The sequence below is a fragment of the Falco cherrug genome, chromosome 14 (genome assembly GCF_023634085.1).
Source record: "Falco cherrug isolate bFalChe1 chromosome 14, bFalChe1.pri, whole genome shotgun sequence".
Taxonomy (NCBI): domain Eukaryota; kingdom Metazoa; phylum Chordata; class Aves; order Falconiformes; family Falconidae; genus Falco; species Falco cherrug.
The window spans coordinates 9512304-9656482 of NC_073710.1; the positions used below are offsets into that span (position 1 = coordinate 9512304).

Sequence of the window (144179 nt, forward strand, 5' to 3'; positions counted from 1 at the left end):
TACAGATTAATATATATATGAATGAAACTACCATCATACTAAACATGTAGTGCAGCCCTGCAAGCTGTTTGTTTACCAGGTGCTTACTAATAGCTTGCTACTTTTGAGGTTAAATCAGATACATCTATACTAGTAAATATATATTGTCATGCCAGAGTACAGGGAACGCAACACATCACATCAGAGGGAAGCACTTGAAAGTAGAAATTCAAAGGTGGAAGTGACCCCCATTCAGTCTTGTACTTAATTACCCACCAAATTGCTTTATGAATATTTAACCTCTGTTCACAGAGCTTTACTCCAGCCTATTTATATACATAGACACAATGTCTGTTACACACTTTTAAAAGTACCTCTATTCTTACTAAAATATACATTACATACAATGTAAAAGACTAGTGTGGACAGCATTTAATTTATATCACTTGTTTGTAAGCGCTATATCACAAACAGAGGAAGTCAGGTGGGTTCATAGCGTAAATCTTCTAGACTGACCTTCATAAAGCACCACTTGTGAAGAAGCTTCTAGTGTGTAAACCTTTTATAAATACTTGCTTTTTGCAGCAGTCTGCAACAGCAGTTGTAATGGAGACCCTATACTTGCACCAGCACTTGTTCAGCCTAGAGTGCATATGCTTCATGTATCCTCAGTCCCTTTGTAATCTCCTTTTTTTCCATATTATTTTGGGGGGGGTTTACTATATACTTCCATGATCCTTTTTTGATTGCCCAAATTACAATCTGTCACCAACTAGGCAGGTTTTACTTGTTTGGGAGGTGGGAGCAACCCCTGTATTCAGATCACTTAAATATTTTTCAGTTATAATAGAGCCTCTATGGTGTTTATATTGTAAAGGTAGCTTTCAGTTTAAAATATTAATCCAATTTCAGGATCACACAGAAGACCTTCATCTAGAAAGAGGAGACATTCCATGTCACCATTCAAGCACTTGTAGGCAACCAGAGACACTTCTTTAAAGAGAACATAGCTGTTCCTCATACACTACACACCCAAGCCTAGTACTGGGCTTAGGAGGCCGGCTCCAGCTAGAGCTCTTAACCTGCACTGCGTGCACACAAAGCATTTACCTGCCATGAGCAAACCATCACCATCACCGCCTCCAGCCCTCCCCAATCACTTATGCACACACCGGGCCAGCTGGCCTCCACTCCTACTTTCTTTCTGGACCTGTTGCTGGGAGAGGTTACTACTGCCCTTGAGATGGGGAAAACAGTGTTTTTGCTAGAGATGTATACTTTATACACAGAAACACAGTCACTTCACACCAACAGGAAATGAGGAGAAAGAAACTTGAGGAAAGCTTTTGAAAATATGGATAGACACACTTAAAAGTGCTAAAGAGTAGAAGCTTTTTTCAATTAATTACATCTGTGAGATAAGAACAAGATGTGTTAAAGTTGTTAGACACAAGTTAGTATTCTGCTTAGTACTCCTTACTCCTCTGAAGGTTCTCTGAAATTAAATTCCTTGATTTCCTGTGAGAAGTCAGAAGGAAAAACAAAGTTGTAGAAAGCATAAATCATAGCAGAAACTTTCCTTTCAGGACAATGACCTAATTTTAATTTTGCTCATATCATTCAGTTTAACATCTAATTAAGACATCTGTTAAATGCCTGTAATACTAAATTAAGAGGGGGAAGTTAACAGAACTTTATTGGCATAGTCCAGTTAATTAACAACGATGTCTTAAATAGATGTCATTAATGGGAATGCCATACAAATTGAAATTAGGCACAATGATGTTTCATTGTGCTGTGAAGGACATAACATTCTGCCACGTGGATGAACATGATACAACTTCCCATAGCTACTGGCATTTCCATTTTTTCAACTATTGCAGCACCAAAAGAGACAAACACCATCTAGCAGCCCTTTTCGATAAATAATAGCAAGGCATTCATTATTTACAGTGAAGAATGCTGAAGAGATGTTCAAAGGTCTCCTCAAAGTAATCACACTCTAGTAGCACATAAAGACAGATGACAAATGAATAACAACAAGAGCACTAACAGCCAACGCAATCAAGATGCCTTTACTGCAGTTGGTAAATCACCTGAAGAGGCCTTTTTGTAATGACTCAGTGAGGTGTTCCAAACAGCCCCCATAAATCACTTAAGCTAAATCGCTCCCACAGACTGCTGGTATCACTGTCGACCCATCAGCTCCCTGAACCAAACCCCTGTCCCATCTGCTTTCTCCAGAACACGGCTCTGTGTTCATCTTTCACTAGAACACGTTAAACTCCCCATTGCTTGTTGAAGGAACTTCCTTAGAAACTGGGTAACATGAACATGACTGCTCACCAGTCCTCCCCTCCTGATTCATGACCATTCCCCCTCTCTTCATTAGCTGAGACAGTAAATCTTCATAGATTTACTATTACAAAATTGGAGAACAAATCACAGCTGTCTCTAATAAGCACCTTCCTTCATATCTTTAACTCTGAATTGCATGCAGCAAACATGGGTTTTGCAATAATTTTTATACCTGAACTCTCACTAAAGAAAAGGCTAACTAGGAAATAATGGACAACAATGAACAATATACAGTCTCACTACGTTACACACATTCCTGCTTTCCTATTTATACATATATAAATATATTTATAACCAATCTGAACTGAAACAATTGTAAACAATCCAGTTACTGAATAAATTACACTTTAGTAAAAATGGGAAAACAAACACCACATAACTATATTAATTAAATTTTTATTATTAATACTATATTAATTATATTATTAATTTTATATTATTCTATTATTATTAAAAATGAAAACATTAATTGTATTAAAATAAAAAATAAAAATATATGTAGAAAGTGCTCAAAATTAAAGCCAAGTCACATCCAAGAAAACACACAGAAATTTCTATTTGAGGTGGGTTTTTTTTGTATTTCCTCTAAAAGATGGATTGCATGGCAATACAATGGAAACCGCCCAAAACCTCCTGGGACTCTCCTTGGGAAAATCATATTAAAATCACTGAAGTCACAGCAGCATGAGCTGACATTAACTATCTTCAAGCTACCCAATGTTTTAAAGAAGCATGAGAGAAAGCATAAAACTCTGATCCAGACTAGAGCCTTTCCTAATAAACTGGCAAGTCTTGGACAAGCTTGTCCCTCTGGCAGACTCACTTTATCCATATTAACATTTCACATCTGGGAGGACTTGCATCAATGCAAGAGGTTAGAAATTATTTCAAAGTCTCTTACAACCTTTTACCAAGCAACTCTTGTTAAAAAAATAATTTGGAAGGGTAACACACAGTCCTTAATAAGTAGCTGCATTTTCCAAAGTAGTAGTCCTGGTAAGGGCAACTAGTATTTTTTTACTAGGATAATGCCCCTGTTGAACTGGAAAGGGACAGAATATGGCTGGTACGAGTTGAAAAAGAAAACTTACTGTTCTCAGGTGTGCACATAAAAGGTAGGCAAACCTGGCTTAGCTATTTTCACCATAATTTGCAAATCACAGGTTTAGAAACCTTGACTGGAAACATTGGTGGTGTTTTCTGATAGACAGACCAAAAAAATGGCATGGGGTGAGAAAGAGTATAGAAGGAACAAGAGAATGAGCCAGCGCTCAGAGCGAGTAACGAAGGGAAGAAGAATCAGTGTGGTAGGGGAAAGAGCCTGCAGAGAAAAGCTGCGGGTAATCATTACTGCAACACTGCTAATTCTGTGCATCCCCTGCAAACTTCCACTTTTCTAGGGAAAAAGATACTCCAATTTTGCTGCAGACTGCATGTCTCACACTAACCAGCTGGAGGCTATTGGTCCTTCTCCACATTGGTACTTTTTCTTCTGGTATTTAGAGATAATCTTTAACATCCCATAAATAAATACAAAACAGTCCTTGAGAAATGAACAAAAGCCACAGCATACCATCTAAAAATTACCCAAATTTTTCACTTCCCAAGGAATGGTTTCTTTGGGAATTTGACAGCATACTTTGGAAACAGTGAGCTTGCAATAGAGCTCTTGCAGCCACCTAGGCCCACACCCTGGTGGGCATTTCTGTTGGTGCGCACGTGCTGAAGAACCAGGGAGCACCACAAAGCTACTGACCGGTTTGCCATCAAATAATTTACATCTTTGCTTATAACTCCACATATAACCAGAAAAGTTCACTTTTTCTTACACCTCCTCCTATTCCTATTAAAATTCACTTAAAACACAGCTGTGATGTCTGGCAGGACCCACTGTACTGCATTAGACCTGAGACACCATCTTGCTCCTCTACATCTGCAGCATATTTTCAGGAAACGGGAACAGTGTCTTCTCAAAACCAGAGTGGCGCTGCTTTTATCTGAACAGGGTGACTCCTCAGCCCCTTACCTGAGCAGTTAACACTCACCCATTCCCCAGTTACAAGTCCCAACACATGCACAGACAGGTTTTCTAACTACCAAAAGTTCTGGTCACCTTATCATTCCCGCTGCAGTCACTGACACCTTCACACTGAAGACCACTGAACAGTTAATTCCTAGCTTCTCCCTCAGCACACACTACAATTTACCTGATAAATCTTCCTTTGCCTCCACGGACACCTTACCATGGGTGATGCAAGTACAAGGCTTCAGCAATCCATAAGCTCTCTTTTCCAGCTCCAACAGCCCCATCTTCTTCAAGCCTACACACCATGTGAGGTTTGAGCAGTACCAGTGGGATAGAAGGTCCCCACTAACCAGTAACAGCTGCATCAGGCTAGCCTCCTGTGCCATCACAGCTGAGTCAAATGCCCAATTAGCCTCTTGGGCAACACCAAAATTCCAAACAAGCTCTCTTGATATAGAAAACACCTGAGTAGTTTCAAAGACTAACTGTTGTCAGCTGTGCCTCGTATTCTGGTTGTATTGCCTTCTTGCACTCCAGATGACCTCATTAGCATGCAGGGCCTTGGTGAGTAAAGCATATTAGTTGACCTCTATAACAAGTGCTCACCTTCACACGTCTTGTTAGACTAATAAAAACTGGATTTACAAATCTTGTCATGTTACCACATGAATCAGACCATGGTCCTATGTACCAGGTCAAATTACATGTTGACAGCAGCTGAATCCATGGAATTTTGCAGAAGTTTGACCCACCTTTGCCTCATGCTCCCCTTCCTTCAATCTGTTACTCCTATGCCAACTCACTCCAGTTCTGAGTCATCTTCCCCACAGTGTGTGATGAAAAGGTATTCTTTTAGTAAGGCAAAAATCTCCCTCAGTGTACTGGTTTAATTAAATTAATGAGTGAATGTGAAAAATAGAAGTTCAAGCATCCACTGCTGCTGAGAGCAGTTATATCTGGCAAACACAAACTTCCTGAGTGGCCAAACAAACAGCACCTGGTGCTCTGCCTACAGATGGGCTTGGGCTTTGACACCTAGCTCTGCACACTCTGCCTGTTGGACAGGGATTACGGAAAACTACAAAGAACCCAGCGACATTCAGTATCTAATTAAGAGCTTCCCATGTCAAGAGAGCTCTCTGCTGCTTTCTATTACTGTATTAGTCACATAAGGTACAGTACCTTTTAACTATTAAGAAGAGAAAGAAACCTGAGCATACAGTTGACTAAAATAACATAACTAGTAGCTTTGAACCAGGACGCTGAAGGAGAAGAAACAACGCAGACTTTTCAGTCTATCCTGCCCTGCTCCCCAGCCATTTTTGGGCTATTACTTTTTTCATTCTGCTATGAACTATTGCTGTAGCACCGAACTTGCCAAACAACACTGCTTTACATGTTATTTTCATATACTTTCAGGCACTGACCAATGTTCTAATAACCTTCCATGGCCAGCTGAACAGCATGTTAAAGTACAGGCCTGTCAATAGAAATCTCTTCCCGGTGTATTAGTTAATAAATTCAGCCTTATTTCTTTCAGCTCTCAGGATGTGCTCCTAGCCTCATGACATATGGAATCTTAAAATATACAAAAAAATATTATAGTTAGAACATCAATTATAATATTCATGTAATAGTTTCTAGGAAGTATGAAATTATCAGAAACGCCAAAGGACTTTGGCTCGACCTCATAAATTGTAAATCAATAACCAAAATTGAATATAAATGCTAAAGTCCTCATATGCTTGTTAAAGGCAAAAGTTAAGACTTCAAAACCGCAAGCATGACTGCACTCCTCCATGAGCCAGGGCTTCTCAGCTGAGCCACGTGTCTCTGGGGCCCCAGGCTTGTAACAGAACATTTAAGAAAAAGTGCTTGTTGTGTCTGAGTCCAGCTGTCAAGCAGATCTCTGACTGCAAGCTCCTTGGCCATCCTCTAGTGTACACATAGTATCGGCACCAAAACGTACTCCCCTTAATAGCACTGTTACTCTGGGAGGGAGGGAGGGAAAAACAGGGTTATGCACTTCTTGTAAATGTTAAAATAATCCCATAAATCTGAGTAAAATGAAATTTTTTTTGTGAAATCGTCTGCAACACTCTGCCATGCATATTCTTCCTCTAAAGGACTATTTCAAAATTATGGACTCGGAAATGTTCAGCTGGATAATTCTTGGGTGGCTGAGGTGCTCACTGAAGAATGTAAATGATGTAATAGCTATTGAACACCCCATTATATGGCTGCCTAATTAATGTAAATGATAGTTATGTCTCACTCACAGAGGATTATTTTACACGGAGGAAAATCTACTCACTGCCACAGTAGCCATTTCAATAGTTTTTATAGGAGCAGTTGCATTATGGCTTCATTGAGTAAAAGGTAAGTAGCCATCCTAAATAATGAAGATTGAAGGTTTAATAGTCCCAATAAAGAATCCTGCAGGTTTTTTATTTCAAAAATTAGAGTTTGATTGCAAGCGTATGATAATGAGAGGGAAAAGAGTACTGGCACGTGGAATCCTTCTGCAGCCCAGGCTCCTTGGGAACTTCCACTCCTGCACAGAAATACAGAATAATAAGGACAGAAAAAAAAGAGAATAAGATCTTCTTTACTTTTCATGACAGCATGTCCAAGCTCCAAGCTTCTCTCTGTGGCAACATTTCAGTGGATATGCTGGATTGTGTCTGTTATACTTAAAGGCTGACATTACTGGAACAGCTGCATACGGCTGATCACGTACACACAAATACCCTCAAATAATGTGAAGAGCCCAGCTTAGACCCATTTGAGTGATGATATACAGACATAAGCCAGCCTTGCAAACTTGTCTCAGAATTGTAGCCTATTACAGCTACTCTTTTTTGCAAGGCAATAGTCAAGGGACTCGGCATTTCTGTTACGAGACCCTACTTCCAAGGTTATATATCAGAGATTATAACAGCTATAAAAATTCAAATGAGATTTAAAACTTGGCATGAGCATTCTCACTTGGGATCTAGTATTTTTTAAGCAAATCTTTCCAGGAAGAGCTAAAAGTTTACTTGTTCCACTTGTTATTTTAGGTGTCTATCACTACATAATTCTCAATCTAGATTCTTACACACTCCCCATTTCAGTACCCAAGTAATCTCTTTTCACAGCTGCATTTTCAGAATGGCACTTTGCAGCTAGGACAATTGATCTGACATTTATTTCTCCAAACAGCAAACTTCCAGGAAGGGTTTTAAAAGAACTTCTGTTCCAAGGCAGCCACTTTTTTTCAGCAATAAAGCACCACATGCGTTTTAGCAAGTAAAAAGTGGCAACAACATTAACCTGAATTATGGTAACAATGACTACAAAACAAGCTGGCTGGGGATTTGCAAACACAATCTCCAGATGTCTGCAAAAGATCTGATTTATCAAACACACTCCAGGCAGGATTTGTTGTGTGTTTGTACTTCCTAATAAAAGAGGTCTGTAGTATTTATTTACTGTTAGTGTCATTGAAAGGTGCTACCCTTGTGACATCTTTCAGAAAGATGAGTAGATCCCTTTAGAATAATCCACAGGATACAGAGAGAACCACAGACCCTAGAAATCAAAGCTTGGAATCACCAGTGAAATGAAACAGGATGACGCTGAAAGTTAAATATAGGGAAGAGGGGAAAAAAATCATAGGAATTGGAGGCAGCCTCAACAGGACACCTCAGGTACTGCCAAAGGGAGGCCCAATGCACTCTGGCTGCAATGACAGGTTAGAAATGCTAAACGCAAACCGTGGAGAATGCAATCATATTGTATCAGGACAGCCTGCGGCCATTTAAAATGCTTCCCTCTGTGTGGGGCCTTAAAAGCACCAAACTGCAGCGTAAAGGCTAGTTCTGCCTCTGGGTTTGATCCATTGCCTTGCTGCTGAGGCCGTGATGAGAAGCCCTGGCTAGTGCTTCCTTTAGGGATGATTCTTGTGATGTGACTCCCTGCCATACAGGAGCTGGACTGACATGAACACACTCTTTCCAAGCAGACCTCCACATATCACTCCCCATGGATAAGTGCTGCATGCAAATAACGAATCATCACTTGTCCTAGTGGAAGAGTGGCACAAGGACAGACAGAAGCAGTGGGGACATTAAATTTACATTCCCTCACTTTCGTTCTCACAGTTCAGCCATACAACTTAAAACTAATGCTTCATACAAAGCATACATGGTCCCTTATATACTAGGCTCAATATCCAGAGGAAAGAGAAACATACATGTACATGGAATTAAAATAAGTAAAACACATGATCCAAATTTTTAAATTTGCATTACAGTGCAATACTTCCTATTTGCAATGATATCACGATAATTACCTCTGTTTCTGGTTGTGTTGTTGGTTTGGTTGTTGGGGTGGGGTTTTTTTAAGGCAATAAAGTTGAGGAAATTCTTTAGAATTACTTAGAAAACCCAAGGCTTACCCAAAGAATGATAACATCTTCTGGTTTTGAACAATGACTTACTTCTGTTTAAAACAAAATGAGCTACTAAGGTGAACAGATTGAGTAATCAAGCTCAATTAAGCATGCGCAATATGCACTGTAACAACATTCACTGCTTGGTGAAGTAATAAAACAGCTTTATTTTCTTTTGACTTCTGGCAGTCTACCTCAAAGAACTGTTCATTCCTACTTCTACGCAACTAGCATTTCAGTGAAGATGTACCATGAATTCTAGCTACTTTGCTAAAGATATTGTTGAAGAGGGGAAAACAAAGAAAAACATCCTACAGCTACAAGTAGGCGACAGTATTAGCACCAACACAGGCATCAGGCTCCACTGGTATGGTCCATGCTACATGAAACCAATGAGTTATTGAGCAGAGTTATATTTTGGAAGACAAGCCACTTTTGGGGCCACACACTTAAGAGAGCGTTTCAAAAGACAGTTTTCTTCCCATACAGCAGAACAGTTTGTAGCTTCAGGAAAACGACATTAATAACTTGTGGCTCAGCTCTGAGGTACAGGTATTTTAATTCGTTATTATTATTATTATTATTGTTGTTGCTGCTGTTGGTTTTGTTGTTGCTTTTGTTCCAGCCAACAAAACCGCTATAGCAATCCCCTTCCCCTCACCTCTTTCTATCCCCAGAGCAACACATTTTGCTTTGATACCAGAAGATGGAGCCACATGCTCACAGTTTTAAAGTTGGGTTTTTTTCTTCCCCCCGCGCCCCCCCCCCCCCCCCCCCCCGTTCTGACAAAAACCACCCATGAAGCAGACAGTGCCTAGAAACTGCTCCCTTACCTTACATGAACTTGCCTTCTTACTGCGTCTGTGTACTGCTAATCTGGTGCATGCCTTACTCTGTCAGCTGCCTTTCTCAGATGTTCCCATAACAACTGAATTTTCCTTACTGCAAATGTATTTTCTGAATTGCCTACAATGTCAAAACGAAATCAGGAAACAGAACAAACTAAGCCAGACATTTCCAACTGCTAAAATGCCACACTTTTAATTTCCTTCATGAGAGGATATACTCTTCAAGGGAGTCGTACATGTCCCAGAACCATCGATGTAATACTCTCATCTCCTCACCTTGTTCAAAGGCCAAATAAACGCAGATATAATATTATGTTTACTCTGTGTCCTAAACCTTAAAAATACATACTCAGATGAGAGAATAGGCTAGGCTTGTACTCTGCAGACCCTTCAGCACTGCTGCAGTCACCCAGAGTAAGCTGTGTATTTGATGCGACTGAAGCGTGCCTTTGCCTACCCCAGCAGTATGCTGCTACCCAGCATGACCGGTTGCCACAGGGTAAGGCATGGTTGGTTTTTTTCACTCTGTTGAAGGCCAGCAAAGCCCCATTCTGCTTCAAAATCTACTTGCCAAAAAAAACCAAAAAAACCCAACCAAAAAAACCCCAAACCAAAAACAACACAACGAACCAACCAATAAAACCCACAACCTGCAGCGGGAGATGCTCTACCATGGCTGCTCCCTCAGGCCTTGCTCCAGAGCAGCTCCCACCCACTGCCCTGCAGATGTAGGGGCTCCACAGCCAGGGCAGGCAAGGAGCACTGCTGACCTCCCCGCAGCTCCATGCTGAGCAGTGGGACAGCGCCAGTCAAGTCTAGCAGCAAATCTTCTAAACCCTGCCCCTTAACCAACAGAGATGTCCTACTGCATACAGCCATCTCCATGAACACATTAAACTGAAAAGCGCCTTTGTAAAATGACATACATCTGAGGGGAAGAGAAACTCTTCGCTAAAGGTATTAAAGCCTGTCAGGGCTTTCCTTTGTTGGCTACTTGCTCAGCGTCAGCTCAGCTGTATGAGCAGCCAGTCCTAGGGAGTCAGATCAAAGCAAGGTAATGGCATTCCTAATAAAGCCAGCAGAGATCTTTCAGGTAAAAATGTTTATTGTTCAAGAACACTGTCAGGACCTTTCATGTCCTTTCCTAACCTGGCAACACCCCAAGTTACTACAGAACTGTTTTAAATACACAGACTTAATTATTCTTTTTGCCACTTTCAGACTGATCTGAGGCAGCAGAAGCCGGTGACTAGCTTTACTCATTCATTTCCTTAGTACAGTGTTGTAACCTCTTTTGTAACAAATCCTCCACCACAACACTTCACGTGTCTCCAACAGGACATTAAATGTGAAGTCAGCAAAATGTTCTAGCAAAGCGGTTCACCACTAAACACGGGCCAAAGCATGCTGCCTCTATCACCCTGAATGCTGCAACCTGCTGTCAGCAGTAAATAATTCACACGTGGCTTCAGCTCCCACCAGTACTTGGGGAACCTCCACCTGGTGGGGAAAACCAGAAGGGTGTGTAACACCAAGCAGAGCCCACAGTGGGTGAGATTGATACAAGTGGTCATCCTCTGTCCAGAGCCTACAGGTATCACAAGGCGGCTTTGGCAAGTGGAAGAATTATATTAGTAATTACTACTAATTCTCAGCTTTTATTTAAAAAATTGTACTTGCAAGCTTATCTCCACCAATTAAAGGCACCCTGAGCAGCAAATCTGAAGAAAATGTCTTCAGACATTTTTCCCCCATTTCAGTTCTGTGGCCAAAAGCCCAGTTACAGCTTCGGCTCCCAGGATTTCTGAGCAGTGTCTCTAGCACTCTCTGTATGATTTTTGGACAATCACTTAAAAACTTGGATTTGCTTCCTTTGCCTGTAACATATGAATAATATTCAAAGTCCTCAAGTGAGCACTACATGTGGGAATCACTTTGGGGCTACAAAAGCACTCCGTAAAAGTGTAAGGGGGCTGTGGGCTGGGATGCTGAGGCATGCCTCAACATGGACAAAAAGGATTTTCATACCCTTCCCATCCAGTCTGGGTCCCACATAGAGCAGCCACAGCTGTAGCAGCCAATCCTAGTCAAACTGCAGCAGGTGGAGAGATCTCAGCCATGCACTTGGTGCAGGCAGAGGCCAGCTGTGTGGCAAAACCACCAAAAGTGGCTGTACCATGCATCTACCAGGCTTAAGCCACATTAGATTACAAAACCCACAAAGGACACCCAGGCACCACTCATATAGTATGCTAGATGTATCCCAGATATATCACCTGCACTGTTCATGCTCTCTCCTCAGAGAGAAATGGAAATCCCAGACAGAAACACAGGATTTCTTTTGAAGATCTGCACTGAAATGACGACAAGCTGAGGAAATCTCCAGGAGGAAGCAGAAAAGGCCACACTGTTGACTGACTATTGTGTCTGCAAGATGGACGAGAATTTGAATTCCTTTGTAAGGAGATCAAACATATCACTTAATAAAAACAAGGCATCCTACAATGAACCTCTCTTTCCCATATTTATTCCTCTCTAAACACAGCAGTGCACAGATTACAGGAAATGGTTTTACATTTAACTTCAACCCCAAGTGGTAAAGAAACGGATTGTATCTCACAATGTAAATTTGCATCTACCATCATTTAATGGATGTTTTATACATGCTATGTACTACTGTGTTTTTATGGAAAGGCAAAAAAATTACTTGGGAATTTGTTTTTAATTAAGCAATAAGGCTCAATGGGGTACTGCTATCATGCAATAAAACCACTCCTGGGGTGTTGTGAGGCATTTGGTCCAGATGAGTGCTTCAAATCACCCCCAGATTGTGATTAGATGATTACTCCCTGGAGTTAATATTAGATGGTTCTCTCTAGAGTTGTCTTATTGCTATTATAAAAAGTCTTCAACATGGGGAAACTAAGTAGCTTTTGTGCTTGAAGAAGATGAAGTTCACAGTTTCGACTGTTCAGTGGCTGTCTGAGCTATGTGGGTCCCATAGATCAATTCACCTATTTAGCATGCGTGAAAGATCATCTCAGTGCATTTCTTTGACCCAAACAGTTTTACAATTAAGTGGCTTTCTTTTTTCTAGGAGATGGAAAGATATAAAGAGCAAACAACTCCAAAATAAAGCAATCCCAAGACAAGATGCTGAGGAATTTGGTTTTGAGATATAAGTTACTGGCTTTATCTTTTTGTAGGGAATAATGAATCCTAATCACTATGATGCTAATTGTATTAATGAAGGCTAATGCATGCAGCAGCGGTAAAAGATCCTCCCAAGTTGCGTGCATGAGGAGGTACACAGCCCGAGGCATTTGGGGGGGCTCCCAAGCTAATTAATTCAAACAGCACCAATGGTACAGAGCCAAACCGCGGTGCCTTCCCCTGCCTCCCCTCAACTGCTCTTCAGGGTTCAGGTTAGAGAACAAATATTTCCTTCTGAGAAAAGAAAAAAAGGGAAAAAAAATCAGGGAAAAAAAACCTCAAAAACAAAGCTTCCTGCATATTTCAGTATACCAGTAAGAGAGAAATCTCAGGAAATAGTTAACTCTTGCAGGTCCCTTCTACTCCCAGAAAGGCAGGATGGTAGCACACACACGTGGACAATTTTTGCACAGCCTGAGCTGAAGTACAGAGGAGAATGCTCAGCTCCTTCAGATGTCCCTCAATAGCCCACCACACACCTCCTATTACACAAATGCTGTCTGGTTTCTCGAGCAGGCAATAATTTTTACACTTCAATAATTAAGGTGTGATCCTTTACACATCCTCTGCATCCTAGCCTGTGTCACATCTCATACCCTGCACAGCCCAGGCAGCAATACACTCTCTAAAGGCCAATAAACCTCTTCTATCTAGTAAGAGTTCCTCATGGTTCCTCCTTCAGCTCAGCACCTCTCCATTTAAAGATCCAGCATGCCAATGGATGGAGATCCCAGCCAAGCTGAGGTATGCTCTTTTGGTTTCCAGGATATCAGCAGAACACCTTGAAAAAAAACATACCACCTTCCTGTTTTCCCTTATATTTGAAGAACACGAGAGGAGACAAGGATTTCCTTTTTCTTTTTTCCCCCTTCCCCTTTCACAGAGCTCTCTGCACTATACACCCAATGCATAAAACTTCCCCAAGCAATCACAGCAGATGTCTTCCTGCACAAAAGGCATTGATGTGGGGCAAGGCGCGGGTCCCTTACATAGAAATGATATTTCCTTTCTGAGCAACACACACACTCAGTGTGGGTAGCAGTTCCAAAGGAAAGAGACCAAAACATGTTCTTCACTTAAACAGAAGCTATATCCATGGGCAAAGCAGGGTTTATGAATGAAACACTTTATGTGTCTTTGACTACTCAGTCAATCATAGGTGAACACATTTACATCTTTTTAAATTAACTAATGATTATCACACTCTTGTTCCCTGTGCTTTTTCCCCACTTCAATATTTGAAATGCCTAATCTACCTCAGTTTAGTGTTTGAAATACCTAATTGTTCACCATGATTTATCTTGTGCAATAAAAGCACACTCTGAATATGAGATCACTGTTTAAATAGAATGGCAGTAGTAGGAAAAGAGTTCAGAGAACAGAATGGTGTTATTCTGGAAGGAAGGCTGAGCCCAAAAGGTGCAGTACTCTCTCACAAAATGCTGTGAAATGCTTTCAGCAGCTTTTCTAGACACATCTCTTTTTCCACATTAATTTCATACATTTTTCCTTTAACATTATACCTCTCTCTGCACTGAATACCTGCACCTTATCACAGTTCTGGTATTTAATTGCCTGTTACTTCACCTCTTTCTCGCTCTTCCCTTTCACATTTGGACTAGAACCTGCTCCCATTACTGGGGAACACTACTCAGAAACAGCGGTCTGGCAGCCTGCCAATCCTACTGCTTGTTTGTCAGTGCATACTCACCCATCCCACCCCTCTGAAGAGAGCAGACTTCTGAGCTTACCCTGTTGTATGTCCCTGTGCTGGACAATTCTTGGGTGCAACCTGGAGACTCACGCCAATTGACGCACTTGATCAATCCACTCAGAAAACGAACACGAAGTTTATGCTGTTAAGGATTAAAGAAAGCATGGGTTAGTGACATGTGAAAAAAATGAGACTAGGTAACCTGCACTAAAAAAAAAGAAACAACCTTTCTCACTGAACCAATGCAACTCCTTCCTTGCTTGAACCTGCTCAATTTTCAGCTACAAAATGCCCTTGCTACCTTCAACCAACAGCCCACACGGGAGAAGCCACAGAGCTGTCACAGGGCACATGGGCATTGATGCTCTGGGAGGCAGGGAAAGGGCTGCCAGCGTGGGATGGCGAGGGTGCTTCTGCACCACAAGGCAAGGCACACCCACAGTCCTGGCAGCAGCAGCTTCCCATGCCCAGTGCCAGAGGTCCAGTGTGCCCTCCTGACATCCACCGTGCTCCCACACACTCTCTGCTTCACCCCATGAGCATAAATCATAAATCATGGCCTGTTCATGGTTTTAAGTTTCAAGTTTTATCACGTCTCCTGCTCACAATATACTCCATCATGCAATATGGTACACACCAATGTCATCATACAAAGAACACTTCAGTGATAAAACACACAGAGTATTTTAGAGTTAAGAAGGGGGATATGAATGGAACTACATACGACATGCTGATCCAAAACAGAAATTAAAACTCTTACCAAGATTTGGATCAGATCTTCTAACCACTTCTGTGATTACAGTTACAGACCACTGTGAAGAGAACAAGCTATCAAAACTGAAATTGGCTTAGCAGGGAAACCCCTAGCATTCCTCTCTCCCACTGTATGTTTCACCACTGCTATTTATCACTGAAAATTAAGAAGGAAAAAGCAAAATACCTTATGCCTTCACAGCACTAAGATCCACAGACAACTGCCAAAGCTTAACACAAACACCAGTATACAACTTAAAGATAACAGGGGTTGCAAACCCCTCTCGTAGTGCTGACTATCATGTGTCTTTTTTACTGGGGAGAACACCCCCCCTTCTTTCCTGCTCCTAGAACCCAACCAAAAGCAGATATTTATTACATATTTATACACAGCATTTAAATGTAGCCTCTGCCGTTTACCTGCTTGGTCATTATTGGTTGTTCAAGACTTCAGTTCCAACTCTACCTAAAGGCTATGCACAACACTGCACGTATGTGACAAGGGGCTGAAAGTCTGAGCAGGTAAGGGCAAGGCACAGCAAACATAAAGGCTCTTATGATGCAAAATTGCAACTTTAGAATCTCCAAGTGTGAGTGGGTTTGTGCTCCTTATGTTCCACGGCTTTTGTAACAATTACTGAGATTTCTGAGCCAGGACATGACCCTGTGGTGAGACACACGGGGCTGTGAGTCAGGAGCTCTGGGGGACATTCCTCGGCCTCCTGAGTGATTCATATTGAGCCAGAGCCTGGGACTGCTGAAAACAATAGCAAACAACCCACTACTCCTGTTTCAGTGATCAAACGGTGCATGACCATATGTAACTCTCCAAGTTTCAGTTTTACACTCCATGAGGAGGGTACAAAGCCTCACAGTTATTAGAATTTATGCTGCACTTCAAGATCCTTAGCATAAAGTGCTGCACACGTGCAAAGCACAGGAACGGCACTGTAAAAAGCACAGACTGTGTATTGCTTCCTTATGCAAAAGGCAGCCGAGCAAGCAGGTCTCAAGGTTGCTTGCAGGAATACTTTCATCACTCTGAGAATCATTTTGCAGCCAGGCTCTCAGGAACAACTCAAGAAGTGGGTAACTTCCCCCAGTGGGCTGAGAGAAGCCCCGAGGGCACAACAACCCTCTGAAACGGGTTTGTCTGGCAGCAGTCTCAAGGCATGTGGACTAGGGATATTTTGGAAACCCATGTTCTGAAGTTTGTCTGTACTGACAGAGCTGAGCAGGGCTCTGATTTCTGCACCATCAGACTTGGAAGCACCTCATTTTTAAAGCATGCAAATGATGCTCGTAGGGCTTCAGAGACACAAATCAATCACAGCAATTCATACATTTCTAAAATTGGCTGATTAGCTAAATCCACCAGGAGCCAGATCAAACAAACATTCATCCCTCCATGCACACTGCGCTCTCAGTGAGTATAGGACAGAGGTTATTCATGCTTACAAGTAACCCGTAAAATGAACACATGTTGACTTACTCACTCATTAAAGAACAGGAGTATTCCAAGCTCAGTTCAATAAAATCTCCATAGCTAAAAGCTGTCTCATCCACTGATGAAATGCTCCATGTAGCCAATTAGTTAAAACCACTGTCTATCTTGGTGGGTTCCTAACATCCCAAACTGAATCTCGAGTTTTATTCAAAATAATTCTATCAATTGCCTGGTTTTTTGGTGGGGTTTTTTTTCTGTTGTTTTGGTGTTTTTTTCTAGAAAAACATCCATTAAACATACACTGAGCTCAGAATTTAACAGATGTTTTTGTTACTATTATAATCTAATCTTTTCCTGCAGGCTGTTGTAGTAATTTTGCCACTAGAAGATAATAAAAAGCCATTTTCTCCCCTGCAGAGCTTACCTTTGGCTGACTCAGCTGAGCAGCTGCAGTTTCCTTTACTTGCTTTGAAATTATTGCATCCCAGTTGGGCAAGATATTTCTGCTACTGAGAAACAAGTGGTTTTGGAGAAAACACCAGAGGCAATAGATCAGATAAAGTCTCTTTACCTTGCTCCAGTTTCATGAAAAGCTGGCAATTTGGGCTACAGCTTTTTCAAGTGGTCCCACAAATGTTTCACTTTAACAGCCAGGAAAAAAAAGAGCTCCTGACCCTGCCTATCAAATAGCTCCTAAGATTACTGGTTAAACTCTTGAGTTTGTATCTCAGTAAGGGCTTCAAACAAGGATGTGACAGCTTCCAAAACAAACAAAATACCAACAGAAAGTCAGCTCTCAAGTGCAACTGACTTAACACTGACTGCACGCCCAGCCTGTACCTCCAGGCTTCCCTTGCCTCATGCAGCAGTTGCCTGAACACACCTCTACTTCTGACTAAAAGTGGAAACAACCTTCCCATCTCAGGCTGTTTGGCTAACACAATGCAACATTTGGCCAACTTGTAACGATTATTGCCCAGATGAGCATATTGAGAAACAACAAGAAAAATAAATCAAAGTACTACATTTCAGTGATAAAGACTATGATTAGGATAAGATGAAAGCAAACTCAGACTAGCAGAGGGGGAAAAAACAGTTTAAGAGTAATAATCTAGCGCTGGTTAGATCTGAATTATTCTGGCAGCTAAGACAAACTCTGACATATTTAGTTCAGCACTTTGAATATTTACAGATAGCTTTATGTAAAAAAAAAGAAATAAACCTAACATTTTGCCAAGGATTAATTTCTAAGCTGGGCAGAACTCCCCAGACGCAGAAGGCTGCTCACAAGGCAGCCCAGATGGAGATGGCTGGTGTCCGGGCTCAACCCAAACCAGCTCCCAGTTGCGAGAACTGGTCTGGAAGGGCTCTGCCCCCACTCCCGCCAACAGCTCAGCCCCGTTCTCCCTTAAGGCCAGGAAAGGCCCCACACTGAGGCCCCAGCAATAGCCCTGCTCAGGCCAGCTGCCTGCCCTCTGCAGCGCGCTCTCTTCTCCCAGGTTTCACAAGCCCGTTGGCAACCCACAGCCTTCCCACAACCCTCCCTGTACCCTGCCAGGGAGCCACCTGAACTCGTCCACCCATCCCACACAAACACGCAGTACGAGGGATAAGGTCTTGTGGAAAGAAATTCTCGTGACAGCCTAAGCACTTCAGCGCTAAGGTTCACCACGAGCTTCCCAGCCGACCTTATTATTACCAAAGAAAACGAAAACCTGGAGAAAAGAAACATTTCAAATACTTTGACAGGTCCATCAGTTCCCATTAAAAATAGAAAAGCTATTACAGGAAGTGAGTAAGCGCCTGAATTATAGATCAGCGCGGGCAGCCGGGGGCTGTGTTACAGCGCCAGGCCAGGCGGCAGCTCGGCCCAGCCGCGCCTCCAGCCCGGGCACCCGCTGAGGGGCGCCTAAGGCCTCCGCCCTCCGGAGGGGCGCTCGGGGCCCGTGGCACAAGCAGCCACACACCGGAGTACCCCCGGGGGGAAAAGCCCCAGCACTGAGGCGGAGAGGCCCGAAGGCCCCGGGCCGCCGCCGCCGCGGAGGGCCGAGGGCGCCGCCAGGCAACCCGGGCAGCGGGGGACAGCGGGGGGCAGCGGGGGAGCCCGTCCTCGGACGCCCCCTAGCGGTACCCCGCCCGCCGCCGCCTGCCCCGCTCCGCCATTGGCCGCCGCCCAGCCAGAGCCGAGCGGCGCCCATTGGCCGGCGGGCGCGGGGTGGGCGTGGCCACAGCCCGGCCCGGCGGCGGAGCGGAGCCGCCCGGCGCGGGGCGGGAGGGGAGCGCTCGCCAGAGGCGGCCGGGGTCCTGCCGCGGAGGTACGGGGCCGCGGGTTCGGCGGGGCGGGCGAGCCTTTGCGGCAAGGAAGAGTTCCGGAAGGGTCGGGGGGTTCCGCCGCCGGGCCGGTGCAGCGGGAGGGGAACCGTCTCCGCCTGCCGTGGGACGGGGGGGGGCCGTGCTCGCCGCCGGGAGGGCCCGGCCGTGCGGGACCTGCGCCCGCCTGGGGGTGCCCCGCCACGCGTGGGGTGTCCCGCTCCGGGGGCGGCCGAGCAGCGCTTACCCGGCTGCTGCGCCGGCCGGCGGGACGGTGGAAGTGGGGGTTTGGGGGAGCCTCGTTACTGACCGACCCTGACCACGTACCGAAGCCGGTCCGGCGGCAGGAGGACCCCCCCGGGCCGTACAGCTCTGAAAGGCACGTGAGGAGACCGGGAACCCGCCTCCTCCCGCCGTGCCCGGCCGTCCCGCCGGTGCAGTTTGTCACGGCCCGAGCACGGGCTGCGGTGCGGCTGCTGCGGCGGGGGCTGCCGGGGGGCCCGGCCCTGCCCGCGGCCCCGTGCGAGGACGGAGAGCGGCGCCGAAGCAGCGGGGAGGCTCCTCCCGGAGTTTCGGGTTTTCCTTCGTTCCCCTGCAAAGCCGCTGGGATGCCTGCGCCCGGGGGCACGTGCAAGAGCGGCGGCCCGGGCTTGGTAGCATCAGCCCGTGCTCGCCATCGCTGCCGCTCAGCGGGCCCCTTGCTCTGGCCGTACGTGCCAGAAGCCCAGGGCAACCAGAGCGACAGTGGCAAGAAGCTCAGTAGCTTGGTTAGCCCGTATCCTGCCAGGACTGGTGGCATTTCTCAATCAAAGGCCCGATGTGACGGTCTGTCCCAAAAAGTCCGTGTGCCGAGCCGGGTTCCTCGTGAGCGCAGCTGGAAGTGGGTGCCAGAGCCTGCCCCCCTTGCCTGTGGTGGCCCAGCAGTTACAACACGGCTGGGAGAGAGGGACAGGCAAGCCAAAATCCCCTCCGGCAGCAAAAAGAGAGGAACTGCGTTGTTCCAAATGCCTGCTCTGGCAAAAAGGTGGCTGCATCCTGCTTACCGTGCTTGGTGAGGAAGAGCTTACACCAGCCCTAACTCCAGGAGAGGCTTCTCAAGCTGAGCAAAGCAGAAGGAGGGAGTAAGGGAGAGCTAGAGAGGGACGAGGCTCAGGGCATTTTCTGCTGGTGGCCCTCAGCAGTCAGATCTCAGTGTGCCAGTACTCGAGGACCATCCCTTGCATCTGCTATGCGTTAGGTATGCAATGGATACCGAGACCGTCAATTCTGTTTGACAGCAAGAACGGAAGAATCAGGTAGAACAGCTCACTGCATTGCTATGCCTAAGCCTTAGGTACACACAGACCTGAAAAACATACCCCAGACTCGCTGACCCAGGAGCTTAAGTTGAAATGCTCTGCTGGCATGCATCAACATGGCTGTTTATAATCACAAGTGAACAAGCGCTCATTGTTAAAAGACGTGGCTTGCTTACTGCTGGAGTGGAGTGCCAAACAGCATATTTTTCCCCGTGAATATCAGTTATATTCACTGAGTTATAGATTCACTGCATAGTATTGATCACATGCAGAACCAACAGATCTAGATGAAAAAAACAACCCCAAACTCTGCCATGCCAAAAACTCCTGTGGAAAGTAGCATGCCAGTAAAGTACATCCATCCTTCCCACCCTCGTTTCAGCTGTGCAAGCTTCTGCTGCACGTGGTGCATGTGCATGTGTATCACTTGGTAATAGGCCCTGTGACCCTGCTGACCTGGCAGAACAAACACGAACAAAATATTTACTGTAATGAATAAAATAGATTACAATTTATATCCTCATTTTTATCTCTCGACACTGTTGTGCCAAAGGGAGAGACTCTCACCTCCCAGCAGGTATCTATCTTTACCACATTCACATAATACTTCCATCTGAAAGCCAAACAGAGTATTATTTGCAGTGAGTCACGATATCAATGTGAAATTGGCTTGTATGTGGGCACTGCAGCTGAGCACTGTCTAAGACTTGGGGCAGGATTGATCCTGTGCGTGGTGGGATGAGGTGAGTCACCCTTGGCAGGTGGCTGTTTCTCCCCCCTTAGCTGAAAAGGGATCGTGTAGAGTTAGTTGTCCAAGTCCAAGGGTAGGTGATGTGAATCACACCCCTCCTATTTTTTTTACTGCTTGGTATGTGTATGTGCAGCTCTCCAATCATTTGTGCCTGAGGGGAGAGAGGTGGAAGAAAATTGCTCGCTTTTGCTTCTCTGGGAAGACTCCTTTGGGAAATACCCTGGACTAGAGCAGCAGCTGATACTTTTAGTCTTAGCAGGGAAGATTTTTCCCAGAACAGTTAGCTTTTGGTTAATTTGTGACATTTTAGCTAGGTAGCAAACCAGAGGGTGGAGGAATAAGGACATACCTTGCAGGTGGAAGTGCGATGTGTCGTGACAGCTCACTTTCATTTCTTTCACATTGTGGGGTTGTATCCAGCCCCTGTGCAGCCCCTTCTCCCTTTGCTCCACACGGCAAGTCCAAGAGCTTTCTGGCCTATGCAGGGGCCCGAACCAATGCAACAGCTAAAGCTTTCATGGCAGCAGGGCTTGCACTCCTCACTGCAAATGAGCTTATGTTTCCTGGCTCTTTGCAGGCATGGTCTTCATATCTGACGGAACGTTTTCATTTCCACCGGGAGCCAGTACACGGAGAACCCTAGAAATAGAGTCATGTCAAGTACCGTACATGCTTGAGAGGTTGGACCGTGCTTCTAAAATACATAAAACTAAAAGAAGCAGGCTAAAAGCTGGAGCTCCATAACCCAGAAACAGGAAACTGGTGGGAGCAGGATTAACTGCTTTGGTTTATCCCACTTGGTGTTGCTGGTGCCAAAAATTCTTGACAGTATTTTGTTGCATTCACAGTCTTTCCACACCAAACTTCCCAAGCTGTAATTTCAAGGATTTTTTTTTTCCCCTTTATTTTGTGTGCCCATCTTGCTCTTTCACTCAAAAGCTCTGCATCCAAGCATTTGTTTGTAGAAAACCCTGAGAGACCACATCCCAGGATAGGTGAGACTCTGGGTATTCATAGTCAGGGAGTGTGGTGTTCAGTTGTGGATCCTAGTTTGCCCTGCCTGTTTGTTCTTCAGCCTAATTTGTGTATTTAAGAGGGACAGAGAAAAAAAACGGTGCTGCACTGTTGTAATTGAGAATAGATTTGAATGAATGTCCTGCAGCAGAGCAGTTCCCTTCGTGCACGGGTCCACCTGGGCTGACAGATCAAGGAGGGGAAACGGAGCCTTTCTCCTTTCCTGTTGGCCAGGGGTAAATCCCTTTGCACAGCTTCTGCATGCCTGTATCAAAATGGTAGGTTGATTGGGGCGTTAATTACTTCAGCTGCTGGTGCTGCTGTCAGGCCCCTGGATTCCCCCTGCCCGGAGCGTGGCAGTTAATTGTAACTTGCCCTTCACGCTGGAGAACACACATGTGCGTGGATACGCTTAACATTGTCCCATTTCATTAAATCCATGCTGGTGCTTTGAGGCCCTGAGGATAGACATCCTTCCAGAAGGAAGCTGGAGGTCTTGGGACCCTCCCTCTAGCTCAAGGGGGACCCTGAAGAAGCCAGCTTTTCAGGAGCACTGGCCACTTGATGCTTCTCTGTGAAAGCTACTTCTGCAGGGTAGGTTGCTTCATTGAGGTCTCCTGGGGCTAAACCTGCACCTTAGCTTTGTGCCTCTGTACCCTGCCGGCTGTAGAACAGAAAATTCTGGGACCTCAGAGGAACTGGCCGGTACGTCTGCCAGATAGCCCAGGCAAGAGGTAAACGGCAGGCAGCAGCCTTGAACTTCAGCTCTGTGGTTTCCCTTCTAGCATACCGAAGGGGTGATTTGGGGTGAAGGGCAAGGGAAGACTGTAAATCGTCATTGTCCCAAACACACAGGAGCAGACGTGTTGCCCTTCTCCTCTTCCCTTTCCCCTCCAGCCTCCATGGCTACAGGCACACTCTGGACAAGGAGGACCGGGGAGATGGTGGGGAGCGGCTCTGCCTTAGTGATTCAGTGAACCACTAACAGCAACCAGGGCGACACACATCCCTGTGATCTTGGAGCCGCCTCGTGATGGCTGAGCTACCTTGGTGCTGGAGGAGGAAATGACTCACGTTCCCGTGGCCGGCCGGCCTCGGGGCAGCACCCTCCGGCACCGGAGGGGCTAGGTGCAGCGAAAAATTGAGCTTGCAGCACAGAGCGCTTCCCGTACAGCAAACCACCAACAGCAAACATTCGCTTTTGCTTCGGTTACCCTTACCTAGGTTTTTCTGTTAAACATAACGCAACAGACTATCGAAACCCCAGATTGTGTGAGGGAGGAGGACATGGAGGGGTGGGGAGTGATGAGCCTGCTGCCCTCTGCCTCCCTTTCAGCAGAGATTAGACTATTTTCAGAATGATGTGTCTTCTAACTGGAAGCGCCGGCAGCCCCAGCATAACTGGGGTAATGGAGGAGGGGCTTGGCTTTTGTGGGTTTACTCACATAGCGAGTGCTTCTATCTTTTCTTCCCCCCTCTTTTTTGTTACACAGGGAGGATGAGCGGGAACAAGTGCTATTGCTTCATTTTGTTCCTGCCTCAGCTCTGGTCAAAAATGACGTTGCGGGGTGCATGTGTCTGTAATCCTCAAGAAAGCAGGTGTGCAGTCAGAAACAGGAGGCTTGCTCCCAAGACCACGGGTCTCCTCCCTGAGCCTGCATCCAGCCCAGCATCAGTTAGCTCCCAGCACCAAGAGGGATAGACGACAGGCATCCTGGTACCCTTCAGCTGTCACAGCGGTAACTGCTGAGCACGTACTTACACCTGCATAAAAGCAGGTTCAGACTAACCAGCTTCCTTTGCTATGGGCACACAGTCATCCTGGTAAAGAGCACATCTGTAATGGAAGAGCTGTCTCTGACTTCAGGGGCTTCCACTGCTGCAAACTGAACTATCTGAGTATAGACCAGGCTGTTGCAAAGTTGAGTCGGAAATTCTGAAAATCTAATTTAGAAAGGTAACAGACTAAAGTGAGGAGTTGTAAGGAGATTACTTGGAACCTCAGGTTGCGTTAGGAATATTTCACCTCTGCATATGTTTGCTACTCAGCCTCACCCTGGGGCAAATGTTTGCAGCTTCACCACTTCCCTCTTTATTTTCCTCTCTTCAGAGCAAGCTGGAGATGGTGGACCATCTTGCAAACACTGAGATCAACAGCCAGCGCATTGCTGCTGTGGAAAACTGCTTTGGGGCTTCTGGACAGCCCTTAGCCGTGCCAGGAAGGGTCCTTCTAGGAGAAGGGATTTTAACCAAAGAATGCCGCAAGAAACCGAAGCCTCGCATATTCTTCCTTTTCAACGACATCCTCGTCTACGGCAGCATCGTCATCAACAAAAGGAAGTACAATTCCCAGCACATTATTCCCCTTGAAGATGTCACTTTGGAGACGCTGCCAGACACCTTGCAGATGAAGAACCGTTGGATGATTAAAACCTCCAAGAAGTCCTTCGTGGTTTCTGCAGCCTCCCTCACAGAGAGGAAGGAGTGGATCAGCCACCTGGAGGAGTGCATCAGGCACCTGCTGACAAAGACGGGCCGGCAGCCCTCCACGGAGCATGCGGCCCCCTGGATCCCAGACAAGGCGACGGACATCTGCATGCGCTGCACGCAGACCAAGTTCTCCACGCTTACCCGACGGCACCACTGCCGCAAGTGTGGCTTTGTGGTCTGCGCAGACTGCTCCAGGCAGAGGTTCCTGATGCCCCGGCTGTCCCCCAAGCCCCTGCGGGTCTGCAACCTGTGCTACAGGCAGCTGCTGGCAGAAAAGAAGAAGGAGGCAGAGGCAGATCGCAAGCAGCCGGAGCCGATCTGCTCTACCATCCCAGGCTATGAACCCTCCAGTGGTGATGACAGTGACAAGTCTGATGATGACAAAGCTGACCAGTGGCCAGCAGACACAGAGTTTTATACCTCAGAAGTATCCTGGTCATCCTTCCATAGCTGACCTCCTTGGGAGTCAGTGGCATTGAGACACTGGGAACCCAGCCTCTGGCCGCCAGTGCTTGTCTGTCTGGATGTTTTCTCTGGAGGCCGTGCCTAGGAAGGTGGATCTTGGCCCCTGTGTGTGGTGTCTGAATGGGGAGCAGGGATGGGGTTACCCCTCTAAAAACGTGTATCACACAACACGAGTGCAGAAAGCAATAGCACAGTGACAAGCACGGACTGGGGCGGAGACCTGCGGGTCAGCCTTGGCCAAATGAGCTCACCCTTCAGTGCCTTAAGTCTTCCTGGCTGCAAGAACAGAACAATAATAACTTCTTTTCTCAAATACTTTGAGATCGGCTCTTGGGAGAAAAAAGGAGCAAGAAATCCTGGAGTTAAGCACGCTTGCCTGCTAGCAGGGTGTTCCTGTTATGGCAAGGAGCACTCTGGATGCTGTTTCCCATAAGCATAGCACATACGTCAGAGATCGTCATTGCAAGCGTGCCAGCCTGAGGGGACAGCCACTCACCCCTGCATGGTAAGGTCAGCAGGCTTCTGTGTCCACACCTGCATCTCTCAACTTTGGAAACACTACGGGAATCGTGCTCCGAATGCAGGGAGCTTGTACGAGGCTTGGTGTGAGCAGCCTTAGCAAAGCACTGGAGCATCCAGCTCTCGCATGGAAAGGGGCTGTTGGGGTGGTACAGGGCCAGGAGGGAGGAGAAGGGAAAGGGACAGGTGAAGTTATGCAGAGGGGTGAGATAAGGAGGGAGAGACTTCTCACAGTTGACTCAACTAAGTGCAGAGCTCCAGATCTCAAAAACAGGCAGTTCCACAAGATTACCAGCAACTTGACGAACTCAGGCTTATTAGGTAAAAAGACAGCCCAGGGAAGACTTGTTAAAAGTCTTGAAATCCAGGGAAACACCCCAAATAAAGATCCTATGAAGTACAGCACTTCCACTTCTTCCCTCCCGAGCAGGAGCCCGAGGCATTGAATGCTCTCTTGCGGGCTCATCTCAGGTCTATCAGTCTCGCAAATCCAAAGTTAAGGTCCTTTATGTACTTCCAAGGTTGGAACCCAAGACTTTCCAGTTAACTTGAGATCAACTTTAAAGTTCAAATTAAGTTAGAAATAAACCATGTTTATTCAAGTATTCTATCATCATATAGCGTGGGAGTAAATATACTGAAAATGAGACAACAGCAATTGTTTTGCGGCAGACATTTCTACAGACTCCATTATTAATTTTAGTATATTTTTATATTGTATATTTTATGCTCTGGAAAAGGAACATGGCTGGGAGTACACTGCCAATGTTATAAACTGTTTCCTTACCTGTTCCGAACAGTGCATTGCCTGCCAGATAGCTGAACTTTGTTTTTTTTAAATTTCAAAGTAATCATTCTTACTGTCTTTTGTAAACTGCCACTGTTCCAATGAATTTGTATCACTTGACTGTGTGAATAAAGATATGGCCAACAGGAAGAAGCCAGGAAAATAGGACAATAAAGCGTGTTGTTATTTAACAAGAGCTGGGATTCAGGCCCGGCCGGCCAGCGTGAGTTCTGACTCCTCAGCCATGGGGTGAATGGTCTGGGTTTCTGTTTACTCCTTGAAGGTAAGCGGGGGTGAAAAATAATTGCCAGATCTGATGCTTCCTTTCTATTTATACCATGTTGTCATCTGACCAAGTTTTCCCAAGTCTTTTGCAATCCCCTGCAGTAGTCTGTATTAATTGAAATGGTATTTTTCCAGTGGGGACACAACTTGGAGTGGGTCAGCAAACCCTATGACCTAAGCAGATGTTGTTGGGTTTTAAAGCAGTAAGTACACCAGGTTCTGTTTTTTCCATCCCTCCCCAAGCTTAGTTCATAACTCTGCACAGCAGTGATTGTTTTTACAATGCCTCCCACCCACCAGAAGGGTGTACATGCTATGCAAGCAGAAAATGACCTTAAAAATAAACAACTGTTGGAGTGGTTCACAAGCCAAAAATAGCCCAGCCACTGAATCCACATCCATAGCTGACGTTCCAGTTCCCTGCTCCTGAGGCAAAACTCGCAGTTTCTTCCTAGTAACTGGCTCCAGAAACTTACTTCAGTTTTGAACCTACTCCTCAGTTCTCTTAGACTTCATCTTTTCTTTATCTTATCTGTCCAAAGTTCTTGCTATTATCAGCCCCAAAAGAACTATGAACTGTTTTTATCCACTAATGAAGGACAGGCACGTCTCTAACAAATGCTGTCTTGTTGAGCAAGAGCTTTTCTTAATCACAGCAGGAAAAAAAAAAACCTACAAAAAAACAAACAGGCAAGCTCCACCAAAAACAACCCATCCCCTTTTTGCTGTGCATGCTGTAGTTGATGGTCTTTTGGGAAACACACGCACTTTCCAGCAGCTGGTGTGTCCCCATTCCTTGCAGGAGGTGGGGATGGAGAAGAGTCAAGGGAGGAAAAGCTGCAACACTGAGTAACTGAATAAGGGCCCCTCACATCACAAACACACACTGCTGTTCTGAGGTGTGGTGTTGTGGAGCTGAAGAGGTGCATGTGAGCACTTGTGCTTCCAGAGGCTTCTGACGTGCACACTGCCCTGCGTGTGCTCCCGAGCCCCCTCCCCGTGCATCACCCCCCGCAGCCTGTGGTGCTCCCTGCTCTGCAGCCGTGCACCCACCAAGGCTGGGGCTGCCACGGCTTCCAGCAGCGCTGGGGGGGGGACACCTGCCAAGGCTGGGGCTGCCACGGCTTCCAGCAGCACTGGGGGGGGACACCTGCCAAGGCTGGGGCTGCCACGGCTTCCAGCAGCACTGGGGGGGGACACCTGCCAAGGCTGGGGCTGCCACGGCTTCCAGCAGCACTGGGGGGGGACACCTGCCAAGGCTGGGGCTGCCACGGCTTCCAGCAGCACCGGGGGGGGACACCTGCCAAGGCTGGGGCTGCCACGGCTTCCAGCAGCACTGGGGGGGACACCCGCCAAGGCTGGGGCTGCCACGGCTTCCAGAAGACGTTTCACATGGAAGCCCCACGTAACCTAGTGACTCTTTTAACTGTTAATGCATATAGTAAATGGAGCCTGCCCAGGAAAACGTGAGGAAATTGAAACAAAGCCTCTCCCCCCCTTCCTGCAGTTTTGTTAGCCAAGCTGGGGAGCTCGGGCTGGGATGAGAGCCTGGGGCTGCTGGCTGCTGTCCTGCTCAACACATGGGTTATACATCATGGGCTGTGCCGTTACAGTCCAGCCTGGAGTTTTCTCGCCTGATTCTATCTATCTGCAGTGCATTAATGGGGCATTTCCTCATGCTTTGAGGGGGGGGGAGTGGGTGGGGTTTTTTTGAGCTAAATAAATGCCTTACCTGGGATTCATTAAAGTTCTCAAACCCAGCAACTAGTTGGAAGAGCAGCAGCTTGAATGCTCCCTTTGGAAAACCATCTGCAGGCTGGGGATGTTGTGGGGTCACATCCTTCTCTTGAAAGGCTCCCAAAGACGATATGTGGGGATCCGTTGCCAGATGGGGTTCCCTGCTCGGCCCCAGCCTGCAGGGCACAGCTCCGAGCAGCTGTCCCCACCGCACGCCAGCCACGGCACTGCCTGACCCCGGGGTGCGCTGGTTCAGGGAATCCGGCTGGCTGGAAAATGCTCCTTCTGCTCCCTCGGGCAGAAACTAGAGCCCAGGCGCTTCTAGAAAAAAGCAAGAGATTTTAGCCCTCAGCAAAATGGTTCCTTTTCTGCTGGGCACGGGAGAGCCAGGGGACAGTCCCTGTAGCTCTCAGGACTCAGAACACTAGTGTGCTGAACGCAGAAAGCAAAACCTGAATGTTAGCATCAGACCTGCTGAAACTGGTGGGGATTCCCCAGTAAAGAGGCAGGAAAACACTCAAGGCCATGCAGCGAGGCAATCCTCTCCTGCTCTCCAAAGTCCGTAGGAAGGTGGGGAAGAGGATGACGCTGCTGGAGCAGCCAGTCACAAAAGCTGAAGGAAAGGTAACGGGGAGATTTGCTATGTGAATGAACTGAAAAGAAAGGATCAAAGATGTTCAATGAGACCTGTGTGCCCTGCTGTCCCGAGGCATACCACCAGCTCCAGAACAGCTGACTCAGCAGTTCACAAGCCATTGGAGGCAGCGGGGTGGAGTAAGCCAGCTTCTCAGGCAGAAAGTTGCTCCCAGTTACTCAAACACTGAGTTCCTATCCAAGCAGGAGCTCTGGCTCTGTCACAGCCCACGGCCTCTCCTGACTCACTACCGCTGCAGCGCAGTTCCTCGTATTCCTCAGCCTGGGATTTTTGGTTAGCAGGAGGAATCGAGGAGCACAGATAGTCCCAACTACTGCTGAGCTTTAAAATGATGCATCTCCAATGAAAAATACAGGCTTCTGTTTCTGACTCTTTCAGCTCTAGGCCATGGATCTTTAAGAAAGGTGTCGGCAGGAAGATGTTAAGCTACTGTCACTTCCATGGTGGACACAGTATGGTAAAACATCTCCAAGAAACCCTTGGCCAAGAGCCGAGCACTGGAGATGTTCTCCAGAGCGCCAGGGGAGGAGCACTGCACTCCAGGGAAGCACAGGCTGTACACCATGTTGTAAAGCACCGGACCAGGGTGGTGCCAGGTCTGTTTTATATCGCACGTTACAGCCAGGAGAAGCCCCAGTGCCACACACGTGTGTGGGAAGGAGCCTCTCCTGGCCACGCATTTGTTGATAAAACCTCCCACCAGGCGCAGCAGCCGGTGCTGCAGTCCCAAGAGGGCGGCTGCCAGACGGGCAGGGAGGCGGTGTGAGTACTGACAGACGCTGAGCGACTCCCTCTGAACTTGGCATTTGGCTTCATTTCCAGTAAGGCCCAGAAATGCGAATAAACCGTAAGCAGGTTTTCCGTAAACCTCTTATAGAGAGGTTCATGGCCCAGAGCGAGTTACACAACCTCTCCAGTCTGCTGTTGTGGGAAGGGCAGAGGAAGAAGAGGGGAGGGAGGTATGGGGGTTTGCTTTAGCAGAGCACTCCTGTGCAGTGCCCTCTCATGCGCGATGGGACCACCCTGGGGCACAGCATCCACTGTCGGCAGCCATGCCGCTGCCTGCGATGCCCCATGCAGCGAGGGAACGCTGCGCCCCTGCTTGAGCTTTGTCTAGCCTCTCCTTTTTTGTCTTAGACACAATGTGTTTTGCTGAGAACCTTAGAAAAAAATGGATTTGAGAAGGGAAAAGCATGAACTCAAGGCCAGACAGGGCCTCTTTTCCTCTAGCAGAGAGCAACAAGTAAAAAAAAAAAGTTACACATGGTTTTCATCGAGTTATACATCAGGTAAAACCAGACCTGTGGTGGTTTCACATATAAAGTATCTTCCACAGACACCAGAGGCAAAAGTTAAGTGTGACACTGAGGCATCTCCACAGATTTTTTTTCCCCCTCCTGCCGAAGCCCGCAGGAGGAACAGTGTTCCCTAACACCCCCCCCATCCCCATGTAGCCATTCTCCTGGGACAGCCTCGGAGCATGGCCCTGCTGCCCGGAGGGTGGCCATGGGTGCTGGGGGAGGCTCCAGGCAGCCTGTCGTGGCACACTGGCTCCGCACGCTGCCAGAGCTGCAGGATGAGCCCCGTGCCCAGCAGAGTGGCACGCACGGGCTGCCCCTCACGCTCCTCAGATGTCTTGAAGGGCCCAGACGCCGCGGTGCGAGCCGGCAAACAACCCACAAACCAGAGCCACCAGCGCCCAGGCCACAGCTAGGTAGACCTGGTTTCTGTCAGAGTCTCTGACTTGGTGTTTGCTCAGCAGCGAGTTTCAGGCAAACCAGCCCAAGTCTCTCGCTCCTTCCAAAAAATGGCCTTGTTTACTGACTAAACACTTGTTTCTGAGCAGCCCCTAAGCCAGGCAGCCCAGCAAAGCTGCGCTGTGCGCGGCTCACCGAGGCCAGAGGTCCATTGCACGTCCCTGGCAGCCCAGCCCTGCTCCGCAGCGGTACCGGTACCGGAGCAGCTGCCATGGCCGGGCTGCAGAAGTGGGGGAGCTGTCTGAGCATCCTCTCCACAGCGGGAGGGACCCCCACACCACTTGCAGCCGTGTCTCCTCCCGAGGAGAGGCTGTTTTTCACTGACTTGGCAGGATCCAGCTGCTCTCCCTCACACCCTCCTCACACAGCTGACTTTACTGAATAGCCCTGGGGGAGCAGAGGGAGGAGTGACGCTGTGCGTTACCCCTGCAAGCGCCTTTGCAGCAGAACCCTCTGCTGCAGTTCCTGCAGGGGGGATGCCTTACCCCCAAACCTCAACAGAGACAGGCTGGTGTCAGCCACACCTGTCCCATACCCAGGGGAGGACTTGTCCCACTGGGTATCCAGCTGCAGACGCATTTGTTCATTCTACTAGTACCACATTCAAGGCAGAGGCACCCGCAGGCCAGCAGGCTGAGCAACCCCTGTATCTGTGCTGGGTCCCAACAGGCACTTGGGACGTCACACGCTGCAGCCATCTGTTTGCAAGGAAACAGCCTTATCGACAAGAGGCTCTACAAAATCCACTGGTAAAGCTACGCTGTTAATCCAGGGAGAACAACAAATGGAGACTGTCACACTTCACTGTTTCAAGACTTCAGCAGTAGCATTGCTGTTCCTGTAATACAGCAGCTAGAGGCGTTACCTTCGTAAAAACAGGGTCTGTAATGCAGCTGGTGTAGCCCCCGAGCAAGGGCAGCCCCACACAGCAGACCCCTGGAGCCCCAAAGCAGCCCCTTCTGGAGCAGCAGCGCTGCAAGCACCCTGGCAGGCACCAAGCAAGCATCCCTCCTGCCAGCTGACATTCCCTCTCTCTCCTCAGGGACATACAATAGCCAAAGCCCAGCATATGGCTGCGGCACAGAAAGGATTCTGAAGGATATATTTCTTGGTTTAGACCTTACAAGTCAGACACAGACTGGTAAAAACCGGGTTACTCCTCCACACAGCCTCCCATTTCAGCACCCTCACCACTCTGGAGAACCATCTGAGCAATCCATGAAGCATGGGGGAGCCCCCAGGGTCACAACTCCTCTTCCCCGTGCAAGATGGGGGAAGGATCCCACGTTGGAAGCAGGCAGAGGAGCTGGTCATTACCCAAGCACAAGCAATGCATCTCCCCAGACACAAGTTTTCACAGGCAGCTCCAGAGCCAGCCCTGGTGTTAACAGCTGTCTGAAGCACAGCAGGCTGATGACCTCCAGTACAGCTCTGCCTTCCACCCAGCAGCACTTGAACTTTCTCCTCCCTGCCCATCCTCCCTCCCCCGGATTTGTCCATTGTGTTTATTTTTCCAGCCTGAAAATTTTCCAGGGTTTTCCTGGAGCTGGCTCGCCCAGCTATGCCAGTGGGACACCTGCTGTGACGGGGGCACATGGCAGCTGCCCACGCAGGGCATGGCAGGCAGGGCATCCCCCCGCTGAACCAGCCCTGCACAACAGGCACCTCTGCCAGCTGGGGGTCTGCTGGCTGCAGGGTCAGGGAGAACAGCAAAATAGGGGAAGAGAAGGAGGGTTTTTTTTAATATAAACTTTAAATTAGTTCTGTGAGAACACTTAAACATTCAAAAAGGAAACATGAGGAACTTTTCAATCAGCATATGACCCTTGTAATCAGTCTCTGTAAAACAACTTTTTCTTCTGCAAAGCAAAGCAATAGCATGACCATATCTTAATACAACTTCCACTGTATGTGGGTGTGAATAAAGGAACTTCACTTCTTTAAAAGTACTGTCTGGTGATTTGGATTCTGGTGGCATGGAGACATTTTCTTCTTGCTGCAAGCAATAAAGACATCTGGTTTAATTTTTAAGCTGATACTGCAATTTTAAGAACATGAAATAACTGACTGCAGCTGATGGACTGAGAGGTGAAGGTTTCCTACTTCTGTTTAATCACTTGTTTGTACGCAGGGAAGCATTCAGGGAGGCAGGCTCCACTCCTGAGCAGGATAAGAGGCACAAAGGCAAACAGGCAGGTCTTCCCCTGTCACAGGAAAACCCTTCTGTACAACACAAAGCGTGCTGCACTGTTTCCAGAACGTGATTGCTTTGGCAGCACATGCGTCATATTTCAGCCGTGGTAGCACATATGTTGGCACAATACTGCAGAAATTGTGCACTGCATGTGTTTGGGATAACATATGAAAGCAGTGTTAATACACCAGAGCCAGAGTTCACCTACCCCAAAATGATGAGGGATGCCATGCCAGAGGCACCTACAGAGCCATACTTTGCTGCTTTCGTCGTTTGGCAGCCCATGGTGGGAAACTTCTCAATGATTGTGGACCGGTCCATTTAGTAGTCCTTGCTGCCACCAATCTGCCTAATCACTTTCCGAACACACTTGCGTTTTGGCACCTAGAGCATCCTGTGCCAATTAGCGCTGCATTCCGTTACACTGTGGGAACAAGCACTTCCCCTCACCCCCGCCAGCCCAGCGGGTGCACCCTGCCTTCCATGCCACGGTATTGTTCCTCCCGTTCACCTCTGTGCTGTTCACCACCATGACCAAAGCTCTCCCCATTAGCATCCTTTCCAGGTTGAACAGTTTTAAACCAGCCCATCTCTCTTTACACAGATGTCCTCCCATACAGCGTTACCCTTCTCTGTATCCTTCGTAGCCCTGCAATGCCCTTTTTGACTCCAAAAGGACTAATCAGAGTGGACTGAGCAGGCTGCACAGGCTGTTCAAGATGTGGCCGCTACCTGGATTTATCCAGTGACCTAAAAACATTTATTACCACCTTCTTGATTTCCTTCCCCATCAGTCCTAACCTTCACATTGCCTTCTGACCTGCTGCTGAGCACTGAGCCTGTATTGTTAGAAATCTGTCCACAGTGACCTCAAGCTCTTTCCTGAGAGAAAATAGGTCACTTGGAGCCCAGCACTGTGACTACATAATCAGGGTTATCTTTCGTCTGGTGGCATTTACCAATATAAACCAGTACCTACTGTTCTACTGGCTGCTGGCTCGCATCAATGCTAGCGTGGATGGCAGGCACCAGAGGGCTGTGGACAAGTGGCTTCACTGCCCAGAAAGGCTTTGGCACCGTGCAGGTACATAGAGCATGCGCTCTATTCCCTGACACGTCAGCGCAGCACAGCATGACCTTATTCTCGTTTGCAACCAGTACACACCAGTATGACACTGTAATTAGAACACAGCACCAGCAGCGCAGAAATTGGGGCTCTTCAGTTAAGCTGAGCAGTTCTGGGTTTAACTCAGTGGCACTGGGACTGCATCCTCTGGGCAGGGCCAAGAGGTGGCGGAGGCCATAGGCACGGGTGGAACCTGAGCTGCTGCGAAACACTGGAGCCACTTTTTTAAATATTTGGCATTGTGCTGCTTTGCATGAGTATTAGAGGTTCCCAAAGATGCACCAAGCCTATCCAAAAAGCATGGGGCAGCTTTGAAGCTGACTCAGTTGTTGGGGTGTGAGCAGCCAGGAGTTGGTTAATTGATTTCCTGATTGCTATCTGAAGACACCATCCAATTTTGGTTTATTGCACAACAATACAGTACGGTTAAATTATGCACAATAGAAATACATACCTTTGTCGCAAGTCTGCGTGGCAGCTTAATTAGTTAGTATCAGCAGAGCACTTTGAAGACGTAAAGCACTACAAGAGTGCTCCTTATTATCCTCATTGCTACTTATCATTAGTGGCACAACGTGAAGGCTAATCTTCCCCCTGTACTCACCGGGGATGTGCTGCCGCCATTGTCAGCAGCCCCAGTCCCACGGGCCAGGCTGAGGACTTGAAAGCCCGAAATTAGGATTAGACTCAGAGTCAGCACAGGCTCCTGCAGAGTTAAACTTCAGAGACAGCAGAAAGCCTCAAGTATGCAGGCGACTGCCAGGCGATGGGAGGCTGTTCGCTGTGGTTATGGAACAAATATTTTTATACACAGATTCCTGGAGAGAATGGCTGGGAAAAAGCAAGCAAGCCCCTTTTATGGAAACCAACAAAATCACATCCAAGAGCCTGCCTTGCCAGCACCCTGTTTAGCTTTTTATTACTGACTTTGTTCCTGTATAAGCAATTAATAAACTGCAGTTTGGTCCAAAGTCTGTTGCGTGAACTTCAGCTCATGGACAGGCACAGAGCAGGCAGCTGATTCTTACTGATACTCCAGCAAGCCTTCCGCTTTAACGCAGTATTTTGCCTTGTCCCCTGTTTTCTTGAGTAAATTTGCCTTTTTTTTTTTTTTTTTTTTTTTCAAAAAAGAAGCATTTGCTCTTGCACTTAGTCTCTCCCAAGCCCAAATATTACATTCAGCTGTTGTGCCTTTTGTAACCTTTGCTGCTCTACAAGGGAGCAAATCTTTTAACTGAGGATTTTGAAAATCTGGTTATGTAGGGCTTAAAATAAACCTGGAAGGTAGAAAAGTTAGATGGCCACCTTACTTTGGCCTGAAAGAGTGGAATCCTTAGAGGTTTGAATAAACACAGGTGGCAGTCAAAAGTCAGAGCTGCCCTGGCCTCCTTTCTTTCTGCAGAAAACTTCCATCAGTATCAAGCAGAATTGCCTGCCAGGGAGAGGGCAGAAATCTAGAGGAACTGTCTGTTGGCACAGTTAGCTGGGCAAGAACGAAAAATCACCTTGGAAATCCATACACATATCAGAAGAATGAGCTTACCTACAGTTCTGAGCCCAGGATAGGCTTCACCCACTGGCTCATACAGTTCAGCAGGAGATGCGGATCTCCTCCAGCTGGGAGGGAATGCTGGTGTGGTATAGTCGAGGCGAAGCACACATCTGCTCCGGCTCCATGATCTCTCTCGCCGGGATCCCTCCTACCTCTATCAGAGTTCAGGGGCTGATTCTGACTCAGCTGGTTGATTCTCCAATTATTTTGTTGTAACAGCTCAACAGAAGGAGCTGCTCAGGGATCTGCAGCAGGGCGAGGTAAAAATAAGACCTTCAGAGCTTTTGCTTTATCAGTTTTGACCCCAAATGACAAAGATTATTAATCATATCTTATTGACTGATGCAGAAATAACAAACCCTTCTTGCTGTCTTCACATTACACATACAAGGGGATATCCGAGTGCTCTACTCCAAAGCAGCATGTCAGAGCACAGGAAAGATTTAATTTCACCCTAAATCACTCCTGCCCACCGAGACTGAGCAGGAAATAAGAAATACAAAACATTTGTATCCTGTTAGACACTCCTGTGCAGGGTCTAATTAGTTAAGGTCAAACACCAGTGTAAATCTTTCATTCCCCTGCAACAAAGTAAGTAGCTACATTTCACAACCTAGCAGTTTCTTCTTCATCCCGATGGCTGCAAACCTCTGCTAACATTTATTACGTTCCTCCTCCTTCGATGCATGAGCTCTGACTACAGGATCAGCGAGTGGTTAGCTGCATAATAGCACTATCACATTTTTGTACCACACCATTTCCTATTGATAGATTACAAAGCGTTTACCAGAAAACGCATTCAGGATCGAGACGGGAAGTTACTCAAGGTCACCCAGCAAACAAGCAGAACATCCAGGGAAGGTGGTACCTCTCCTGAGGCCCAGCAAAACGGGCTTTCCACCGAGCTGCACCGCTTTCCCTGCTGACAGACCTTCATTGAAACATCAGCAGTGACACTAGATGAAACCAGACCATTTTGAGGGAATTGCGAGGGTAGAGATGTCCAAATGCAGTGTCTTTACCAAATGTTGAAAGCTATAATGTTCACATTTGTCTAAATCCTTCCTGCTGAACAGTCATCCAAAGAAATGAATGCCTTCATTTTTGCAGAGTTCAGAGTAATTTTATATATTTACCTCTTAGGCTCTTCTGGAATTCATAAATCACAGTTAATGAGAAGTATTAGCACACACTTACTGCAATTATGTGATGAATGTTTGATTTCTGGCTTAGAGCCTGAAAAATACATAGATTTCTGTGATCTCTAGAAAGGTAAAGATGAAACCTCATGTTTTAATTAGGGCCTAATAGCTTTAGTTCACTGCAATGCAAAGGCCTTTGGTTTTTTAAAAGCTTTCCAACCCAGCTGAAAGTCTGCTATTCAATTAGTCTGGAGTTATACATCAGCTGGTCAAGCAATGATAGCCTTTCTAAGAAGCTATTGCTTTCTCTGTAAGGGCTTTTACTCTGGGGAAAAAAACGCATTGCTTTTCCATCCTCTGGCTGCACCAGTGCTGCTCAACTGCTGGTGGAAACTGAGCTCAGCAGGTCCTACCACAGCAGCTACACAGGATTAAACCCTTGAGTGTGCCCCTATTCCACTAGTGAGCACTGCTGGAGCCGCTGCAACGCTGTGAGGAAAAAATGGAAAAAAATAATTTCGACATGAATCTGCATAGTTTTTAACAGAAATATTAAGATTGGTATAAATTATGTATGACCAGAAATACACGTGCGTGCAAGCACTAGAACAGCAATTACAAGAGGGGCCTATATGGAGAGCAAGGGATGCCACTGCATCCAGCGGAGGAATGCGTCGCTGCGGTCAGATGCCGGGGGTCCCACAGCGCAGACGGCTCCTGAACAGCAGAGCCAGTGCGGGCAGCAGGACAGTGGCGGAGCTTGCAGCAAACCGCAGATGCCAGCCCTCCTCCTGTTAGCCCAGTGGGCTAAGGGGCTAGCAGGAAGGCAATAGCAATAGGATACAAAAGATATCCTAAAGGATATAAAAGATGTGTCCAAATAGTTCATCACTTACAATCAAGAAGAACGCAGGCAATGAAGTGAGGATTTGACTCATCCTCCGTATTGTGCACAAGCAATCGTCGTCAGACCATCTGAGCAGGTATGCCATGAGGGCATGGCTGTGTAAAATCAAATTGCTTAATGACTTTGAACACAATCCCTTTCTGTAAGATCTTTCAGTGAGTTCTGCAACACTAATTTCCTGTAAACCAAGCAAAAGGGAGATAAAGGCACGCTAACCACCATCAGGTTGCAATCATCAAAGAGCTGTCCTCTGAAAGAAACATGGACACACTGGGTCTCGGTAGTTTCATGCTGTGTGTGCCAGAGTTTTGCCTCAAAAGAGCAGCTACCCTGGCCCACATGAGTCCCCTGCAGCACAAGCTTTGCCCCCCAAAGTGGTGCATGTTACTGGGAGCAGGTGACTGCAGCCATACACGCCCCCGTGCCCCACGCACTGAAGCACCTATGGCAGGAGCTATAAATCGTGGAGTATGAGAGGGGAAGCAGTTCTGCCAGGGCACAGTGCCCTGTGACTGGGCTACAGCAGACAGGACAACACATAGCACCACCAGAATCTTCTCATGTGATACAGTGAGAAATAATCGAATGATAGTAACAAAACGCTGGTAGCATCACGCCCCACCGTCAGCAGCCACCACCTCGCACAGCCCTTTTTAACAGCCAGGTGCTGTCGCCACCATCTCACACAAAAGCAGCGGAACGGGGAAGCTGGGTGACTGTCCAAAGCCACCCCAGCAAACTATTGCTGCAGATCAGTCTGCTTCCTTCAACAAGCTGCCCTCAGCCAGGCAGCAGAGCACCTCGCCAACCAGCCTGCCCTTCAGAGCAGCAGGCACGGGCTGGGGAGCAGCAGCCTGCAGAGGCACCGCGGCCAGGGGCTTCGCCAGGGGGGCAAGGAGCCCCACACAGGTGGCTGCGGAGCAGCCCCTCCACAGCAGCCCACCGGAGACCTCGGACTGAGATGGAGACCCTCCTGCTTGGGAATGTTCCTCCCCACCAACACCCTCCGTAGGTGCAGGTGTGCAGCCCTGGAAGGAGAGGCTGTCCTTAGAAAATCTGCCCGCGTACCGCTAATCTGTGTTACTTTTCAGACTGGAGTAAGACTGGAGTAACCAGACCCTCCTTCGTGGGGGCACGTACTTACTCAGCAAAACCTCAGCTGAGGTTGAAAGCAGCTCTCTGCCTGGCCACCCCTGGGCAGATCCCCGCTGCTGGCCAGGTTCTCACTGCCTGCTGTAAACTCAGCATCAGCCAGTCAACGGGACCTCAGGACTGCTCTGCTTCCACAGTTCTCTGTGCGCTCTGGAGTCGGTGGGCAATACAGGGAACCCTCTTCCCACAGCAGAAAAATCTCACCACAATCCGTAAAACGTCCAGCCGATGAGAACCACAGCAATGATTCAGGAGTACCTTGGGCACCGTGGTGCACCACTCGAGCACCCTGTTCTCTACCCTTAGTTCAAGGCCTCTGCTGCAGTTCTCATGCTCCTCAAGGACCAAGCCTGGGAGTCTCCGTGATGCCACTGGCAACAGGAGCTTTGGGAAGTCTGTGCTGTGATAGTGACTAGCAGAACAGAATTTTCACCGCCCAACCAAACTCCTTGGTCCTGCAGGGTCCACGTGAGCAGCAGTTACACACAGGCCAGTCTATGTGAGAGGCGAGCACCACTCCGAAGGCTGCACTGGCCCAAGTAGAGCTGCTGCAGATGCAGCCTTGAACGTGATGAAACCGAACAAAGAAATGCAATCCTCCAAGCAACAAGCAATTACTCTTTACTGGCTTGCCAATTCAACTGTGGTCAATCAGTCTTTGCAAACTGGCTGCTGCTCAGCTCACAAAATCCACTTGTCCTTCAGTAATCATGAGGGTGAAACCGCCCTCCTCTGCCTGATTGTGTATTTTCTCACTATAATTAAATGTGACATGCAGCTGCAGTAAATATTTGTGCAGTCATAGCTCACATAATAATCACCAGAAAACCAACTTCAGCAGGGAACATACATGAATTCTAGTCCAGTCTGAAGCTAGACTGATATTTCTAATCCAATAAAAATTCATTAAAGCCAGGAATTTAACAGAGTAAGAGCAAAAAAAAGAATTTAACCCTACTTTTCATGGAAAAAGATAACTGTGTTATCCATATACTGACACAGCCTTGATAGTCCAAATTTAAGAAATAATCTAATTGCCACTAGATGGCACATCTCAATTACTAATCTATGTTTGAATTCAGGATAGCTTTTTTCTTTAAAAAAAAAAAAAAAGATACTCCCTCTCTTTGCTAACATAACACTTTGCAATTATGCTTGCTTTCTATTTTGAAATCAGACAGCTTAAAAAACACATAGAAAAAAAAAGGAATTTTTAACTAAAAATACACCATCTGCCAGTGAAAACCTAGCTTGATTCTGTCACATCTACAACCAAACCAGGTTAATAACTAGCATCACAGATGGTTTCTTTATATAAATATGTACATCTCCCCATAGTGACTTTTTCAGCTGCTTCCCAAAACTGCTGGCACTGCGTTACCTCGTTTCCTAGGCAATAGCTGTGCCTCACACTCAGCCTGGACATTATGCAGCTGGAATGGATTTCAGAAGATGCCATCTCCTGCCTGTGGCTGTTCCCAATACCAACAAGGGATGCAGCAGTGGACAGCCATGTCTCTACCAGAGAGCAGCAACAGATGGATATTAATACATACTCATGCAGCTGGTCTTTTTCCTCCAATGATTAAATTTGCTGAAAGGTTCTTTTAACTTGCCCAAATCCTCCCAGAAGGCTACACACCAATATCACGGTGACCTCAGTATGATAGCATAGGGCTACAGTCAGAACAATAAAGGTAGAATTTGATCTTTCTGCAGTATTCAACAGCATGAACTGTCATAAACTACTAAAATACAAACCACAAAACCACTGTGGGGTGCCATGCTTATTCTTCCTCGGTAGTTATGTATCAGGTCTGCAATCAGCAGCGGTTATTTCCTAATTCTCCTATGTCCAAGTTCACTTGAGACGAACACTTGAGCTGGATTCTGTTGCTCTTCCAGTACCAGCAGTGAAACGTATTTCAGACCAAACTGCAAGCCTATTGCTACCACTTTGAAAATAGATACCTGCTACCTTCCAAGAAGTTCCACAAGCATCAAACCTGTTAAATAATGAAACAGAGAACAAACAGAATTCAATTCACTTCTTCCTGGTTCTACTTCACTCATCTGAAAACCTATGGAAGTAAAAATTATTGGAATGACCAAGAGCATGCTACTCTGTGGCACAGAATATAAAGCTTCTCGGGACCACAGCAGCTGTGAGGTTTAACATAAGCTAGACTGGTCCATACAGAACTCTGAGCTACTTAGATCCAATTTTGTTGGTATTCATATGACAGATGCCCCCTTCATACTACAATGAAGGCAAAAAGATGGTAATTCCAACTGCTTTAGTATTTCTAAGGGTATAATAAAAAGCATTTAAAAGAATACCTTAAGAAATAGAGTAACGGGAGAGCACAGGACAGGACTCACATAATCTAAGCTCCATTCATGTCTATTGCATTGATATGAGTGATAAAAATCAATTGACTACCTACATTTGGGCCTGAATTTATGAATACCTCTAAAATGAGGGTCATGATATTGATGTCTGAAATCACTCCGAAACTTGTAATGGTCTGTTTAAATACTGGATACTATTATAAATTAACTGAAACCAACACCTTTCCTATGGCCTGCTTTACAATCAGATGTCAACTTCTTTCTTGTCTGGGTTTGAACAGCTGATTGTAAGATGGCAGGCTCCATCCTACTGTGTCATTCAATCATCTGCTGTTATTTTGGAAAGAGTAAACTTACTTTGAGAAATAACTAGAAGATTGCAAATATAAAGTAACTGTATTCGTTAAAACAATATTTTTAAATGGATATAACAGAGTATGTAAAGTCTTAAAAAGCCAGTGCAGTGTATGTAATGTGTCAATGAAACTGAAAGAATGCCGATTTCAGGCTTGGCATTATAAAACTATGACAAAGTAAGGAGCGCCCACTTACCATTCACTTCCGTCTGTCTTTCACATCACTGAAAAAGTGTTTTCAAATTATGAGAATAACGATCACTGCCCTGCACCCCAGGCAGGAAAGTACACTGAATTTATAACTGGCAAATGGTACTTGCAGAAGCGAATTAATCAAATGTATACAACAGCAACTTCTGAGTTTAGAGCTTCACCCTTGAAAACTCAACTTCTAGAAACCTCACCACACACAGAGAGATGTTTCTTTATTTTAGGAGGAAAATGAAATTATCAGAGCAGTTTCACATGGTTTTACATACAAAAAAAAGGCACACCTGCACGTTTTTTGACTCACAAACTTGTCTTACAAGTGCCTTGAAACAAATGGTGAAAAACTGGCTGGGACATTCAGCAACAATGCATTTGGAGCTTTCAGTGTTAACTGCAGCCACCATGTCACTCCTCACCCCCGCTACCAACTGCTGGCTGTCCAGTACAAGACTTCTTCCTCAAATTTCAGTATTCTTTCTTGAAGAGTTCATTCACTTTCAAGGAAAACACAGACCACTATGATGCTTCTTATGAATATCTGAATGAAAACCGAGGACCAGCTGTTCAGATTCAGTCAAGAAACCAATGCTGAAATGACAATCCTAAGCCTGGGGATAGTACAAAAATGGCAGATTCAGCTCCCCTTTAAAAAAAAATTTTAGAAGAGTATTCTTGCCATGTCTTCCCATTCTAGGACACCAGGAACACTTAATTGTGCACAGTTTGTTTACCTGTTGCTTTAAATCTTGTTTAGGCATTGACTTCACTTCTTACATAAAGGAACAAATAACTCAAGGACTACAATAAAAATGCAACAAAGAATAAAGTAAGGATTGACATCTTTGAGTTCACAGTAGAATAACATGGTTTCTTATAATCTTCCTTTGCAGGACTAAAACAGACAGTAGGTAAAATCCTTCCAAGTGCCCTAGCTACTTTGGCACCTTCACAGACGAAATTTAAAGCACTTACACAAACAGGATTAAATCTTCCAAATAAAACACAACGACTTTGAAAATTCTAACCAGTGATACATTAGTGTAAGAAAAGCATAATTCCCTTCAGCGACTTTTAATTCAGTCCTAGTGCAAAGGAATTCAAAATTACATAGCAAGTCAGTGTCAGGATAATGCAGTAACCTAATACCATCATTACAAGAAAACAAACCCACCCCAAAACAATGCTTAGAATTGCCTAGATTAGTTATCACTACTAATTATGAATAACTGCTATGTTGAAGAATCACAACCGTCAGAGTAAAATTCATTACACTGTAAAAAGCCTGCCCTGGAAAGGTTTATTCTCTATACTGGATCTCTGCTCTTAGCTCTTTGGTGAGGTAATTTATCAGCACTGCTGTTAACTTCTGCTGAAGACTAGCATTTCCCATTACAAGAGCAGTCAGCTGAGCAATATCGGTCCAGTCTAAGCGCCTGAGAATAACAATGGCTTCATCATACAGTTTCTGCTGCTCAGCAGGAGGCAATTCCAATAAAATCTGAGGAACTGGCCTGAACTGCCCACTGGTCATCCAGGCACCAAGCAATCCACCAAATGCTCCTCCTGGAAAAGAGAGAGATGTTACTCCTTACCAGTTAAGGAAATTCTATCCACAGCCTTCATCAACAATGTTCCCACCTTTATGAGAAATCAATGCAGAGTTGTCTCTACTTTAACTAGATTTACACAGGATGTTCAAAGCACCACAGCTATTTACACCCACAGCAATCACAAAGGAACTCTTTACACAATCAAAGCAAATAGCTTCAAGCCAGAAATCAGAAACAAAACAGCACTTCCTAGGGCAGCGGTCTCTCTTTAGGATAAGCTCTACTACTAAATAAAAACCATGCCCAAGGAAAACAGGTGACCAACAATTACTTTATCAGTGCCATTAAGACATGATCTCTTATTAGAGATTCCCAGACTGACCCAAGCTTTCTGCTTCTGTAGAGCCACATCTTTCAGCCTCCTACTCCCATGAAGTCCACCCCTCAGAAGGTGCTCACAGAGACCAAACACATCAGCTCTGTGGGGTTAAACACATTCATGCTCTCGTTTACCAAATCAACACTCCACCCACACTGCCCAACCCAGCTGGCCAAGAAATGCTCTTAATTAAGAGTCGTTCCAGGTCATCCCTCAGCAGAGGGATCCTCTATAGCTGATGTGATTGTGGCTGCTGCTTAGTCACCAGCCTTGCAGTCCTACACGGCTGTTCTCTTTTCAGAGTGACCAGTCTAACTTGCAACACAGTGCTCTCCAACAGCAGTTCACATGACTGACGCAGCTGCCCAGGGACAGGCATCCTGGTGGAAGGAAGGAGAACCCTCACAACAGTGGGGTTGTGATCAGAATTGACCTGCCTCCAAAATTCTCGCTGCCAGCGACTGCTCCTACAAAGTCATTTAGGCACTCACAGGCATGCAGTTTTTCATTAGACAAAAATTCTGTAATTTGAAGCTTTTACGCAGTTGGCATTTTTTCCCATGATACCACAGAAATACTTGAAAGCCTACAACGGCTGAATTCATCTTCAAGGGACTTTTATGAGAACATCAATATCTGATTTAGGGGCACTTAATGCAAAAGTCACTAGAAGTATTGATGTCTAAGTTCCTTGTCTATTGAGACAGGATTTGTTACAGGATCACACTTTTTCCCCCCAAGCAACACGTCCACAATCCATTCTTCTGAGAGCAAGCAGTCCTTAGAAAGCACAATACGTTGCAAGTTTCTCCAGTGACCACCGCAGATGGAAGGTAACTCATCCTTTAATTCCTGGTGCAAGGCAGCAATAAGGACAATCCCTGCTACTCAGTCCCATAGCAATAGAGGCTGTTTGTGTAAGTGAAAGTGCAAATGTCCTTGTAAACTGTCCTAAAACTCACTGAAGACCCAGCATTGTTTACCTATAAAATTTCAAAATAGTATTTTTGGCTATTAAGTAAGCTCTGTACTTGAAAGAGTAAATACACAGGTTCATTTTGCATTTTCTGTTACCACTCCTCACATAATATTTGTTTATTTTTTGTAACTCGATCTTGCTAACCCTCACGCAGGCATACTGCAATTCACTCCAATGCCAATAAGCCCATGAAAGTGCTGGAACTGCTTGCAGGAATAAGGAGCATTCAGGGACCAAGGCCCACATTACTTCAGTGACATGGCAGCTTTCAAACTAGAAAACTCTTAATTCAAGAGATACAGAGGCGAGACAAAGGAGAGACAACTCTTTACTATTGGACTCTGGCCTTCCTGTAATCTTCCATGCAAGGAAAAAAAAGAAAATGACAGGGAATAATGAATTCCAGAGGAAAAACTCAAGTTCACCACAAAGTGGATAGCAGGTACTTTTAAAATACAGAAACAAACACCATTTTTAGTAAGATCATTAGGAAAATGATCCTGTCTCATGCTAAAGCTAACCAAGAATATTTATTCACCCTCACTTCACACACCAATTTTTTTTCTTTCTTCTGTGCCATCAGGTACCAACATCCCCCACAACTGCTACGTCATCTCTTCTGCTTCTTCACCCCTGCCTCCCCCCTCCCTTCTTTTCTCCCCTACCACAGCACCGGAGCAAAGCTAGCACTAACAAGCTCAGAGCCCGTTAGTTTGCTGTTTCATCCCACACCCCAGGTACGGGTGTACCTCAGCAGATGGAAACCCACCAAAAGCAAATGATTTTTTAACACCTTGTTCAAAGGGTTTTTCAAGGTGCCACTATCTCAGCCTCAGATCTGGATAGCTTCCCTTTTCTGCACAGGAGTCAAAGTCAGTAAGGTCACTATCACCCTAGAAGTAAATACTGACACATGCCTTTCTGATGCACACCTTGTTTCTAAAAAGCCAACATACTATCTTCTAAAAAAACGACATTCTATGGCATCTTGTTAAAGCCCGGTTACATGAAATCTCAACACTGCATATCCCTCTCCTGCAACCCATGGCTACTACACAGACCTCCTAGTTTCTTCACTCAGGGAGTTACACATACTTCTTGTTCCTAAAGCAAAACACACTTACCTACAGCGATTCCAGGTGGACCTCCCATCAGACCCCCAATAAATGCTGTTGCACCAGCCATCAGTGCTCCCAGACCAGAGTGTTTGACAGCAGCTTTCATGCCCTTCACCTGAGAGAGATGGCAAAACAGTTGCATCACATCATCAACATCGATGGGCATCTTGGCGAGTTAAGACCCTGGAAAAGAAGTTTAAAGTTATCTTTTGATTGCTGCAACAGAAACTAAATCTTGCTGCTAAATTCAGGAAAAAAATGAATTCTGGAGTCTGTGAGACTAAAGGTGCACACTCAGTACAGGAAAAAATAAATTTGCTTTCCCTTTCACTTCTGGAAAGTTAGTTGAAGGTTACTGAAACTGCAAATGAAACCAGAGTAGACCAGAAAAAAAAACTGTTTCAGTAAAAAATTCAGAAAACAAAAAAATGGCAAGTACCATTAATGAGAGACTTAAGAAAATTTCTATCTAATTCTACAGCACATCGCCTTTGCCTTGCACAACTGCTGCACATATTCAGGATCATGTACAACTCCAGGAAAAAGGCAAAGCAGTCTCACTCTACTGCAAGTAGCAAATTTAACTGACAAGTCTGTCAGGTATTTTCTCCTTGTCCTAATTCTTGACACAAATCAGTTGCTTGTTTTCACATATCAGTTCTTCTCCCCATTTTGCTACCTGCTTAAACACTTCTACACTGATTTCTGAAGGCAAAAGGCTGTCTACAGCAACAAAGAAAAGCCTGAGGAAGCGAACAGATTTCAGGAGTCAGAGGAGAGACCTGGCACTGGGAATAAACGGGGAGCTCTGGAGACAGGGCATCAGAAATGCAGGGGTGTACGTGTACAGAGATCGGACTCAGATCAGACACGTGTACAGGGAGGCAGAGATGGGACCTCAGCCCCCTTACGCGCAGTGACAAGTCCCCAGCATGGGGCAGATACCTGGTCCCAAGAACAATCTCTCCGAGACCAAACCTTTCCCACCTTGTTCACTTGCTGCTGCTGCCCATCTAAGCCCACTGATTTCCGCAGAGGCCCACAGAGAGCATGGCTACCCATCACTGCTGCTGTGGCCACTGCTGACAAAAAGGGCAGCGGGGTATGCCTGGGTGAGGGTTCCAGCCCCCCACCCTGCAGGCATGGGAAGCCATGCTATTGCACTGACTATAACCATGAGAAAAGGCACACAAACATGACCCAGTTTAAAAAAAAAAAAAAAAAAAAGATACAGGACATCTTTTTGGAATTTCTGCATATTAAATATTCTTTTCCACAGGCTGCTTGCCCTGTCACAGCAGGTAAACTGGGAGGCGTAACAGAAGCAAACACATGACTTAAAAGTTGCAGGTGCCAGCAAGTGTAGTGAGCAAGGAAAGAGGCTGCATGAAGAAACAGTAAGTCTTCTCTGCTTTAAAAAAGCTTCCACCTGAAGAAAAATATTTTACCCCTTATTTTGCACCCAATATTTGCTTGCTGTTAAGCCAGTCACTTGAATCAAACTTTTTAGATATGGGTACTACGCTCTAACTTTGCCAGGCACCCATCCTGAATCTCAAGAGAGATTTGCAAAACCGGTGACCCCTCAAAATAATTGAACTCAAATGCAGCTCTTCTTGTGTACAGTGTTACACGATGCCAAGCACTGAAAAAATCCATCTTTGGCTTTCGGTTTGGCAAAGCAAGTGGATACTTTAGACTTTAACAGCTATTTTAAAGATAGGAGAACAGACAGAGATAATAAAAATATCCCCATCTCATGTTGCAAAAATAGGTTCAACACTAATGAAAGACACTGATTCAGACCAATGAAATCAGAGGAAAACCCATAAAATGCAATTAAGAAACTCCATCCCCATAGCAGAGTTGGAGAAGTGTTCAGTAAATAAGGCCCGAGGACTTGGCACTGAACAGTAAGAAAAAGCTTGATCATTAAGCAAATACCTTCCATTCTGTACACTGAGGAAAGGGTTTGCAGGGGGGAAAAATACTCAGTATGATTAAAAATATAATCACACATACACAGAAGGCTGAATTATTGTTGTACATGTAACTTTAGCACTATCGAACAGATGAGTGTTTGGTTTTCCAGCCTCTAGAAAACTTTTTATCCCAGTGCATGTGTGATACTTTCTCAGCCCAAGCCAACTTGTCTTCAAGTCCTTCTTGAGTAGATCTCCTCAATGTCCTCAATGCAAAGCGAAACCGGAGTGGTATCACATAATTTTTCATATTAATAATTAACTACTGTGAAAGCAAAAGCTTTCTTTTGCACTAAAATGGCTGACTCCAAATCATCTATGTCACTGCAGTATCCGAGCACTGCTGACACGACACAAAAATCCGAGTTTTGGGAAGGGACCACATATGCTCCATAGCTGCAGAGATGCAGTAGGAAATTCATCATATAGCTGCATTTCTCTCACTACTTCATCCATCCGCATGCCAGTCTAAGGAAAACATCAAAGTTCTTCATTTTACCACCGTTGCTTTTGGGTTTTTGGCAGGCTTATGACACAGCAGTGTATCAGAATGTCAACGCATGCTGGTTAGTGACAGCAGAGTGGCACACTCTGCTTCCAGAGTTATATGTTATCTCATTCAATATGATTCAGCCTCAAAGTAACAAACAAATGGCTGCTCTGTTCATTCTAGAAAAGTAGGAAAAAAACCCCAAAATATACAACTGGTACAGTTCACACGGCCAAGCCTAGAAATGGTAGAAAGTAAGATTATGTATTTGTTGTTTCTACCTTCTTACCAAAAGGTGAACAGATCGCCACTCAGATTAACGTTCACACCAGCACCAAGAAGCCTTGAGTGCTGCAGGATTCAGCTCCTGTGAGACAGGAACGGATCCATGCTTATTCTGCAACTCCTTAGCATGACCTCAGATTAACCCAACCACCGGAGTGCTGAAATGATTTGCTTCTTCTCTTTTGGCTAAATCCAGTTTGGCAAAACTCTTCAGTATGAAGGATCTGCGGCATGGCCAGGACAACACAAGTTAGAGAACTGACAACACAGTATGGCTCTCGCTGACAGTAATATAATCTGCTTTCCCCCAATCAAACTGACCGACTTTCACAATCTCCTAAACTGATCCAATACATGAAATGGTGTTTGTGAGCAAAGAAACCCAAAGCTGAAGCATCAGGTCCCTGCACTGCATAGAAGCTGGCTGTCCACGTAAAGCCACCCACGTTACTCCACACTGCCAATACTAGGAAGTCTCCTTACAGTGAAATGGCATCTAAAGCAGTGCAAAGGTGATCAGCTACTCTGGGTTTCTCCAAATAAATATAAAACAGTTTCATGACTAGATTCAAAGTGCAATTGGAAAACAGGAATCATACTGCTATCTGGTGGCATACAATGTGGCAAACACATGAATTTGTAATGATGTATTAGTCTCAAGGTAAAGCAGAAACATGCTAGAACTCAAGCAATTGTAAGTATTTTTTCCATAGTAAATTATTTTACTGCTTTACTCCCCTCACAACTTCCCCAAAGAGAATTTCCACTCACAAAATTAACATTTATTTGGGGTTTTTTTGGCTTGATCGAAGAAGGTTATTGGCACAGCAGAGCTGGTCCTGCTTAATTCCGAATGTGAGCATCACACTCAAAATTCTCATAGACATTTCAAGCAGCACTCATTTTCTCTCAACTCTTAAAAGTAATTCTATGATCTTTTAGCATATTCACTGTATTTTAAGTCCTGCAGTGAATTTTAGTCAATACAGGAGCTGATGCACAGCACATACAAGTTGGTGGGGTTTTTTTTATACTGTACATACAGGGCACTAGTGGGAGCCATCAAAACGTAAACCACGTATTAGAACACAAAAAGTAAACCCAAAGATTCCTACATTGAGCACAAAGACACAGATGAGTGGACCAACATTACAGAGATCTTTTATGAAGTCACACCATTATGAATTTCTTTGAAAATTTCAGGCTCTGACACAGAACTATGGTGCTCAACCAGACAATTTTCAGTGAGCATGGTATTTTTTTTAACCATACACCACAGGCCATGAAAGCAGGATATTTTGACAACACATTAACAGGTTGCAACATAGAAACTCCACAAAAGTATAACCTGCTACTAGGACAAGCAGCCAAACCCCGCCCCACCCCCACCCCCCCCCACCCCCCCCCAAAAAAAAATTAAATCAACAGGCAGACAGCTAGCTTTAGGCTAAGGAAATCAAACAAAAGGGTTATAAAGATCTGTAGCTGCAAACCTCTCAACACCTCACAGACTGCTAAGGCCTGTAAGAAGCCAACTGCAAGAATGCAGAGCACAAAGTTGCGGCTGACATGAACCAAATGATCAGAATCGCTGAGCGAGTAGAATAGGAAGATAAGCATATTTGAAAATGCCAGTGAACTACAAGAAGCAAGAATCCTACCCCAGATTAAAAGAAGCTGTAAGTTTTGTGTCAGAAGCAGAACCAAATGACAGCCAAAAATATTTATAAACTTTGATTGTGTAATTGACAAGTAAATAAAAGTGCAATTTGATTCTAGCACCGAACTATTTCCTACAGAACCCACGCATATGTTAAGCAACACTAGGAACATAAAATACTGGATTTGCATTAATGGAGGGGTGGAAATGTCAATGACATCTATAAAAATGGGCTTGGCTTTCAGAGGTGCTGAGTCCCCTACTGACTTCACATGGCATTGACAATATCCATTGCTTCAAGGGAAAAAAAAAACACCAAGAGTTTTGGAAAACAAAGCTGCTAAGAAACCAAGCTTTGTTGTATAACAGACCTTCCTTTTTTGATCTACTGCAGTTCAGTGGCTGCGTTCCTCTTCTCTTTGTGGTCTCCCCAAATGCTCGTCTGAGGTGAGTAAAGTAAGCAATGATACTACTTTACCTATCCAAAGAGAATGGTAACATATGTTTCTATCTCATCTTTGAGCCTACACTAAAAAGTACATTCCTCTCAGACCCAGTTTATTAGTTCTTAAGAAGAAAAATAACATGGAAAGAATTGAAACAAGAAAAGGATCACATCATACGCAACTTACTGAAAGTCCTATTAATGCAAACAACAAAAAGAGGGCTGCCAAATTAATCTGTGGTGTGAACCTCATTCCAGCTCTTCCTTATTTAATACTCCCATTTCATTACCCTACTTTCACCTTCACAGAACGATAACTTTAGACAGGCAAAAGCCGTTTTACCTCCTGGGCTCACTGTCTCACTTATAGAAAAATAAACACCCTCCCAAATGTCCACACAGAAGGTACTCTAACCAGCACACAGCCTGGACAGCCGCTGAACTGTCCTCACAGTTTCTTATAACCTCTTAGTGAGTTAATAGGGTATACTCTTCAGTAAACACCTCTACAATGTGCACACATGTAGAATCACCCACAGGACAAATTCCAAACCTACCAAACAATGAAGACATAGGTCTAAGTCCTCTTACCAGGAGCTAACTTTGTCTTGGTGGACACCACACAGTGATAAGCAAGAATGTGGGGCAAGAACCTCCATACAACTGCTAGAAAGCATACATGTGATCTGTGTAGGTCTTCAAACTGGAGCTTTAAGACAACAGCAAATATTAATGCAAGCACAGATGCCCAGGAGATAACCCAGGGCAATTTCTTCTGTCTCAACTGTACAGCAACGGTTCTATCTATAGTGCAACTTTTTAAAATAAATATGAGATCAGCACTAGAGCAAAACCAAGTGCAAAATACTCAGCAACTGAGACAGAGTAAAGAACACAACCTCAAAAACAATGGCGTGCAAAAAGAGATGACTTGATGATTAAACAGGCCAGAAGTTCAGTGACTATTTAAGTAATAGCTGGTGGATGGGCAGGCTATCAAGATATTCCTATCTACAAAGGAGGGCTGGCTCATCACTGATCCATATGCATACTGTTGGCTTGAGCAGCATTTCTGCTCCTGAATCACTTCCTGAAAATCTTACCTTTAGAGCCCAGCCAGTATTTCAAATCTGCAAAGCAGGTGGTCTGATTTAAATCATGACTGGCATCAGCAGCCAGTAAAACTTGGGTTAAATACACCAGTTTTAACCCTGCTCCACATTTGTAATTTTGTTATTTTGCTAAGGAAGGGTTCATTCCTCCTTACTGATGTAAAACATGCTGACTACCATTCCGGTCTCAGTACCTGGTACTCCTCTTTCCCAGCCATCAGGATTCACCACACCTACAAGTATTTATTGTAATAATATACTTATGTTGCTGACTATACATTTATTCAGATGTTCAATTTTTGAGTTTCGATTATATTATATGGCAAAGAAACTCACCTATTTGGTAGACAACCCAAACTCAATTGAAATGCATAAAAAAGCACTTTACAATTGTTTTTGTAAGAACTGCGACCTTAAAAGCATTGCTTACTTTCTTCTTTTGTGTATTTATCAAAGCATGTAAATTTATCAAGGTATTTAATTGGCTTGTTTACCAAAAGAGGCAACAAATTCACTCGTTATAGGAACATACTATTTCTAGGAACCTAGAAGCTGATTTTACAAGGCTCTTGGACGCCTAAGAATGCAGGTAAATGTTCAGTGGGAGTTACCTTCTTCTGCTGAGATTAAAGGAAATTTGGCACCTACCCTGTCTGGGCACTCAGGATACCCTGCTTACCTAGACTGCCAAATCCCAAAGTATCTGTGAAAGACTGGCCACAACTCCTTCAGTCCTTAAAATTTTTTTAGGCCTACCCGATGTCTTTCTAATCTATATATTAAGTGTGGAATTACTTTTTTTCATTCCCTAGCCAACTTCACCATTCTGAAGGCAGTATTTGAAAAAGTTACAGGTTGATTTCATCAGAGCTCATACTGAAGCCAAAACAATCAGACTTTCAGCTAAGAAAGAAAGAGCTGACACTTAGAAAGAACCTGATAGCATGAGGCTTTCCCTGTAGATACTTGGCACAGTGCACTGCAGCACTACCTTCGAAATCTGAACTAAGCCTGAAAATTAAAATGTTTTTCCTGACTTGCTACAAAAACATAAACTTCATCTCGTTAAAATTAATCAACATGTGCCAAATGTTTTAAAATTTATTAAAAACTTTATGACTAAAATAGGTTGAACATAAACCGTAATTATAAACTCATTCAAACAGCCGATATTTAATTGCGCTTCAGGCATTTTTTCATTTATTTGCCTACAGCGCCGGTTTCAGGTTTGCCATTGCTGCAAGGCCGGTACTGCCGCCAGGTCAACCCGGGCTAGGCCGGCGTGGGATGCTGAGGCCGGGGAGGGATGGGATGCCGAGGCCGCATCAATGTTCAATCCCATCTGAAGACCCTCACGGCTCCTCCCGCGATCCGCACGACGGCCCCGAAGCCCGGGCCGGCCTCGGCGGCCGAAGCCCCGGCGGCAGGTCAGGGCCCGGCCGCCCCCCCGGGGGCAGCCCAGGACCGCGCCGCAGGCCGCGGCCCCCCAGCCCCGCTCCCCTCACAGCGCCCGGCCTCTTCTGGAAGCGTCCCGACCCCTGCAAGCTCCAACCCCGCCGACAGCGGGCCGCGGGGAGCTCCGACGGAAGCGGAGGGCACGGCGGGGCCCGCCCGGCCAGGGGGGCCGCAAAGCCGGCGCCAAGCTCGGCCGCGGCCCTGCCTCCCTTCCTGCCTCCCTCCTTCGCCCGCCTACCTCAGCCGGCAGCGCGCACGGCCCGCAGGAGGCCGGGCAGGAAACGGCCGCGGCGCCGCCGGTACCGTGGGAGGAGCGCGGCCCAGCGGGGCGACCCCCGCGCAGCCCGGCCCCCGCCCTGCCCGCCCTCACCTGGGGGGCGGCGGCGGCGGCGGCAGGCCTGGGGCGGCGGGACCGGCTGCCTGTGCTACACCAGCTCCCGCCGCAGCTCCCGCGCTGGCTCCGCGGGCAAAGCGCGTAGCCGGGAGCGGCGTTAGGCGAGAGGTGCTGCCGCGCCGCCTCCTCCCCCCGCCTGCCCCCGCTGCCCGGCCGGGCCCTGCCCGGGAGCCGTCGCTTCCCCGCGGCTGGCGCGGAGGCCCTGCGGGCGGGAGGCGGCAGCAGCGCGGCGGGCCCGGGGCTGCGGGCAGGGCACAGGCCCGGGGCTGCGGGCAGCACCGTGCAGGCAGTGCGCGGAGCAGCGGTGAAGGGCTGCCCACGGACGGCTCCCGCAACACCGCACTGCGTCCCGACGCCGGCCCGATCCTGGAAAAGGCACTGCCTGACGTGACACATGCTGCCCTTTCCCAAGGATGGGTTATTAACGGAGGGTTTGGCTTTTGTCAGCTGAGCTGCTGGGATGATGTCCTTCCCGATTTCAGATAAACCCTCTCCCCCTCAGCTCCTTGCTGAGAGGAAGAAGCAGGATGAGGAAAAAAGGAGGAATGACTCACAATTTGTGCCCCTTTCCTGTGGCTGCACCGGGGACTTCTTAACCTCCCCATGCTTTATACGATCACATAAAATAACTCTCTGTGTAACAACTCAAAATGTTACAGGTCTGCTGGTGCTCTTGATTTTATGATTTGGATGTAAAAAGCAAATGTAATTCCTAAAATGAGCGAAGAACCAAAATGCCATGTACATTTTAAGAAGTAACACCCCAAACTTCAGCTGTAAGCAGCTTTCTAAGGAGCAGAATTAAAACAATGAAGTCTGCCAGCCATCAAAGTAAGGAATTTTTATCGCTTTATCCCAGACTTACTCATTACTTCAGTACTCCAGTTAAATATAAACACAGGTTATTAGGGCTACACCAGCAGGTATTTATTAGGTCTATTTTTTCTCTATGGTATAAGTTACTAACATGAAAATGTAAGGTAAGAGTCAGAGTGTATCCTTCAAGGATGTGCACGCTGCTGTAAATCACATTCTCAGAGAAATTGTGACTGTTGAAGTCAGTGGGAATCTGGTTATTGCAACCAGCTGGATGAAGATTTGATTCTCTAGGTAGTTACCAGCCAGCATGCGATGGCATGCCCCTTCCTCTTCTCGGTGAACTTGAACCAGCACATGTGAATCGGCACACTCCACGTTCCACCAAGCGTTCCGTGCGTTTGGGCTACACCACAGCGCAGCAGTCTATTTTTGGTCTGAGCGAAGCAGCAAGACCCATGACGGATTTTCTCCTGACTGCACGTGCTACCAGCCGGGCTCCATCTGCTGGCTCCCCCCTGCCCCCCCCCGCCATCGCAGGGCCCCGGCTATGTGCCTGCCATTTGGGAAAGGTCACCCTACCTGCGAGAAGGGACGGCTCTGCCGGCTGCATTCTCTTTTACAGGATTGCGTATTCTGGCTGGATCTGTCACTATAATTCTAGAGCGTATCTATGCATTTCAACATGCACTCCTAAATAACTGGCACCCGAGATAAACGTTCACATGCGTTCTAAATGCTAGGAGCTGGTGGAGTCGGAGCAGTTCAAGGTGGTCCTGCTGCAAATCCGATCCTGCCAATATTCTCCCTGTATTCACTGCAGTATGCTGGGCTCTTCTAAGTACTAGATGTCATTGCTATCCTGTATCTTAGTTCTCTTTGTCCGCTTTATCAGCACTGAGTCATTATTTCATTTCCTTTATGAGGATGTTTTACATCTTTTTCCTCTTCAGGTTACTAGAAACTCTACGCTTTCAAAAAAATCAAGAGGAAAAAAAATATTTTTTATCCCCCAAAATCCTCAAGTCATCTGCCAAAAGCAAGCATCAGAAATCAACCACAGCAATGGTGCCCTGGCATTCAGGTTTGATGAGCAGATTTATGTCAAGTCCTTCCCTAACATGCAGCAGAACCCAAAACAACTACCAGCCAGTTCAGCATGTCCTCAGTGTGCTGGGCTCACTGCTTATTTTCACAGCTTTTGACACACTAAGAGATAGGCCAAGGGGCGCTAGGGACAATTTCAGCTGGAGATAGGCTGTTGCTACCAACAGAATGATTCATTCTGTCTTTCAGCTTGCTCGTTACGGAGTCTCAAGAAAATGCCCATCAGAAGCAGGCTCAGTCTCGAGGTACTGTCCAGAAATACCCAATGCAATTTTCTGAAATACCTATTACCTTCAAAAGAGACCACGAAAGGTGTTTGTTTTTCTTTTCAAACTAGGCATTTAATCTTGTTGGACAGAAAAAAAGCTGTTTCTCCAAATTTTTTTCTGTGCCAAAGGTGCCCAGCAAAACCACAAGGATTAAGCAAATGTATGTGCCAGACTCAGTTTTGTTTTATCTAGTTGCATTTTTTTTCCTTAAAATCTTTAACTTTCTTACTGTCACAATGGCAGAGAAAAAACATTCAAAACTTGAGGCCTGCACAAATAACACAGATCCATTTGCCTAAGTTTGCAAAGCATCTAAAAATACTCCTGAGATTTCCCTTTTGTGTCAATGTGTTAACTTGGATATGGGCGAGGATGGTTTAATTTACAATGTTACAGCAAAGTAAGGAGAAAAGAAGAAAAAAGGAAGAAATGCCATGTGTTCCCCAGAACGTGTGATGGGAACAGTCCACAGAGAAGAAAGGAGATGGAAAATGTAACAAAGCAGGTTTCTAATCATGTCCAAGCTTAGGAGGGCATGAGATTTCTATCAGTTTCCCCAGAAGTCTGGGAAACCCTATGCTGCAGGGAAGAAAAGCTGCTTTGCTGATCCATGTCTTACATCTAGGGCTCTAGTCAACCTACATCTCTCCCTTGATACTGTAATACCCCAGTATGGGTGCTCCTACAGGGTCGCAGCAATAACAGCATCTGTTCTGAAAGTCTGCCGCTTCTGCTTCATATTATAATTTGAACCTTCCCTTCTTGACAACACTACAGTTTTGTAACTTCAGAGTTTGTCTTATTATACAAAATGGTGAGCTTTGCAAGATCAAACAAGGGACAACCTATATCGAAACAGAAAATGAATATAAAAAGTAATGCTATAGCATTTAAGTCCTTAAACAGAGCCACGTAATCAGGGATATTTTGCAACTGCAGAATGTCTGTTTAAAAGGAGTAAGAAAAGGCAACATTTCTAAAACCAGGAACGTAACTCCAGTTTTCACCTGTTAACACTCTTCACCTCTTAGCACGCAGGTGTAAATAATACACTGAAAATGACCGAATCACAGGAAGACATAATAGCAGGTTACAGAGATCCACTACAAGCAAAGCATATGCTTGATGGCAAATCTTTTCCCCATTTCCTACATTAGATATTCATCAGGGTCTGACTTCTAATTGAATGCAAATAAAGAATATAACAGGTTTTTGCATATGAAGTGAAGATATAGAACATCTGTCTCTTCACAGCCTTTCAATGTACCTTATGTGACATTAACCAAAGAAGGTTTGCCTCATCAGCTTGTAGGAAATGGTGAATTTGAAGAACAGTGTGACTGAACTAAATCATTCCACTGCTGCTGTAAAAGGTGCTTCTTTGATCTCCTCGCGCACTCCTAGGTGATAAAATGCCAAGTTGGGCAAAATCAGTTTCAATGCCAAAAAGATGGACTACTGGAGCAGAAGGTCACAAAACACTATTAATTGCCTTATATCATCTCAGTCTTGAAAGATGATCCAAAAATACAGGCTGGTGCTTTGGAATAAAGCACACATTGCTAGCTAGCACTATCCAAGCAAGCTGTTAAAAGATATTTAAGGCATAACCTTAACTGCAAACAGCATACCTATCTTCTGTTCTTTTAGACTTATTACAGTAGTCATTTATGCTGGTTTTTTACTTCCTCAGCAACCTAATTCAGTAATTGTTTTACTGGTACAGAGTAGCCATTTTGTTAGCTTTTCAGAAAAAAGTTACAGCAAATCTGAATGCAAAAGTCGGTGCCATGAAATTAGCGTACATGTTTATATGTCACAGCATGTACGAACATTGAAGTGGAAATAAAATCCTAGTTAAAAAATAGCCACACAAAATACCTGCAAGGTTTCCAGATAGGAGCTAAAAATAAAGAGAATCTCCTACAACCACTTCCTCCACTCATCACTCTTGCAGAATGTATCTCAGTGCACCTTTCTTCAAACCTCCAATTAAAGGGCACACATAAAGTAGACACAAGTTCAAAATCAGATCTAAAATGCATCTTGTAAATTCAGTTAAGGAACAAAGCATTCTAGTGTCAAGGGTGGAAGGATGACACTTGAAGGTGTCTAGAATAACATCAGTGATAGATTTCCAAGCTCGGTGCTCTTCAGTGGTGTGAGAAATCTGTACCATGACTTGGTGCTTGTGGAGTCTGAGAATAGTAAATGTTCAGCTACATATAATTCTGGCCCCAGACATACAGTACTTTGGCGATGCAAAGAGTAAGCGCAAAGAAGCTGGCTTGAGTCCCTTCAGTCAAGGGTCCTTGGCTGACTTCGCTTCCAACCTTAGACCAGCCTCACCAGTGCTGAATGAGCGCCCAGATTTTACAAAGCTGTTAGTCTAAGTTTCCCGTTCTTCAGGGAAGACGGAACAATTCTCTCTCCAGCCTTCCTGGGTCTTAGTTTTGATAATGTGGCAAACAGGGGAGCTCGCAGCCAGCTAGGCAGTAGGGTGGAAGGGAGGGGGCCAGCTTGATTTTCTTTTCTCACGTGACAGGTTGGAGACAAGAAGGTGGAAAGGTGAATTTGAATCACTCTCTACAATGACGGAACAGATTCAAAGCTTCCAGAAGTCACTACAAATACTTGAATGTGTTACAATGGGATTTGCAGACTTACAGTTTAGCTTGTTACATTTTAATACTGCCTCCTGGGCCACCTCTCTGCTTCACTTGCAGATCACAAGGTTGTCACCACTTGGGATCGCATAATGGCCATGTGGCTACACGACAGGGTTCTCTAAAGAGCTACTGCTAAGCTAAGTAAAGAGCAGGGCAGTGTTTATACCGTATTTGTATTCGTCCTGAGTTTGGAAACAAAAAGAACTGGAAACTTTGCAAACTACAAAGAGGCCCTTTGCTGGCTTTCGGCAGAGCTCAGTTTGGGAACAGCTGCCTTAAAAACGTCGCAGATGACTGTCTCAGGAGTAAAATGATGTGCATTCAAAACTGGTAACGGGCTTAATTTATAAAGATCAGGTAATGGCAAATGGCTTTACTTACAACAGCGTGCATACACGCAATCATGAGAGCCAAGTGCCACTGGAGTAGAGGGCACTGAGCAAGCAGATGACTGAATGCTAGAAAGGGAGAGGGCTGGGCACAGCCCCTTCTCTGTGATAAATTCCAGGGGATCTTTCATTCTGCCCTAAGCAGACAAGCACTAAGTTCTCAAAAGTCTGTCAAAAAGACTTACAGCAGGATGTGCCAATCTATACCATGGAAGAATAAAAGGCTAAGATTTTGCTGCAATTAGGATAAACAACTGTCTTTAATTTCTGTCAAACAGTACATGTGCCCCTTTGCTAGTATTTGTGTAAAATGTTGTTAGGGTACACGTCCACAGCCAGCATTATTACTCTTTTTCTCAACCTACACTCCCATCATGCCTCATAGAAAAATCCATGGGGGATGAAAGATAAAACCGAGTCCAAACCCTGAGAACAGAGCCCCATGAAAGCAACAAATTATAAACTCTACTGAAGAGATTTTCTTCAGAAAGATCACAGGTCTCATGCTTTAGTCATGGCCCATTCCTTTGCCAGCAGGTTCAGAGGGAGTGATCTGTGAGAGCTAAGTGATTTCTTTCAAGTAAGCTGCTCACGATGACTACAGAAACCTCAAGGATTACAGTGCACAAACAATGGGAGAAAAGCTGCTTCAAATAATACACCCAGACAATGGAGTTGCCATTATGGGTAGCAATGCAAAATATGGACAGGGATTTAAATGAAACGGGTGATATCTGTATACTTTGGAGGGCTCACATGTGCCAAATTTGGCAGCGTGAGTGTTCATATTGCTTGTTGCTCCACCCCTTGAACAATGAGGCTAAACCCCATATGTGCAGGAGTTGGTGGAGCACAAGCAGTTTTGCTAATCACACTGCATGCAAAAGCAAAAAGACAAAGGAAACTAGTAATGCTTAGACTAGCATTGGGGAAATAATTAAGCATGAATGAAATATTGTATGTGGATTTGAAATGAATGTTCTTGGAAACAATTGTGCTGTTTCAGTTGTGCTGCTTCCCCCCTTAAGTTTCACAAAGTAATTTGCATGTCATTTAAATAAATACCATAAATTATTGCAAACTTTTTGGTTTTATTTACATAAAACAAAAAAATCATTTCCATTATTGTTTGGATTACCTGACAAGAGTGAAATGCAAAGGTCTGAAAGGAAACTTGTCTCTCCCCAGAACATTACAGACTTCTCATACGTGAGTGAGCCAGAAAGCAGGATGACCCCATTTTTAGCTTTGCCTTACGTAGGCAAGTAATGCCCTGTACGTGTAACAGAGATGCAGGATCAGATCTTCCAGTTGAGCCAAGCTGGGGCTGCAGGCTGGTCAAGGGTACTGGTATAGGCTGCCTTGCACTTGTCAGGGTTTCATGGCCCTTCATGAAAACAACAACAGCCTCAGCACTGCTTGGCTGCTGGCTAAGCTTCCTTTTTCCGGGATAGCTCAGGTTTTTTGCAGCTTAAGCACACATACCAAACAACAACGCTGCAGGCATACTGAACTTGCACAAGCTGCCCGACAGCTCGACAGCAGCTGCAGTGGACACTCAGTACAGCTTTCACACGCTGGGAGGTTAGGGCACCACTAACTCACGTTTCTCTGATGAATTCTGTTTCTCTTCGAATCATAGGAGGGTTAACTTCAACCACCACAACTTACAAGGCTCACGCTCTTCTCTGATGCTTATATTGTTTTCACTTCCATTCAGCGCTACCCACAGATCACCAATTTCATTTCACCTCTGAAAAACATCTCTGCCTTCCTTCTTGACTAATTACACTTTTTCTCAGAGTGCTTCTCAAACCTGCTTTCTTCTTGCACCCCATCAAGGGGTCAACACCAGCCAGTTCAGAAACCTTGACATACTGTGCATTCAGACCATTAAAAATAAATCACATGATTGAAATACTGAAATCCAGAAAAAGGTGAGGTGAGTGCAGGGCAGCCTGAAAAGTTCGGAAGGTGCGCAGCCCCCTGCAGGATCATATGGGCCCTCCTGGCCACCGAAAACTAAGTACAGGTACCATCACCTGAAAAGCCAAGTGACATGACCATCTGCAAAAGGAGGCAAAAGGAGGAACTGAATATCTAGCATAAATTTTAGTGTTCTGGCTGTAAGACATTAAATGATCATCCCGGCTTCTGACCCATGAAGACTGCCTGCAGGGTTCTTCCACAATGTTTGTATTTGCATCTGGTTGCTCTCTCCGCTCTAAAAGGGAATCCAACAAATATTGTCTCTTCTCACATGACCGTGGGCTGCTTTTCCCCATGGTCTGTTGTTAAATACGCCCAACATTACAGACTGCAAACCAGATGCATTCATTACACAGATGTTCTTTTCACAGAAGAGTATCCTGTAGTCTCTAATTTCTAAGGCTCTTTTCTTTTTACAAACCAAGGGATTCAACCCACTTCCCACCTTGGATATAAATGCATTTATTTTCCTTGACTTTGCTTAGTGCAGTTCTAAGTTTTGCTCCACCACAAAGGAAGTAAAGTTGACTGGGTCTAACTTCATGATTCCCAGATATCACTAGGGTGTGCTGTAGATCATGAAATTTCAGTAAAGCACAGTTAACAGGGAAAAATCTAGCTGCTATACTAAATATTTTAATTACAAACACAGAAGCAACTCAACACTGACTCCAATTCCTTTGAAAACACACTCAAGAGAGGTAATATAACACCTTCACAATTTAAAACATTTTTGTTACACAGGCTTGGTAAACACAGTGTAGTACACAACAGAAAACTAAGAGTAGGGCAGATAATCACTATGTGCCTAAACTGCACATAGGTAACAAATTCAGGCAAGCAGTCTGATGGAAATTGAAAAAAATGGGATTAGAACCAATACCCATAACAAACCAGGTAACAAGCAATAAAGGACTCTTTGTGGAAAACTTCCTATGAAAAAAAAATACGAGACTATTTAAGTCACTGGAACTCGCAAGGGTATGGCCTGGGGATGTAGTCAGGGGCTGAACTGGTTGGTTTTTTTTACACAAAATAATGTGTATAAGCAATGGTGATGAAATTCCCAGTGAGGATAACAGTAGAACTGAACCAAATTCATCACAGGAGACTGCGGCACCTGTCAGGTATCACCTCTTAGAACAAGGGTGCCCAGCACAGAGTGACATGGGGAAGGGGACCACAGCCTTTGGAGGAAGGAAACTTCCACCCACTTCCAGCCCCAGCAGGAGGTGGGACCCCTTGCTACAACCTACACCCAACCAGCTGCTCAGCGCTCGGGAGGAAGCATCTTCCCGCTCTCGCACCTTTCCTTCAGCCCAGGAAAGAAACATATATCCTGGCACTGTGTCCTTCAGTGCCCACCAACTCTCATTAGCCATGGAGGGCTGTATGTGGGATAATGAACTCAGCACAATAAGGATGCTGAATCAGAAGAGTTTTTAAGCACAAGCTTAACTTTAAGCATATATTTACACTAACAACCACAGACTCAAATGCAAATTTTAAAAGCACCTATTTAAACACGAACAAAAGCTTGAATGGTTTACTGGGCTGAGGCCCCAACTGTCAAGACATATCCAGTATGACATAGTTAGCAGTAACAGCAAACAGAATATCAAGTGATGCTTCAGCAGGCTGTTTGAAACTAGTTTGGTAGTCTTACACCATGAACTATGTATTCATTATTATAACAATTTGTATTACTATTTGTAGCATCTAGGGAACCCCAATCAGGGCTCTATTGTGTTAGACTGTACAAGCACAGAAAAATAGGATGGCTTTTATAATGAGTACATCACAAGCCCCACTACCATAATTAACATTGATTAGCATCAATGCAAACAGCATGGGAAGACAAAGATTGAGCCAGTTTGGGAGTCGAGGTACTCTCCCACCCTTTAAGGTGGCTCCTCCGGTTCCCAACTGCAGAACACAGGGGAGGCTGTTTTGGTGGGGAAGGCTGCGGTCTCCAGTGCTCCCAGTTAGCAGCTCCCATAAGCACATTCTAGGACACAGGATTCAAAAAAACATCTTTGTCACTTACTAATCCAGTGTCTATCACAGACAACTATATCACACAACCCCACCCTTAAAATTATGATGTACCATTGTAATGTACCATTACAAAACCAGTTAAGAGTGCTTTCACTTCTTACTCAGGGTGTACATCTCTGTAAATGTTACTCAGTTGGCTGAAACAGTTAGACTATACTGTCTATCTGTACACTTCAAATTAAATACTAAAGAAAGACTTCTATTTAATGTTATTAGTCTGAAATGGAATGGCTAGAATGGATGTAGAAGAAGAATCAGTGTCAGACTTTCAGAGCATGCCAATCAACTAAAGCCAACACACCAGTACCAAACCTGCTCCCAAACGGCTGAACGGTGGATTTGCCCTGCTCCCCCAAGCCCCCCTCCCCAGCATGTGTTATCTTCCCCAGTACCATTGTGGAGCTGTATGATCGCAACTACCGCCACCAATTCTGATCAAAAAGGACAGCTGGCAACCTCGGATCTACTTAATGTGTTACAAAAAGACCCAAAAAAATCCAGATCCACTTTAAACAAAATCTCAAAAGAGTGACCTTAAAGGACATGGGATGTGGAGCTGCATGTAGTAGACTTCCTCCCTCCAACATAAGGAGCCCTTCCTAGATCTGTAATTATCGTATGCATCTTCTAATCTCAGGCCCGTGGCATTTTCCCAGGTTTGCCTTTGATACTAAAGCAGTTTTTCCTATCTAACTGTAGGAAAGCATGTTGATAGCTTTGTAATGGCAGCAAAAAAAAGACAGTATTTTTAAATGGGTAGTGTGAAATTATAGGGTTGGATATTTTGATTGTGTTAATAAAATTGCCTTCATTAAACAAATGAGATTCAAGACCTAAAACTTTCCTATGAACCATCCTCCGCCCAAAATGTTTCTGCACATTTTTATTGCATAACCTAATGAAATACAGCCACCTTGAATTCCACTTTCATGTCCAGAACCATGGAAAATTCACCCACAGAAAATGCATTCACACTAGAAATTTTGTTCGGTTCTCCACGACGTCATCGCTTATGTCATAACCTAACCTGCAATCTGGTGTATCTTCAGACATCTCAAGATGTATCTTAAGAATTCTCACATGCATTGAACAGAACACGTAAATATTTGCAGGATTATACTGTAGCTACAACTTCAAATGCAATCGGGATGTGTTTACATGCTTGACTGTAGTTAGCTTCCAGTGTTTTGCTACTTTTTACTGTTCTGGTAAAGTTTCCTAATTTTTGAGCTACTCTCTACAATTTCACTCACAGGGACATGAAAAATAATTCTATAAAGCCTAAAAATAAACTTGGTTCTGTTAAAAAATTCATCATTTCACTCCAAGGCTTCCACCAGCTGGGCTTGTCTGCTTTAGGTTTGACACCCCTGAGAGCTACAAGCATGACTTATAAAGATGAGCAAGTTTACATGAGAACAATTAAGAGATCCTTTTTTAAAAAAATCTTTACTTTGACAAAATACTGTCCAGGGCACTTATTACTGGGAGGCATTTATTTTTGGCAATCTTTCACTCACTTTTAATACCATACTTATGTTATTTTCAAATTTGGAGAGGTAATATCCAAATAGATAGGCTGCTCTATGTGTACTTCTTTCAGGTTTGCTCATTACACTCGTTAAACTGTTTAATTCTCAAGGATCTACTGGAGATACAGTGAAGACCCCCTGAACACCAGTTAAGAATAAACCTGTAATGAGAATAAATTACACATGCATATGAATTACTACAAGTCCTGTAAGGAGTGAGACCTTTCTACATAAACATCTGCCGCGGAATTAAATCTGATACATTAATAAAAGCCCTCCCCACCCAAATCAAACAATGGAAGTGTAACAGTTAGCCAATCAGTTAAAAGAATAAACCTTTTAAATAAATAAATTTGCGCTTCACCAATTTATGTCACTGTGGTACTTAAGGCGAAACCTTTTAAAGGAATAGATTTACTGTGCATACAGATCTCCACTGGGTATGTGTAATTATGCAAAGGAAAGGCATTACTTTTAAAGTGGATGAATGGCTGATACTTTTTGATTTACTGCTAGAAACAGAAAAATGGTAATGGCATGAAATAAGCATTTGCAAAACCGTTTTGGCAGACGGAAAATGTTTGATTTACCTAGGGCATCCATCAGGTTCTATATTTTAGATCAAAGTAGATAAATGGAAAGGCAAATGGATATTTGGGAAAAAAAATCTACTGCTTTTCTGTCAGCTGTGAAAGTTAAATGTTTGGAGGGGGAAAAAGCCCAAGGCTCTTTGGATGGAAGGAAATCACGATTCATCACTGCTCTAGCAACTATAGCTTCCTGCATTTACCTGGAAAGGTGAGAATTGCATGGAAGTAGCTTAAACTTTCTCATTCTGGGCCTGATTCTGAGAGGTAATTTGAAGGTGGGTGCCTGGCAAAGCTCAACATTCGCACCCGACACTGGAAATGGATAATGCGTACCCTGCATCTTACTTTCCTCTCAACTCCAAGTTGTTCACTCTTTTTCTGTCCTCTTCTGGATTGAATTCATGTTGGCAAAGAAAATATGTTCCAGACAAGACATACACACACCCAAAATCGAAAAGCAGCGCCTTCTCAGATCCTTTAAAAAATTCCGTGCAATAGGAAAGCACACTGAATGCAGAATAAGACTTACTGGGCAATTATCTGTGACAAGCCAGGAGACTGAAGAACCAAAAATCAACTTCTTCCTATGACAGAACTATTCCTAGAGGTTCCTAGTGAAAAGCGTGATTTCTGAGCATGCCATGAGCCTGTTCTGAACTCCCTCTATACTGAAATGCACCACCAGGAGCCGTGTCATCGATGTGTTGTGTCCAGCCCTTAAAGCATCGCTAGACCTGTGGTATATGTGTCACACAGATGGCCTGAACATGCACAGTTAATCTGAAATGTCTGGGACACATCCAGTTTGTTGTGCTTGTGAAAATCCACAGGAGGGCACATGCACAAGAGCCACAGCCACATCAGATTTACCACGAGTGCATACCATGGGAAGTGGGCATTTCCAGCAAGTGGCGAATTTGCTATACCTGCCCAGTAGAAAGGATTTGCTCACATGCCGAGAAAAGGCTGGCATTACCAGACATCTGGAAATCTTGACAAACATACTAATCCTTGAACATAACCTCTTGACAAAACAGCTGGCTGGAGGAGGACACATCTGCGATATGTCCCTCTGCCTGCTCCATCAGGGAATAACACAGAGTAGGGTGTGGTCTTTCAGTTCTATCCCCATCATTATGAACACGAGTAGCAAATCCATCAGTTAACTTCTGCATCCATTTATTCTGTGGAAGGGTTGCCCAGCTCTTAAGAGGCCAAAGACCAGTAAAAACTCACTTCTTTTGCCCAGATAGGTAAAAAAGCCAGCAGGACTTACAATTACACAATAACAGAGTGCTGGCTGCTCTCTAGGATACCCGTTTCATACATTTATCATAGCAAAATTAGTAGATAGCTGCTCATGCTGACCTACATGGCCTGTATTTTTAACTCCGTAGCTTACTTTTGACCACTGAAAATACTGGAACAGGTTACCGAGAGGCTGTGGAAACTCCATCCCTGCAGATGTTCAGTACCTGTCTGGACAGGATCCTGAGCAACCTGTTCTGGTTGACTGTGTTTTGAGCAGAGGGATCGGTCTAAATGATGCTCCTTCCAGCCTCCACTGTTCCGGAATTCTGTGGTGAAAATCTTTCCCTTCAATTTTGTAGGTACACTTGCCTTCCAAGAAGTAATTAATTGATCATACCTCTGCCATAAGCCATGGTTATCACTGTATACAGAGAGTTCAAAGACGCTGAGTTTGTGGAGTGGATCAAATCCTCTGCAGTGATCTCCAGTTATCAACAAAAAATGGCCCCCCAAAAATAAGAAATTTTACCAACAAAAGGGTCCAAGAAGGACGATGCTAGCTCTCTGCTGCATTCCAATACCTGTGACTAGGAAACAGCCCTTATACATCAGGCTTTACATACACAGCTCCACAGAGACAAAAGCCAACCCATCTTCAGACCTGGCCTAGCAAGCCTATATGCCCCCCAACCTCCCCAAGCTTATCTTTAGTTAAGCCTTTCAAACAGCAACCCTGCTACAGACTTCCACATACATAAACTCTTAAAATCCAGACTGAAGAGTGAGACTGCAGAACGCAGGATGCACGCACACCTGTAACAGCCAATACACCTACGTGAGCTGAAGATTTGTGCACATCCAGGGACAGCTGAAAGTTATACACCTTGTCTGTAGAAAAAGTCATTGCAAGCTTCCATGCAAGGAATACAGTAAGCGTTAAAATATTGAGCTAGAAGTAAGGCCAGACTGTATTTCTCCCCCTGTAATAAATCAGTACTATATGTATATATTAAATCCAATCCCTTGATGTGTCCAGTTTCAGTAATAAAAACTTAGAGAGCAGGGCAAAAGTTATTGGGTAGAGATCGATATGCTTGCTTGTTGTCCTTGATTGGCAATAATATGACATTTTCTCCTTGACTGTAAGAAGCGCTTTTGTGATTTGGGAGCATAAAGAAATTCTGTACTTGACAGATTTATATAGTAGGAATACGCTAATGTCCTTTGACCCGCTTAAGAATAAATACGACCTACCAAATTGTCATTTTTATGGGTATTTACAACTGAGGCACTTTGTAAACCTAAGAACTAATATTTCCCAAAGGAAATCTGTGCTCTCGAATCTTGATAAATTATTGAAAAATACAAGCCACTACCAGCCCTACAAATTTTCTCTTCTATTTCTCCTATTTTTAGTTACATAGGAGGTGTCAAAGTAGATTGGACCACTGATCTATTTCACCGGGTATTTTGCTGCAGCCATGGTTAGTGCTTCAGAGGGATCCTATAATATTTTTGGCTATTTGATCAAGGCAGTGTCAAAAAAATTCTTTCCTGAAACTTGACGGTTTTCAATGCCCGATTGAAATATTATTCACGTAATTCTTTAAGCTCTCAAATTACTATTAGAAAAGTATTACAGACTGTAATTTCTACAGCCCAAATGCCACCAGCTGCATTTGCTCTCGTGAATGCTTCAGTTGATGCTTTAAACAGACAGTGCAAGGAATAAAATAAGCCATCCTAGTTCACCCAAATTCCAGTACTCATCACCTCACGGGTATAGTGCTAATACTGTGTAAATTTAATAACACAGTACCAACCAGCTACATCCCTAGTTTCTTAATTCTGCAGGCCAGGTGACCCAGGAAGCCTTCATTTGATCGTTGTATCTCAGCTCTACTTCATCTCACCTACCCATTCACTTGCCACATGAATTTCTCCCATCACCTTTATGCTGTCTCTGCCCACAAAGGCTTTCAGAAAAGTCAAACCAACTACCTGCAGAGGAGATGGAGACTAATGAGATGAGGACCTCTGCCCTTCACAATCTTCCTCTGGAAGATGACAGCGCACAACCATACCTCTATAGTTTTGGCCTTAAGGAAACAGAAGTTTCCGACACAAAACTGATGATTAATATTGTCATCCATAACAGAACAGTTGAAAGCCATTTCCTTTCATCCTTATTTTCCAGCTGACAGTTGACAAGAAGTCAACACTATTCAGGATAGTGTCTAAGACATGAGATTCACAGTATTTTTCAGCAGAGACTTATTGTTTCCCCCTCTTGGTTATATCCCTGTACAACAGCACAGATCCTCTCAAAGACTTTCAACGCATCAGATTTTGACTAAAGCATCATGACGTGGCACTCATCTCTACTTTTACTCCATTTCTAAGGGCAGCTGCTTTTCTATTTTTCTTTGCGCATCTGTGGACAACAAAATCTTTTCTCTAGCACAAGAATGTCTTCATTAAGTCAGTTTCTGCCTTCAGCTTATTCTTAGTTTTCTGCATACTATAATCTATGTATATGCACAAGAAAGGCTTGAGAGGCAAACTGAAAAAAGCAGGAAGCTGGAACAAACAATGAGGCAGGAACTGCGGGAAACTTAAGCGTCTTTTCTTGCCCTTACTGTGCTGCCTTCCTTTTCATCCTTGTTTACTGTTAATTTGGGATTCCTCCGACATTTGTATGAAATGATATCAATGTCTTCTGCTTTGTGACCTCATTCTGACAGCAGTATGACATGGCACAGCTAATATAGTGACTGGTACAAAGTAAAAAAATTCTGAGTTTAACTACTACTTTGAGTACTTAACTTTGTATCAGATTTGGCAAATTTACATATTTAAAACGTCTTGTACACTTAACTTACACTTTAGCATTTAATGTTGTTCATTAAGTAATAAAAAGGTCTTAAATACCCACTCATTCCTCAGCTGCTACCCCCTACACTGGATATTCCATCTCCCTTTCCACAGGTAGTAGGACAGAAGAAGTTGCATTTTAATATGCAAAGCACCCAATAACCCAGTGATCCATGCAACCAAACAGCATCTTTGTCACATTCATTTCAAGAAGAGTGACATCTTTCAGAAAAAGAAGTTATGGAACACTAATGTTTTCTGTCTGACACTCAATTTACTTTGTGAAACAATGAAGATCTGGACAGTGACAGGAAAGAGGCAAGTTAGACAGAAGTAGTTTCAGCCCAAATCAGAAAAATCCCTTTTTGGTATCTTGAAAGAAACCTACCTGTTAAGATAAACAGATTTTTTTAATCAAGGTAACTAGCCTCATGCATATTTTCCTATGCTGAATTGTTCAGCAAGCAACATCTTAGGCTGACCTTACCTTTACTACCTCTGAAGCTTCAAACTGTAAGCAGAGAAACAGACGATGTGAACTGCAACCCTTTTGCCTCATGTGAAAGGCTTTCCTATTTGCATTGCAGAAAGACTCTTTTTCTCCCTAAAATTATCTGTGCATTTGAAGACTGGAGTGAAACAGCATCTATTACTCTCAACATTTCACCAGAAACCATCTGGCCTTACATTTAGTTCAGCTGCTGCCTCCGTTTCCTCGATTCGCTGCAGACCTACAGAGGCTGACGGGAAGGAGCGATGACTCTCTGACTGCAAGCAAAGCACAGGGGTGAAAGGGACGCAGCTTTGAAGGCTGGAATACTTCAGTGCCCCAAAGGCATCAGTCTGAGATAGTGCACAGGCAAGTTGTAACTTTGTCAGATAAAGAATAATCCAAGGGAAGTACTGAATAGGTCTGTCCGGACCTGAGCGAGCGAGTGTCAAAGACTTTTCGACAGACGAAGTCAGCAATATGAATGCAGTCAGGAAACTATGCAACATTTTCAACTTCAAATTGACCAAGTATGGACTTCTCAACAGAAGATTCCTAATCAGTCACAACATGAGAACAATGTGACCGAACTTACTAGCCCTAACACAAGTCTAACACACAACCGGCTTTTTATCCCTAAAACAAGCATTCAAGGGATCAAATAATCCTTGTCACTAAGAGTCAATGGTTAGAGTAGAAGAAAAAAAGTGAAGTTCTGCATTACCTCAACATGAACAATTTCTTGCAAACCCCAATACAAGCACTGGTTCTTATAAAAGCAAAGAGCTATCTGGGTGCTTTCCCTGACACTTCTATGGCAGGAATCCAGCTCTGTCTCCCTGTAAAGGATTTTAAGTTCTGATGGTATTCCTGCAGTAGAGTGGAGGGGAGGGTCAATTCTACTACACACCATGGCATTTTAGCCCATTAAAAGAGTATCTCAGCCCAATTCTCCACAGTTCCTGAAAAATATATGATTTAGGTCACTTAGATATCCAAGTGCTGCAAATGTGCAAGAAAAAAGTCACAGACTGCTCTGCTCCTAAACTCAACTCCCAAGTTCCTCAGCACAGCGAACACTGACTGGATGTTAGGGCAAAGGCGCAGCAAGTGAAATTTTAAGTGAAATGAAACCTTTAATGGTTTATTTTTGAAGATACACACCTCTAAATCTCCCCTTAAACCTAAGAGCTGTGAATTCCAAGCATGGCTTTTGCTACAGATATCACCCCTTACTGCCACAATTATCCTGCCAAACTTCAGCTTTCATTTAGGAAAAATGCCTCCCTAAGTACACATACCAGCAGAGACACTCTTTGAAACATAACCTAGGTGTGAACTCACAGAGTCTTAACTGAAGAGGCTGCAAACAGCCTGAAACTACAGCAAACATCCCCATTCACTTCTCTCAGGAGAACCATGCAATGCAGCAATTTGTCATGGACTTCAAGACTTTGCTAAAGCCAAATATTTTGGTTTCCTTCCCCCTTCCTGCTCTGCCAGCACCTGCCTGCAAGCCCTTTATATTGCTCAGTTTCCCCCCAGTGAGGAATTTGTTGGAATAGGTGCAGGAAACAAGAACTGGAGTCCAACTTGTAATCAGGGATTCTGCGGAGTCAAAATAATAGGATGAAAGAACAGCGTAGCAGCTGGTTCAGCTGCCTAAATGACACAGGGAAGAAAATTCTCTGAAAATTATCTGTAAATCTTACAAGCTTACATATTTTCAGGACCAAAATAGGCAAAAGACACATTTGCTGTCTTAGATCCAGATAAAAATACTTCAATTTTATGAATGGAATGAGGTTACATTAAGATTTATACATTAATTTAGACCACAAAGTCTATTATTACCAGTGAGTTTTACTTATCTATAATTCCACTAAAAAGACCCCCACTTTTCTAGGCATCTTCCCTGTACTAAAGACGATGACTCATGTAAAGTGAGTTTGGTACAAATGGCCACTTACATTCTCTCTGCTGGTTCATAAGTTAAAGAGTGAGAACCACATGTGAAATTCAGGTGGGCAATTACTGTTACATTTTCAAAATCTATTTTTAAGGGTTTTTTTCTGCTCACCACAGAACAGACAAGAGTAAGTACAGTAACTATGCAAGAGCAAACCCTGAGAGAAAGAAGAGCTCCAACAAGAAGGGGAGGCCACTATCTGACATTTGAAAAGGGCAAATCGAAAGCAATCAACACCCAACAAAATGCTCAATGTAGGATGAGGTGATAGCATAGGATATGCTTAGGATACTGTAATGAGGCTAACAAGTGCTGTGTGTTTTAACATAAATTAACACAAGATAATCTCTTCACATATTTAAGTGATGCACTTCAAATTAATTAATACATATTTAATAGAAGTCTTCTTGAACAGCTGTTATTTACTTCTGGAGTTTCTACACATTAGCACTGCCTCTTTGTTCTGCTCTGAAGTTGTTCATGCTCCAAAGTACTTTAACAACTTGGGCTGTATAAAAATTGAACAGTCTTCCCAGAAGAGACAGCCTTTCTGATAACTTAATATTTTTACGTTAAATATTCAAACACTTTCTGAACAAAAGGTCAAATTCTACTTACAGCATCTGTGTAGAAACAGGCAAGCAGATGCTTAATGCTGCTAGACAAATAATTTCGGCACAAAGAATGATAAAGAGTTGGTGATCAGTCACATTTCCAGGCTTTAAAATCAGCTTTCCTTTATTTCTGTTCCCTAAATTCTGCACTTACTATTCATGTGTAACACTACAGACCTAACTTATGGCCTGTTTCTTCCCTAAGTGTTGCACAGTGGTATGTTAAATGAAATCCTGACAGTGAAAGTGCTGTCTACAGTAATCATCGCATGTTATGAGTATTACACCAACTCATTAGGGTTTTTGTCTTACAAAGACTACTGCATATGGCATTACTTCATTTAGACCTTGCACACAGCGTTGAAGTAGTTCTCCTCACCACCACTTTTATTCAGATGACAACCCGTTTGACTTCCAGCCACTTCTGAGTTTCCAGGATGTGAATGAGTGGAAGCCCAACCAAGAAACGTGCTGGTAACACATTACATTTTCACACTCGTGGTGATGCATACAACTTTTGGTAACTATAATCAGTTTCTTTAAAAACATTTATCATCACTAAACTGTCCTTATCAGTGTATCCGTTGTAGTTTTCAGCTGACTTCTTGAAGATGCTTATTCTTCTTATGGCACTAGAGCACTGGCTAGTACTCACTGCTTACATGTCAGCCTTCCTAGCTCACAGGCTTAATGAAAATAACTTTCAAGTTAGCAACAATTGTACTAGAAAATATTTGTTGGGACAACCATCATTAAATCTTCTGTGCAATGATGTATGGAAATATATGCGACTTGTGAAAGGCAGAAAACCGTCCTAAACACACAAAGGTGAAAAATATGTACTGATTTAAGCACAATGATATTATGATATCTAAATTCATTCTTTTTTCACACATTGTGGTGCTTTTCACAATAAAGAGATCAGATGGCACCCATTACTCAGGCTAAGAGCTTAAAGATTAAACCAGATCAACGCTTTACCTGGTAAATATGCTGTGGGTGAATGAGTGTGCGGAAGAGATTTAGAAAGCATCTTCATGATCCTCGAATAATTCTGCACTGTCTATACCAGCAACTTGGAGTTAGAGCTGCAGATGCAAGGAACGAGGAAGACTTAAATTGACTTAAAACGACCTAAATTCACGCCCTGTCTCCAGGAGTATGGCTGGCACAAGACCGGGTTAGCTTTCAGCTAGAATCAGCTTCCTACCCCGTGAGGCCACACGAATACTGCTGCCGGCACAAGAGAAACTGTGGGGACAAGTGGTTGGGATGGAACTGTTGGGTTTTATGGAAGCCCAAACACACAGCAGATTAAAACACCTGTGTAAATGTGGACTTGGACAAAGTAGTGCCAGCCACAATAAACAGGCCCCTAAAAGCATTTCTATGCATTGAAGCTCTGTCAGCATGTTTAGAAGGAAAAGGGAGAAAATCAGAAGAACGCCAAGGTTGTCATAAGGTCTAAAGAATCTCTTTTCCAGGAGGTCAGCACACCAAAGACATTTCACTGCTTTTGACCGGAGTCATATTGGAGACAGACTAGTCCAGGAAAAAGAAATCCAAGGAGAAGACAACCTCATACTGTGATGTTCTGGAATCCCATTATGTTAATGAAACTAAACCTCCTGAAAATCTTTTTGCCTTTGGAAGGAGGAGGTATCTTTTGTTCAGAGAAGCACAGGCACTCTGCCAGTTGACAAAAAATATGTTTGCACACTTGCTTTGATATCTACGATATAACTTTCATTAGCATCAGAAGTCTGATGCATGGATGTCCAGGAAAGAGAGAGAGACCCCAGAGGACAAACTTAGTTCCCAGTCCCAAGGAATGAAAACATGCACCCACATTTTAAACACCCATGACATAACAGGTATTCATTGAGTTCTTTTAAACTTCCTTAGAGCTAACGGATCAAATTCAAGGGGAATCTCTTAAAACATACAGTGAAACGGTAATATTTTTCCTCTACATTTTACAGGAAAAATGAAAATCTGTGTTTACCTGTCAGCTGTGGTAGAAAGGTTTCCATCATAATTACACATTGTGTGTTGGAAGGAACCTGGCTGTTTTTAACATCACTAATACTAGTCTGGAGAGGTACAAAGCTGTAAGAACTTGCTCAAAAATAATAATAAACCTTTATTAAAATTTCCAATTTTTGCAAAAACATTTTGATTAAATTCCCATTCTACTTGAAATGTAATCAAATATTTACATTTATTGTCTAGTAAGTATTGTAAGTAAATCAATTTCCCAATTATCTTACATTTCTGTATGGTATACAATTACTACATTTTTGTAATAAATGCACAATTTAATGAAAAAATAATGATCTTGAACTTTAAAAGAGCCCTTCATTTGAAGAGACGAAAGTGCTGTACATTCATTTATTATGTCTTACAACCTGTGTGTCGTATGTACTATTATCATCATTTTACAGATGAGGAAACTGGAAGGCTAATTACCTTGTCCAATTTGCAATACTCTTAGCTGTAAACTCAGGGCATCCTATTGTACTCACAGGCAAAACAAAACTCAGCTCACCTGTGATGAATATTTACTACGAATTCTTAACCTCCATAAGCATTTTACTTATAGGAGAGAATGTATTACACAAGCCTTTGGAGAGTTGGTTTCGCATTGACAACGGCTTTGAGTGCCACAGAAATGTGCTGCCTAGAAACAAACATCAGAGCACCAGTTTATTGTAAAGTGTCACCACGCTTCCCAGCTAGTTACAGAGATGGCATGCTTTTTCATTTAATTTTATTAGCTATTCAAGCACACATTTGTGCTTTAATTCTGTATGATGTATCCTACTGCATTTATACATACACACAAAAAATTACTGTTTACCAACAACCTCATTCTCTCAGTTTACTTATGTGTTCCATAAATTTCTTTACTCTGTCAGGATCAACACCATTTGCCCAATAACCTTCTTTCTTGAAATACGAACCAATTATTAAAGCATTTGCATCCAAGTAATTCCTCACGTTCTCCAGAGTCACTCCAGACCCAATCAGCACAGGAATCTTCACAGCATGTTTAACCTCTGAAGAGAAGAAAACCAAAATTAGGGTTAAGTTCTATCTTTGAGACTATCAAGACTAATTTGTGTAGTTTTTCAACAATAAGGAAAGGTATCAAGAAACTCATGATCACGGTATTTCTTACTTCTACTATAAAATGATGCAACTTCTTTAGAAAAAACAGCTTCAGTTCTGAACACCTATTAAGAAAAATCTCATTTTTATTTTGTTTTGCATTCTGTTATTGTATGAAATGCTGCAGAAGGATGTTCCTGGCCACATACCAGAGGGTGGTTTCAGCACTGTGGAAGAAATCAGTTGGGTCTTGGTACCATACCTGTACCCCTCTCTGTGCTCGAGGAACAACATTTAAGCAAGATTACGCTGAACTGCCTAGCAGAGAACGTACTGCATTTTACTATATTCCCTCATAAATTCATTTTTATTCCACATCCCTAGTAAGAAGAGATGCTAGAGGAAGTTTTTGCACAGTAGGACCTTTTTTTGTTACTGTGACTGTTACCACCCTGCTCGGAGGCTGCGCTGTGCTTGAGGTACTACACATACACGGAAAAGTACCATCATTTACTACTGCGTTGCAGTAGCACCCAGTATAGATTCCAGGCAAACCAGGCCCACTGCCTTGACAAACGAATTACTAATACTGGAGTGACCAACCACATCGGCTGCCATGCCCCGTGCAGAGTCTTAACTGTGTTCTCAATTTCCCTCACCTTAAGATACAAATAATCACCTCCCCCAGTGTTTCCACAAAGTAATCAAAATACAGCGACAAGAATAAGATTCCATTCTTGTTTCCATTCATTGTATCACCTCAGATCCTTTTTTCGAAGTCTGGTGAGATCATTACAGTGGCAGAACTATTCAGCAGAGCTGTGCTCATTACAATTCTTCAGTCATCAGTTTAAATCACAATAATGGTAGTTGGACTGGTGTGTATTTCTGCCAGGTCTCCTTGCTGAATTTATGCTATGTTGACAACTAGTAGAAGATCTTCAGTGAAGAAAGAAGGGCCTTATTCACAGGGAATGAAAAAGGAACATGCTCTCTACTTCATGATAAATTTCAGGGACTTTGAAGTAGGAAAGTAAGCAGTGGCCATACAAACTACGTTGATAGCTCCAGCTAGTTCACCAGAAAGCAGAAGATAGTACTGATAATGACTACTTCTCTTTCCATGAATGGCACCTGAACAAAAAAGCCAATTATTTTTTCTATATACAGTATGTGTTATTTAATCACCTGACCCTTCAGCTGGCTCCAAAAGGAAAAAATAGCTGGAATATCAAAGTATCTAAACAAGGCTCAAAATATTACAGTTCACCCCACCAGGGATGGATTTCAGCCCACGGTTCAGGTGCTCACGCTCACCGTGAAATGCAGGCATTCTGGCAGGCCTGACTGCGCACAAACTGATCAATGGCTCAGTTACTGTAGTTCACATTTTTCAGACTAAAACCAAAAGGGGACGGCTGTTTTGACCATGGACAGGGTCTCCATAGATAAATAAAAGGTTAAGAGTATTGTCTGCAGAACTTGAGTCAGTACTGCCTCGGGGTTGGCGGAGTGGGGGGGGGGCGGTGAGGAGAAATTAAAATCCCAGTTCAAAAATTACTAAGTATCCTTCTAATCCTTTCATTTTGAACTGACCGTCTTAAGACTAACTCAGAGGACTGGACACTTCAACCTTTGCTTATAGAAAAGTTGTGAGGCATCATTTCTGACCTTTAAAAACATATAAATTGCCTTAATTGGTGATAAGCTGATTCAAGATGGTTAGAGCCTGAGGTAACTAGGGAAAGCATACATGCAACATGTAAAAGTCTGCTTCAAAACACTGTTTAAATGAAGTTTCATCAGAAGTCTAACTTATTAATAATGCCTCAGGGAAGGCTAATTATTTATCACCTTCCTACTTCACCAAAGAAAGGGGATCAATTAAAAATGCTCTTGAATCTCTTTTAGGTCACATGCCCTACCATTTTTCCATCTAGGAACAATAACGCCTTCTTACAAAAATTCTAACACAAAAGTAAAACCATTCCACAGTCCTTATTGAAAATTTTAAACAAATCAGATGGATCATGCATACATGATTAAAACTGTAGTTATTTCTATGCATATTTTATATTCTTATAGTCATCCAGCTTACAGCAACAAAATAATTCATTTTTAGTTATTTATAGCATTATTACTCAGATCCTGTTCTAGAAAAATCAGAATTTTATTTATACAGTATCTACACACTCTTACAAATACCAGCTTTACATAGATACCAATGCATAATTAAGGTGCTACAACTGACCGCAGATCTGAGCAACAGTACTTTACTGTACTCCCAGGGGAACTGCATTCCAAGTCAATATTTGTTTTTATGACAAGTGCATAAGGCACATTAGCAGGTAGTTGTTTTATAATTATTTCACATCAGTAGGAAAAATGAAGAGCCAAATAATTAAACAGAGCGTGATCACATGGGTGTAAGACAACAGCTTAGCCTTACTAGGCAAAGAGTAAAAACCAGCGAAACCTGAGATTGCTGTGAAACTATAAAAAATCCCAAAGCTTTCCTAAGTGGCAAGGTATCCAACTCCTGCTGCGATCCATATATGACACATGGAGTCCACACACATCTCCTGTGCTGGAGATTTATTCAGAATGACAATGTGAAGAATGGCAATGGGAGCACTCAGTCTGCAATGAGACTGGGTTACCCAATTAAGTATGCTACAGATGCTACTTTTAAGTCATTTCCAAGCACATCAAGGCCTGAAGTTGATTAGTAGAAAGTGATTTGTCTACCGGCTGTGTTAATACAAATTTTAACCTGTAAAAGCAAATAAAGTAACAGCAGTGAGATACACATTTGCATGGCAGTGTTCAGTCACTATCAAGATGTCTCTAAAAACAGAGCTTTGCTTTAAATCTCCCGGCTGTCTTGGCTTTCTTTTTCCAATTACACTTTTTTTTTTTTTATACAAAGAGAAAAGGAGACCATTTTGTGATGTTTCAGTAATCAAGATCCTACTAAAGTTTACACAACTCACACGTTTCTGTTTCAATGAACTGTAACTAGAGGGCACTGTGCTCTTTCTTGTGACAGTACATCTGCAGATATGTCTTTAATAAAATCAAATGAAATAGTGCTTGGTTGCAAAGCACAATGAAAGCATTTGAACTATGGTATGCACAAGTTACATGAAATAAAGGCCAAATGCTCCTAGCTTGAAAACAATGGCAAAGAGCAGCATAAAAATAAGCGCCACTGTTCCAATAACTTGCTCGACCACTCTTCTTTAACAGCTTTTCCATACGCAGTAATCACTGCACCATACACAACACTATGTTTATGGTAATGCTCCACTGTAATACATTTTAGGTTTTTAATTCAGCAGACTTTTTCTTCTGTCATTAAATCTAGGGCTTACAAAAAAGACTGATCAGACTGACACCTCCAGTTTCTCTCTGAAGATACCGGCAAAGGCAGCAGCCCCGCTTCTGACCTAAATGTACCATCAAAAGGTGAGGGGGGGAATCAGTCTTGATGCCCCTTTTAGGAAAAATAACTGAGGCGGCGACAGTCACAGCCGGCTGCTGGGTTTCAGGGTGCATCCTGTTTTCCACTGTTACTCAGCTGAGGCAGTTTGCTTTGTGCTAACAGATAACTACGCAGTCACGATACAAAGCTCTGGTCACTTAAAACACAGACTGGATGCCAAGCTGGTATTTCAGCAGTTACATCCACAGATCCACGCGCCAACCACGGAACATTTCACAACGTAGCAAACTGGAACAAGCTTCTACAACCTCCTAAATGAAAATATCGCTTACTAATTGTAATTCAAAATGCCCAGCACCTGCTCCTTAATGACCCAAAGTCTGAGTTTTAGACCTTGTACTCCACCACCCACTGGTGCCCTGCTGTACACCCAGGGAGTCCTGGAGCAGAGCCTGCCAGCCTCTGTGAGGCACAACGCTGATGGTTGCCTATGAGCAGGCAGTGACACAAACTACAAACACAGTTCTCTGGCTTGACAGGGAAACACTCATTTCCCACACCCCATCACAAATCAGTCAATTCAACACAAAGACACAAAGGCAAAAAACACTTCCATATTACCGCACAACAAAGCTGAAAAAAAGACATGACAAAAATCTCATCTGTCTCTGGGTTCTGCTTTCAAGAGATGCTTTGCAGTGTGATGAAAGGTGCCCAATTGTGTGTATCATCGTAATACAACACTTTCAGGGCTGCATAAATTCGTGGAATGCAAAATTTCACTCACATCAACACCAACTTTGTAGACTGTAGATTTGATTCCTTTTAAGAATCTGCTGACATAGATATGCCTAATTTGTCATTTCCTTATACCCTGGAATATTGATTTTTAAGTTATTCTCTTAACTGTTTTAAGCCAACATCCTTCTCTTGAGAGGGCCTGCTAACAACCAAACTGTTGTGACCTAAGTAAAATAAACCCATGATCTGCAGACTCTTGCTTTTATAGCACAAATCCAAACACTAAACTAATGTGTGTACTTCATTACAGCTGCCACCTCTGATTCATTTTGTTCTTTGGACTCAGAAAGAAAACAAGACTGACAGACTGACACGTTTGTTCACATGAAAGAAAAGCAGAAGCCATGGTGGTGTCTGTTGGGAGTCCTGTGATGAAAAACCTATGGGCCTAGAGGTCAGGTTTTCGCTCCGGTGCAGGAAATCAATGGAGGTTGCACATGCATATGTGAAAGCAGAATTTAACCTAGGATTTTTCCGTAAGACTATCAAATCCTTTTTTAAAATTATTTAATCTGCATTAAGAGGGCTGGGGACATTAATTGCAGGCAGGGATGGAGCACTAGATCAACGAAATTTGCAGTCTCTAAAATATGCCTAGCCTTCAGGGTCACCTGTTCCAGGTATCATTTCTAGTTTATTATCGTGAAAGACCCAACTAATTCAAGTGCTCAGTGTTCAGAGCAAGCCATCATTTTCTTTTTAACACTGGTGATTGAAGCATAGCCATTTTATAATCTCTTATTTGGCAAAAAGTTTAATATGTATGAAATAAGATCCCATCTTGACAAGTTCAACATTCATTTTAAATGCTGTTAAGCACATATGATATTGCTAGAACTGTAAAAATACTGAATGATTTCATGTTATTTCAAAAGATATTTGAGGTCCAGGTATCTACGCCAAGTAAAGCATGTTTTTCACTCTCATGAGCTAATGTAAGTTGAATAGAATACACTCTGCACTGGAACTTCAAAACATGTTAAGTTAAAGCACGTTAGCAAAAGTAAAAGCTAAAAAATACGTATTTTATTTTATGTAGTGAGACCCTCAAATTCAAGCCAGTCATCTAAATTCAAATTACTGATGAAAATTAAATGCCCCCATGACAGAACTCTAGCATGGAAGCAATCCAGTTTCATGAAGACAGGCCAAACTTATGCCAATATAAAACTATGAAGAATCATATAACACTTGCAAAGGTCAGAACTCATAGCTCACATGACTCTCACTTGATAAAAAAGTCTACACCATTTAAAAATCATTTTGATCTAGTATCTTTTTATCTACCAATGAACTTGTATTCTTTCTGAAAATCTTCCACACAGAACTTTCCCTGATATTACTGTTTGGAAAGTTGCCTTTCCAAAATGCCCCTTTTCTTACAGGATTCCCATTTTCATTGTGAAAGATAAAAATTCTTAACTCTTCAGTGGAAAGATTTATAGTTAGTTTTATAATGATACTATAAAGTAGCTTTTACTTATATTAAGACTTTGTAGAAATGAAACAGTCTTTTATTTAAAACAATTTTGCTTATTTTTTTACTTTTTTTCATGTAAGCCTCAGTATCATTCAGTATTACAAAAGTTTGAAACTAGTTGTCATTTTTGTCCCATCACATTGTTGTTTAGAAACACAAGACAGCCAATCTGAATAGCACCTCCATCACATTCATTCTGCAGTATCAAATCAAACCCTACGGTGAGAGTTTCTTCCCCAACCCCGCCCCCCCCCCCCCCCCCCGCCTTTTTTTTTTTCGTTAAGGAACAGCAGATATATGGATTTTTTTTCTACGTTAATCCAGAAGTGGATTCAGTGCCTGTTGCCCGCCCTTCGTATGACAGCTCTCACCTTTCAACTCCTGAGGATGTGCGGGCAATCCGGTAGCGGTGCCAGTCAGTACAACCCCATCAGCCAGGAAGAGCTCAGCAGCCGCAGCGGTCTCGGACACGCTGACATCTGCAGTCAGAGCGTGAGCACTGTAAACAGCAGGAGCGTACCCTGCGGTTACTGTCGGCACACACATTTGTTATCCATCTTGCTGAATGTTTAGACTGCATTTCTTCATCTTCCCCGCTGTCAGAACAACGAAAAGGCAGCCTTTGTGACAGAGGGCAAGTGTCCTGTTTTAAACCGGGCAGTAACATTGCGACATGAACAAAAGGAAAAATCCCAACTTGTTCCATCAGGGAACTGTAATTGATCAGTCTGTTGCTTTGGGTCCCCTGTCTCTAAGGAGTGATTACTAAGTCTGAACTACCAAATGTCAATTGAGACAGCTGCTTACATCTGGAGCACCTGTATTTCAGAAATGTTGAACACACACAGCGCTCTGACTTCAAGTGGGAGTTGTGGATGTGCAGTCATTCATAAATCAGATTCTGTTGCCTAGAACAGAATTAACACCCTCCATTTCACGAAGTCCAACTCACAGAAAGTATAGTTATTACCTATGATATAATCACAGGAATCATCTTACACAGCAGTTACAAACATCAATTACCTGCAACCTAGCTTTACAACAGCAGTCTTTGATATACGGGTGATGCACTTCGTCTGAAAACTGTAGCAATAGCATCTTTTAATTTAAACAGTTCTGAACATTGAAAGAATTCCAGTCATTGCTGGTTCAGCACCTGACTTTGCTGTTTCTGTACTTCTATTCAAGAAGAAATCAGTGGCTATGGCAAACACATTGGACACATGGACACAATGGAGCCAGCTTCTTTCCTGGACGGACAATGCTCTTAGGAGGGGCACACTGGCCACGTTCAGAGGCAGCACATGTACAGTGTGTTCCACTCACAACGATGGATGGAAAAAGTACACTAACTCCCTTTCTGCAGCTGGAGAAAGGCAGGCCGAAGTAACTAATACATACAAGGAGGTTGAAATGGGGCTTAAGAGTAGTAGGCACCCTAAAACTAGCACATGGACAGTAACCATAACACAGCAAGCAGACTACAAAAATAGTTTCTCCCCATACAAAGAGCAGGAAGCTGGCAGCTCTCAGTGGCAGGCATATTTTTCTACAATAAAAACCTCAACCAACAAGTCTTTTAACATTTCCTTCTTAGCTTATGAGTCTGCCTGAAAGAAAAGTTTTCCTTTCTTAAAATGCAAACCCTTTGAACAACAGGAGGTATAATCCAAATATCAATTCATCAACTGTCAAGCCAAAGGGGAAAAAAAATAATCACACGATTCAATCAATTTTTTTACAAAAAGTCTAATGCAACCTATTTTTATTTTTTATTTTTATATATGTACACACATATATTAAGAAATCATTAGAAATAAACCACTCTGAAAGGACCTTAAAAGTTTAATTTGACCACATTGCATTGTTTCCTTTCAATTTTGAAATTTATTACCTGTTTATTAGGTATTTAAGATCTTCCAGACTTGGTTATTCTCATGATAACCTAATTAAAATGTACGTGTGTAGTATGTGGGTAATTTAGCATGTATAATACATAAGACTTAAGCAGGTTTTCTGGGGGAAGAAAACCCAAAGAGTGACATCTATATAGCTGAAAGTACCATATGACAGTTATGATAGAGTATCAGCAGAAAAGAAACTGGATTAATCTGTCATAAATTCCTTCTGTTTGATGATCACAGAACATAATCTATACACAGACAGCACTGATTTAAGTAGAAGAAACCAGTATTACTGGCAGGAAGGAAAGGAAAAAAGAGAATAGATTTTTTTAAATGCCAAAATATTAATTTGGATGCTTTTATAAGGCAACTGCTTGTATAACTACAAATAACCTTGGACGCCTAGCCTCCAGAAACAAAATTTCTTTAAATGTGACAGCCATAGACACAAGTTTACAAAATCTCACCTAATAACAGATGCAAAACTTTTACAGTCTGCACTTAAAAATCCTGAAGGTTAAACAACGGCAGATTTCACAGATGCAGCAACCTGCGGCTTACAGGTGCAAATTTATTTTTAAACATAGCCCCTAATAGCATTGCAACACCTTGCTTGAACAATAAAGTACCCCCTATATCATTAACTTTCCTGACACAAAATAGGCATTAACAAAAAATATCAGAAAATGGAGGAAAATGTAAGATTATTATTACATGAATATTTACATAAAATATTGTTTCTATTTACCTATGCTTCTTTTTAATATCAGCAAAAATCTGAATGTTCTCTGCTCCAACTTGTTTCCTGTACCGTAGCAGGTTACCTGCACAGGCATTTATAATCCCTTCATCAGCAACATGAGAAAACACAAACCCTTCGGCTCGTATAAAATCAAGACCTGGAAGAAAAAAAAATAAAAAATTTAGCAGTATCTTAGCTAAAAGTGGAGACCAAAACCCAGAAATCTGTATTTTCTCAGCCCCTACCCGTTTGCTCCGGTGTGATTCAGGGCAGGCGGCCTGCACACCCTGCTCCACCTCTTGCCATGACGTGTCAGCGGGCACGTGCTGACAGAGGAGCAGGTAGGTCAAAACACAGCTCCTTTGTCCTAGAGATATGTCTTACCTCCAAAAAGCATCATTAACTTGGGTGTCTCCCCTCTTTCCAGATACTTTTTCATTGTATTGCTTCTTTCCCAACATCTGTTCCCCTGTTCATATGCCTGAAGTTGGCCATCAGGCCAAAAAGCGTCAAGGACGCAGCAGCAGAGGAGCAGCATTAAGTCTTCTTTCTTTAGGAAATCAGGCAAGAAAACACAGCCTGACATCATATACAGCCTGTTTGACTTTCCATCTGAACGTACCTTGCGTTTTCTACACAGCATGACATCAACAAATTACTTCTAGTGCTGTGCCAAAGGTACAAAAAGGTAAGGTCTGGGACTAATGAAACATTTTCCACTCTACTCTGAACTTACTCTGTCAACCCTACCATGTCTTAGCAACGTGGTTTCCACTATATTCATTCATTTTCTGCACTATAAAGGTTTTTTGGGGTAGATACTTAAGAGGAAGGTTACGAACAGCACTGACTTCACACAGGCCATTCATCTACTCTCAGGGACCCCCTACACAGCCTTGAAATATCTCTGTGTAGAAACACTGAAGCCTTGGGCCATAGCGTCACAAGCCCACAGCTGTGAGGCTCAAGATTGAATTCTGACCCCCTTATTGTATTCTCTTCTTCTCTCCAGTCTTTCATAGACTTGAAGTTTATTTCACCTGTCACTCCGTGGGCACGTAAAAGCTCTGCACTCATCTCGTGCAGCCTTCTCTGTTCTTCACTTACTTTAGAGGTCTCTTCCAAGCCCTTCTGAAGCTCTGCGGCTGCTCCAGCTTTGGAGTCAGCCGCACATTTAATTAGAGCTGACATCATAACAAGGAAACCAATGCATTTGAAAGCAGCCATCAAGAATGCAATCTCACCCACCCAAGAACTGCTTAGGTGACACAGGCCTCACCTTAGCACATTTAAAATACAAACATAAATGGTCTTTCAAATGTATTTACCAAATGAGAAGGTGCCTGTTTATTTCAAAATTTCAGTTTCATGCCAAAAGCCCTGAAGTTGCAAGAATAGAAGCTTATGCCCAATACAGAAGAGCCTGTATTGCTTAGCAACACAGACTCCAGCTAACAAGAAACATCACAGATGGATGCCAAATCAAATGCAAGCTGTTGTCCTGTGCCTGGAGATTAGCAGGTGAAAAGCATGGAGTATTCTCAGGATCCAAAGACAAGAGCGTGCCACTAGTTACAGGTGCTTGTAGACATGGGGTAATAAACACAGTACAAATAGCTAGAGTGAGATTTCTGCATCTAGGAACAAAAGCTACAGGTTCTATTTAAATCACCCAAGTTTACAGTACAATTCAGAATTAAACAAGAAAAAATACTTCTCTAATAATAAGACTTGATGAGTCTAGAGATATGTTACATTTTCATAGTAATCGTAATGTCTAACTTCGGACAGGGGCTAGTCACCAAGTAATTTCATTTCTTGAAGTCACTGCTTACATGTTGGTTATTGATGCTTAGTTTGTGTTTCCTTAACATTGTAATTTAAGACTTCCTGCTAAACATATAGGATTGTACTTCGCTTAACAAGGCTGCACTCTATCTGGGTTTTTGGGGGCTATGAAAATACAAATTTTAACCAAGTGTAATAGGTGCAGGCACCAAATCATTACCCTTCTGTTTTATGAAGCCATAATCAGATTCCACTAATGAATTCATTTTTTACGCTCATAAAATTGTGAGAATGATACTACTGCTTACTTTCACATTTGGTCAGTTGAAAAGTTATAGCCATTGACTAGCTAATAGGCAGTCCCATTTCTGACTTATATGGGAACAAAATAATTTTGTAATCTCACTGGAAAACAAGGACAGGAAATTTCCAACAAAACCTAATAAATAGAACTTCAAGACTACATTAAGAACATGGCATGCAGTAACCAGCCACGTCAGGGCCTGCTCAAGGAACTAGAGTTTGTCTCTTTTTCAAAAGTTAGTGTTACTCCACTTATTTTAATCCTACTTAAACAGCTTTACCTAAACAGCTGTGAAGGTCTATCAATGGTAGAGAAAAAGCTTTATTTTCTTTCCTACACAGGATAATTTATGATTAAAGGAAAAAAGATGTCAGACAAACATTTCTGCTGGGTGAGCAGATATTGCATGACTGAGTTGATGGAGGAAATGGCACTTTTACTTTATCCATTTAAATGCCACATATACGCATATCTGCATTTTAACAGCCCAAAATAGTGAGCTGGATGCAACTGATGAGAAGCCCTTTCTCAGTTATGTCCCTTCCTTCAGTTATAAAGTCAAAAGGAGCTGGGAGCTAGGTTTTACTGCTTTCACAGAACTGGAGTCTGGCCTCTGCAAGGCAGCAGCTCCTGGCTGCTGCTGAGTTTTGGACTTCAGGCAAACACCTCTGCCTTTACACAAACACAAGATACTGCAGGTAACTACTGGTGGTATCTTCTTTTAGGCACAGTAAATCCTGGCTCCCAGGCCTTCTTGCCTTCCTTATTCAGAAAGAATCTGAAAGACTAATTTTTGTCCTGAAAATGAAAACTCAAGAGGACTATCAACTTTACATGCTAATGATGCTAGAGGCATACAGTCTTCATGCTGCAAAGACCCTTTACTACTCAGGACAAGGTCTTGCAGCAGCTCCTTCCATGCTGAGCATGACCTGCAGGCCTGGGAGAAGTGTCTCCAGCAGAGCTCACAGCAGCCTGCAAGGCTCACTGCCTTGCTCTGAAGCACCTGCGAACGCCCCCAAGGCACACACCACCCCCCTGCCGCAGTTTCCAGCCTAGCTGCTTCCTCCCACCCCGGCCCAGCATTAATACAGTTACGGTGGCAGTTAAAAAGAACAGAAAAGCAGTATACAATTCTGCCCAATTCTATCTCACCTTAAACAGAATCATGGGCTGTAGCAAGTGCATTTCCATGGAAGGTATCTCTGCTGGTGGGTGAGGCAAAGGAACAGTCTCAGACAGCAAAGCTATATTTAACAAGCGATTGGACAATTTGAAACAGCCTGAAGTTGCACCAGGGGAGGTTTAGATCAGCTATCAGGAAGAATTTCTTCACTGAAGGGGTGGTGAAGCATTGGAACAGGCTGCCCAGGGAGGTGGTGGAATCACCATCCCTGGAGGTCTTTAAAAGATGCAGTGCTTGGGGACATGGTGGGTTTAGCAATCCTGGGTTAACAGTTGGAGTTGATGATCTTTTCCAACCTAAATGACTCTATGATTTATAAAAGACATCAAGATATCTGGGTACCTGGGATATCTTCTGATATGAAGCCTCACTTAATCAGCTACCAACTGTGTCATTATCATTGATGAAGACTAATTCAGAAATGGGATTTCAGTAACATGATTCTTAAAGGAAAAAAAGGCAGTTTCGCAGTCAGGCGGAGACGCAGTTGGACTAACTGATAGCATTTTAAGTTCCCTCCAACGGAACTATTCTATTCTAAATTTATAATCTAAATTTATAAGATAAGAGAAGGTAAACTTAAAAATTGAGCCCTGATTCCTGGCAAGTGTAATACAGGCTCACCCAGGTGTAGTGAAGCTGCACTCTACTGTTGACCCTACTACAGCCCTTGCTCCCAGGGACCCAGACCAAAGCTCCAGCCAGAACACAAAAGCACAGCTTGCCTCTGGCCCAGAGGCTCGGGTTTTCCACCCCTTGGAGTCAAGATACGGCAAGGAGGGATATCTGGAAAATCAGAAGTAGTATTCCTGTGCATCACTACAGAGACCCAGCTACATGGACTGTTTCATGCCAAAGATCAGCAGATGGCCAGGTCAATATTCCACAGTGGCAATTCTTGAAGCCCTTCTTCTCACCATTAACTTTGTCTCCATTAGGCTAAGGGTGGGCCAGTTACTTATTTCTTCTCAATCACTGCTACATGTTGGTAACACAGAGCATGCAGAACATGCAAAGCAATAAAGGCTGTATCACCTGCATGTACGCCCGGTACTATAAAGGCTCTGCGTGTCCTCTGCAAAGGCCTACACTGATAAATTAGAGCCAAGCAAAATATCTCACTAATGCAAGGGGAAAGAAAAAACAACCAGCAGCTGAGGGCTTTTGGGCAATTCTTTTACACACAACATTCCCCTCTAATATGAATAATGCTTCATAATTAGCAAACTTTCAGTAAAAGCCATGTAACTCAAAAGTACATGAACATCAAACAAGATGAGTAACATGAAATCAACACAATGGTTAACTTCAGGAAACAAGACACACTGATAAGCAACGAAAACCAAACACTATGCCTAAATCTGACCCAGACTTAGTGAACATATTGTGGACATTCCTGAGCACTGGGAAATGATAACCAGTAATACGTGCTAAACAAAAATAAATAAGGGAGCACATGCATTTTTATCTCCTCTAGAAATGTTCATAGAACCTGCTTATATACATCATTCTGTTTCAACCTCAAACAGATGTAGTTAATTAAATCAGAAACTACAAACAGGAAATTATACACCTCTAAAAACCACATGGTACACCTGTTAATAATGAACCAATTGAAAAGTAACCCTAGCAAAGAAATTTCTGACTTGCTTCTCCACAAAGAGCAGTTTAGGAAAACACTAAGATAATACAGTTTTTGGAGGATGTCATTGAACTATTAAGGTTGTTTTTCTGAGAGTAAGTATTTGAGATTAAGATGGCTTCCAGTAAAAAACAGAAATACAAAACTGTACTATTCTGTATTGTCTCTGTGTTTTGAAGTCTATGGTTCCTTAGGGACATGACTATATTTTAAATGAAAATGCTTCATTAAAAGAGTATAAAAATTGAGCAGCAGAGGACTTTAATTTTAAAGGACAGGTGTGACATGAATCTCCCACACTATTTGTTTACATAATGGCACTATTTTTTGAGTGGGCTAACATTGCCGTATCTGCCCTGAGGAACAGAGGGAAATTCAGCAGCTTTCAACATCATCTCAAAGTCAAAAGCAAAAGATCAGACACAGTGACTCTGCTGTGTGGGGCAGACGGCGGGGGAACATGGGCCCCGCAGCAAAGTCCACCGCAGGAAGATGCCATGTCCTTGGGCAACCACCTCCTTCAGCCCCCTGTGGTGGACCTGTGGCGCTGAACCAAGAACATTCAGCACTGGTGTAACAGTCTGTCAGTAACCTTTTGGAGCTGGGAAGAAGTTGGCAGCCTCTGTTTTGGTTCAGTAACTGTTTTTTGATAGCATGAGGAACTGCTTGTTTCTGTCAGAAGCATGGAGTTCCCTTCTTCCTCAAGATACCCCAATATTTTCCTGCCCCTACCCCACATCTTTGCTGAAGCACCCAGGACAAACATGTTTTTGCTGGCATTCCTTCCTTTAGGTGCCTAATTAAATAAATAAAGGTTTCCTAAAGAACCAAAATAATTTTAAAAAACATTCTCAACCTTCTCTGATGCCTCATCCCCTGATATATTACTGTTATTTTCAGATTTATCCAATACCTTGTCAATATGCTAGGAAAATTCAGTGATTTCATCTGTTACTGTTTGGCTACCCACAACATGTTTCCCCACACAACCATACGTTGCTGATGTTGAGCTCCTACTCACTCTGTAAACCTGCTGACTTCTTCCCCCTCTACAGAACAGAAACATTATCTTCACCTAGAGACCAACTCACAATTTCCCTGTGCAGTTCTCTTCAGAACGGTTATGTCTACCAAAGATAGGAGTTTCCACCGGGAAAAGGAAACTACTGCATAGTAGCAGGAGATGCTACATATGCTTTTTAGCTAAAACACCTTCATCAAGTATTTTTTGTAGTAAAAGCATACAGGGCTTGCTTTATTAATAGCCACCTATTAAAACTGTATTGACAGTAAAATCCCTACTAAGCTGCTACAGAAAAAATTACTCAAAGATCTGCTACCTACAAAGTAGCACTCACTTCACTATGATTTTGCTTGAAGTGATTTTTATTTTTTTTCTTTTTGCTTTCCTGTTCAGTGAACTTGAGACAGTAATTTTTAAAGAAGTGCAACGAAATGCATTAAACACAGGCCCTTCCTAGCTGGTGTTCTCCAGTTACAGAGCAAATAGTGCAGAACACTAGCAGAGCTGCGCAAAAACTAAGCCCTCCAGGAATTCTCTTCCTCATTAATAACTGCAAAGAGGTAAGAGAAATGCATCGGTCCCACACTATATCCCTTATTTAGTGATAAATTTTGTGCCTACAAGGATTCATAACTCACTAAAAGTTTGACTATTGCTTTTACAATTAAGATGTGTAAATATTTTTGCAAATGTCTGTGTACCTCAAGTATCCCACATACAGAGAATCCTTAAAAACTAAAACTGGATTCTGTTGGTTTGGGGTTTTTTTTAGGTTTTTACATAGGTTCTGCTGTAGCAATAAAAATTAGGTTGTGTCAAATAGCTACGTACCCTGAAAATGGCAACTTCTGATTTTAAAGCACTCAAATCTGAGTTCAAAACATACCTCCTAACAAGAATTTCCCTCAGGAAAAAGGAATTTGAAGACTCTTAGAACATACTCAACATACTTAAAACTGCCACTGCAGATAAGTTAGCCTACATTACTTTACCTGAAGTGTGTTTTTCAATTAACACCAGCATCTTTTAGTTTTACATTCTGACAGAATTCTGCTTGTTTATAAAATCTGTACATTTAAAAACGTGCAACCTTACTGTAATCACGTGTACAATTTTGGCAAAACCAGACATTAACCCTCAACCTATAAAGTATTTAGGAAGTACAGGCCTTCCATATTAAACCAGCCTCCATCTTTAAATCATGGAATGTTACATACGTAAAACTAAAATTGCTTCAGCAAGCAGTAGAAGCAGAAAGGTTAGTTAGTCTAGGATTCATGCAATAATGATAGATTAATTTATATTTAATTCCCCCAAATGCAATTTAATTTTAAGTAGTTTGGCTAGCTGTACACTCAATTTTTTGTTATTATATAAAATGCTTCATTCCATCCATCATTAAAAAAGGCAATGAAAACTTTGTTTTAATGGATAATAGTAGTAGCAACAACATATAATTAGATGCTAAACCAGGATGCTTAACCACAGTGGGTTAAATTGATCCTCAAATATAATTTAACTGAAGTAAATAGAGTTACACCAAAGGTGGTTTTTCGACATGAGTAGGTTTAAACTAATCATTATATTTAGACAGGTTTCACCTAGAAAGCTGTGGCAGCGGCCTTGGGATTTTTAGCTGCCTCCAACTGAAGCAGCGCACAAGTATCATCTATTATAATCAAGCAGGCATCTTTCTCAAAATCTAATTTCTGCTTTTTCAGGGTACAGTGAGCTTTTCATGTCTCATTTTTCATGGTATCTATGTTAGTACAATGCACAATTTGCAGGGAGTAAATGCCATAGCAAACAACAGTAATAACTGATGAGTCATTTCTATTACCTGCAGCAAGAGCAACTGCTATCGCCTGTTGATTTGCGGCGCACAGGATCTGGACGCCCAGCGCGAGGTGCGGGCAGGTCTGTCTCACCGCAGCACTGATGACTGTCATTGCTGCTGTTACTTCAGGCCCAGGACACACCGTGTAAGGAAGATCATGCATGTTTTCTACTATTAAGCCATCCTGCGGAGATTATTATAAAGAAATATGATTAAACTGGGAAAAAAAGGGACTTAAAAAATATGGCAAGTTTACCACCACACTTGTTTGTGTTAAAAGACACACGAGTTTAAAGGTTTTCCTTCAAAGGAAGGATTATCTACAGTAAATTGTGTTGATGCATCCAGCCACTTATAAAAGTGCTTTCATCACCAGCATGGTATTTGCAGGGAAATCATAAAGAGAAATAAATGTGATTTTAATTATACATTCATCAATTTGGTTTCCTTTGATCCATCCTAAAATGTGAACTATAGGCGAATGAGTTAAATCTTATACCTCATTAAAAACAGTGTAAAGTCAAACTTCAATTATCCAAGTGGAATATAGGATATTGAGTATGTTTGGATAACAGAGGATCTAGAGATAATCATGGCAATTTTCAATTCAATTAATGTCAGAAAATGTGTTATTTTGGATAAAAAAAGGAATTTTTTGTTTGACTATTATTGTGCCTATTTGCAGTGTGCCTAATACCACAGTATTAACTATTGATATTTCTCCCATTCCGGAGATTACTTGAAGAAATTCCAGAATTACTTGAAGAAAGATATTACTATTTATTATCTACTATACATCTCACTCCTCATGGACATACTCTTAGCAAACAATGGAGTGGTGATAAAATACTCTGCCAATATAATTTACGTGCTGTATTGAAAATCTTTGTACATTATCCGGTACCTTGTACTTTTCCGATTGTTGTATAGTATATACCAGGAAGTTTTCAGCACCTGCAAATCGTGTAATTTTATCAAGGACTAATAACGAGTAAAAGTATAGCCTTGAAACACATTTTCAAGCCTGATGTTTTGCATTTGCAGTGAGAATGTTAAAAGAAGCTAGAAATTTCTCACTGGCTTCAATCTAAAAATACAAAAAGTTTAACAGACAAATCAATTGTATGTATAGAAAATAAATTCTGCTCTCTCTGGAGTTTTATCACACATCTTAATCCTTTAAAATGAGAACTTGACAATTGAAAGATACTGTAACTGAACCAGAATAGAAAGAAGAACATTTTTTTAGGGAAAAAAAATACAACTAGAGATTAAAAAAGAAGTTTTGTTAATAATAACATAGAGAATCAGAAAGAGGGTTAAAAAAAAAGGTTTCCTTTTAAAAAAATTTTCATATGTAACGCTTCTTTAATCTTTGTTGTAGTGTAGAAGCCCTTTCGGCAGTAAAAGATAAGACAGTATATAAAATGCAGTCAGCATTTAATGGCTGAATTACAGGCTAAGGCACAGACATCATAACGGCACACCGAACACGGAGGATGGGGAAAACTGAGAATGGAAATAATCCAGTGGAACAATACGGTCAGTCCAAGCACACAACCCACATAGGTTCAGCGCACCCAGGTACAGCTGCCCTCACCAAATGACTTACAGCGGAGTACGTAAATACACAAAACACGTAATACCTTAAAAACAAAAGGACACAACCTATTCATGGAAAAAGCGATCTAATATTACGAGCACCCAACATTAGACTATTTGGTGCCATTCATCAGCTTATTTAATTACAGAATTCCAGTCCAAGAAAAACTCAGCTAGGCAAAGGAAAACCAGACATGAAACTAACCAAAACATCTGTCCTTGATTTTGTTTCTACATCCAACTCAACATGTAATTTAAATTCAACGTATAATTTAACATCCACACGGAGGTAGGCATATGACAAAAACGACAGTCAGTCCTCAGAAAACCCACAGCATTTTCAGAAACTAAAAAAATCACAAAATTTCAGTTGGTTTCTCTGGAATGAGGTCAGAGCTGTCCCAACAAATGTGAACTGACCAAACGGTCTTGTACCTCAGGAGGCACAACCACCGCATCTTTTATGGTACCAACAGAAAGAGAAATCCTTTTGCCTTACATTAGGTCAGTCTAAGCAAAAATGTAGGGTTGGTCAGTAGTAGCATGTGGCAAAAAGATTGATATAGAACTGTAATATTTTAACAGAAACTCAAAAAATGCAACGAACCTTCAAAACCAGGTAATTCCTTGAGGCCACAAAACCTGGAAGCCCTTGGTCCTTGGCTCAAGAATGCTCTACTTAGCAGACTTCACCAAAAACGGGGTATCTGGGAAGCTCCAAGCTTATCATAAGGGCAAGGAATTAGGATCCACAAACCAGAAGCTCCAGGCCTTCAGGGAGTCAAGAATCAACTTCAATTGGACACGCATGAAGAAACGCATCTGGGAATGGGACTTGAGATGCTCAGCTCCTGAAGAGCCATGCTAGCAGCTGAAAAAAGCAGAATAGGCTGACAGAATTCCACAGTGAAACTGGGCTTTCCGTGAGTTGCTACTACTTTGACGGCTCAGGATTTGCATAAAGCAAATTATTCCATGAGATATATCAATGAATTAATTTTGAAATTCACTTAAAACCCTAGCCATATTACTGTGCATAAAAAGTATCAGAATTCTAGTTTAAAATGCAGGCATGTGGGAGGATTCCAACATTTCTCTTCTGCCTTAAACTTAGCATATTCACTTCTCAGCAGTTGTCTCTTCCTACGGCCTCAAGGTCCACGGTTACAGTGAGTATTTTTGGTATTACTTTAATAATGTTTTATTCTTTTGGTACCATCTGATAGATTAGGTTCTTTTGCGTATTATGTTTTGTTTAATTAAAAAAGAACAACATATGTTCTATGATACAGAGAGCTGAACTACAGATGCATTAATTCAAAGCTTTCTTTCATATTTTATATAAAAATATAACACCACAGATTTCTGGGCTTACTGAATTGATATGTATATAAAACAGACTTCAGTGCTATCAGACAGCTAATTAAAATGGTGGAAAGAAAACAGTTATGGTAAATTAAAGTTCTTAGAACTTAAGCTTATAATTTAGAAGTCTATGGGAACAGCTACTGTATTACATCATCCAAAGCAGAATTTATTTGGATGGCATGAGATAAAACTATAGCAAATACCTTCTGTGTTCCTTTTCCATTGAAAATTAAGATGATTTAAGTGTTGCTTACATATAATAGCCTTATTATAAGTAATTCTCAAACAATATATTTCCTCGTTGCTTTGAATGACTTCTGAAGTGCTGCATATGTGCGAAGTGCCTCTTGTATCACAATTAGCTACTAGAAAATAGGTCATTTAAATAGCTCCCTTATTATATAGAAAAATAATTTCCTTAGCTTTATTCCACTTACAGAAATGATCTCTTAAAACACTTCAGCTGCACAGACACACACATCACAGCAGAAAAGCCTTCAAACTAGTCACAAAGCCATACACACAACAGGTATAGCAATCATACAAGCTTTAACTCCTTACCTACCTAACATAAGTTTTACCTAGGGCATTTTAACTCCAATATTCCTCCTAACAGAAAACCTTTACCTACAAGCACATACATACTAATACAAACATTCGCAAGTCTAAACAACTATTCCTTCCTACAAGAAGGAAAGAGGAGTTTGTACCACCCCCATTATTATATAGGCTCAGGTATACACTAAGACAGTTGCAGTCTTTCCCACCACCACAATCATGTGTTCCATATAAAGGAAATCAGGTGCTTTTGTAGAGCATTTATTTGCTGCATCTGGACACAGCTTCCTAGCAATTCCTTCAAAAACCCCACCTCCAGCACAAGAGGCTACTGCCTTAATAGAGGTAAGTAGATCTCTTGTGTTTTCTTGTGTATACCATAGGAGGCAGCTGTGGGGAGATCTGCTATTTTATTCTACTGTGATATAGTTAAGATTTTAAATATTAACCTCTGTAGTCCAAGGGATAACTGCCTATGTGTTTCTATACAGAAATACTGGTTTGTTCTGTCTCAACTGTTATGAAACTCTTTAAGTAATTTGAATTCAAATTGTCATTCTTGTTATAAGAGTTATGAGCTTGAAACTTTTCATTAAAAAACCCAACAATATAAACCACATACTAGTAACTCCTTTTCCAAGTACAGAGACAAAAGAAGGGTCAGGAGAACGAGAATAGCAATAAATGTATCTCCAGAGACACCATTAATAACACAAAATTTTAGGTTTGCTTTTCTTATAAGAAGCACCATAATATTTGCAATTTAATGTAGTGTTGTAATTTTGGGTGGTCTCTTTTAAGAAGTATCTATATCTCTAACTGTCTCTAATGTGAGGTAACGGCAATTGGTAGTAAAGTGTTCTATATCACAGAAATTAAAGGGAGCTTGTGCTTTATTTTCTGGCTACGAAGTAAGCATCACTCGGGCTGAACGCAATGAATAAAAGTTAACTTGAATATATATGTTTCACTCTTCTTAAACAAAAGCAGATACAGATTAGAGAGATCATAATGCCTCATAGCTTGCTGCTTACAAAATCTTGTCTAGGGAATTTCATTGTTTAGAAATATACAAGTACAAAGCATATACATTTTGAGCACAGATGGCTTCCTAACTGAGCACTCACTTGTTTTCATTACAGTGCTCTAATATAACAAATCTTTCATATTATGTTAGGCTGCTAATGTGCCAGACAAGTCACCTTCTTTGGAATATGCTGGGTTTTACTTCCAAGTGCAATGCATATTGAATGAGTGAGACCATATACTTCATTTTTAAATGTTAACACCAATTAAAGTAACGAGACAATATGTAAACATCTAGTAGCAACAAGATGGTTACGTATCATCTTAAGGGCTACTTGTAGGCAGCATTTGGAAATTCTGTTAGTAGAAACATCTGTGGAAAAAACCTTTATGTTTCTGGTTCTCTTTCACAAGAAAAACAGACAGATTCAGAGTTTGTTTGGGGTACTGAGGAGGAAACCCAAATATATTCCCATTATAGAAGCAGGATAGTTACTTTGGAAGATTAGGTATCTCTGTGCAAAAGCCAGGAAACTCATGAAGTATCTCTCATGTGAACTTGCATTTCTCTCAAAGTACCAGGAAAAAACCTAAACAAGTGAACTGCAGAAAGTGTTAGGCAACCATATCAATACTTAGGGAAGCTCTCCTGATTATCTTTGACCTTTATGGCATTAATAAAGGATTTGTTATATTGCTATTAACACTATTGTGTACAGATCTTCAGAATGAATATGGGTGTGAAATGTATACTGATGTTCTTGTGACTTCTACAGGAATTAGACTAAGCATAACTTTACGCCCTGAATTTGTCCAAATCTATAGAGAAATGACACAGATGATATGAATGCAGTATCTGGGAGGTAGGTTTAAACATGTATTTCAGTTCAGAGACTGCAATGCAGTAGGAGAGAAGGTAAACCAGTCAAACTGGAATAGCAGAATTTAACAACTGTTGAAAAGACAAAGTAAACCCTAAATCAAAAATTTTTGTGCTAGTACTGATTTTTAAAGCTTGTCTTAAAACTGTTCTAGCTTTGTGCATGTCGGCAGTGAATGTAACTGCTTCTATATCCCCCCTCACCTTTAGGCATATTTGGCATTTTCTCCCTGCTGCTGAAGATTTCAATGTATAATTAGTCTGTAAGGGAAATGTATAAACAAGCACTGGAATGTGGGGCAATGGTTTTACAGACCACTTGTGTAACCACTTCCGCTAACACAGGAAGACAAAAGACTAGTACTTGTCACTCTCCTGATGCAGATCAAATTATGTTATACCTCATGTTGGTACTGTAACTGTAAAGGCAAAAGACAAAGTCACAGTACAGAACACAGAGCTATTGTGCGCCCCTTCTTTCAATGGGGATGAAAAGGAATAAAAGTTACTCATTCTGTACAACTTGCAGTTAGATTATTCTAACTGGGTGGACATCTTGCACATGCTCATCTGGTTCATAGGCACTGAAGCCTGCCTCTGTAAACATCATTCTTCCACACTGCTGTTTAGCCTTTCAACAGTTCTGTTCTCAGGATTTTTTCCTAATTTAGCCTTACTAGTGCTCTGCCCATAACCTACTTGGCATGACTCGCCTTGCATTTTGACCCTGGCCTTCTACAACTTAAGACTAAGCTCTCATATTCATCTGTAAAGTATCATTCCAATTTATGCCATTAAAAAGGTTTCAGCTGGCTTGCTGTTAAAGTTTTGCAGCAAACAGCAGCTCAAAGCAATGACTACTTGTTCTTAGGACATTGTCAAACCTTGGACATTAGGATGCCACCTTACCATGCCAGAAAATGTACATAATGCTGTAGGTAGGGCAAAGAAAAAGCACATCAACACCTGAAGACAAGGTCCAATGAAGTGTTTAAAACATATCTGACCTTTCAAAAGGACATACACGCTGTTAAAATCTACTGAGCTACGAAGATTACTACACTACTCTAGGTCCAACGGCAATTCAGTCAGTAGTGCTGCCTCTTCTTGCCTCTGGCTGAGACTGGCCTTTTGGGCCTTCTCTGGATGGGCAAAGCAGGCATGCCTGCTGCCGGGGGGCTTGGATAGAGGGGCTAAAAAGGGCAGAAAAGAAAGGGCCTAAGCTTTTATTTTTTTTAGTCCCTGAATAATCTGTGCTGTTTTGGTACAAACACAAATGTGGGGTAATCCTGCACCCTGTGGTTGTGACAGGTATATATGCAGTGCCTCAGCTGTGCACATGGCATTCCTCTACAACTTCATGAAACCAGAGTGTTCTACAGAGCTAAAAATACACTGGCTTGTCAGACTGGATGATGAAGAATTCTACAGCCAGATACCTAAGATGACAGCAAACATTCCTGTTGCAGTCAACTTTCCTCCTCCAACCCCCCCTGCCCTTAAACTGACTTGATGCTTTAGAAACTGTTGGTAATCCAACTTGAGCAACTTGAATAGGATGGTTTGTATCTTAAGCTTTGTCAATTGTTTTAGGTGCATATGATACCTATTTTGGGTCTTGTAATCTAGAAGGCCTACTTCCTATGTTGAAATAAAAGATGTGGAGTTAAACACCTTCCTAAACTGTGTGGTTTAAGATGCTTTTGCTGAGCTATAGACTCTGTTTAAACTATTGGCTATGCAGAAGCAGGTTTGTGTGAATGCTGCCATAGGAAGAAGGAAACAAAAAAAAACTTACAACTCCAGCATCCTTGTAAGTTTCTGCCTCTTGACAAGCTTGATCAATGATCTGGGTCAATGGAAGAGAACTTCTCGGTGTCCCTGCAAGAATAATGCTGCTTACCCCAGGGCATGCACAAACCAAAACGACATACAGTAATAGCCTTCAGGTAGGATAATGATGGGGGCTGGCATACTGAAATAAGGAGAGACAGGGTACACTTGCGAAAAGGCTGCTGCACTTCCTTGTGCCATGCCTTAGTGGGACCACTTTCCGTAGCTGAAGTTGAGAGATCTCTGCTATAACCACTCAGCTCCTAAGTAATGCATAAACCTGAAGAATATTTGCTAATCTCTTATTGCACTGGGTCTGCTCTTGGCTTGTTATTCCTGTACTTGTTATGGTTTATCCTGCATTAGCAATGCTCTGTGCAATACAACCTATAGCAAGGCCGACCTCTATAGCTGCAGAATAACGATGGTAAACAGCAGCCAATTCGAAATTAGTTAAAGCCGTGTTAAACTCTGATGTGCGAGGCTGACTGGGCCTGGTCTTCGGTGTAAGTGCCGCGCAGAGGCGCGAACACACGTGGGTTTTGCTGGAGTTCCGGGAGTTTCCCTTAAGATCAACTCCAAGGTGTCCCGCCGAGGGGCGGCACAGGGCCCGGCAGGGTGCGGGGCCGCCTGCCCGCGGGGGCCGCCGCCGCGCCTGGGAACGCGGCCTGGCCGGGCGCCAGCGGCACGGCACGGGGAGGCGCAGCCGCAGCCGGGCCGCGGGGGAGGCGGCTGCGGCGGCCGGGCAGGAGCGTCCCCACCAGTCGCTTCGGGACCCGCCGGATCCCCGCCCGACACCCGCCGTGCCCGCTGGCGCACCTGCCGGGCCGCTGCCCCGCAAACACGGCGCGGCCCCCGCCTCCCAGCGTCTCCTGCCCCCTTCGCCTCCGGGAAGGGCAGAGGCCCGGCCTCGAGGGGCCCGCGGGGGCGGCCGAAGGGACGGGCTCCCGGGGACCGCAGCCGGGCTGAGGGCGCGGGCGGCAGAGCCCGGCCCCCGCCGCCGCTTACCTGGCAGCGCTGCCACGTGCACCACCCCGACGACCGCCGCCCTCAGCCGCCCGAGCAGCCCGGGCGGCCGCATGGCACCGCGGGCGGGGAGCGAGCCGGGGGCGGCACGGCGGGGCGGGCCCCGGCCGGCCATGGCGGCGGCCCACCCTCCCGCCGCGGACAGGCCGGGCCCGTTCCCGCTAGCGGGCGGGGCGGCCCCTCCCCTGCTCCCCGCCCCCTCCCCTGCTCCCCGCCCCCTCACCTCAGCTCACCCCGGCGGCGTCCACCTGCCGGTGGCGCCGCTTCCGCGTCCGCGCCCCCGGCCCCGCCCCCGGCCCCGCCCCGCCGGCCCCGGCGCGGGGTCCCGCGCCCCGCCGCGCCCTGCCCCGCCGCCCCGCGGCCCGCCCGCAGCGCCCCGCCGCGCCCCCCGCAGACCCCGCCCCGGCCGGGCGCCGGCGCTGCGCGCGGGGCCACGTGTGCGGGCGGGCGGGCGGGAGGCGGCCCCGCGCCGCGCGTTTAAATGTCCCGCTCGGCGCGGCCCGCGCTGTGCGCAGGGACGGGAGCGGCCGCGCCGTGAGGCAGGAGGCGCCCAGCGGAGCCCGCCCGCACCGCGCTCCCGCCCTGCCCCCGCGCCCTGCTAGCGCCGCCGGGCGCCCGCCCGCCCTCACCCCCCTCGCCGCCGGGAAGGGCCGGGGCGGCCGGCGAGTGCTCGGGCGGGGGCCGGCGGGCACCCGTGCCGCCTCCCGGGGTGCCTGGCCGCGGGGCGGGGGGAGCCGGCGGGCCGGCCCGGGGCTGCGGCCGCCCTTTCCGCGCCGTGCGCCCGCGCCTCCGCCGCCCTTTGTGGGGGCTGGGGCCCGGGCCTGCTCGGCCGCTCCCCGCACGGCGCCGCGCTCGGCTCGGCCCGGCCCAGGCGGGCACCATGCGCCGGGAGAGGTGAGTCCGCCCGCCCCGCCGTGCGCCGGGCCCTGCAGGCCGAGGTCTCCGCCGGGCGCCCCCGCGGAGGCTCCGCGCCGGCCGGGCTCACCCAGCTTCCCCTCTCTTGGCAGCGACTGCGCGGAGGAGAAGGCGCCCGCCAGGGGGGACGGGGGCGCGGAGGGCGCCATGCGGACCCGCAAGAGGAAAGCTGATGTGGCCACGGTGAGTGCGGGCCCGGCCCTGCCGCCCCACCCGGGTGCCCGCCCCGGCCTGCGGGCCCTCGCCTGCTTTTGTGGGGGGCTGGGGGCCATGTGGCAGGCGGGCCGCAGTGGGGCTTCGCTCCCGGGGGACCCCGGCCTCTCGCCCTGCAGTCTGTGCTCCTGGAATTATCTGCTGCTTTCTGTAGTTCTTGCAGGATCCTGATGAAGAGGTCGCCAAAATGGAGATGACCAGGAAAAAGCAGTATGAAACCCAGGTAACGGATCTGGCTTTAGCGTGTCCTCCTGCAATCTCACTTCACCCTGTCGCTTGTGCAGTACCTTGTTACTGCGAGCGTGGTGCGGCATGCACCGCTGCCATGTGCGGTGTAGCAATGGGCGAGGGGGACTATCGGCCCTGGCTGGTGAGGCGTGCCAGACACGTCCGTTCATACAGGTTGCTGTGGAGTCTTTGCAAGAGATGAGGCCTGTGTTGGTCTAAAACATTACATTAATACTTAAGGCTCTTCGGCTGTCCTGGGATTGCAGGGGGGCACCTTACAAAAGCCTTAATATCTGTTCAGGCCTGCACAGTGGGACTCTGCATTGACCTCTCTAGAGAGTTGCAAGAGCACTGTCACGTGCTTACGTGCCGTACCTTGCAGGCCGAAGCACAAAACACTTGAGCGTGTGAGCAGGATGGTCTCGAGTTGGCTCTCTTTGCAGCCGTATCTCTACTTGTATGTCACCTGGCAAAAAGGAAGGATCCCACTTTCCTTCCATCGTCGGCTCCGTTCCCATTGGCACGGGCCATTATCGCACTAACAGTAAGGAGTTTCTGATTGGAACTTTGAAGTTTATACTAGATGTTAATGGGGTAGCGAAATAGGCTTAATTTCTCCGCAGAGCAAAGGGATAGTTTCTGTAAAGTTACCTGTGGAAATCAGGCCTACGGTGGAGGTTGGTGGTGACCGTTGCCAGTTGTCTGTGAGACGTTTATCTGAGTTATGAAGTGAAAAGTAGCTTTAGTTGTGTCTTCTAGCTCCCTTGGTTCCCGTTCTGTAATCTTCAAAACTAAGATGTTGGTATCTATGTTGGCTGCTACATTGATGCATGGTATTGGAAGCGTGATGCTTTTGTACACTGAGGTGCCCACTCTAAATAAAGCAGAGTAGCCTGTTTTTTGAAATAGGTTTATTCCCCTTTCTTTCTGCATGCATGCACACATGCTCGCTCAGTCACTGTCACTAGGACTTCAGCCCATTAATGCACAGGCAGGGTGATACTTAAGCTGCAAAAGTCATGGTCAGGGAGTACAGACCATACTCATTTGGTACGCAAGGCTATGCATAATGTGGCACATCTAACCAGAAGTGGCAGCTGGAAGTTCTAAGACTAAAGTGCTACCATAACAGATGGGCATCATTGTTTGGAATGGCCTCTGCTTGTTGCAACTGCGTATACTAGTTATCAGTCAACATATTAAGCAGGGCTCAAATGGTGAGCATTTAATGAGGGGATCTCTCCTTCCCTTCTGTCTTTCTTTTGTGCAGTATATTAAACTAATTTCTCACTTCTGACAAGGAAGAGCTGCCTGTCCTTCACCAGTGCTTTCTCCTTCACCAAAAGATTCATTCTCTTTGAGCTGAGCGAGGGCTTCTTATGCATGTTTGTTGCATAATAATAGGGTATTGTTAAAAAACCCTCAACAGGGACTCAATTTGACCTCCTTCCAGAAAGGCACTGGAAAGAAACTTGAAATATATTTTGTGTACGTTGACCTTCAACTTTGAAAGTAAAGACAATCCCATTTTGTGTTCTTGTTTGTGCTCCTGGCCTGATAGCCATTCAGTGTTACTTCAGGAATGATACATAAGTTAAGATTTAGGTAACTTGGGCAGTAGGCATCCGAAATACGTGCTTGGGAATCTTTCCGTTTAAGCTTAGGATACTGGTAGGATTTGGCTCTTTGATTCTGTGAGCCATAATTAAAATGGGTACCTGTGTATCCCTCCCTACATAGGGAAGGGTTTTTGTTGTGACAAAGTAGCCAGATTGTTACAGATCTGGTTAAAAAAGCTAACATTTGGCTGCACAGCAGCAGCTCTTCAGTCTATGGTGTGACACAAGCTATTCTCTGATATAAATTGCCATGGGCCACTAATGAGATTATGTTTACGGTTCCAGCAGCAGTATAGCAGGCTTGTATGATAGCCAGTGAGATAGTTATTCTGTTGAGGCACAACAATTCTAAAATGCAAGTAGCTATAAATCCACTGCAGCCTATACCACATGACTTCTACATTAAATAAATTGTTTACTGACACTAGTTTATACACAAGGCAAAATATAGTCTCATCCCACTTTACGGCATCTTCATAGTCAATTCATTAGTTTGCTTCTGTTGAACATAAGGCCTGAGTTCTTAATTAGGATGCCATTACCTTTTATGTGATGAAAGGGTGGCTATATCATCAGGTTTGTGACAGCAGAATATTGCATAAATTCTGTGTTTGATTTCAGAGAACTGGCACTGCTGTAATTCTGCTAGCAATTCTCATATTAATTCTGGTGGCTTTCTGTGGACAGATACAGTTCTGAGGCTCCCTGTCAAACAAAATTCATTTAACTGGAGTCATCCGTGCAACCGTGATAGAAATTACATGTCTATGTCCATCTAGAGTGGAGAATTGAACCTAGAAGTTAGTTTCTTTAGATGAAACTAGTGTTTTCAGGTGAAAAGAAGACTGAGTAAACTCAGGAAAGAGTTTTGATCAATTTCTCACTAGACATTTTTCTCGGATTTGGTCTTACTGTTGTCAAAAATCTTTGCCTAACTGGTTTGAAAATATCCTCAAAAAGGTTTCATTGACCAGTCTAGGGTTATCTTTGGAAGATCCAATTTAAAAAAAAAAAAAAAGAACCTCCCCCAGTAACAGCTTACAAGTCTTTGGACAAACAGGTAAAGGATGTAAACTATATGCAGGTTGAGAGCTTGACTTGGCCCTAATCTGGGGCAGGACAATATTCAGCCTCTTCAGAAAATTAGAAGTAGTAGAAGCTACGACGCTATGCAGAAAGAATTGGAACAACTTAATAACATGAGTTGCTCTTCCCTCTCCTATCTTATTAATTCTGGAATCCCTATCTAATGGCAAAAAAAATCCCCTATACTTCAAACTAATGCTTCCTGTATGTGAAAAATGCCTAGAATTATTAATCTTACTATTTCTGATGGACACACTGAGGCTGCAGTCCAGTAGCTGGTACAGATGTGTGTCTGTTACAGGGCACTGCTTTTCAGGATGAGGCACAGGCCTGTCCCACCCCTGTTCCTCTACCTTTGATATCCATGCTGAACATCCGCTGGCCTTGTTGTTTGAATGCAGTTCTAGGTCACTTTTTTCCTCTGCTGCCCTCCTTGCCCTGGGTCTGTGGAAGCCTGACCTGGTGTCTTTCAGCTCACATCATGATGCATGAGTGCGTTGGCAGCTTATGTTCTTAGGTGTGGATGCTTCACTGAAGGCTCTGCGCGGCCAGTAACACCAGTGGTCACTACCTTTTCCAGTTTGTCTGGCCTGTATGCCTGTGAAGGATGTTCAATAGATCCATTTAAATGAACGTTTGATATATCAGTGAATGACTGTGCTGCAGAAGTCTAAGGCATGGGAGCATCTGAGCTTTTAAAAAAAAACCCACCTCTGAACTCCTGGGTTTCTTTGGAGCTGCATGGGCTTGACTGCTGTGACTGACTCCAGTCACCTACCTTCTGTCCTTCTTTCTCCTAACAAGCCTTCTAGTGTCCTGAGTTCAGTTTCTCCAGTCTGTATCTAGCTCTCTGGTCTAAGAGAGAGATCTGTATCTCTGACCACCTGTCCCTATTCCTTCCTGTATCTGGGGTATTAGCAGCGGGTGTCACCAGGCTCTCTTGCTGGGCTCTATATAGATTTCAAGAGGTAGTTTTCCCCACTGATTTCTGGCTTGCAATCTACTTCAGCTCCTATTTGCTTCAGAAGCCCAGGACTGTAGGATTTCCTCCATTAGGCTGCACAGATTCTCTGTAACATCTGTCGCTTTTTGGCAGCTCCCTGCTTTTGGGTTAGCTCTGCGCAAGCCCAAAGGAAGCTCTTCATGGTTTCCTCACACCCTCCCCACCTTAAACTGTTTCTTCTTTCAGCGGTGGCTCCTGTTTCCTTACTGTTACAGTGTAATGTAATGCAGTTTCTTAATCTTGTTTCTCAGTTTTGGTTGAATGTCTTGCTAAATCTGCTTTAAAGACTCAAGGGTCTGGTTAATATGCTCATACCCTCAACCAAAATCCGTGCCAGAGCTATGGTGTTCCCTTACCTATGCTAATTCAGACTCCTGTCTCCCTTCCCGATAGCCTCTTTCGTTTGAGGGCTTTGCGCATTTGTTTCCTTCTTGTTTCTAACTAAGCTGTATGTTTTCCTGTTGCTTGCATCTTTTCCCCAGTTGTCTTGGTGAACAACATTATCTAGTAAAAAACTGTGTTTTCACTTCTCAAAACACCTAAGAGGGTCTTAACTTTTGATTGATATTTCCTTACAGAACATTGCAGGTGGTGAAATCTCTTAAATCAATAGTAATTGTTGCTGCCGCGTAGTATGTGGGGTATCTACTTTGAGAGCTCTGTGGAGCAGATCCCTTGTCCTTCAGAAGCTGCTGGTGTAATAGGCACCTTTAAATACATATTACATATAACCTTACTGCTTTTCTGTTGGTTTGCTGATTAACTGATAAGACAGCACTTCTCCAAAGGCTGTCGGCAGCTGGGCTTGCTGTGCTGTTTGCAAGACAAAGTATGACTAAAGTCTAGTTTTGAGGGTGGGCAAAAATTAACTTGGAGCAAGGCTGATGTGGCCCTTTCATTCAAGCTTTCAGTTTAAGGAATCTTAATTTTTAAGATAAAGATACTATTCAATCTTTTTGCCTTCCCCCACCCAAATTAAATTGTGGCATGGCTGGATATGTTAGCTCTGCTAGATTTGCACGTACAACTCCAAGAAGAAAAAATACCCACCAATGTGTCAGTACCTCAAAGTACAAAGCAGTCTTAGCCGTGAGGCAACTGTGAAATGTGCTTTTTGTTTCACCAAGTCAGTGGTTTCTGTTTCTGAAGGTGGTGCTTGGAGGCAGCCATTTTGCTGGAAAGTGATGTCATTTGTAGCAAGGACAGGGCAAAAATCAGATGTGGAAGCTTATTTGCAAGAGGCAAAATTTCATGTAGAGCATTTTACTTGTTAGCACCTAATGATGCTTCTGATTATTTTTTCTTAAGCACATTAGGGATCTTGTTAGGGAGTTCAGCCCTTTTAGCGGTGCAGAACAGGTCATTTTGCAGCGAGATGACTTGACTTCACTGTTAGGCAGAAATGCCAATTTTTAATTTGTTTAGGCATGATTACATGGGGCTGGTTTGTATTCTACCACAAAATAAAACCGTAGTATTTTCCTGGGGAGCTGTGTGAAATGTACACCAAGATACTGTTTAACGGAATTAGGGAGGAGAAAAGTAAACCTAAACTTTGGTCCAATAAAAGTAAAAGAATACAACAGGTGAAGCATCAGATGTCTGATGTTTGCACACCTTGACAAAATTCTGTATATGAAATGGTCAACTTTATAGTTTAGTGGCAATTGCTTAACATGCACTTGCTTTATTCTGAAAATAATTGGATTATAAGTGCTTTGTATTTTCATTTTAGCACTGCTAGATGGATGAGTAAGAAAACCTCTTTCAACTACTATCTTGCCATGTTCATGGTCAGGGGTGCTTTGCATGGAACCGTGACTTCAAGTGTTCCATCTACACATTCCTTACCCGAAATCCTGATACTGTATTTGGGCTTTAAAGTTCTGTCTGATTATTCTGTACCTGAAGACAAGCATATCTTGGTAAAACCAAAATGCAACGTGACAATAGGAGACCCTGACTTGGATATTCTTACATGAAACAGTTGTGTTCCTTCAAAAGGAGAACAGGGTAAATGTTCTTTGGCTTTAGCTGCAAACTTTGTCTACTGGGAAAATAAATAAGCAACACCCTTCTACTAAGCACTAGGGGCCATACCTCAACTGCTGTGTCCAGTTCTGGGTTTCCCAGTACAAGAGACACTTGAAAAGACTGGAAAGAGTCCATCAAAGGTCCACTAAGATGGTTAAGGGGCCAGAGCATCTCTCCTATAAGCAGGGACTGTTTAGCCTGGAGAAAAGAAAGCTTGAGGAGATTGTGTCAATTTTGTAGAAATATCTGGAGGGAGGATGTGAAGAAAACGGAGCCAGGCTCTTTTCAGTGATGGGACAAGATGCAATGGGCACAAACTGAAGCATAGGAGGGTCCATCTCAACATTAGGAAATGCTTTTTTAGTGTGAGGGTGACCAAGCAGTGACACATGTTGCCCAGTGAGGTTGTGGAGTCTCCATTCTTAAAGATACTGAAAAGCAATCTGGACACGGTCCTGGGCAACTGGTTCCAGGTGGCCCTGCTTAAGCAGGGGGCTTAGACAAAACAACCTGCAGAGGTCCCTTCCCATCTCAATGATTCTGTGATGCTGTGCAGTTGAAAGAGGTAATAATGAGTTTTTTCATAGTTTCTTGCCAATGTCTTGTCTTCTATTTACAGCTAAAATGATTATTTAGAAAGGTGCAATGTAAAATCTTGTATTTCATTTAATAGCCATCCTGGAATAATGTTCACAAAAATGCCCATATGCTGATTCCTACGCCAGATAAAGATGATGATCCAGTTGGTGTTGATTACTCTCACTTCATACATCTAAGTATTGTGCCAACTAGAGCTTCACCACTACCAGTTCTAGGGTAAGTGTGCCTTTTTGCCTCTGCTTGTCTGCCTTCCTTTGGTCTTATGATTTGAGACTAAGCATATTGATCTGTCTTAGCTGGGCAAACAGAGAAGACGTGTGGAAAAACATGATAAACAAAGAAGAGACATACGTGAGGGATAAACTTTATATGCAAAAGCACCCTCTCCTGCAACCTAAAATGAGAACAATCCTTCTAGACTGGCTGATGGAGGTAAGCTTCGCTGTGCTTGTGGGTATTACAAGTGTGCTTTTGTTGAGGTGTACTAATAACTGTCATGAGTACACTTCATGATCTTTGCGTGGCCCATATAGCACTAAACACTCATCTTCATCTTAAAAAGTTTTGTCAATGAATGGCACCAAACTTAAAAAAAACTATAATGGATTGAGTTGATGGTGTACAAACTGACGATATATTCTGTTATTCATTTAGATTGATAGTGGATAATAACCAGTTTGTCTCTAAAGCTCCATGGGGTAAGCTTTTTAAGGTCACATTGCAGACAAAAGCTGCAGAAATGATTATGAAAGTCACTGAAGGAAGGTGTGGTGGCTTAGAGATCAGATGCATCTCAAAACTTCTCTCTCTGTAATTGGCATGTAGAATGTACTACAAGCTGTCATCTTGTATGTGAGGTTTTTTTGCTCTTTGGATGACTTGGTGGCATAGTCTCTGTTCTTAATTTTAAAGTATTTGTGAGAATTTTCTATTTTAAGGTGTTGGAATAATGCATCTTTGCAAAAATGAGGAACTGATGTTCTGACATTGTTAGAACATGTGCTTGCATTTCCTAAAAGTTTCCTAAAAGGGTTTTTACTCTGATCTCTTTTTTTTTTTTTTTTTTTTTTGCGGGGGGGGGGGGGGGGTATTGTTACTATAGTGGCAGTCATCTTGTGTCAAAGGAAACTGTTTAATTCATGCTCTTAGTTAACATGTTACTTTCACAATAGCAGTGAAGCAGAAAGCCAATATGAATTTTATGTCTGGCTCTTTTTATTTTTTTGCATACATCTGTAGCATCTGGTTTTGACTCTATAACATTGTTCTTGACCTTTGTAATCTCTGATGTCTCTCCAGGTTTGCGAAGTCTACAAGCTTCATAGAGAAACTTTTTATTTAGCACAAGATTTCTTTGATCGGTTTATGGCAACACAACAGAATGTTGTAAAAACACTATTGCAGCTTATTGGTATCTCTTCTTTATTCATAGCAGCAAAGCTTGAGGTAAGTATCTCTAGCTTTACTTAAACATAAAAATGTGAATGGATAGGCAGCACACTTACTGTACACTAGATGCATTTTGGTAAGCTTTATGGAGTTTGCTATGACTTTTCAGCTGGGAGACAGAAAAAAAGATCCTTTTTTCTCTTCAAAATTCCTCCTTTTTCTGTTTTTGGGTGGGTTTTTTTAGAAGTGGCTAAAATTAAGACTAGCTAACATCACAGTGTATACCTTTAATTTTAAAAAGATAAGTGGTTTTGGTGCTAGAATAAATCTAAACTTTGTAATTGCAGTTGCCAAATGAGTGTTTCACTGGCTGTTTTACACAGAGACCACTTGTTGCAATTCTGTTGTCAGTGGAGTCCCTACTGGATGATAGTCTGAGCTATTCTTTATTTACTGGAACAAATTGAACTATTAAAGTACATAGTGCTTTTTAAGTTCTTACTGTTTGAGGGCTATTATTCTTCAATCTGTTCTTCTCAAGCAAGGGATAAAAGGCCTTTTCTTTAGGATGTATAAAAAAATCTTGATGTCAAATTATGGTACCATCTTAGTGCTGCTGTAGTCAAACATAATGCATGTTGTACTGATCTATCAAAAGTGAAAGGCGAAGGCTATGAGCAGGAAGATTGAACAAGAAACTTGTGTATATTAAAGGCAGAGGATAACACCATGAGTTAGGATAGGGGGGGTTGGTTCTTTTTCTTTTCCCTTCTATTTTGAAATGCTGAGGTAGTGGTGAGTTGTAGTTTGTTTTGGTTTTTTAAGCCTGTGAGACTAGTTACAACCTCTTCCACAAATTAAATATTCGATCTTGTATCTTTCAGGAAATTTACCCACCAAAGTTGCACCAGTTTGCCTATGTTACAGATGGAGCTTGTACAGAAGATGAAATCCTCAGTATGGAATTGATCATTATGAAGGTAATATTTCAAAGTGGACTCGGTTCTACTTCAGTTTTTAAAAACATACAGCATAATCGGACTAAAAGCAGAGAGCCTCAGTTAATCTTACGTGCTGCTCAGAGGCACAATTTCTCTTTCTAATTAGAAAACAGCGTTCTCTAGGTAACAAGTGAATTAAAGCATCCACCACAAAGCATTACAAAATGAATTGTTCCCCCACCTTATCAGCAGGAAGAGGTATAGGATTAGATTTGCTTGTTTCAAGGATGCCTTGACCAACTGGAATTCCAGCTTCTGACTCTGAGTAACTAAAGTTGCATCGTTTAAGTTAAGAACTTTTTATTAATACTGAAGTCTCATGCATGTCTACTCTTGCAGGCTCTTAATTGGAACTTAAATCCACTGACTGTTATATCGTGGCTGAACATTTACATGCAAGTTGCATATTTAAATGAGCTTTATGAGGTATTGCTGCCACAATATCCACAGCAAATATTTGTACAAATAGCAGAGGTAAGACTGTTTTCTCTCCTCAAATGCTGTTTCACCTGGAAAAAAGTATTCTTGTGACGGAAACGTCTGTTGTCTTGTAGCTCTTGGATCTCTGTGTGCTGGATATTGGCTGCTTGGAATATACATATGGAGTACTTGCAGCTTCTGCTTTGTATCACTTCTCCTCATCTGAGTTGATGCAGAAAGTTTCAGGTATTGGCATTTATAAACTAAGTTTAATGTGTTTACAAATGTTAAGTCTTCATTCAGGCAGATAAGCATATGTCTTGTCTTGCAGGTTATGAATGGTGTGAGATAGAGGAATGTGTAAAATGGATGGTTCCATTTGCAATGGCTATAAGGGAAGTAGGAAGCTCCAAACTCAAACACTTTAGAGGTATAGCTCCTGAAGACTTGCACAATATACAGACGCACATAAACAGCTTGGATTTGCTGGTACGTATGTGCGTAATGAAGACACGTCTGTCTGTAAAATCTCTGAAGTCTTGTTTCTTTGGTTAGAACATGCAGTAAACTTAAGCAAAGCATTATCAGAGTGCGACTGAGTATATTCAGATGATAAAAGGTGTAAAGTTCTTGGGACAGCCTTGTCTTGGGCCTGACTTGTTCAGTATTTAGTTTGAGGTGATTGTGACTTAAGCCTCTCATCTCAAACAGCAAATAATTACTCAAGAAATCAGAAGCATCTCTCTACCCTTTGGGATACTTCAAATACCTTTTGTTAGACCTCTCTGTATAGGAAATACAGGTAATACAACCTTGTCTGGTAAAAAAGAAAGTGAAGACTGATCACTTGAGTGATCTTATGGGACTGTTATGTTACAGTGGGAGTTGACAAGAAGTTGAGCAAGAGTGTTTTTTAGCATGAGAAACATGCAAAGGATCAAAATCTTGTCCAACAAATTGTAGTTCATCTAAGCTATCGGGGGTGGGTGGGTGTGTTTTATTTATTTAGGTGGTTTAATTGCAGTAGAAGTTACAGCTCTTCCTCTTCAGTTGCTTCTGAGTTTTGCTTACTTGAGGATACAAGTACCATAATGCTGATCATCAGATCCCAAAAGTTAATACTGATCTCTTGGAGTTCACTAACTATTGTGTACTGCATGATTTATCAGTTACTGCTGGGGAGTTGGATACAGAGATGTATTTCTATATCGGCAATCTATCAAGTTATAGAACACTGAATTACGTTGATCTGTTGCATAGATGTACCAAAGTAAAGAGATTATTTTTTCTTCTCCTTTTCCTATGCTTTCAGGACAAAGCTCAAGCAAAACAAGCCATGTTGGCTGAGCAAAATAGGACTTCACCTTTCCCAACTGGTGTCCTTACACCACCACAGAGTAGTAAGAAACAGTCTTCTGGACTGAAGCCAATATAACTTTAGAAACTGTTGACAGACAGTTTTGCTGAAGTGCCTGTTCTGCTGGTTCTAACTCCTGCTCCATTATGGAAATGCTGCCAGTGAAGTTCATAAGCTTTTATGGAATCTGAAAAGGAAACCTTACTTTTTTCGTGACAGAAGAATTTTTCTATTTGAAATATTTTTATTGAACATTAAAGTATTTTTAAAGAAATGGATCAAGTACACCAGCCACTTAAAAGAACACCGAAGAGTGCTCCAAATGCTGCTATGGAGGGTGATGCTTGATGTGATCAACTGTTCAGAAAAAGGGCTTGAAGTTTAGGTTAGTTACTGTGCCTATTTGTCCTTTGGATAATCTGCAGTCATACTGTCCGCTGTTGACAAATGGGTAAAGTGTGCTGTGGAAGACAACATTTCAAAGCCTCTTTTTCAAATGGTTGGCTTACAACTTGATGCCTTTTTAAAACCTCTTTATTGTAAATGCTGCTATGTCTCTGTGTATCCATTTTTAATAAAAATGCTGTCTAAGACAGCTGGTTTTATGTATATTCCTATTTTTCTTTTAATTATGGTCAGCTAAGGTTTTTCAGCCTGTGACCACTAGCAGTGTGGGAGTTGGGGATGAATTATGTAGTAACTATTGCTTTATTTATTTACCACTACTGGCTTATGGATTGGAACTTTCTTTTTGGATACCAAGATGAAATTGTCATGTTGGGCTACGTGGATTTCCTTAGGCAGATGCAGCTGGCTAGGGAAGAGATAATAAACATGGCAAGTACATGGGGAATCCCTCCACAACACATTTCCTAATGATCAGCGTATTGGGAAATTCTTGAGTGAGTCTGATTGTCAGGCTTAATAGCAAGAAGTGATCAGTAGGGAAACCCTGCCTTTTCATCAAAACATCATCATTTAAACATTGGGATTCTGGCATAGTAATTTGACAATTAATCATCTGTGCAAAATTGAACTCTGGAGTGGTGTGTGCCTTTACAGGAGTTGTCCTTGACCTTTGCAAAGTCTGAGAACTTGTGAAGTCATAGTAAGGAGTTTTCTGGAAAGTCATGGTTCTGGGGAAAGGGGGAACAGAAATAAATGTAAAAAATGGTTGCTTGTTTTTCTTATGATGTTCACTTTGAAGGACTGTTCAACAACACTGAAAACTTTTCTGAGACTACGAGGATTCATCGTGTCCTCCTGCAGATAACTTAAATGCTACAACACTTATTTCAGGAAGCTCCTACTCTGCTGTTGGTAAATTTTTCTAAACAGTGAAGCTTTTCCCAGCAAGGCAGTGTGTTTGTGTTTTGGATTTTTTTTAAGTTATTCTCCCTTTTGCTTTTCCCTGACCCAGTATTCTGATAAATGTTAAAAGCTTTAATGTAATAAAAACAGCTATGGTAACTAATGGTAAGCAAATTATTTGGTGCTTCTGGCTTTTTTTTTTTTCTTCCCTTGTAGTGGATGGTTATGAGTTTTGTGCTAACAAAATAAGTATAAATGTTAGCTGAACAAGTTTGCTGGTGCCAGTTCAGAGAGGTTTTAATCTGAGAACTGCATGTCCTAGACAAAGGAATGTTATATTTGCATCTTACTGAAAAGGTTTGTAACATTGGAGGAATTGTCAAGGCACACTTTAGTACTTTGTCCTTAAATTTAAAACACAAAACAGGAGCGGGGGACACAGAACAGTAACCTTCCTGGAAGATAATCTCTAGGCTCAATTCCTAAATTGCCAGCCAAGCTTCAGTACTACTCCTTTTGCTGTTACTTTTCAGTATTTAAGTATGTGTTTCATCTGTTTCCAAAAAAAAAAAGCAACCCTGAAATTGTAGCTGGCCTCTTATAAACAAGGATTACATTTTCTTTATGACTCTTAACTGTTCAAGAAAATGTTCTGTAATTCTAGATATGAAGAATTCTAACTTTCAGTTTAAGCTAAATATGACATTATAGTTAATGCTTATTTGAGAGTGGATGCAGGTGTTCCATGTGTTCTTTGGGCTGTGTGGGAAACCTGTATCTGAAAAAGATAGATATATATATATATCTGTGAATGAAACTGTTCAGATAGCAGGCCTCTTTCTAAATTGGATCTCTGTTTCAGATGGTAATCCTGCTAATTTTATAACTCCCTGCCCCCAGAAGTTTAACCTTGATTTCGATGGGAAGCAGTCTGTTCAGAGCACGGAGATGGCGGCTTGGCAGCTTTGCAGGTAGGAACGCAATCATGTGCCAGAGGTGCGGTACTTTCCAGCAGGGGTGATTTTAAAAGCTATTTTCTTACTTTCTCATTTTTCTCTCATGCTTCAAGCATCTTTGTTTCTGGTTGTCTTGTGACATGTGGATGCTTCTGTCTCAGTGTGCTGTCTTTCTAGGGTAGCTTGAAAAAATTACGCACTGATTGCCACAGGTTGAAAACCATTTTAGGGAGGAATGGTGCAGCTGATTTTAAGGAAGATAGTTGTCCTTATTGGAAAAAATAATTAAAAACCAAAACAAAACCAAGAGAGAATTGCCTCCGTATTTCTTTGCCTGAGGATGCCATTCTAAATTCTCTCTGGTCCTGGACCGACCTGGAGGCAGATTGATGGCAGGTGGGGAGAAGCAAGTGGGCAGTTCTGCCTGGCTAGGGAAGAGATAAAGGTGTCATGTGTTTACAAGGGGGCTGAAGGTGTAATACCAAATTTGAGTTCCCGCAAGCTGCTTCTGATTCTAAGCAGGTTACCTGCGAGGTGGGAAGGGCAGCCCCAGAGCAATGGGTGAGGCCGCTGTCCTCGGCACGGGAGCGTGGGGACCCCCAGAAAGCAGTTTAGCTTAGCTGGGCATTGCTGCATGCTCCTCAACTGGGAACTCTCTCCCTTTAATAGCTACAGACCAGCATAAAGCGTGCTGCAAGGTAAATTGAACTCTGTGGTAACCCAGGTGGCATATGATTATCTTCCTCCTCCCAAAAAGTTTGTCATAACCATGTATCGACACCTCACCTTGGTCTGAAAGCTGGGGGCATCAGAGAAAATCTGAACACGACAAATCCAGTGCTGGTTTTGTATTCCAGCTGCTCTAAGGTTGGATGTTGGCAGCGGCTGTGGCTGGGTTGGAGGGAGCTGGGGCCTGGGGGTGGGCTTGGCGAGGTGGAGCGCCGGGGAGCAGAAAGGGTGAGGATGCGGAGGTCCGCACTGGGTCTGCCAGATGCTGAGCTGCTGAGAATGCTGTCGTCATCTCACAGCAGCTCGTAGAACCAGCTCTGCGTAGCTCGTCTCCTGTAAAGCAGCGGGATGGTCTGCCTGGGGCTGTCTCAGTTTCTCGGTCTCAGGTCAGCATCTTCTCTTGGTTCTCAGGAATTACAGCATGAGGGGTTTTATTACATCCCTGCTTGCGTGGGGCAGAGGTAAGCAGCCGGCATGAGTTCCATGGAGTGCTTGTGCAGGTACACAGCCGGGCACCCCACGGGAGCTGCAGGCCCTGCGAGCTCTCCTGGCCTGGCTCACGTTTCTCTCAATGCTGGGTGCCGTTCCCTTTGCCTACAGCACAGCTGGCTGGTCTCGCAGCAGCCTGAATTCGGGCGGCCGGGTAAAATGTGCTGCCTCTGACTGGGCTGGGTGCGGAGCTGGGTGCAAGCGTAGGAGCCTTACCGCAGCATCGCCTCGGGGGAGGCACTGGGGCACCTGAACTTCAGCTTGGGAGCGGCCGAAGGCCACGGCTGGCTTTCCCCCAGGCTTTCGTGGGAGTAACATCCACTCAGGGTACTGCGAGGTTGGGTAAAATCCATTAGGAAACTGTCAGGGGGCCCACGTACGGTGCAGCGGGGCAGCTGGCAACTGCACAGGTTGGCATTGGACGGACCCGCTTCTGCTTCACCTTGTTTGTTGGCATCAATCGTCTGTTTTGGGAACATGCTTTCGCCGGGTATTTAACAACATGCATTTAAGGCGTTAGGTTACTCATACCCTCATCTTCCGAACCTTGCCCTCCCCTCAAAAAAAAGGGAGACGCCAGCATATACTGTGAAATAACACGGGTTAATTGTCTATCCTTGAATTTGCTGGGGATGAGGCACTGCGGCTCCTCGCTGGCGAGGCTGAGGTCAGCTTGACCTGGGCTCTTGTAAACTCTCTATAGAGATCTGCTGGGGCTGGGCACGTTACTCGGGCACGCAGCTGGGGCGTGTGGCACCGCCGGTGGGAAGCAGCTTGGCTCTCCTTCCTCTCCTGCTCCTGCTGCCCTCGCCCCGGCTGGCAGCGCCCGTGCCGTGGGGTGCAGACCCACCGAGGGGGGTGGGCAGTCAAGGTGGAGTCACCGAGACATCTGGAGGTCTTGTTTCATTTTTTTAACTATATGAAACCTTACTTTTGCAAGGCAGGAGGTGATGACTATATACAAATGCAAGAAGACCTTAATGTCCGCTTCTTGCCGTTATAGCATTCGATTTCTAGCTAATTTGTGAAACTTCTGTGCTTTGAAGTTAAGGCTCTGGCGAAGCAGTAACTTGGCTTGAGTGGTTGAACAGTATTTTGGAGATGGGCTCTTTCAGCCACGCTACCTGCAAACAAGTCACGTTATGTCTTACCTTTGAAGTACAAAACCCGTTTCTCACAAGTTTTGAGTAAACTGAAGCAACTTATACTTAATCAAACATTTAATTAAGACTGCAGAATATTGCGATACTACATAATCTGTCTCCTTTTGGTCTCTTGAAATAATCGGCTCATGCCAAGCACAAAAGGATAAGTTTGTGTATGAAGCTTTTAATTTCTGTTTATGGTGAATTTGAGATTATAAAAAGGAGTAAAGTATTCTTTGTAGACTGAATAAAACCAGGGTTTTCAAAACTCTGTAGACTGGCATGTTTGAGGGCAAATTAGATCAACGGCTATCAAGGAAGGAAGGAAGGAAAACCTTTCTGATCCCAGGGGGCTTTGGTCCTACAGCTGCTGGCAATTCAGGGGAGCAGACTGTCTATTGAAACTGCAAATCTACTTGAAAACTGGTTTTGTTTTAGTGCGCTGATATTTGACGTTTCAGCAGGGCTGCACTAATAATCAAGGGGGAAAAATATGAAAGGCCTATTTCTGCTCGGCTTAGGATATGTTGATTGCCTGAGATATAAGGAAAAATGATAAGGCTGCACCCTAACCTTCCTTTTGCCAGTGGACCCTGGCCAAGTAGACCTGTTCTTCCCAGGCATTTCAGATAAATATCTGCTTGTTTGAACTGAGGAGGCTGCTGTTGACATGTCAAGAACCTGAAAATCCCCTGCTCCGTGGCATGGGACTAAGGTGCACCAGCCTCTGCCCCTGGGATGGAGGAGAGCCTGCAGCTGCTCAGCAGGACCTTCTCCTTCCTTGAGGGGGAAGTATTTCCTTTATCATGTTTCCCTGTGATGTCTCATGAGTCTCAAGTGTTACATTTCTGACTTGGGCTTGGCTAGAGAAATAAGGGTTTAGCTGCTTTCTTAAATTCCCATGAGCATGGGAAAGAGGAGGAGCTAGCGTTTTTATGGACAGTGGCCATGGTGGGGAAACAGTTCGCTAAATCTGAATGCACTCAACGTCTTTCTGGCAACATTGCGGTTGGTCTTCACTTTGTTTTTAAAAAAAAAAAAAATGCAGCCACGTGTGCTAATAGAATTTTAATCTATAAAGGCAAAATCCAAGTATCAAATGTTCTGTTTTTTACAAACTGTATGCAGTAAAATCCTTGAAACTGAAATGATACTGGGTTTAATCATGAGCGAAATGATTTTCCTGAGAAAAGCAACAAGCCTTAACATTTTCTGGAAACTTATGCAGCAAAAGGCCACGTCACAGATACGATTTTCCTGGTACTAAAGCATATATTGATATGTTGTATTTTTTTGCATTGGAGGCAGTTTCTTATTTTCAGTAGGGCCAGGGGGCCAAAGTAACTCGTATACAGGTGTGAGCTTTCAGAAGGCAACCACGGCGCACATCGCTGGTGTAAGGATGTGAAATCCGCTACGGCTGGGAGGGCGAGACTGCTGCTGGTCAGCACGAGCAGGCAGCACACACCACTGGATCTAGGATTGCTGCTTTCTTCCTTAAATATGGATGGAAGAGGCCTCACGTAGAACTAAAAATAAGTGGCTTGGCTGGAAATTAGGCATTCATTGCAAAGTGAGTAAAAATGTAATAAAGCTGTGTAGGGAAGGGTTTGGGGATTTTTTCCCCCTACAAGGCAAAAGGAGAAGCAGGGACAGCTGCCATTTGCCAGGTTGTTGTGTTCAGGCTCCAGTTACATGAACTTACCTGTGGTGTGCCTGCGTGTGACTAGGATAAATGGTTTCAGCATTCTTGGACTGAATCCCAGAGACAGAAAAGAGTGCTTTATTTTGTAATTCTGCATACGGTGTTTGGATATATACTTATTTTCCAAAGGGGGTACTCTACCAAGATGCTCAGTGCCTCAGCCCAGTTTTTCTGAACATGAAGAATTATTGACTGTGACAAGAGTTAAAAGATAACCTTTTTTTTTTTTTCCACCCTGATATTTGTCTTCCAAGTACTTACCAGATGTCAATGTAATATTTGGATTGTGCAGCTCACAGTCAGGTTTGGTTGTTACACTTCACTTTAAGGTCGGTCTGAGAATAAACAAGTTGCTTTCTCACTTCAGCCAGATCTGCAAAACGTTGCTTTCTGGCATTTATACAGCAGATGTTTCTGGGCTTGCAGGAGCATCCCCTCTTACCTGTACCAGAGTGATGAGGATGATGTTATTCGGGCACAGTACAGTGCAACTGAAAACCCTTTTGCCTCTTGGTTTGGGAAATCTGGTTGTCAGCCACAGGCTTGCAAGAGCGAAAAAAAAATGTTTTAATTTTGGCCAAAATCTTGCAGAATGAAGAATGCACTGCAGAAAGGTTAGCTGATCCTGCGAGGTTTTATTAGTATTCTGGGCTTCACTCAGGAGATTAATAATGGCCACAGACAGTGTCTCTTCATATTAAAGTGTCTTCACATGAGTAGTTTGGGTGAGTGCAAAAGGACTGTAAGGCACAAGCAAGCTGTCTTGTCTCGCCCCAACTGACAATGAGTCAACACTTTAATATAAAGAAGAGACAGTTGGTAACAGTCATTAACATAACAAAGTGCCCTATAGATCACTCAAAATTCATCTGACTGTTTTTAAGCAAATGTTTTCCCCTGAGAAGTGGCAACAGAACAATTTGTGTAATGTTCGGCTGCCCGGGCCATCCTGTTCCGCTGGGAGCAGGAGAGGCGCTCCTGCGGGATGGCTGGTCCTGGAACCTCCTAATAGAGGACGGGATTTGCTTGCAGTGACAGTGTGCTGATTTTTTTATTATTATTATTTTTTAGCCTGATTTCCTATCAAAACTGGATTTGTGGGGTTTTTTGGTGGTGTGTCCCTGCCACCTTCCCTGTCTGTTGCTTCTTCCATTGGACAACTGCAAGAAGATCTGACTTTGGTTAATATAGATGAGAAGAAAAAGGAGTCAGAGGGGCTGGTGACCCTCTGTGCGATGGAGGGGCACAGGATTGGCACCATGCTCTGCGCTTGGCCTGACCCCAGGCGAGTGACAGCGGGGGCTCCGTGCTGGCAGGACAAAAGGTGGGAATCAAGGGGGAAGAGGGGAAGAGGGAATCGGGGCTGTAGCACTGGCAGCCGTGATGTACATCTGGTATTGACGGGAGATGAGCAGAGGCTAACCCAAGGAGGAAGGCAACACCGTGCTCAAGAGCGGGTCTGTTAGTTTGGCGCTCATGGAGAAATGTGCTTGACTTCTTCACGGAGCATCGTGCTGTGCTGGTGCAAGAAATGCATTGGTTGTCCACACCAAGAATCCATCGTGTGTCTGCCCAGAACAACCCGGTTGTGTCATTGCTCCAGCTTGTGTGTGCTCTGGCACGTACAGGTTGATGGCAGCACATGCCGTAAGACTCCAGGTTTCTCCGGCAGTTCCCAAGGGCTGCCTGCCAGTGGCGAGAGGGCTGGGATGTGCCGGCGGCAGGGTTGGACCCTCCTGCTGCCCAGTGGCTGTCGCTCCCCGGCAGCCTGCACGAACAGAAACCGTGTTTCCCAGAGCTGACGTAGCGGAAAGCTTCGATGAAGGTAGATGGCGGGAGGCTGGAACATGTTGCTGGCTGGCAGCTGGGTGGCACCGACCATAGAAACACCAGCACAGCCCAGGCAGGGGTGGGGGGGCTTTGAGGGGCATCACTTCACTGCTTCTAGTTGCGTACCTGGCTTTGCTGGGTGCTCACAGGTGGGTCATCACCTCGAGGGTGGCTGCAGGCACGTGGGATGCCGGGATGGCTCTGTGTGTGGTGGGACCTGTTGCTCACGGGCATGGGAGAGAAGTCCCTGCCTCTGCCCCAGCTGTTGGTGCCGGAGGGGGACCGGTGGGACCCCTTCCACCTCTGCCCACCACGGCCGGGGTGGCCGTGCGTGCTGGGCGGTCGCCTCTCCGGGACGCGGGGGGAGCATGAATGCGTCCCTTTGTGCAGGGCTGTGCTGGGGGCTGCATGCTCCTTCAGGGATGTGGAGAGCGGGCTGGAAGATGCCCGGGTGGGACCTGGCTGGGAGAGGGGCCGTGGAGCTGGTGGGAGCAGCTCGGTGCCCCCACGCTCATTGACTTAATTGGGGCTGCGCTGCAGGGCTGGAGGAACGCAAGATGGCCGGGATTCTCACGGCGTGGGGAGGCTCGCCGGCGAGGACCGGGACCCAGCCAAATCATTAATGTCAATTAAGTACAGAATGTGTAGATTACTGACATGTTATTGTTAGGGCTCTAAAGGAAATATAATTAATAAACCCCCCCCACCCACACCAAGAGGCAGCCCTTTGTGTTCCCTGTGCTTTCCCCTGCCGGCAACGTCTATCTCCTCCCACAGCCCCACGCTCCTTTCAGCAGCCTCGGACAGCATTAACATTTGAATTAACATAAAATCACTTTCTGAGATCTGTTAACATTTCTGATGTTGCCATACTTTGCCTGATCATTGCGTTTTTTCTGTCGTTTTGAGCTTGGTGAGGTTTGTTTTGTTTTTTTTTCAAGTGATACCAAACATCGACCTATTATACCGCAAAAATCACGTATTTATTTAATGATTTCCCATTGGTATCTTTGTTGCTATGAACCAAAGCATTAAATAGAAGCTAGCACGTTAACTGTGTTGTTCTACGTAATAAATTTGAATATCCCACGATAAATATTTTTAACGGGGATTTTCTGAATAAAATGCATTCGTGCCAGGGTATTAGTAATTACTTAAAATCAGTTTTTGACATTTAATGTTGACATCTAAAATATTTCCTTTAATTTTTGGTTGCCTCTGCAGACATTTGTCCTAGGGAAGGCTGGGTGGACAAATAACACTTTTACTCATAATGAAATGAAAAGCAATAAGGAAAATGTGCTAAATGTCAACAGTAAAGCATATCTTCTCTTCACATATTATGAGGAGAATATACCCCAAAAAATGCATACACACAAAAAAATCCTTTAAGTGACTTAATATGTTTGAATATTAATGGTTTGAATGTTAATCCATTGCAATGGTTCCATTTTTTGAAAATTGGCTATTTAAATACTTTATTACCTCAATAAATTCTCTGTGGTCACTGTGGTAGCCATAGTATGAAAAATAATAATCATAAATCTGAATTTACAAAATCTCTCCAAAATTGTGCAGTTTTGCTAAGAGAAACAAAAGATAAAGTATATATTATTTAACTCGATATATTTTGTCCTTGCAGGAGTTGCGTGTCTGAAAAACCAGCAGATGGAGTCTGTTGGAGGACACGAGGGTCTGGCAGCACCCTGAGAAACCAGCTCAAAACCTTTACCATGTGAGATGCAGTCTGGAAACCTCTGCTAAAGACATTGGTTGATGCTGAAGCATCTGCATTTGCAGAAAGCAGCTTTGCTGGGAACCTGGGTGAGTCGGTATGGGATACTGTGCCCCTGCTAGGAGGGATTTGGCCAGGACTGGTCTAAGATGGCTCGTACCATCGCTGCCCCTTTCTGCTGGATGGTGGCAAAACCAGCGGGCTTTGGTTTCAGCACAGCCAACTGGCATTTTCCAGTGTGAGCAGCTTTGCATTGAACTGTGCAACAGTACAAGAGCCAGGGGGCGGCGAGGCGTGCTGGGACGGGACGGCTGCCCTGTGCCCTGCGGGGCTGCAGCCTTGCTGGGCGAGCACCGCTGCCGGGAGCGGGGGGTGGTCTGAGGGTGCCGGAGGGCCCCAGGAGCTGCCCCGTGGCACAGCCACCCTGCGGGGCAAAGCCGTGGGGTGGTCTGAAGGGAAAGCGAATGTGATGCTCTTCTCTTTCTGCACAGGTGCCGTTCCGTGCTGTAACAGATGTCTGAAGGAGGCTGTGATGTTTCGTGTCGGAGAGCATCTCCATGGATGCTGGGGTGCAGGAAAGGCTGGGGCAGAGCCTGCAGGCAAGGCTTGTGTCTGCGCTCAGGTGGGGTGGAAAAACCCCTTGTTCCTTCCCTTCTTAGTTTTTACAACTTTTTTGTTAAAATAATTATGAGGAAAATCATTACGCGCCTCCACACTTCTGCATCTCTGAGTGTGTCTCATTATGCACAAACACATCTTCATCCCTGAATATCCTGGGGTTTTTCACAGGGATAGGGCTGTTATTTGCAAGTGTCAGTGATTGCTGGGATGTTCTTTGGGCAGAGCTGGCCACTCAGACAGCAGGGTGGCAAAGCAGAGGGAGAGGATACTGCAGCTCCCTGACACTTGGCCATAGCAGGAGGAGGGTTGTGCTCAGGCGCTTTGCACAAAGTAGTGCCCAGCAGGGCCTGCAGGAGAATTGTGAGCATCGCCTGTGTCCCGCAACTGTGGTGCTTGGCAGTTTTATGGTAATAACACTAATTTTAAGCAGAAGAGGGAAGACCGCGCCACCTCTGCCTTTTTTCATTCCCAAGAAGTCTATTCCTCCTCATTTTCAGCTCATGCCCCCTCAAGGCACCTCTCATCCACGCCTGAAGGTCCTTGTGCAGGTATCTGGGGACGTTACCTGCCTTTGAATTTCTTTGGCTGCGTTGTCACTCAGCTAATGGCATGCAACAAAAGTAGACCTCGGTGAGGCAAAATCTGAGAAGGCTGGTAAAATACTGACCTGTGTAAATCAATGACAAGTTTTGCCATTATTCTCTTCTCTTTCACTCTTATGACCAGAGTAACGTGTGTGTACTGTCTTAGATAAATGTCTTAGCCTTTATCCAGGCTGCTCAGCCACATGTATTGTGCAAGGACAAGGAAAAAAAAACCCAAATGACTCTAGAGTCCTTCATGAGCCCTGGGAACGGGGACATGGCAGGAGCGTGCCCAGGCGGCAAGCACAGCACAGACACCCCCTTTCATGGGGTGCAGAGTCCCAACCCATGTATGCAGGGACTGGTCCCGGGGTGCCCTCGCCCAGCTCAGAGTCGGGCATCTCTGTAGGTTCAGGAATACAGCAATGGGATTAGTTTTGCTGCTCAACCCTCAAAAAGCTGAGCACCCTAACTATGAATTACAGCCTTTCCTTTCATATCTGCAGCTGAGTTTGACATGTGTAGCTGCAGCTGGCCCTACCTCTACAGTTTTATTTGATAAATCTGATTGATGAGGGTTTTTTAATTCCTCTCAAACTCTTTAAATTAAAAAAAAAAAAAGAGAGAGAGAGAAGTTGAAAAGAGCTGTAATTGCGACTGAGCACTATAGAAACCTACAGCCAGCAGGCATGCTTCAAAGGAAACAGGGCCAGCCTGGACCCTTTCGTTGCTGGCTAGCCAGGGGCTTAAAATGTGCCTGCATGGTGACCGTGTTTTAATTTTGATCCATACCAAAAGACCTTAATTGGAAGATACTGGGATGTTTGATGCATATGTCCTCTTCAATTCGGTGAGTGGACACCAGAGGTGGTCTCAAGCGCAGCGGGGTGGGTGTCCTGCACCAGGCTTCCCCAGCGCGGGCAGGCACAGCCCTGCCTCCTGCTCCCGCAGCTGTGCTTTGGGTTGGGGTGGTGACAAGGAAAAGTTTCCTCCTCGAGGAGCAAGAGACCTGCCTGGTGCATGTAAAGCCCCGACGCTTAGCGAGCAGCTGGCTGGCAGCCCACCGCTGGTGCTCCTCTGGCACGCCGCATGCTCCAGCCTGGCCGGGCAGCCGGCAGGGGCACGGCTCCCCTCTGCGCTCGCATGGCAGTGACCCCTCTGTCCCTTGTGTCCTCTCACCCTGTGGTGTGGCTGCTGCCTGGGCTGCTTCTGGGCAGGCACAGCCAGCTGCCTGCATGCCCTCCTGCTGCCGCCCATCGTGTCCCTCCACGCCCCGTGGGATGGGCACAGGGCACGGAGAGCAGCAGCCTTCCTCTGCTTTCCCACCACCTTCCCTGGCACGCTTCCCTGCGTGGCCGGCAAATTAATCAACGAATTCTCATTAGTGTCAATGCACCTTGCACCGAACTCTACACTACCAATTAAAGTTATCAGTTCTGATCAGCAAAGGTACTCAGTGCCAGTCAGAACTGAAAACAGCTACTAAACTTACGGACTCAACGTGTTTAACGCAGCTGTGGATTAAAGCAACTGATGTATCATCTTTGTGCCTTTAAAATGCTGATCCTCAGGATGTGGGTCTGGACCAGCTCCTGTGTGTCTGGAATCTTTTTCACCTGATCAGGACAGATCTGAGCATCAAAACTCCAACTGTTGCCCTTGAATGTCTATCTCCTCAGTAATTTTTTTTGGTTCCCCTGATTAATTCTACAAGATGATTAATTATTGTGTAAAAATAATTTTGTGTTTGTTACATTGGGGCGTAAGAATTTGTCCCTTTATTTCCTGATCCTGCAAACGGACACTAGCAAAGCATTACTGTTTTTCACTGAATTCTGCTGTGGATTCTCATGTGGCTTTTTCTCAGCATGCTCACCAAATTTGGTCCTTAGCTTGCAGTCTCCACAAGGCATTATCAGTCCATGTATCCATGCTCTGGAGAAGGTGTTGAGCATTTTTCTGTTCTAACATCACGCCACCGAAGGTTGCATCCAAACAATAATTGACTGTTAGGTTAACTTGTCCTGGAAAATACAAAAAAGATGCTTCATCCTCTTTTAGTCAGTCTGAGTTCATTCAAGAGGCATGAACGTCGGCATTCCTCTGCAGCAGGAGTGACCTGTGTCTGCTCGATGCATAGCAGTGGTTTAAAAAGCTAATAGTATGTTTGAACTAAGAGCGAGAGAGAATATGGAAGAATATTATAATTGTGCGTAACAGAGATGTCTATAATTAAAAATGGAATTCTCTGGCATTGGAGCAGAAATAGCAATTTTCTACCCAGTGAAGCTCCAAATTATTTTAGAGGGAATTAGATGTATTCTCCTGGACGGTGATCACTCTGAAAGATTTTGTTGATGCTAAACTGTATCTGAATATTGGAAAGAGCAAGCTGTGTTGTCCTCTCACCTGCTGCTAGCTTGGAAGTGGAAACGTCAGAGACAAAAGTGTCATAGCTTTTGGATTTGTTACACGGTTGTGTTCTCTCTCCATGTGATTATAACGTGGGAAATGCCTCCTACAACCACTGTATATCCTCATGCATGCGTTTTTCCCTGTGTTTAAGCCAAGATGGCTCTTGGCTTTATGTGCAGTTGCATCCTGAGAAGCTACTTTTACAGGTCAGTGGTTGAAAGGTGCAGGAGGTTCCTTGTGCAGGACAGCCAGTTCTGTCAAATGGAGACCTGCTGAGCAGGCTGAGCGCTCATGACCTGGGACACCAGTGTGCCCAGGAGCCGCGTGGCTTGGGGGTTCCCAGAGATGCTGCCTCACAGTCCCTCCAGCACAGCAGCAGAACTGAAGAACCCCTCTTTTTTTGCTCCCTTCCCCCCCTATTTGTTCAAAATCGGCTTGTGCTGTAATCGGCCTTTCCAGCATAACCCCCAGAACGATTCTGGCTTTCCCAAACCTGATCTTCTGCATGCCAGAAGGCTGCCTAGATGGGCTCTGGAGATAACTGCAATGAAATATTTGGGATATGTGTGTGCTAGCACTGGCACCAGGTTGCCCTCTAGTTTTATTTCCACTACAGTTCACTCAAGGCTGTTGCCATCCAGCCCAGGTTTGTCGGAGCAGTGCGCCCGTGCAGCTTTCGGGCAGGGAACCTTGTCTCACACCAGGTATCAGCCTTAAGGTAAACTGTGTTTGTGTGATTGACTTTACTGAATGGGGGAAAAATTCAAGTGATCACTTGCTCTCTGAGAAAAAATCCTGGTGAGCTGGCTCTGTCCTGCTCCCATTGGTACAGGGTGCTGGTGTTGCTCCACCAGGCACGGCTGAGCATCCTTCGGAGGGAAAGCTGGCTCCTCCAGCTGAGCTTGGCTGTGGTGCGTTTGGTGTAAATCATAAGGAAGCAATCAGTGTTTGCCTGCATTAGCTCTGATATACATATTGCTGCTCTGCCCTCGCTATTGACAGAGTGTTTTTCTGCTTGGCAGCCCAGTGCCAGGCGCTGGCAGCCTGTTCCAGTGCAGAGGCTGCCTGACCCCGCCTCTGACCTGGTGGTGTGGAGAAGAAGGTTGAGTCTGTGCTTAATGTATGGGACGGGCACCCAGGGGAGGCTCTGCAATTCCCAGCTCTGCCACCAGCTTCTACTGCGACCTGAGATAAATCATTTAATCTCCTTCTGCAGCAGCTCCCCTTTTGGGGACAGAGGTGGGAGCAGCAATAACAGCCTCCTCCGTCTTGTCTGATCTAGGGCTATACTTTTAATGCGGTGTGGCACTGGATATCTTCTATTTAAGGGGCTGCCGTCCCCAAACAGGTCTGGTTTTACTGGGCACTGAAGACTTAAACCCACACCTGAGCAGGGCTTGCACCGAAGCTGAAGCATCAGGGCTTTGCTGTGGTGTGGCAGGTGATAAAGCACATAGTTGCAAGAGCCCGGCAGTGCTTCTGGTCCCTCCGCCTCTCCCCTCGGGGGCTGTGCCCTGCTTTTCCCAAGGAAACTCTCCAGCTGTCCCTGATGTCTGTGTTAAAGCAAGAGACAGCCAAATGCTGCCCTACCTAGCAGCACGGGGAGGTCAGGCGAGGGAACATATTTTACTTGCAGAGCTGACATAATTGTTTAAAGCAAACAGACAGCTCAACATTTTTGCTAACTTGGAAAATCTGGCATCTCTGGAGAACGTGTTTGGACTCAGCAAGGCCATTTTCACAGGCAAAGCGTTGTCATTAATCTGCATGTTTGGCATTGCTGCTGAAGAGCCTCCTTTTTGCTTTGAATGAGATGTATATTCATGGACCGAAAGTTGCCTGGTTTTGTTTTTATGCCGGCCGCGTGGTTTTGATGGGGTGGGATCTCTGCACGCAGGCACTCAGCTCTCCCAGCTGCACCGGCACAAAAGCTCTGGTCACTGCTGCTGGCTTGTCGAGCAGAGCCTGAGCTGTGATTGTATCCAGGCCAATGCAATCATATCACCTGCCAGTCTGGGGAAAAATAGGGTCTAAATAAGATGACGAGTGAGTGATGTGGTCAGAATTAAAAGGCTAAACAGCATCTTCCCCTTAATGAGCTCTGTTTAACATGTGAGAAGCCCACATGTGCTTTTTCTGTATTCTGACCAGCGAGGAGCCTTACCCAGACTTCATACAATTCATCACGGCCGATTTGTGCAAGGCATATTTGAGATGTAAGATGTGTGACTCAACCTCTTTTATTCCCTCATTAATTTTCTATTCTGCCTGAAATGGGTTCTTAGAGTGCTCATCACCAGGGTACGAGTGCTGGTGAAAATGGGGCGTCAGGATTTCTGCACTCATTTTTGTCACTGCGGTTGGATAGAGGGGCAGCCGTACCACACCTGGGATAGGCAGGCTGGGGGACCCGGGCCACCAGCACCTCCCTCCACCTGCGACTGCCCCCGCGCGTCTGCAAATCTGATAATAAGTCTGATCATTGCTGTGTCATTGACAGTGTTTCTACAAAAACTGGTGGCTGAACAATTGGAGTTTGAAGTTTTTAGCTACCTTTTGAAGACGTCACACGAAAGTGCTCAAAGACCCGGTTTACTTGGTCAGTAGGCGTGTGCATCTGCCCAACTGTGCATCTCGTGCAGCTTTGCTTTTCTGCTCCAGTTCTTCTCTCCCTTTCAACACTTCTATACATGCTTCTCACTGTGCCTTTGTGTTGTGTGCTTTATATATCTTTCTGCTGTGATATGTATTAACTACTCAGACTCCCAAGGGCCTCAGAAGATGAATGGCTTTATCTATAAGATTCCAGTAATAATCCATTTGTGTATGAAATGTGCTCTTCAGTATTAGTGCATCGCAGAGGGTTGGCATTATCTGATAGCTGCAGAGGAGGCTACGGGCAGCAACTGTGTTCTGAGCCATGCCTCGGGCTCTCCCGATAACTCCTGACAAGTCACTTAAATTCTTTGCAGTTCCCTGTATCCGAAGGCAGCCAGGACTCAGCTCGCCAGCTGTGCAGGGTGCTGTGTGGCTGCCTGAGCCGACACATGCAAAGTCCCCCCGACCTTCAGGGAAGTGCAGCCGGTAAGCGCTTACACTCCAAGCAACAAATCCAGGCCCCTTCCCAGGAGATGCGGTGGTGGTGGTGTGAGTAAGTGGGCTTGGTGACACCAAGCATGCTATGTCGGGGTGTTAGAGAAGGCCCCCCTCACCCACCTCCTGCAGATCCCCACCTCTGACAGAATTGGGCTTTTCCAGTTGTTTCAGGTAATGCATGTAGCAGCACAGCGGCTCGCTTTAGCGTGCGGTGGTGTTCTTAAAGATTGTCCACTGGCTTCTGGTTGAATTTCAGACTATCTTAGTCCAGGCAAAAAAACCCCAAAAAACAAAACAAAACAAAAAACACCAGCCTGTGCCAATCAAGAAGTATAGAGCATGCAGTAAGTACAGTTCAAAAGCTGCATTACCCTTATCTATTAGTAATGATCAATTAGCATGAAGGTCAGTGGGCAGCTTGGAAATGAGTCAGATAAGAAAGGCAGAAGGAGGATTTGAATGGAAAGGAAATTCTTGATTCATATTCGGCGTTTAAAGTCATAACTCTGTAACAGTGGGGGCGGAGGGTAGTGTTAAGTAGTCCTGCTGTCACACTGACTCAACCAGAGCGTAAATCATGGTGGAGAGAGTGCTATGGCTTTTCTTCTGGTGCTAAAGCATCATGTTGTACCACAGCAGGGACTGCAAGTTGCAAAAAGTTCTCCTTGCCCTCCGGCCCACCCTGAAATCCCCTGGCTGGTTTGCCCCCCGCAGCATGGCACAGCACTGCCAGGCTGGTGGCTGCTCTCGGTGCCACCAAAAGCTTAAAATTCTGGTCCTTCGCCTGCAGTACCATGAGTGGGGTCGGTGGTAAAGGGTGGTTCAGGATGGAGGCAGGGGGGGCTCTGTGGTCTCCTGAGCATCCTCCAGGCAGGAGGCACTGTTCAACACAACGTTAATGGTTTTCGGGGAAAAAGAAGAGTTGTAACCGATTAATTAACTTGCAAATTTTGCACAGATGATCCAAGTGAGCCACATTAAACAGTAATTGGCCCTTCCCAGTGTGTATGTGCACTCTGAGATAAATAAAAATGTATTAAAAAACATTGCTGGGGGCTACACATGCACACGTGGGGTAGGGTGGGCCTCTCCACCTGAGGGTGTGCTCAGCCTGGCTCCCATTGCAAGCGGTGAGGCGCAGGCAGAGCCAGCAGGGCACACGGCTGCAGCAGGCAGCGTTGCAACGCACTGCCCGGGTGCTGCCTTTGCCCCGTCAGCTACTTTAAGCCAGCGCACTCAGAACAATTTTATCTTCACCCAGGTCTCCTTCTGTGAAAGCAGCCAGCAAGCTGCTGGACAGGTTAACATGGGTAAGAAAAAGAGGTGTTCTGGTGTATCTCCCCATTTGAAGGTGGGGACATGCACGGCCATGTGCCTGCAGGGACGGCAGGCTGGTTCTCCTGGCCCCCCAGGTGCCTGCAGGGATGACAGTGCTGCTCCAGCTGCCCGGGGCTGGGGCCATGCTGCCAGCAGCACTGGTGCGGTGGCACAGCTGCTCTGGGAGGGGACCTGACCCCACACACAGGACCCTTCTCCCTGGGCCAGGTAAAAGGGATTTTCCTCGGAAAATAAATCAGAGCTGTTCCTGAATATCAGAACTGATGTCTGAAGCAGCCTCTCTGGATTAAAACAGAGAAACGAACTGCAGGGCTTGCCGCAAATTTCAGATGTTACGATACAATCTTTCTTGTTTTCTCAAGTTTACATATTCCAGATATCTGCTGTTGCTGTGGGGCAGGTTGATGGATGGGTGGAAATAAATCTGTCACTTCTCAGTGCGCAAAGTTTATTTCTGCTTACTTCTCCCATGCATCCGTACACACGCACGCATGCCGAGCCTTAGCAGAACACCTCACCTCCTTCCGCGCTGGGTGTGTGAAGGAATACACGTGCACGGTGCTTCCAGCTTCTGTTCCTGAAATACCATATGTTCTGGCCTGTGAGCTTAAAATATCCTGGCTAAGTGATGTTTTAAAGCATGAGAGTGCTACACTCTGAGTTTCTTCTCCATTCTCTGGAGGTTAATTAATCCCCTTAAAATAGAGAGATAGTAGTGAAATAGGTGCTCTTGGTACCGGGCAACTGCACTGCCTGTTGAAGATGATGAAACGCAAGTACAAAAGAGAATAGGTAGGGGTAGGTTAAACCTGGTGTTCCTGTCTCTGACAGTTTACTTTGATGAATGCACTCATTCACTCAGCTTCACCATTTGGATCCTGCATAATCAGAGATAACAGGCGGATGGTTTGCATGAATAACTAAGTTTGTCATGTTTAATTTTCTTTAAAAAAAGAAACAGCAGTTGCTTTACCCTCATCCTTCAGGCCCAATACATATTTATAAATTGTCAGGAAATGAAAAGCCTTTTAACAGCATGCAACAAGCATGCAAAGCTACCAGGAGAAATAGCTGGGAGAGCAGCGAGCGCGGGGAGCAGGGCAGCCCGCCTGCAGCTCGGGTGGGCTCACCTCACCTCGCCTGAGACGGTGGTGTGGGCAGAGGACGCCAAGCAGGTTGTCTGAGTTATTAGGATGTGTGGCACTGATATTTGTGTTGTGTGTTCCGCAGATGGTGTCTTCTGGCATCTTGACGTTGTGCAACAAGACGCATTACAGCTGAAACATAAACTTGCGCTTGGCAGTTAGCTGGTAATGCAGCGACTGACTGCTGCTTAATATTTGATGGGGTGCTTGCTTTATAGTGCCTACCCCATCGCTGGCGATTTCTTAAAAGATACAGAAGGTGCAGCTGGAGTCTGCGTGGAGCAAAATGCTGGAGGAAGGTCTTTTGCAGGCGCTGCTGCTGGCAGCTGGGTCTTCCCCTCCAAAGCTGGTCCCGGCTGCCCTGGGAGCTGCTCACAGTGGAAGCATGAAGGTGAAAGCACTGACTCCCTCCTAAGATGGCTTGGATCCAAGACCAGCCCTTCTCAGCCCGTGCCAGGCGTAGGTGCAGGCATCGTGGCTGCTATTGAACACTGCTAATGTTACAATTAAAAAAAATCCAGTCTCTTTATTGAGCAAATGATTTCTGCAGAGAATAGCGTGATATATTAAAATGTCTGTGTAGAAAGCTCCCAAGGGAGAAATTCAGAAGAAGAAAGATTGGATCACTAAAACTGAGAGAGAAACCAGGAGTCGCTAATGTGAGGCTGAAGGAAGAAGACCAAATCTAGTTAGAGGGTCTTCTAACCAGCATGGCTTTTTTCATAATCATCCTATCAAGATGATCTTTGCAATAGGCGACCTCTGACTTCAATACCAATATATATGTCACCAGACACAAATCCCTCAAGAGCTAACTCAATGATATTTCAAGTAAAAACTACTAGGCAGAAGTGCAATCTGATTATCAGCGTGTATGCAGCCTGGGAGGCACGGAAGATCTATGAACGCCGAAGCCAGGGAGAAGCGCGGGGCAGGATCACGCTGAGCCCCCCGCCGCGGTCCTGCTGGCCGGCCACCGCTGCCCCGCCGCAAGTCCCACCGTTGGCACACAGCGTGCTACAGCAGGTCCCCAAAGAAAAGGAGTCTTGAGCTGATTAGGAATCCCCTTGCTGCATTTTAATTTGACTCCAGCGTCATTTAAAATGATCTCAGAGTTGCTTTAAATTACAACCAGTTTATCGCCCTCTGCAAAGCCCCGGGTGGCTGCGGGGTGGGTGCTGGCATCGCCCACCTCCCCAGGGAGCCAGAGTCCCCTGGGCGCCGCCTGTGCGGGCTGCGAACCTGCTGCTGGGCAGCCCGGCGCTGAGAGGGACTGCCAGGGCGTACTGGAGTGCAGTATTGGGATTTAATGGTAAAAATGATAAATCTTACCAAAATATCACTGAGATGAAAAGTATGAAGTGTTTGCCACTAGTAGTCGTCTAGGGAATAGGGAATAATGAAATAGCAAATTCGAAACCACAAAGGCCTGTAAAACGTTGTTTCCCTGCTAAAAATATCTTACGGAAAAATCTTTAAAGCATCAGTCCTCCTCTTTTTTATAGACCTCGCTTTATCCAAGCACTTATGCACGTGCTTAGTTTTCAGCGTGTGAGCCGTTGTGTGGATGCTATGGGAAGAGCATGGGTTTGGAGTGCTGGCATGTGGTAATGTTTGGCTGGATCAGCCCGTGGCGAACGCTTGTGGGAATCTGGCAGAGGGTGGGCGTGCGGAGCCTGATTCTCATTTACGCCGAGGCGGCTGTACACGGCTCCCCGGGCGAGCGGGGCTCTTGCAGGGAGTGTAAGTGTGTGCGAACGCTAAACCATGTAATTAATTTCAAATCCCCTGAAGTTAACCCAAAATAGTTCCATATAGGCATCATGGGGCTGGTAGACCACAGGCATCTGAGTGCGGTGCCCCGTCCCTCCCTGTGAAGGTGCCGGCAGGCGTCCCACAGGCATGGTGGGTCTCTCCCCGGCTGCTGCCCTGTACATCACCCAAGGGTCTGCATCCCCCACCTCTGCTCTGAGCATCTCATCTGCTGTCTGGACTGGAGAGCCTGGTCTCAAACAGAGACATTAACATTTCTGTTAATAGGGATCTCTGTGTTGCTACATAGTCTGAATTGGCCTCTATTACTTATTAATGAAGATCCGAAAGTGCATGTACTTAAGACCTTGCTTAGCTAAGGGGAGTCTTCTAGGGCCAATTTGAGTCCTATTTAATGACTAATGGCTATTGAGACATAATGTCCACTAAGCAGATATCACATCCTATTTAGTATTTAATGTTTAAATATTTAATTAATTAAACACTGCCAAATATTTAATTAAACACCATCAGAGCCATCCTGACACTTCCACTATGCATAATGCAAAGGAAATCAGGGCTTTTCTTTATCAGCCCCACAAGTAATGCAGATTCAGCTTTATCCAGAAACAGCTGGGGTCTGTGTAGCCAACATACCTGCAACCATACACAACAGAGAGGGCTGGTTTTTAAAAACCTCTTTTTTTTTTTTCTTTATTTTCTTTCTTTTGCAAAATGAGCTTAGCTAAAAGCTTTGTTAGTAAATCAGGCTCCGAAGTGACATGTAGGCAGAGTGGTAGTACTGTATGCCGCACTGCAACAAGAATGCTATGCTTGTATATTGACTTTTAATTATTTAAAAGTAAATGACTTCTACTTAGCATGGCATACCTGCCAGCAGTTTACACTAGTTTTGCTTAAATATTTACTCTGCTATTCAATAAAAAATGAGTCTACTGAAGCAAAAAATGAGAACCTGCCGTATCACGTGGTCCTTCTCCTACCTGTGGCATGCCAACTTCACAAAGATTTATTCACAAAGAGATGCTAGAGTTTGATGGTTTTCCTGGCCTAAGCCAAAATACAGGTTTGAATTATCCAGCTAGACTTCCAGCTACAAACTGGGTCGTAGTGGTCATCTTTTGACATTCATTTTTGTATTTACTTATGGAAACTTGGTACTTAGAAATATAAAGATCTTTAAATCCCAGTTTTTGAAATCTGGACACCCAGCAGGTACGGAAATGTTTAGGGCCGAACTGCTTATTTGAATATTTTATTACCAGGCTCCATCCTCTGATGCGTGCTGAAGCTGCTAGGTCGTGTTTCATCACTCCCAGCCTGTGTGGGGATGGCTTATTTTAATGTTCCCACATGGGATCTCTCACTAACAAGGAATGTGGCTACCAGTTGGAGAAAACATTAAAGTCACATCGTTTTTATGCTTGGATTGAAGCCATTTATTAATGAAACGAGGATACATATTTGGGGCTTTCTTTAGAGGATCTTACACAATCTTATTGGCTGCTCCAGCCGAATTATCTTTCACTGTAAAAAGCTGATGCTCCAGTTGCTCAAATTGTGTTTTACTTATATAAACAGGCAAAAAAAAAAAAAAAAAAAAATTGGACTCACACTGTAAAAAGCCTCTATTGTTAGGACCTTTATCTCTCAAGTTCAGTGATGCTTCGCTTTGTCCGTTTGCATTTATTGAACAATCAGTTGTCTGAACAGCCTGGAGTTTGCCTACATCTATAGGCTGCTGGGATGCTTTGAATTTTCATGTTCGCCTGCCCACCCAAGCAATAACCTCAAACTGCATTCATTCCTTTCACTTCTCTGCGCCTTATGGTCTTTGAAACAAAGGTATATTGCCACCCAAGGTGGGAGTAAAATGCTGTCGTGCCCACACTTTGCCCAAAAATAAATGCTAAGACTGAGCAGGGCGGAGGACTCATCTACCTCATTTAATGTAACAGACACTTGATGGTCTGGGTTGATGTAGGTCATACGTTTTAATTAACTTTTACTTTATTCTCACGTACACATATAACCCCCCCGGGTCACTGAAAGTGGGTGGTGGTCTCTGTGTCAGGGATGCAGGGAGCGGCGGCTGCGAGCGGAGGGGTGACGGGCGGGGATGGCGAGATGCTGGGGGGCCGGTCCCCCCGCTAGGTCCGGGGCACAGGCGGGGACGAGGTGCCCGCCACCGGGGGAGCCCCGGGCCCTGCGGGAGGCTCCCCCGGCCACGCCTGCGCCCGCCGCACTCACCCGGGGACTCGGTCCCAGCCGCAGCCCCGGCCAATTTGCGCTCATTTATTATTCAGCACGTCTTGACCGCCTAATTGAGGCGATGCGTAGCGGTCTCTATTAGCGTGAGCCCTTCGCGGGGGGGGGGGGGGAATCGGCGCCGCCAGCCACTCCGCGTTTGCATTCCCAGTTCACCAAGAGCAACTCCTTCAGCCCCCCGCCGCCCCCCGAGGCGGTGCCCGCTCGCACTGCTGGCCGCGGCACCCTGAGCGGGGCTGCTCCGGGCACACACCGCCGGGAAATGCCCTGCTCGCCACCCCCCCGCGGGCGGAGACCCCTCCGTGCCTGCGGTGCTAGGGGCTCGGCGGCGGCGGCGGCGGCAGCATCGCCCGAGCGCTGCTTGGCCGCCCGGCTTCCCTCGCCCCAGCCTGACCCCCGAGGGCCGCTCCCGGGAGCAGAGCGACTCGAGACGCAGGTTTCTCCCGTCACGTTTCACAGACCGCAGCCAGGTGCGGTTTCCCCGCCTACGGGCGGCACGACAGGCGGCGGCGCGGACCGCGGCGGGGAGCGCCCTGCGGGCTCCGCTCGGTACCCCCCGGCACCCGGCGCCCCGCAGGGACCCCCAGCGCCGCCCGGCGGGACCCCCGCCCGCCCCAGCCCCGCCAGCAGACGCTTCCCCGGCAGGCCCGTCCGGCCGCAGCGCCAGAACCACCCGCGGCAGCCTCCCGGCCGCCCTGCCCGGCCCGGCCCGGCCCGGTGCGGAGCGGAGCGGAGCGGCTGCGGGCGGGACGGGGGCCGGGCTGTCCCGCCTGAGCTCCCGCCCGCCCGCCCGGCCCCGCCGCCGCATTGCAAAGGGTCTGCTGCCACCTCGTGGGCCGCGCCGCGCCCCGCCGCGGGGGGACCGGCCCGCACCCCCCGCCGCACCGGCACCCTCCAGCCGCACCGGCATCCCCTCGCCGCGGGGGGACCGGCCCGCACCCCCCCGCCGCACCGGCACCCTCCAGCCGCACCGGCATCCCCTCGCCGCGGGGGGACCGGCCCGCACCCCCCCGCCGCACCGTCACCCTCCAGCCGCACCGGCATCCCCTCGCCGCGGGGGGACAGGCCCGCACCCCCCCGCCGCACCGGCACCCGCCGCCGCACCAGCATATCCCCCCCCCCGCCACACCGGCGCCCTCCAGCCGTGGGGGGACCGGGCCGCACCGCCCCCGCCGCGCCCCGCCGCTGCATCCCCCCCTCTCCCCCCCGAAATAACAAGCTTCCCCGCTGAGCAGCCTCACCCCGGGGAGCCCCACCTGCCCCGGAGCACCCCAGCCCCGCTGAACCTCCGCACCGGCACCGGGGAACTCGGTGGGCTCTTACGGGATCGCATTTTCCACGCGTGTAAAGTTTGGGTCCTGACCCCCACGGCGTGGGAGCGACTGAGGCACAGCCAAGGTGTCCCGAGAGCCAGCGGGTGCAGCTGTGCATTAGGATCCTCTGCTTTATGGAGAACAAACCAGCTCCCTGTGTTTAGCATCACTCTACAAAGCTGACACTTTGCTGGTTTCGGGTCCATCTTTTTTTTTTCCTCCCCCCGCCCCGCCCCAGGCATGTGAAGCGCTGGTGGAGACACCGCGGGTTTGGCCGTACAGGTTTATGGACAGCACTTTGGTGCATACATAAGGACTGGAACCAACGTGTAGGTGGACAAGGCCATTTTTCTCTCCACAGTTTCCAAATGTATATGTTATGTTTCATTGTCTCACATAAGATTTTATCAGGCATGTTGTTTTCGCTGCACATCCTGACTTAATGCAATGTGGCCTACAAAAATTAGTCATAACACAGTACATCAGCCAGGAACAGACAAACATTTCCATAAACTGCATGTTCCATCAGCGCGTCGGTGCAACCTATGGGCAGATGGTTTTGTCCAAATCCAGTGGAATCACATGTTTTCCAGATGGCTCCATGTTCGCAAATAACGTATTCCCATACAACCCTGATCCGGACATGGGTCAAACTCAGTCTCAAAGCAAAGGTATATTAGTAACAAATGTGCCGCTCCTTCTCCCTGCCCCATTTCTGGGGGAGCACGCTATGACCCGTCGGAAAGAAACGCCCTTAATCCTAAAAATAGGCCTTAGAGTAATTGAGCGCCCACTGGCCTTTCTTTTGATCTGTGGGTCAGCGGCTCCTGCAGGGCCCCAGCAGCGCCGGGTGAGCGGGGGGGCGACGTGCCGCGGCCCCGTGGGCTCCACAGGGAGGGCGAGCGCCTGGTGGCACCTCGACGTCCTGCCCGTGCGAAGCCTGGCCAGCTACAGGCTCCTCTTTGCCCTGGGATGGTGCTTCCATCCCTGGTACTTGTCTCCTGGGAGGTATCCCTGGGCACTCGCGGCTCTCCAGCTTTGTGCTCCCATGTTACAGAGGCAAAAAAGCCGAGCCGGTGGGCTGCTCTGGTCACCGCTTGGCACTGCATACCCCATTCCCCAGGGAAGCTGGGCTGGTGCCCCAGAGGGCCGGCGGGATGTCTGGGTGATGCCGGGAGGGGATGCGGGGGCCAGCAGCTGTGGCCTTCCGTGCCTGCCCGCCCCCCCCGTGCTGTGTCCTGTGGGTCAGCTCCACTCCTCGCCACAGAAATGATTGTCAGTTGATCCTTCACTACTTCAGTGATGCTGATCAGCTTTTGAACTGCCGTAAATGAGGCCAATCAGCATTACTTTCGTTTCATTACTTCAAGAGCTTACTCATAAATTTCCTCTTATCCTGCTTCCCCTTTGGTCTGGAATTAGCCACAGCACTTGCTACGAGCCGCTGTACCCGGTTCTCCTCCACCGGAGCCGTTTGATCTTTCCTAGGTTTAGTAATCAACAGGCAAACACGCCTTATCTTGTTTGACTTAAAGCAATACACCTTCGCGCGGGGGTTTCTCCATGTTGCACGTGCGGTGCTGCTGGGGAAGCAGGGGACGAGCTGCGGCACTTAACTGACCTCAGTATAACACGGGAGAGAATGAATTGGCAACGAGTCCATAAAATAATTAACAACATCTTTCATTTAGCTGTGTGAATTTTATTACTTGGATGTTAAAAATGGGGAGGATGGATTTCATTGCAGACGAAAGGGTGGTTCCCCCCCGTTACTACTGAGCAGCTCACGGCTTGGTGCGCGGTGGGGATGGGTTTGACAGCGATGCTCTTCTGGGGTGAAAACCACCATGTTACTGAAAAGACACAACTGGAATGGAAAATATGTCCTTTTTTGCACCATTGTGTTGCCGTTGGGGCAAGTTGAAATGGGGTGATGGGTGGCTCCAGCCATGCTCCTGCCTGAAGTGCCCCAAAGTGTCCCTGACTGGGATGGCTGGTCCACAGAGCTGCAGCAGCTCTTCCAGCCAACAGCACTTAATTAAAACCAGTGTGGGTGTAAAAGAGCTGTAACAAATGCAAAGCCCTTCAAATGCATTTCCCTGTCTGGAGAGACCTGAAAAGGGACACTTTCAGAGGTGTTTTGCCTTGATTTTCCCAGTACATAAAGTAACCCAACCTACTTTCAGCAGAAAGTGAGCAGCAACTGTCTTTCTTTTCAGTGACTAATCTTTCATAAAATACAAGTTAAAAAATTATTTGCTTTCTTGATGTTAGAATCTTTTTTAAAGGACTGACAAATAAAGCGAGCATTGAAATTGCCGAGACACGTAAAAAGCATCAGCACTGATTGTTTGCACGAGCGCCTGTGCAGCTGGTGCTGAGCCTGAGCCTCCCTGGCGGCGGTGGGCAAGGCTGGTACAGGACCCCTCGGGGGGGCACCCACCGCCTCCAACCCCATCCACCTGCCCTTTGGGAAGGGCCATTTCCTGACCAAACACAAATAGCTCCACCTGTCATAAATTAACAGATTTTTCTGGGGATGCTTAAATTCATCACACCTGGAGGAAACCAAAGCTGCCCATAAAAGAGCCCTGTGCTCTTGCAAGCCCTTCTGGGGTGTGAGCTCTTGCCCTTGTACCTCTTTGTTTTGTAATCCCTGCCTTGGAGCAGACCCAAGGCAAACAGTTATTGCTTCACGCTGTGTGGATGGCTAGAGAGGTAAGGCACAATCTCATCTTTCCTCCACAGGGATGTGCGGGGCTCCGCCGGGGCAGGGGAGCAGCCGGTGGGTGCCCGGTGCTTGCTGTCTTGGTGGGCTGGTTCTGGAGGCATGGCATCGTGGCTGGGAAGCTTCTCACGCTTCTGCTGTTGTAGTCCGATGGTCTTTCCCAAATGCCCCATTTTTCTGGAGTGATGTGACATGCGGTGCTGGAGCGTGGGCTGCAGGCTCTGCCCAGCCAAGGCTCGCTCTGACTATGCTGCTGACTGTGCGCTCCAGGGAAGCGGTTTTCTGGTGACTCCTGTTTATCATATACAAAATGGGGATAATAATAACCTATGTCGCAGGGGTGTTGCAAGGCTTAATTAATTAGTATTTGCAAAGAGCTTTCAGATAATTGGATTAGAGGTGCTATATTAACACAAACTGTTATTGTTATTATTTATTTATTATGCACTTGTAGAGTTTATCTGTGCAGGATGTTTTTGCTGAGTCTAGCTTGCAGATGTAAATAGAGGAGACTGCACTGAGTTAAAGGGAGCAAAAGAAGTGAATTCCTATTCCAGCTCTCACTTGTGACCTCCCCGAGGCTGACACGCTCTCAGATGCTGATCAGCAGTTAAGTGAAAGTTTTCAGTCATGCCTCCTGCTGCAACTGGGAAGCTCTCTACGTTTCTGGAAAATGCCCAGAAAATGGGTGGGAAAAGGTCCCACAGTTTGGGAGGCCATTGCACCACAGAGCCCAGATTTAGCTTTCCTTCCCGAATGCCTTTCAGCTCCTCCCATCAGGCATGGAATGATGTGGGATCCCAAGACCTGTGTGCCCCTCTCTGTGTGAGATGGGCAGCCTAGCAGCAGCAGGGCATGGGAAGCGTGGCACTGCTACTTGTGTGGCTTCTTAAGGCTGGGCACACTGGATTCATTTTTTTAAGATGGATTATATTTTTAAAGCTCACCTAAAATGGAATGACATGAGAATAACAGAAATGGTCAGGCGGAGCAGTGCTGTGGAGATCTCTGATGTGATGGGAATGGCTCCTGCTATGCTGGGTTATGGTACAATGTGCACCAAATCTGCACTTCCTTCCACAAAATGAAGTTATTGGTGAATATGTAAAATAAGCTTCCTAAAACTGCGAATGCTTTTCCATCTGACTCCAGCTTCTCTAGGTAATTCACCCCTGAGGTGAATACATGGGTCAGAGTTAAATACAGCTGCTTTGGGATTTTGTGGGTATGAAAACAGACTAATTTGGTGCATAAGTCATTTTTAGTGCACTAATTTCCTGTTTTACATGCAGAAATGGTCCATAAATGGCACAAAAGTCTTGAGGAAACTAAGCCTAAAGCATCTTGTTCTGATAGACTGAATGCTGGAGTCTTCCTTAACAGCGTATTATATGAAAACTCTTGGTGCTTCACTTCTTACTAGAGACCAGCAAATCTTTATCAGTTTATAGTTCTGCATGGGTTATTAGTTGTCTCAGGCTTGCATAGCTCTGTTTTTCTTCATTAATATTAGGCTTTTATCCTTTCAATTTTTTTAAGAGCTCCAAGTCCACAGCTGAAGATCTGAAGTCTTTCTTCATTAAAAAGAACAACAACAAACACAGTGTGCAAATGAGATTTAGGGAAACAGAGCAGAACCTGCTGTGTCTGGAGCCGGAGGCTCTTCTGCAGTGTCCCCAGGCGCTGCTGCAGCATCTCCCCTTGTCCCTGGGGCTGGTGCACCTGGCTCTGCAGGACGGTGAGGGGCTGCTTGTGCCCAAACCATCATCAGGCTCCAGCTGGAAATGTACCAGCCTGGCTTCAAATCTACTGAATTGCCTCGATCTTGAGGGCTGAGTCTCAGCTTCCACACCTATGGCTTGAGGTTCCCATTAATGGTGGGAAATTCTTGCCTGGAAGAAAGACCCATCAGGGAGAGGCTGTCCTGGGGAGAAGGTACTAAAGCCTAGAAGGCTTGGGAAAATTAAGTGCAGCCAAGCCTGTAAGAAAAACTTCAGGATGAAGTTTACTCCCAGTTGCTGGTGAGTCAGCAGCACAGGCGAGCCCTTGGCAGGGGCCTGGGTTAGGATTTCACATGGGGAGGGAGGCAGCCTCCTTGGGGGAGAAGCACTGGCTCATTGCAGCCCCTTCCCCTCACCTCCTGCGTTCTTGGCTGCGTGTTGCTCTGTGCTGTCCCTAGCCCATCGCTCAGCTCTCAGCCACATCTCGCAGCAGCCTGTGAAACCGATCGCAACATGCAGCAGTGGCTGCGTAGATGGGATCCAGAGGGTAGCACCAGCGGGATGCAGGTGTAGGGAGGCTGGGGGCTGGCTTGTGTGCCATGTGGGCAGAGTGGCAGCGAGTCAGCAGCAGGCTTGGTGTACCCAATTTATGGCCATTTAAATGTGAAATTGCTCTGATCTAATTTGCATATGCAGTCATGGTAATCGTGGGCCAATTAAACTTGTAGTTCACAAAAATCTGGGCCTGAAACCTTTACAATTCTTATGAACATACTAATCTGAGTGTATATGTCACTTCGTCAGATTCATGAAACCATAAATTGTTCCTGTCTGGCATCACCAGCTGCACGGGGGAGTTGCTGGGGCTGGGCTGAAGGAGCCATCGGCCCCATGCAGCGACTGGGGAAGATATTTTTAATGAGCTCTTCCCTATTCAAGGATTGAATCAGAGCTGTTAGGATGTCAGTGTAAGATTCATTGCAATATCTATGGGTGATTTATCTTTAATCTTCCATTTTTTTAAAAATGTTGTCCTGGAGGAGTTGTTACAATGTCAATAAATGTGTCGTCTACATTTGTTAGTGCAAATGCAGTTATAAAATGTCAGAGATTTGTTGCAAGTTTTTTGTTTCTACCTTACTATTGAGGAACACAAGTGGCTTCAAAACAGGCAGCGTGATGGGCTTGTGGCTGGGTAGGGAGCGTGCCTCTGGCCACCCTGGCCCGGGAGACCCCATTTCCCTGCCAAGACTTGTGCAATGGAATGTTCTGGGTCTCCGGCTCCAGGATGGGGATGGCGAGAGAGTGTGGAGGTGGCTTTTTGGGGCCAGTGGAACTGGGTGCTGCATCGGTAGCCTCCCTGGCATCACACCAGGCTGCTCCCAGGAGCTGCCTCCTCCCCAGCTTAAGCATCTGTAAGCACCCAGACAGCATTTGACCCTATGAGAGTAGATTTTAGAAACTTCATCTATACTTTAGTCTAACTCCGCTTTAACAGTCCTCTTTGTGACCCAGCGAGGTACATGCTCAGTACCTTACCCAGCCTTCCCAGGGCACACCTACCATGTCTCCACCTACCCCTTTTATGCAGTTCAACTTCTCAGGCGCATCCTGCTAATTTAGCAGCGCATCTCTGAATAGTTGGTGTTGGAGCAAGGCTTTATCATAGCCAGATGCTGTTGACGACTTGAGGTTTGGCTTTTGTTCAGTGAGAAGAGCTCTAGCTATTGAAGCACTGAGTGTGGGGCTGGCTATTGCAGAGCCAGATGGTTTCATTCCAAATGTTTAAAATCTATAAATCTTTAATCTATAAATTCTGTTGTCACTATGGAAATGATAGGTTAAATTTTGCAATCCTCACAGATAGTTACCCTCTGAGAAGATATCATCAAAGATTAAAAAGTCATTATTTCTTGGCTTTTTATATATTTTTCCTTCTTTGTCATTTTTGTGTAAGTTCCTACAAGGGGGGAAAAAGATTATTCTAACTCTGAGTTAAAGAACATTAGAAGTCAGCTTCTCTGAACTGAATTTGACAGAATTTTTTCCAATGTGTTGCTCCTCTTTGGTCTAGTTGCAATGTTGAAGGTCTCAGTGTATTTGTGACACTTCTGTTATTTGTATCCCAGCCAACTGCAGATTTTATTCTGTCAATGATATTTTACACATCTTTCAGAAAAGTGGTTACTTGCTTCATTTTTACCCTTGTATTTCTGGTTTTAGGCCTGTAAGCAGCAATATTTTTCTTTACTCTTAAATCTTGGTAGGGGCTCTGGTGCAGTAGCTTGTTGCCTGTGGCTGACTGCTGAGGTTTAAGAGCACCGTGCTATACCTGTCTGTCACCTGTATCATTTCTGCAGACCGGAACGGTTTAAACCTTGGAAGAGTCTTGTTGCTGCTCAGACTCACTATGCCAAAAGGCACAGCTTATGGGGGCCAGCACGATGGTCTGCCTACCCTGCTGAGGGACTGAGCTGCAAAGTGCTGCTGTTGGGATGTGTGGTGTGGACACAGGGGTTTGTGGTTTTCCCTGCCAACATTGTGCTGCTTTATCTGCTTGTTTTTACCTGGTCTGTGCCAGTAAGCACCTGGTGCCTTGCACCAACGGGATGGTCCCTTCTGCAGGGGACTGTCCCACTGTGCAGCAGGATAGACTGTAGGCTGAGGGAAGCATCTCTGACTGAAGAACACAAGTGAGAGCTGGGAGACCTGATGCTTTTTAAAGCAATCCTACTGTCTTGCAACAAAATTTATACATGTTCAGTTACGGATTTGGGAGGAGAGAAACATGCCTTCTTGGAAAGAGAAATACATCCTTGGAAATTGCTGAGGGAGCTTGGAGTAGGTGGGCTCACAGCTCTAACCTAGAGGCTTAGTCAAGGGAAGAAAGGTTTGTTAGCCTGCACAAGTCTAAACCTCCCAATGTCAAACCACATTTCTGTGTGTACCTGAGCTATCTGCTGCTCAGTGACCGCTGCTGGTAGCATGAGGCTGATCAGCACCTCGGGGACCTAATGCTGGGCTCTGAAATGTGCAAGTGGGGCTACTCAAAGTCTGAGCCCAAGGACTTGCCTGCCATCATAAAACCAGTCTGGGCTCTTATTTGACCACCAAATGGTTGCTTTACTTCTCATTGTGGAAAGTCACATTTTTGGCTACCTAATTGTGGTATTCTGAATGCACACATACACATGTTGTACCAGCTACAGGGCTGACCAACCTCTGATGTGAAGCTGTGTGCCAAAACTAGTGTGGCCCAGGGCTGGGCGAGCAGCACCTCCAGCTGTGGCACCCTGCAGTGAGCAGAGCAGCTCCTGGGGCCCTTCGTTTCTTTCGTGCAAAACCAGGGACAAGTCAGTCGTGCAGCTGAGCCTCAGGTGGCCTGGCAAAACCCACCTCCAAAGCAGAGGAGACTGGCAGTAGGATGTGCCCATTGCTCCTAAGTGTGCTACTAGGGCAGGCTCATGCCCTGCTCCGGTGCCCAGGCTGCCTGCGCAGGCTGCAGTGTGTAGGGAGAGGAATACCTGCCCGCTTTAACCCACCCCTCCAGGCAACTG

At 44.8% G+C, this 144179-nt stretch overlaps 4 protein-coding genes across 7 annotated transcripts; 2 read left to right on the forward strand and 2 right to left on the reverse strand.

Annotated features, from left to right (window-relative positions):
* Positions 1–18988: 18988 nt before the first annotated feature.
* PLEKHF1 (pleckstrin homology and FYVE domain containing 1) lies at positions 18989–26603 on the forward strand. Its single transcript, XM_055726408.1, has 2 exons — positions 18989–19088; positions 24257–26603. The coding sequence occupies exon 2, from the start codon at positions 24269–24271 to the stop codon at positions 25088–25090; it is 822 nt and encodes a 273-aa protein (XP_055582383.1). The 5' UTR covers positions 18989–19088; positions 24257–24268; the 3' UTR covers positions 25091–26603.
* A 15427-nt stretch (positions 26604–42030) lies between these two features.
* Positions 42031–46024, reverse strand: C14H19orf12 (chromosome 14 C19orf12 homolog). Its single transcript, XM_027813176.2, has 2 exons — positions 45865–46024; positions 42031–43395 (listed from the first exon to the last, which is right to left on the reverse strand). The coding sequence occupies exons 1-2, from the start codon at positions 46022–46024 to the stop codon at positions 43130–43132; spliced, it is 426 nt and encodes a 141-aa protein (XP_027668977.2). The 3' UTR covers positions 42031–43129.
* LOC129734132 (uncharacterized protein F13E9.13, mitochondrial-like) lies at positions 45926–100031 on the reverse strand. 4 transcript variants are annotated; one of them, XM_055726291.1, is made up of 7 exons: positions 99838–100028; positions 98795–98877; positions 91566–91746; positions 83788–83938; positions 81507–81634; positions 75262–75357; positions 45926–46041 (listed from the first exon to the last, which is right to left on the reverse strand). In XM_055726291.1, exons 1-7 carry the CDS (start codon positions 99968–99970, stop codon positions 46034–46036), a joined length of 780 nt encoding a protein of 259 aa, XP_055582266.1. In that variant the 5' UTR covers positions 99971–100028; the 3' UTR covers positions 45926–46033. The 4 variants fall into 4 exon arrangements, 3 of the variants coding, with proteins under 3 accessions (XP_055582266.1, XP_055582264.1, XP_055582265.1); XM_055726289.1 differs by lacking the exon at positions 45926–46041 and adding an exon at positions 74422–74978 and having other exon boundaries at positions 99838–100029; XM_055726290.1 differs by lacking the exon at positions 45926–46041 and having other exon boundaries at positions 74422–75357.
* Positions 100032–100274: 243 nt separating this feature from the next.
* Positions 100275–112329, forward strand: CCNE1 (cyclin E1). The gene is made up of 11 exons (XM_055726292.1): positions 100275–100749; positions 100863–100953; positions 101138–101206; positions 107627–107769; positions 107850–107985; positions 108853–108999; positions 109827–109922; positions 110283–110417; positions 110498–110609; positions 110695–110852; positions 111676–112329. The coding sequence occupies exons 1-11, from the start codon at positions 100736–100738 to the stop codon at positions 111796–111798; spliced, it is 1224 nt and encodes a 407-aa protein (XP_055582267.1). The 5' UTR covers positions 100275–100735; the 3' UTR covers positions 111799–112329.
* The last annotated feature ends 31850 nt before the right edge of the window (positions 112330–144179 follow it).

What these genes read in the sequence shown, in the direction of transcription:
- CCNE1 (XM_055726292.1), top strand. An exon ending in TCATAGCAGCAAAGCTTGAG is followed by an intron (nt 109,000 to 109,826) that starts GTAAGTATCTCT and finishes TGTATCTTTCAG; the next exon opens with GAAATTTACCCACCAAAGTT. An exon ending in GTTGATGCAGAAAGTTTCAG is followed by an intron (nt 110,610 to 110,694) that starts GTATTGGCATTT and finishes CTTGTCTTGCAG; the next exon opens with GTTATGAATGGTGTGAGATA.
- C14H19orf12 (XM_027813176.2), bottom strand. Translation starts at nt 46,024, where the DNA reads ATGCCCATCGATGTTGATGATGTGATGCAACTGTTTTGCCATCTCTCT. An exon ending in TCCACCTGGAATCGCTGTAG is followed by an intron (nt 43,396 to 45,864) that starts GTAAGTGTGTTT and finishes TCTCTTTTCCAG; the next exon opens with GAGGAGCATTTGGTGGATTG.
- PLEKHF1 (XM_055726408.1), top strand. Translation starts at nt 24,269, where the DNA reads ATGGTGGACCATCTTGCAAACACTGAGATCAACAGCCAGCGCATTGCT.
- LOC129734132 (XM_055726289.1), bottom strand. Translation starts at nt 99,970, where the DNA reads ATGGCCGGCCGGGGCCCGCCCCGCCGTGCCGCCCCCGGCTCGCTCCCC. An exon ending in GATATTAAAAAGAAGCATAG is followed by an intron (nt 81,635 to 83,787) that starts GTAAATAGAAAC and finishes TGCTGTTTACAG; the next exon opens with TGCTCACGCTCTGACTGCAG. An exon ending in TGCAAATGCTTTAATAATTG is followed by an intron (nt 74,979 to 75,261) that starts GTTCGTATTTCA and finishes GTTTGTTTCTAG; the next exon opens with GCAGCACATTTCTGTGGCAC.